The sequence below is a fragment of the Falco biarmicus genome, chromosome 12, assembly GCF_023638135.1.
Source record: "Falco biarmicus isolate bFalBia1 chromosome 12, bFalBia1.pri, whole genome shotgun sequence".
Taxonomy (NCBI): Eukaryota; Metazoa; Chordata; class Aves; order Falconiformes; family Falconidae; genus Falco; species Falco biarmicus.
In genome coordinates, this window is record NC_079299.1 from 5319838 (window position 1) to 5440953 (window position 121116).

Consider the following 121116-nt stretch of genomic DNA (forward strand, 5'->3'; position numbering starts at 1 on the left):
AGGGAAAGATGGTGAGTTTGTTCTGTAGTTTTAGGTTTGGGTTTTTTTCCTTACTCCTTTCCCTTTAAAGCATACTTTCTGTTTTGCTGTTTTCTGTAGGCTGACTGCCAGAATACCTAAACAGACAGGCACCAGCTGAGAACCAGACTGGAAGAACAGAATCAGCCAGAAAAAGAGAGAAGAAAGACAAAACACACTGAATCTATCCAGAGAAAAAAGCAAGCTGCACGTGTGACCTCTAGAGCCACCACTTACCAGCTAGCAGCCCAGGTAGAATCTCACAGACCAGCTTACTGCCTCCTGAAGCTAGTAGGCGCAACCTAGCATCTTATTTGCAAGACAAGTCCCTCAAAGCAGATAAAGCTGCCTCACTTGCCCCAGTAATATGCTCTGGGTTACACCACCAGGCCTCATGAGTCTCTGTAATATGATTGGGAAATGTGATACACCTGTCCTGAATTAGAGGAGATATGTTTATCTCATTTCAGAGCCAACTCACGGATGGGTAGAGATCAGATCAGCTGTGAGAAATTCCTTTTATTGTGCAACTTGTTATTCACAGTAGGGTGAAAATGGCTTCAAAGGTGATCCCATGCACTCTGAGGGATATCTTCTTATATCTAATGTAGTTTATACAAACCAAATTGGTTTTTGCTTCAAACACCTCTCTGCAGAAGAAAATCAATTTCAAGATGCAATGGCTGTGATCTTTCAAGCTAAGGATCCATTGCAAACATACTAAGCATTTGGCATGCAAAGCTGCAGAGACAGGACAAGTAATGCTCATTATCAACATATGTGCCGTGTCCAAATCAAGGTTTCACTTCCCAGGCACTGAATAATCCATTGCCAGTCTAACAACAGTTTCATTAACAGAAGCAAAAATATGTTGTGACCAGATAAGCAAATTTCTTTTAACCCCTACAGCATTCTGGGGCCACCATTTCAAGCCATGGGACCAGTTATCAGTCAAAATAAAAAAATCTGCAAGTGCAGGGTGCTGACCTGAGCTCTCTGCACCCTGGGAGCAGGCGTTCCATGCTCAGGTCACTTGTAATGACCTTGATTACTCCCTGGTCTCACCTGACCTGCTGCAGCAGCAGCAGCCTCATACCTTCACAACCTCCTGTGCACCATGTGAGCCCACTCACCCTGCCCTCTGTGTCAATCAGACTACCTGTCAGTGCTTCCCACCACTGCCAAACCTCCAGGAAAACTCCCTTTCACCTTAGCTTTGCATAACCCTCCCAGATCAGCTCCCCAAGGATTAGCAAGGAGGCGAAAGCAGCCTCAGGATGAGGATTAGGAGCACTCTCTCCCAACGCTTCATGTTCTTTTGCTTCTTGTGAAATGATCACTGCTGTGCATGTCCTTCTTGTCAGTGGCCCCAGGCAGCTAAAGTCCAGTAAAACTTGTAATAGCTATTTAAATTGGGTTGGCTTAGCCTAAGAGGGTCAGAGCTAATGTTAGTAATACCCTTGGATCAGGTTGTGACTGCATGTAGACTTTGGGCCTCACTCTGCATTTAGAGAAAAAAATCATCCCTGCTAGGGAAAATAAGCTGGATGGCTATGGGGGTGGTCAAGGAATTTTCAGCAGGATCAGAATTAATGAAGACTGTTCAGAGTTGCATGCTCTTTTCAGTAAGAAAACTGAGGATTGAGGGTACTTTGCTTGGGTGCAGTGTTACAAACCTGACCCTATGATGTAGCTCGGAGTCACTGATGCTGAATTTGCAGCTCACTTGGTCAAAGCACAACCACTCCAGCCCACAGCCAGGAGGTCATGGTGTCAGTTTGCAAGAGCAGCAGCATTAAGGTGCCTGCACTCTGAGCATCCTGGCTAAGGACTCTCAGCTGCAGCAGGAACTGCTACCCTACAGGGAAAGCAACCTTCTTCCTCACACAGGGTAAACCTAAGAAATTTTAAAACTAGGAAGACTGGTATCAACTTGACCTTTAGATGGGAATTTGCTTTTTCCCACTTCTCTCTGTTTGAGCAGTGGGAACAGGCTAGCCTGGACACTTCTGTCTGCAATAGGCTCACAGCTCAAGGTAAGAAAGCTTGGGTTGCAGAAACTGCAGGAAGAAGTATGTTTACTATCAGTAAACTTGTTCACACTTAAGATCTCTTTTTTTCCACTCTTACAAATGACTGTAAACACATTCCTACTGACTTGCAGACTCCAAAACCTTTCAGCCTGGGAACAGTCCCGATTTTACATTATCTTTCTTTTCCTACCTGTATCAGATTACATATAATGGTCCTTTTCCTTTTTTTTTCCCCTCTTTGGTCGGTTGGTTAGTTTTACAACTGAATTTAACCCTGTATAGTAGTGATGTCTTGTCTGGACACTTCTTTCACATAAATCACAGGAAAATGAGAGACATCGCTCATTGTGATGGCAGTCGATAGGTAATTACTAGAAGAGTGCTTATGCACAACCCAGCCTCGAAACTCAGTCATGTTTCCTTTTGTACATCACACACACAACCAGCCTGGATTTCCTTAGTGCCCAAGTAATAGCAGAGAAAACAAAACATCCCCCACACTACAAAAGCAGCACTCTTCACTGCAAATGTATACGTTGCTTTTTGTCAGCTCTAAGCTAAAATGCAGCTCAACTCAAAACTTAATTAGACTCAGTTGGAGAAGTAGTAGCTTGTAACAGGTTTTTATTCTTACAGGGTTCTGAAGGCACTTCCAGTGAGTAACAGAGCAGTGGACATATGGAAAACATCCATAAATGTGGAATACTTCCACTGGATTCAGCCCTTCAGTCTCAGTGTAAACAGGGCACCCATACCTTCCTTAAACTCTTCAGCCACCTAAAGCAGCTACATAATATTAAAACTGGAGCTGGACTGATCATTCAAAATTAATTTAGCCATAACATTAATGAGCTACAGTTTTTTTCTGCTGCTCGTGTGTAATGATTTTGCTTCCTTTTCCACTTCTACAAATGATTCTAGCTCATAGCTTGTCTCTAAAGCTTTTAAGATCTGAAATTTGAGCCGTGCAGATCCTATTGTACAGTTGCGATCAGCCCAAGCCATGAAGACCAGCCTGTTAACGCTAAAGACTCTGGTTTGCTGAGGGCAGCATGGGGGTTGACTCTGGCTGGCACCTAAGCCCCCTGTCCAGTCACTCACTCGCTCCCTACCAAATGGGATGGGGGAAAAAATCAGAAGGGCGAAAGTGAGAAAAACCTGTGGGTCAAGGCAAATGAAAAAAAAAACCAAACCACACTGTCGTGTATTATCAACACTGTTTTGGTCACCAGTCTAAAACACAGCACCATACAGGCTGCTATGAGGAAAATTCACTCCGTCCAAACCAGACCTTGTGCAGGCAGATGATAAGGGTCCACAGAGCTAACTTCAGAGGCTGTCAGTCAATTGCCAGTCCAACACTACTGATATTGCATGCAACAAAAACTAATAATTGGCTTTCTCTCCGATCAAAACATTTAGTCTTCACTAAAGTTTGGGAAACTGAGGCAGGGAAATGAAGTAAGATATCTCAAGTCACTCCTAGAAACAGAAGAAAGGATTAGCACTCAGAGCTAGTGCTTGTCTTGAACCACAGTCCTCCAGTCTTCATCCACCAACCTCATTTTCCTATTGCATCACTGAATAATCAAAGGTCTTTAAATTTAATTTCCATCTCTTTACTACTAAATTACTGCATCTGCGTGTTGTAAGCTGATGTTCCAAGCATTGATGCTTTGTGTTGTCCTCTTATGGTACTGCACTGGTACAGAGCACAAAATACCCAGACATCATGTAAGCAGCGAGGTAGGGACTGTAAGACTTCCTCAGCCCAACTAAACCCAGATAGATTTGTTCTCACTGGAACATGGATCTCCTTTGGGAGGGAAGGGGGTGGCTAAGATGCTTTTGGATATATTTTTTTGCATAGCCTTTCTTGGCTTTTTAAAAGGCAGTGGTTCTAGCCCTGAGGTTCCTTCTCTGAATCTAATTTTCCCAAGGCACAAGAAGTGACTTACCTGGAGATCATAAAGGCTGTCACAAAGCTCAACAGCCAGGATTAGAACCATATTTTCTACTTTATCTTTTGTGCCTTTAAGTCAGTGCAAAATGTTACCAAAAAGCATTACTACCAAATGACATTGGGGCTTAAGAGGTACAGGCATAGGAGCCCATCTAGACACACCTATCAATGTCACATATATCTGTTCACTGCAGGATAATAAATACCTAGGCAAGTAACAAATACAAAGCAAGAAAGGTTCATCTGTCTCCAGTGTACTTTAATAAATGAAATAAACCTGAAGGTATGAGCTGGGTTTCAGCAGCAGTTAACCCTCCCCCTGACACAATGCAAGGTCTCTTTGCAGGGATGCTAAGTAGAAGATTTGCTAAATGCCATACTGGGGCTAGCGCTGGAGACTGCCAGGCCATTGCCTGCTTACGTAAAGCTTCCCAGGAGTCAGGCTGATACTCTCTTGCTTCTCCAAAAACATTGCAGATCCACAGGGCTAATCTTATTTCTTGGACTGTGAAATAAGCTGCAGTTTAAGGCTTACAGCCGATGGATACATGAGACACAATCACCAGTTCGCTGAGTGGCTGCTGCTCCCCAGGTCTGTTGGGTACTCGGTGGCTTTTGGGCCTGCAAGAGACCTAGCTAAGGATGCTACTCACTGGTGGGGCACACCGCGCTTGATGTCACCTGCCCCACTGCCTGCCTTCCACTGCCCCCAAACAAGTTCACAGTGATCACCTTCGCGGGTGTTTTGGAATAGGAGGGGTTTGGTATAGCGTTTGGGTTTCACAAAGGCAGAGACCTGAAAAGCTGCTCAAACGACTTCTTAGTGGAATACATCCCTGCAGATCCCGCGGGTCTGTGTGCTCAAGCACACCCAGGTGTAGTGAGGTAGCTGTTTCTGCTAAGGCAAAGTAGAGCGTTACCTGTTTAGAGAGCTTTGGTTGTCAGCAGAACAGGTATTTTTGGCTGTGGTGGAAAATCATGAAGCTAGATAGGTCTGAGATCTGGCTCAGAGTGTACCTGCCAGGTGACGGACTTAAAAACTGATGCCAAGTTGTTTGTCTCTGAATTTTCAGAATCGAAGTGCCAGCAGCTAGGCAGTCCCGGGCTGTAGGCACAATGCAGATGTGAATACATTAAGTTTCAAGCTCTTGGGAGCTGCTTTCCCTTGCAAGCACTAGACAGGGAATTACTACCACTTGCCTGTCATCACCGGTGTGAAAAGTAGCTGTGATATTTCCCCAATTCAATGAAATAGAAGGAGCCCAAGGTCATTACCCTTCTCTGTGAAATGGGTCCATTCCATTTTAAGTGCTTCCCTTTGTTTCCTGGGCAAAGCTGTGACATGGAAACAATGCCATCTCCCACCACAAAATGACAGCTTGCTCCAGCCCTGTCATAACAGAAGCCCCTGAGGTCTGCACCAAGGGAGCCTGATGAAGTTAGTAATCACTGCAGCACAGGGAAAGCATTTATAACCTGCAACCTTTTGTAAGTTACACTGTTCTGCCTCTAAGCCAGGGAGATTTACGCATACAACTTTCTTCCAGCAGTGAGGGAAGAGAAACTGAGGCAGTAAAATCCTGAAAGCCAGCAATTTATTCAAGAAGGGATGCTGAGAGCACTTGAAGGCTCAAAGCTTATGCTATTTTACTTATAGTTTGCAGCCCAGGAAACAAAGGATAGGATTTTCATTAAACCCTACCATTCAGAGAAACACAAACTATGTTTTTTTTCAAATCACATTGACGGTCCTGTGAAAGTTCTTTTCCAGAGCTGTTACTGCACAAGAGCTGTGCGCACAGCTCCTGGTGATTCACTGCCTGTTACCTGTTGCTGCAGTGGGAGCTGCTTTGAAAGACAGGCTGGAAAGGACCTTCCGGTCTTCCATTTCTAAGATCCCTTCTGAGATCTTCTGTCCTATTCCCCTTTGGCCGCCACTTCATTCCCACATAGTGATACCACCTGACATGACCTCTGGTTAATGACTTGTCTCCAAAAGCTGAAGAAATCATTTCTGCTAAGTCTGCCTATGCTAAATTACTTTGGGAGAAAGGTGCTTTGTGACCCAGGGTTGCCAGCTCATAGGTGTGACGGGGGGAATCCCAAACCTTTTCTCTGGTACTTCACATCTTGAGCTACAAGACACCTGGGGAGCAGACCCAGGTAATATCCCTTTTCCTTTCTCAGAGCAGTTTCTAGTTTCAATTACCTCTGTTCCTTCCACAGTAGCACTTCATGGGAGTCCCCTCTTCCGTAGCGGGGAATTGGGAAACAGAAATATGACACAATTACCTTCAATTACCAAAAATATTACTTTTATGGAAGAAAAGTGAAAATTTGACTTAGTCCAGATCTGAAGCAGTGAGAGACACATAGTGAGATTATAGGGGAGTTTTCAGTGACCGAGGCTCACCCATGGCCTTCAGGGAGGAGAAATAATCATGTTACTGACTTTCCTCCCAGTTTCACAGCAGTTTATATCCTTTAATCTCACACCCCAAATCCTTTCTTTGTTTGGGCTTTGGACATTCAACAGCCCCCATGTGCAGTCAGCACAGAGCAGGGTTACCCCATTACTGGCCGGTTTGATCCTGGCCACAGCCATAAATGACTGCCCTGCCCCCATATACAGAACTTGTACGTGGACCAGATAGAAATTCGAATGTGCAACATGGCTCCACCCATCCTGTCTGCAGCAAAGTCATCCACAGCAATTGAAAGTGCAAAGATAATTCAGTGTTTTCCACTTGATCCCAGGCGATGTTTCTTAGCATCCCTTGGCACATCCCTCCTTGCACACCCACCTCACCCCCCAAAAGCTATTGAGATGTTTGTTTTTCCAAGTCCAAGTCTCCTTTTGGTCTCCAAGGTTCTTCTTCCTCTGTTTCCAGAGAGATTAATCAATACTGAGCACAATGAAGTTCTGTAGGGCCCACTGCAGGAGCACCGGTATCCCTCTAAAACATTTCAAGTTTGGTTTTTTTGCCATCCCTTCTCTTTGAATGTATTACCACCAACAGGCCAACCCCACCTGCATGTTTTGCAGACAACATCCGTTGTTCAACCCGGAGCACCATGTCCTTATTTATATTTGAATGATTCTTCTCCTGTCCCATAGTACTCAAGGACCACCAATGGTTTTGCATTTGAGCTCCATCAGGTGCACCTTGGCTGCATGTAGCAATGTCTCAGTGCCCATCCCTACTGCATAAGTCCTCCAGCAGGTCAAGACATCACCATGTCCCAGCGTTGACTCATGGCTGTGCTCTCACAAGGGTTGATGACAAGCTCTTTGGTACTCTCATTCGTGTCCCCAATCGTCTCAGTGTCCAAACAGAAGCGTGAAGCTATGTGTTCAATGTGTGACCCAACTTTACCCCATCGCTGAGGAGAGATACACACGAGAGGAGAAACAGGGGTGAAAAAACTTCCTCCTTATTAGGCTTTTACTACACTGTTCCAGCATCAAGAGGACAGTCATCACTAAGCCTTTGTGGCCTGATGCTGGGAAGTACAAGGTCCCCAAACCCACACCGAGCAGAGCACATGCTGAGCATTTCTCCCATCAGAAGCACACTCATTCAAGCTTCGCCTTTGCCTGGCTTCAGGGAGATAATATATTACTAACAGCTTTTTCCCCAGGTCACTGGTTCAAATGCCAGCTTGATGATTAACTGCAGAGAAACGTTAGCATCTGCTGGCTGACTGGCAGCGCGTGTAAACTAAATTGCCAGTTCTGGTTTGACTTCTGCAGATAAGTATCCAGATCACCAACCGCACTAATAGACATCCTTATCAACACACTCATTTAAGAGGCAAAGGGCTGAACAGGCCAGAGTCTGTACTCCCAGATAGACCGTGCTTCCCGGGTGAAGGCAGAGCACATTTGATGTGCAGTAATACTATGCTGAGGAAAAGAGAACTTCAAAGAAAACAGGGGATCAATGACAGGGCTCACCTGCTTGTTGTCACTTTCTTTGCAAGGTGACAGCAGCACCTGGGAACCGGGGAAGAGGGTGTACACAGACAAGCACAGCTGCTGCTGGCGGACCTGGTGGTTGTACGTGTATGTCCATTCCTGCAAAGAAGAAGAAAAAGTAAGGAGGTGAGAGATCAGGCTTGATTCTTGGTATTCTTCTACCTGGAAAACAAACACTTTGGCTTGGATCCTGTCACCTCTGAACCCAAGCACAAACCTCATTGACTTCAAAAGGCACCAGGACACGTCTCTAGGATGTTTCAAGCCTCCCCCAAACAGCAGCTGTTATTGGGGTGCTCCATGTACCAAAGAAAATGTCTACAAATGCTGCTGGAAGAAAATGGTTCATGAGGCAAAGGATTTCATAGCCAGAACTGGGCTGTGGCCAGGGAACAAGGGGATGCAAAAACAGCAAAAGAGAGGCAGAAATACTATTAACTGCACAATGTGCAATCCTCTTTTTCCAAGGAAGAGCAGCAGAAAAGCTTTGCAGCTGGTAGTAGGAGACAGGAGGTGATATATAGCAAATATCTGCAACTCCTGGGGTTCTGTTCCAAACATCACAAAAATCAGGGGTAAAGCTCTGCTTTAAATCAAAGGAGCAGAACCAAACTCCAAATGTTTGCTGTACTGGTTTGCTATGACCACTGCTACTTCTGCTCCCCTGGGATGTCTTGGAGCTTTTTTCCTCATGCTGCTTTTCATGTTCACCTGCTCTTTATCAGCTCCTCAGCCCAAGAAATAACCCTGGGAGGAACAGAGACTTTTTGTCCTGTGTAAAACTTACCATACAACAGGGGCTCTCTGGGATTATCCTTTTTCACCCATGGATGTTTTACGTGGAGAAAAAATGAAGTAGCTGATAGTATGGCCAGCATTTCCAAATGTGCTAGACAAAGCATCATGTATGTACAGATACACTGCTTAGCCCAGGAGTATTTCACAGAAGTTTACTCCAATGTTTATTCCCATTGAACATTTTCTATCATCCACCTGTGTTCATATTACCCAAAAGCACCTCCCAAGGATCTGAGATTGCCCAGGCAAGGGATGTCTCCCTGCTATTTATGGGTGTACACAAGCAGATAAGAGCTGCTTTGGCTTACAGGAAACCACAAACCATGCCTTTATGTAACCCTGGAGAGTGTCTTCTGGAACAGGTTTATTGCTTATAACTTTGTGCTGGCATTAACTTTAAAATTAGAAAGAGCAGGGCTGGAAGGGGTTTCTGAGGGCTTCTAGCCAGGGTGCAAAGCAGGATCAACTCCCGCTGTGTAAACGGCTTTGAGACAGCAGCCAGGTGAGCAGCAGCAGGAGCAAATGGAAAGCAGGTTGCCGAGCTGTGGCAGGGCAGGTGAGCAGGTCCGGATGACAAGCAGCAGGCTGGCTTCACTAGCAGAGGGCAACAACCATACTGGAGAGAGCAAGGCCAGGGAGCAAGAGGGTTTCTGCAACAGGCTTTGACAGGATACACGCTATGGGAACTGGGAAAGCTGCCGTGAAAGAAAAGGTGCAGAGGGAAAGCAAAACAGTGAAAGCTCAGATGCGGAGGAGTCAAGTGAGCAGGGGTGTTGAGAATGGAGGGGAAGGCAGTGCTCAAACATATGGTAGTTAGGCTGGATCTGGATAAATGAAGGGTAAAAGGGGCTCCTGGGAGACTGCAACCCTTTCTGAGTGCCGGGGGGGAAGTGAAGAATGACTGCTCTAATCTCAGCGCTGGGACGCCTGCAGCTCCCCTGACTTTGAATGGTGGAGGCTTTGGGTTGCATTAGCATGAGTTATTAGAGCAGGGAAATGCTTCTACCTCTTTGGTATTTGTCACCGTCAGCACCTCTAACTCTTGTCCCCGACTTCAAAACAGACAGCTACAGGCATTTAATTCCTGGGAATAAAAAACCTACTCCATTCAGGTTCTTAGCCACCTGGAAGGGAAACACACTTTTGCACAGCAGACCCAGATCCACAAGGACTTCACGCTGTGATCATCACACCTTGAGCTTCTTAGCCTACTAGTCCCCACCAGCTAATGGAAATCAAACCTGGTTTTCTGAACAGCCTGCTCACAGGCTTCTCAGAGAGAGCTTCCCCGGATATCAGCACATAACAAGCATTCATTTTCAAAGCTCCAGTCTGCACCCAAAGGGCCTTCTGGCAACTACTTCTTCGTCAGATGGAACAAAGTTTACCTGATCCTGCAGTGAACACATTCCAGACACCCCAACCATGCACGCTGTCAGCTGCTGTGTAAACCACCAGCCTGGGAAATCAGGTGCCAAATTAGTCCTGCATCTGTGAGAACCAAACCCTACGGGGCAAGCTCCAACATCTGTTCTTGGCGCCCACGCCGCTACAAGCTGCTTTGAAAACCTGCTTTATATTTTTAACCAGTTGTTTGTCATTTTAGCTCAGGACAGGGCTGGAGCTGCACCCATGAGGCTCCTCAGCAGCAGCAAGTTAATCCTGTAACTTGTGTATACATTGAATGCCCCAGCTAACTCAGGCCATGGGACTTTGTGAGGGTTTTTTTTGGTTTGAACTCTTAAACTCCTTGCTGCACCGAGACACCCCATGGAGGACTGCTCCTCCCAGAGATTCTCCGGGCTTTTTTTCCAGGCCAGACCCTGTTCCAGCCTTCCCAATATTCACGTCCTTTCAAGGCAGGACCATCCCCTCATTCAGCAAGACGCCATGGGATAGAGAGGGTGGTGGTAACCACCTCTCCTAAGCTGTTGTTCATCATAAGCAGTGAGACCTTCAGAGCTGGATATACGCATCGGTCCGACAGCTGATACCCTCCGCTCTTGCCCGCAGGCTGCCCTGCTGCTGTCTTTATCTAGACTGACAAATTTTCACACGGCTCTTCTATTTTGGCAGAATGGCTTTTTATGAAAGCCAGTCCTGTTGAAAATGTTTTATCCACTTCTAATCATGTCTTGTCTCTTTTCAGCCCTAGATGAAAGCCAGAGAAAATGATGCAGAAAATGAAGAAATTCTGGGCGGGGGAGGGGATGTCACTTGAATACAACAGAATCCATTAAAAGCTTTGAGTTAAAATAAAGGCAAACGGCCATGCAAATTTTTATCTTACCCCATCTCTTCCCTTATTTGTATCAGTTGGCATGAAAATTCCTGCTTTTTTTTTTCCCATGAGAAACTACTTGTATCTTCTAAACCCTGGCGCGCTGAGCCCTCAGGCAGCCAGCACAGCAGGAACCACAGCAGAGCTTCACACCCCAGAGGCTGTGGTGGATGGGGCAGCCCAGGGCAAGTGAAGAGAGCCCTCCGAGGAGCTAAGGTGGCTTCGGGGATGCAGACTGGCCTCAAGAGATGCCAGCGGTGTCTAGAGCTGACCCTGGCAGCAAGGAAAAGCAGACGTACAAGATGAAACTGAGGTCAAGATTTCCTGCCTTTTCAGACAAAGATGAAGTGGTGGTGGAGCAAGGAGGAAAAGGGTGGACTGGGAGAGCCAAGCTACCGGCTGGACACTAAAGCCAGCAATCCCCTTCCTCTGAAGCCTCAGATAACACTAACCCCATCTCAGGCCTGTGACTGTTTTTCAAGGCTTTAACATCATTTGAGCAGGCACCTGTCACTGTTACTCAGCATCATTGTGAATTGAGGAAATTATTTTAAAATGTGACCTTCGGCTTGGCATAGCCTGGCTGGCAGAAGGAGAAAGGAGCCCCTCAGCCTAGCAGGGAGCAGCCCCACGGGAGCCCAGTGGTACGTGACAGAGCTGTGTGTGCTCTGCTGCCGAGCAAGAGGTCAGCCATACCCTAAACCCGGAGCAGCAGCTAGAGAAAAATACTTCTGAAGAAGCCAGGAACAACCTCAGCCCTCAATTATCTTTCTAAAATCACAGGGAAGGGTTTCCCAAGGCACACAACTGCATGGGTCACCTAAGGGCACCAAAGTGCTTCACTCATCAAAAGGCCCTGGGATGCAAACAGCACTTACAGGCACCTCAGGAGAGGGAAAGCAAAGGAGACAAGGTGCTCGTGGCAGCCCAGGTGCGGCGGTGACACCGCTGCCAGCCAGCCCCTCCGCTCTACCCAGCTCCCGCAGTGCCAGCTGGCTTACAGCTGCGGCAAGATGCGCCCACGGAGCAGAAGTACAAAGACCTTTGTGGGCAGAAAGGTCAGAAGATAATTTTGCTGGTTGAGATATCTCAGGAGGGACGCTGTCAGGTTAGTATGGATAGATGCTAAATGTTCTCCCAAGAAAGTGCCAAGTCTAGTCACGCACAGAGGTCTTCAAGCCAACTGGGGTGAGCTTCAGTGCCACATCAGGCAGATTATCACTGCATTTCCTTCACAGTAAGATCAAGGACATACAGCCCAGATGCAATGGCAGCCACTCAGCTCCAAGGCCCAGATATTTTGGGGTGCAAGCCCGGGAAACAGATGCAGCAAACTACCCACTGTTTCCTCGCTTGTCAGCTACTGCTTACATGTGTGTGAGTATCCAGGTCAAAGTGTCTTCTGCTTTTTTATCTGAAGGATGTCAGTTTTCCTGAAACTGCTAATGATTTAAAGAAATCCCAGAGTCAGATACCTATTCCAAAGATCTACGGACTAGTATCAACTGACACTTAGTTTGAAAAAAAAGCCAACCGAACAACCCAACTATTCACGTCTTCACCAGATAGACCAGGAAAAAATTATCAATTGTTTTCCCTCAGATGTGCTTCTCTTGTGAAAAACTAAATCCATCGGTTTATTTAGCAAATGAGACGCGACAAAACATAGAGCACCAAGGCTCTGGTGGGCAGGAGCGCAGGCAGAGCCCGTTGTGGCCTGGGGATGGGCAGCACTGCACAAAGGTCTCTGCCAGTCACTAACTCCAGAGCAGGTCCCTCTGAGAGCCACCTCGGGAGAAAAAGCCTGCCCTGATTGCTACCAGAACTTCTGGAAATGACCACGTGGGTCCCAGGGACGAGAGGACAGAGCTCTCCTACACGAAGGCAAGGGGTCTTCTTGTGCCTCAGTGCCCCTTTTAGTACTGCAGGAGTAACTCCAGGCACATCAGGGCAGGTTTGGGAGATTTCGTAGGGGTGTAAACCTGATTTCACCACTGACTACTCTTCTGAATCTACCCAGACTATGGATGTGGGCCAGAGGGCTCACAACACCCTTCCTCTGCACTACAGATAGAAAAAACTAAAATAAAGAGCAACTGATTGCCATCTGACAGCTTCTGTTCCTCTCTCCTCAAGCCCTGGTGCTGTATAACAGCCCAGATCTTCTCACACCCAGTCCAGGACTTCATGCATGTCATGTTGGTAAGGGGCTTGGGGAGCCTAGTGGGAGACAGCTATGGAAGGGCAATCAAGCAACCAAATTAATGCTACTAACACTGATAATAAAAGGATCTGGATAGCCAGGATATTTCCATAGTACTTGCTGAATGCCAGGAAAGCACAGCTTTGAATTAGCTAAGCCTATTTTTCAAAAAATGAAGCTTAGGTAAACAAGATGTGACCTCAGTATGTTAAAAGTGAAGGTTATTGCTCTACTCTGGTATACCACACATGAAGCCAAGTAGCATTCAGGACTGCTGCATATCTATCCTACACAGCCTGGTGACTATAACGCCAGCGTCATCCACAAGGTCAGGTGGTCTTGTAACAATTGTTTAATGAAAATACAAGTTTCTATTAAAAATAAAATTTAAATGTCCTGCTTTTAGCTGAAATATTCTCTATGGGTACAACTAATAGAGAACTATCCTAGAAAGACAAAGATAAAAGGAAAAGTTGTTCTCTATTCCTGCCTGTGTAACGAGTGTAGCTATTCAGCAATCTGTTTGTAGTGTATTTTTCTGTTCCCTTGCAGAGTTAGTCCTGGGTGTGCACAAGAAATGGAGTTGCCATCCAGTGGGAAGTGTTGACCTATTACAACTGCTGCAGAATCAGAATGGGAAGGTGAAAAGTTTGTGGCTTGAAAAATTCCAAAAAATTTACTGCACAGAAATGTCAAAACAAAATGTGTTTGATGGGAATGAAACAACCCAACTTGTAGGCATGACATTTCTCATTTTAAAGTATCACATCAAATTGATATTTCAGAAAGACCAAAGCCATTTCATTTGGAAATGCTAGCTTGTAGCAACATTTTCCATTCTGATTTTCCAAATTTTTTTTAAAAACATCCAATTCATTGAAAGTTGCAACTGCCACTAAAACTTTTTTTTTTCTTCAGCAGAGTGCAAAACATGATGACCTGCTCCCATCAGCTCACTTCTCTTGCTGTTTGTTCATAGCAGTGGAAGAAAGAAAAAGAACTCTAATATGTGGAAACTAGTTAAACTGTAAGAACTGTAGCTATGCAGTATCTGCAGTTATTTTCACTATATTTTCTGAACTGACTAACATTCAAGTAGTCACTGTTGACTTTACTGCACTGTGAAGCAGATATTACCTTCCTAACTAAAGACAGTCATGCAACTGCATGCAAAAGAGATACACATAATGACATGCTTCATTTGCACATACAAATTAGGGACATTTTCAGCAGCATCTCCAGGCTGGGCCTTTTATATGCATAGCTACCTGGTTTGAATGCATAACCATCAGGGTTAAGGATGTACAGTCAAGTGGAAGCAAATACACTGTTGCCTATTAAACTGTTTCAAGACACTCCTGAAGGTGTGTGTGATTGTTATCCTCCCTGTTTTATAGATGGGAACAGTGAGAGAACTTACTGACATGCCCAAAATCACAAAGAGAGCCTGAAGCAAAGGCAGGTTTTGAAGCTGCGTCTTCAGGGTCTTGCTCCACCAACTCCGCTGCAAGGCACATGTGCCTGCTGTTGGCTCTAACATTTCCTAGAATATGCTTTTGAGAACACAGATTCATATAGCTTTTTCTCATCTCAGTGAGAATGAAAAAAACCTAGATCATCCTCATTAAATTCTCACAAGTTTAATGGGCAATCTAATATTGAGAGAATGCAGACTATGAAGTTATAAATACCATTGCAATTCAGTGCATTTTGAAAGAAATAAGGCTGAAAGATGAGAGGAAATTATAGTTCTCTTTGTCTTTCTCTGATCTCTGCAGATGAACGGCGCGTGGCGTTCCTGAGCAGCAGCAAGCGCTCGGTGCAGGCAAGCTCACAGTTAACCAGCGCACCCCATACTGGGGCTCCTGCACCAGTTCCTGCTGCTGCCCAGGGCCCCCACCGAGGCAAGGAGGGTTTACCAGGGTTTAACTACATGCTACCTGAGGAAAGGGGCTGGCAGAATGGGTAATCCTCCCAAGAGAGCTTTAGCACATGTAAGAAACCATCTTGAATTTGCCCCAGAGCCTTCTCTCCAGCCAGCATCATAAGGGTTTGCAACACATGTTACCTGTGCCGTTGCTGCCGTGCCTTTGCTGCTGATACAAGGATTTAAGCTCAGGATGGGGAACTCTTGGGCCTCAGACTTGTGTGACTCCAGACAGCTCTGCCTTTGCCTGATCATCCCAGTCTGATAGAGCGATTCCTCGGGAATCCTGTGGAAAAAGCATGAAAACAACATCCCTACTCCCCCAGGCACATGTAGTACTCGCAGGGAGGCTCAGTGAGGTAGGAACAGTGCAGTCACACCATTTCACCTTCAGAAAATGAGAATGGCAAGGTCTATTACAACACTGAACCACTCAGTACTGAGCGGTACATGGACAGGGACGCAGCAGAAGCAGCACTCAGAGATGGATGGATGGCCTTTATAAGAGGAAAAAATAAATAACAGTGCACAAGGCAAACAGAGAAGCAAGTAATAGACTGTGAGCAGGCTGAAGGTCAGCCTTCAGCTTACAAGAGTGGGGAACTTTATAACAAACCACCACAGAGCACTGGCATTCCCTGTGAATGCTGCTGCTGTGCAATGCCACACATGGCAAAAAAGCAAGAAAACAGCTATAAATCATTTTCACGCTGTGATTCTGTACTCAGTCATTGCACCAGCAGGTCCCTGGAGGTATCTCCAGAACTTTTGCACCCTTTCTCAGTATGGCTCCTGATAGTGACTGGGAGAATGGATGCAATGGCTTCTTTACAGCCAGCACGGAGTTCACTGTGCCCTTCTGTGAAGCCCAGGGGAGGGGGTGCCTGTGTCTCTGGGGCAGGGGGAGGTGTGAGGACTGGAGGTGCAGAGGACAGCTCTGTGGGGCAGGAGGGATGGGGCACCCCGCTGGCCTGCAACAGACAGGTGGAGATCACACATCCGTACCGAAGTTCGGGATAAACGTTTTCCAGGTACCACTTGAAGCTGCGGCATTTCAACCTCTTCCGTAGCTCCACTCTGCTCTGGACACTGTGGGAAGCAGATATCACAGAGATACAATGGAAATTATGAAGGTGAGACCCAGCGCACCAAAAAGGGGAGGCTTAGAGAAACCCAACAGATATGCAGGGACAGCAAACACAAGAGCACCAGCAGCTCTGTTTTCTGCTCTCTCCTGCCTGAGCTCGGGCAGTCATTTTGATCCCTGCCTCTTTGGAGGTCTCGCTGGGTAAAACGGCACAATATTGCCATTTTAACAAGGAGCCTGGAGTCTGGTGCATGAAAATGTTCATGGAAAACTCCAGCAATTTAAAATTAGTAAAAAAATGTATGCTATCTACTACATGCAATAAGCACTAATTTCATATACTAATGTACTAGGAAATTAATATATGCTATTATAAGTTACTCTAAGTTTACAGGACTACAGAAGGCCTTGATTTCCAAGAGCACCTAAGCGTGCCCTTAAGCCAGCAGAAGTTAACCACACAGTGAAAGATTTCTTTCTTCCATTAACCAGGGCAAAACTTCTGCTGAGGTGTCATGCTGTGCAGTGGTATTTTCCAAACTCCAGCTCCTCCCTGGGCCAGCCTCTACCCATGGAGCTGCTATGAGCCGGCATTTACCGAGCAGTGGGAAGCCTCCAGTACCTTCCCTTCTTCGCACAGGCTCTCTCCTCTACACCATCACGGATTTAGCAGCACAGAGCTACAGTTCATTCGGTGCTGACGGATGGGAAGAGGGTATGAATTGAGTGGAAATGGGCTAGACACCAGGACTTTGATTTATTTATCCTGGAGATTGAAGAGTAGCCACAAGGAATTTGGGTTTGGATTTGGAACCCCCTGTGATCCAAAGGAAACTTTCTGAGGGAAGGAAGATCATACAAAAATGAGAAATTAACGCAAGTATTTACAGTCCTCCTGACAGGGAGGTGTTTCTGACTGTTCACAGAACGAAGAGCAAACTCCCTGCATACAAAGCGCTTGCTTCTTTCCAATAAAGCCCTAGTGGGCCCAAAATTTGATGATTTCCCGCCCCTCAGCTGTCGGTGAGACCTCTGGACTCTCTGCCAAACCCTGCTCTGGGACCAGAAGTACTTGTACCCAATGCCAAGGGCAGGACGTAGGCACAGGGGGTTGCTCCCCCACCTCGATTTGGTTCACTCACTGGGATAAACTAGCAGAGCATATAAACTAGCTGTTTATATGTTTCATTGCTGTGCTCATAGCATCTGCCTACCATTAGCATTTAATTGAGCGTTACTACAGAAACAACGCAGGTGGGTTTCTGTTGCAGGGCGACGTCACCGTGAACACCCACTGCAGGCAGGGCGCAGGCAGGGTGCAGGCAGGGCGCAGGGAAGGTGCAGGCAGGGCACAGAGAGAGTGCAGGGAGAGTGCAGGCAGGGCGCAGGGAAGGTGCAGGCAGGGCGCAGGCAGGGCACAGGCAGGGCGCATACAGGGCTCAGGCAGGGCACAGGCACGGCACAGACTGGGTGCAGGGAAAGCACAGGCAAGGCACAGGCAGGGTGCAGGGAAGGTGCAGGCAGGGCGCAGGCAGCACAGACACTTACTTTCCATAAGGTCTCCCCTGGGCTGCGGGACGAGCCGCATAGTAGTATTGCTTGAATTCATCCATCCACACCTCCGCGGTGCGCTTGGTGTTCCTGAAGGAGGCAACAAAAGACAGGTGAAACCAAGGAAGCCTTCAAGGTGACATTTACTAAAATTCATCAGCTGATCCATCCTGCTCTTCTCCCATCCTCAACTTGGCCAACCCAAACCACCTTTGAACCAGGCCACCTCTCACTGCTAGGAAAGGTACTACTCCTCCCCATTACTCCAGGGACCAAACACAACAGGCCAAAGCTTGGGTGAAAAATGCACCATTTCAGACTCAGCTGGATGCTTTGCACCCACCAGACTCAGAACTGAAGCTTCTCTTAAGCATCATCTCCCAGGCAGGCACGACCAGGGTTCTGTTTAGTGGCTGGCACATTGAGAAGCGGTGCAAAATTTACCAACGACTGAAGGCAAACATTTCCTTTGTGTCAATCCTGTATGGATTCACCTGCTTTGCACTCCTGTATTTCACCAAGACAAATCTCAGCATTCAAAACTTAAGAGAAACCCCTCTGGACACAGTGCTGTAGCATAAATGTCAGTCTTCCACACCCATCTGCGGAAGGTTTGTGATCCTCAGGAAATCTGTTGACTTCAGAGGGCTCTAACTCTCCTTGCAAATTGCTTTCTTGCTGGCTCCACGCCTACCTGCCTATCCCTGCCCGGGTCAGTGGAATCCTCCAAGCTCCTGCCCCAGCGCAGGCTGGTGCCTCCAAGCTATTGCTACCACACCACTAAGCTGCAGGTGCCACAGGGCAGGCTCTGCATCCAGCCAAGTCCCACGTGGCCAGAAAAAGAGACAGTCTGCATGTGAAGCCAGCACAGCAGCGGAGCCTGAGCTGTCTCTCACACCAAAGCAGAGGCTGTGTGGAAAAAGTATCAGTATCTGGCAGAAAGGTAGAGATATTTTTTGCTAACATCTGTGTTTAAACAGAGGTACCACATAGCATCAGGTTGCCAGAAAGCTGTTTCTCCTCTCAGTCTATATACTATAACACTAAGTTTAAGGCTGCTAGATATCATAAGGTTAATAAAAGCCCAGCTCCTAATGCTTACAGGTATGTTTCTCCAGATCGCTTTTCAGTCCCTTGCTGATCCACGGTGCTTCTTCCTCTCTAAGGCCATTGCAGTAGTCTAAGTGCTCTTGCTGAAGAGATGCCCAAGTCACAGCGCCTACGTCTGTACCTAACCTTCCCCAAAGCGCAGGGGTTTCTTCTCTGGCTTCCTCTCATTTGGGTTTGTAAGAAACATGGGAATAAATGCCAAGGCTTGCACCTAGGCATAGATTCAGACATCCTCGAAGCCCCCAGAGGCTGTGCCTGAGGTGCTGTACCCATTCAAGCTCCCCTTGCTCCTCCTGCAGGTGATGCAACGCAGACACTACCTTTTCACCCAGGTTCGCACCGACTGTGACAGTGGAGATATTGCCCCATCCCAGCCTCTTCTGTAGCAGTCTTATTTCACCACTAAAAGCAAAAGCCCTCCTCTGGACTCTCAGATTTGAGCCTCCTCCTTGATGCCAGCAATGTCCTGTGCCCCTCACGGCTGTCTTTTTGAAGCAAGGTGACAAAGTCCCCATCCTGCCCCATACACTGCGTGGCTGGAAATCACATGGTAAGTGTAACTGAGAGGTGTCATTTGCACACCCCCAGTCTGTTGTAATCACATGGTAAGTGTAACTGAGAGGTGTCATTTGCACACCCCCAGTCTGTTGTCTCATTCAAAGTGTGGGGAAGCTGCAGAGAGCCTGTGTCAATGGTAACCCTGCTGCAGCGGGCTGGCTCTTCCCAAATACTGTTGGCTCCTAACAACACTGGGAAACCCACACCAAAAGGAATGTGTAAACATGACATACCAAAAGGTGTGTAAACATGCACAAATGCAGTTCAGCTGAGAAACAACCCTGCATTAAGTGCCCCTGGTGTTTTTCCCTGTCATCTACTTAATGGACAACCTTCAGCCTCATGCTCTATAGAAGGAGGAAATGCTTCCTGACTTCACCAGTTGCTCCCACCACCTTTCCCATGCTAATTCCCACCTCTGCCTCCTTCCTTGCCTGCTGTTTCCAGGACTTTAGCTCTTTTAAGTTAGCTGTTTCAGTGCCAGATTCAGTTCTACGTTCCTGTGCATGAAGACAGGTCCCCTTCGGTTGGGATACCCTGGCAGTTCCTTCCATGTCCCCACCAGCAAGGTGCAGCCCACTGCTACCTCTGCTTGAGAGGCAGCACCAGCGTCTGGAGGCGAAGCCACCCACTCTGGCACCCTGCTCGGCTCCCCTCTCGGAGGGGCATCAGGAACCAAATTTTCTGGTTCAGCTGAGCCACGCTTAGCCCTCAGCTAAGGTCACTGGGTACTGACAGACATTGCTGGCAGCCTGATTTCAGGTCATTGTAAATGTGTTCTGATGACCTTAGGGTCTAAATTATTTGCTGTTATGGTAGCTAGCGCTATCCTTCCCTTCGTTTCTGTGCTCATGAAAGGTACCATATAAATGTCCTATTTCTGTCATATTCTCGGCACTGTAGAAACCCTGAGAGAGTCGTACCGACTTGTGTTTTCTTCGGCTCAGGAGATTCCTGCCCAGGGATATTTTAAAGTTTTCCAGACAGACTTTCCTCCCTGTCTTCTCTGCTCCCCGCTCCCAACCAGGCAGCACCTTACCCTGTTTCACAAAAAACAAAGCAAGCACAAAACACTTACTTAATATAGGTATTGGCATTTCCCTCTGGAAAGATGTACGGATGTTTCTTCCGGAAGACATGTCCAACACGGCTGCAGGGGATGATTTCCAGGCTCCCTCCACACATCCACACACGGAAAGAGATTTCTACAAGAGAAGCAGCTTCAGGATTTTGTCTTTCTGTCCTACAGCAGGCTGGATCCTGGCGTTACCTCTCACTTTATCCTCCACCACATTAAACTGGAGTAAATTGATTACCAGAGGGGCTTTCCTAGGCACAACTGCCTTAAAAGTGCTTTTCAAAGCTGCTTGTGATCTGTTTGAAGTCAGTGCACTTGATACCTACCTGTAGTGCAGCAGGCGCTATCACAATGGCAAGAGCGAGGCAGTAAGTAGGTCCCTTTTCATGCAGCCCTGCTTACATCGCAGAATCATCTTGCCAGTTTTGTGTTCCCCTAATTACTTCTGCACTGCCTCTTTCAGAGTCACGTCCCTCCAAAGGGCTGTCAAGTTCACCAGGAGAGGCCACGAATTCTGTTTATTAATGACTACAACGGTCATTGTCTTTATGAATCCATCATTAATTCTGCAAAGTGAACAGCGAGCTGTGTGCATCCATCACCTGTTCCAAAATGGACAGGACCTTATCCTGCCCAGCACATACTCTGGGCCATGAGTGCCAACATGGTCCAACAAGGCAGACACCTTCACACAAGCAAAAGTCAGTGGTGGGAGGGATTATCCCCCAAATCTGCATAAACTGTCAATACGGGAAATGTCTCCCAGCTGCCCCAAGCCACTCTGGCTGGCCCACGAGGCCCTTCTCAAGGAAGACGAGCCTGTGGCACAATTGATACCAGAAGTTATGGGGCTCTTGGCAGGGAGCTGGATGAAATCCTAACTGGCGAGGTAGGATGGGTGAGTGGAACGGCTGATCTAATGGGTCCATCTGGTCCTAACGCTTGTGAAGCTATGAATTTGCAGCTATATTGTCAGACAGTCATGCTTAAACAGAACCAGCATGGAAAAAAAATTAAAAAGAAAAGGCTTCTGCAGTTCTTTGCATCCTATTTTATCATCCGTTGACAGTATAGAGCTATACGTAGCATGTATCTCCTCCAAAATGACAAATTCCTTTTCACTCCCCACACACACATTCAGCTACAGAAGTCAGACAGGAGGACACCCATCGTCTTTGCCAGCTTGTGCTCCCTGCAGTCCCCTCGCATATGCCAGCACAAGGATGACTTGTCCCCAGCTCAGATGCTGGCAAGAGGAGCGTCTGTGGCGGGGAGGCCATTTGGGCAGTGCGGACAGGACTCCCCCTCCTCCAAGGGTAGGCACTGCCAGCCCGCAAAGCTGCCAGCCCTCCAAAAACAACTCACAGCTTCAGGGAGCAAAGGAGAATTGGCTCCCGGACCTCCAAAGCCTCCTCAGCACCCATGGCTGAGCTAGGAGGTGCACATTGCTGCAGAGGTCAGAGCCAGGTTCGTGTTGCTCCCGTCCCTGCTCCCAGCACGCCCGCCTGCTCCTGAGCTGTTGGAAACAGGGCTGGCACAGCCGCAAAGCGCTCCTGCCTCGATGCCCCCGTCCAAAATGCAAGGCTTGAGCCCATCCCCAACAGCTGGCCCTAGCAGCAGGGGCCAGCAAGGGCTGGGGTGGGAAAGCGCAGCAGGGAGGAGTATTTCTTTCCAGAAATCCCCTCCCTTTTCCTTCACTGCTGTGTTTACAGCCAGAAGCTGCAAGAGCAGCTGGAGCCTCACCATTTTCCCCAGCGCTGGGTATTAACAGACCAATAACATGTGCCCTTGTGCCGTGTCCTGGTGCTATATCGGGAGACACCTTAATCACAGCTGCAGGGAAATGAGATTACAGCAGGATGCGGCCGCCCTAAGCTGCTATGCTCAGTTCCCCTCACACATGGCTGTTGCTCTTCTTTGCCTGTGTGTCACAGCACCGGCCACCCCGCCAGCTCTGCTGTGTGAATCAGAAGGGTGCCCGAAAAAAGGGGACAACCAGCCGAGCAGCTGTGAACCATGGCATGGCTGCTGCGTAGTGCGTCCCCCTCCTCTGGCCCTTCTGCTCAGCCTGGAAGAAGAGCAGCTCCCTGAAGTGCTGCAAGGGGAAGACCTGCACCATTCAGTCCTCGCCTGCTCTTAATTTAAAGTCTAATGAAGAGGTGGGCTGAGGTGACCTCTGTGCACTGCAGACTGGAATGAGAACACAGTGCCAGGGAGGCAGAAGACAGTGAGGAGTCTAAGCTCTCCGCTTCAGACATGTTGCACCCTGCAGCCCCTGCTCCAGTCCCAGCAGAAGCAATAAAAGCACAGGTTTCAGCAGGCAGGGATGACCCATGGAGGCATCCATGGCAGCTGGTGAACAAGGTCTCCAGACAAGCAGCCAAGAGCTAAATGCCTCAAGAGCAGGTAAACCGAGGCACCAGCAAAGGCATGGCACAGGGCCAGCTCAGAGGAGCCAGGGGAGCAGGAACCGACAGCGTGCTTCACCTGACCCTCGAGAGATGTCTCCAGTGGATGTGGCCCCTTCGAGGGACTCCCAGGAGGGATGTAAGCAGTACACATAGAGGTGCACCGGGCTTGGCCTTAGCTTGGCAAAATACCTTTAGCGCTTCTTGCTGGCCTGCAAGTCCTTCTGCCATTACTCAGCAATCCACCTACAGGGGATTAAGCCAATTTAAGAAGTAGAACACCTACAATGTCCTCCTAAATCCAAACGCGCTTGCTTTTGTTTGCCTGAAGTCTCCAGCCCACTCTAGCTGCCCAGTCAACAACATTAAAGGCAGCAGTGATGCTCCTCAGGACCAGAGTCCTGCATCCTGCCAGGACTAAGCTACCAGAAAAAGCACGGTTCACTGCAAGTGCCCCAAATGAGCAGCCACTCAGTCAGCTCCTGCTCTCCGTCACCTGCCCAGAACTGACCGAGGCCAGCAGGGTCACAGCTGCCCTTGCCTGGGTGCAAAGGAGAGGTGGGACACACTGCCCTGCAGGAGATGCAGCTTTGAGCTGGGCACACTTCTGCTCTCAGGGTGATGGGCAAGACAGGATCCACTCTGTTGCTGTGCAGACCTGCACTTTTTAGTGGCAGTATTAACCTGCCCAGCTTCCCTTCTCACACTGATGCCCTGAGGCAGTGTTACACCCTGCAGCACTGTCAGCCCATGGTCGGTTGGGACCAGCCTCCCAGGGCACACACCAGCCAGGGAAACATCGTGTGCATAAGGAGCACAAGGCCTGCCACTACAGGGCATCGGACAAGCTGCTGGGATGGAGCTTCCCTGCAGGGCAGGCTGCCCCATCGCTGCTCATCTCCCACGAGCAGCTCGGGCTGTCTGCTGTCAGACTTGAATGATGAGCAGAGACAGGACAGTGGGTCAGGCACGATGTGGCAGTCCCTCTCCTCCCCTCTAGTTCCGTTCTTGAATGCTTTGTTTGTGCCATCGATCCAGCAGGGGAGGTGGGAGGACTCCTGCTCCTTTCCCAGGCTTCCTCAGAGCTACCCCACTCACAGGAGCAGATGCTTTGGGTCAGTCTGGTGGCAAGACACCCACCCACAGAGAGACAGAACAAAGGAGTGAGATCCTACTGCATAACGAGATATAAATAAATGAAATATGCTAGATGAAAAAAGGCATGTGAAGGAAACAACAGTGCCAGGCAGCGGATGGGTTACTGCAAGGCAGCAGCATCTGTTCCCTTGGATGACTGACAGCATCGCTGTATGTGTTAAGACACAAGATCCTCCCTTCCTTGCTAGCCATACTCCCCAGAGGTGTGAGCTATTAAAGCCAGGTTCTGATCTGTCTCCCTGATATCAAGTGCCTCCCCCTTCCTCCACGGATACAGTCCGTTGCTCTGATCTGCGGCATTGCTACGGCTTCAAAGGGAGAACAGCCCAGCCTGATCCAGCTCTGCTTGACATGGGGGATAAGGGACAGGCTGCTACCTCTTTCATGTGCCCTCTCAAGTTTGCATGCAGGAGATTTCTTAATGCCTACCTTGCCCCATGATTATGGCCAGAGGTGACTGAATTTAGGTCAGCTTTTAACCTTTTTTTCCCATGCAGGAAAAATAAGTGTCGAAGAGCCTGGCAGCACTCAGCCCTCCAGCAATACAGGAAAGGACAAGCAGCCGTGTTACCTTGCCACCTGCTCGCAGCATGCCAATGGAGCTACTGTTTCAGGCACTCTGCAAATTCCGGGAGGCACTGATGCCTCAGTTCATAGCTTTGAAATGCTGTCATCAGACAAGGGACTTTGCTTTATTAATGGGGAAATGAGATCGGGAAGGAGTAGGAGGGTGCATGCGGTGCTTTCTTATCTGCTGGTAACACCAAAGCCAAAAACTCAGTGGTTTAGGGTATTTACCTATATAAAAATCAAAGTAGCATGGAAGGTAGGGAGTCCCAAGCACAAACAATTGCTCACTTCTCATCATTTATGGTTGCTGGATGCCTTACTCACCTGAGACCACAACCTGTGAACGTAAGTGAGGAAACTGTGCAGAGCATTCAAAGCGAAGTCCAAAATGACCTTGTATCCATCAAGCATGATTCAGGAAGAGAAGCCAACACAGCAAGGCACAGGAGGAAGAAAAGTGACTCACCAAAGTTCTCCCCACCCCAGATGTCCATGGCACTGTCGTACTTCCCCAGGTGGTTGAACCAGGCTTTGTCAATCACAAACAGCCCCCCAGCAATGATGGGAGTCCTGCGGAATGGGTGAGGGAAGAGAGGACACACTCTCAAACACTGCTGCAGCACCTGGATGCACAAAAGCAGCTCTTCCCTTTCCCATCATCAGGACATCACCTACACATCTCCTTCTCACCAAACCAGGACAACACACCTCAAAAAGCATCTGAGCCTTCCTTTCAGCTGTCTTGGTATTTTCTGTCAATCATAAATTGCCTGGCACTTAACAACTGGCTAATGCACCCATCAGCACAACTCCTACAAGCCCAAAGTTCACAGCCCTGATTGTAGGCTTCAGCATCAAAAATGCACTTAGCACTCAGGGGGGGTGGGGGTGTTATTCACTCAGACGGGCTTTTTGCCTGGAGCCAGCCTATTAAGTGCACCATTCCACTGTGGAAGGGAAGGCAGAGCCAATTCAGAAGGGGTTTTTAAAAGCCATCACTAACTGTGTGATCTTTATTTCAAAACAAGAGTTATTTTTCATTCTTTGTATTAGCTAAGAAAATGGCACAGAGAAGGTCCATGGAGGAGAGGAGAGCAGACCCAGGAGATGTCTCCTCGAGCTATTTTGCTGGCACAAGTCCCATCTCCAATTGCAGTGTGGATAACCTGGCGTAGGCTTGGGAGAAGCCGGGATGACTGCTGTGCCCAGGCTAACCTCCACAGTGCCCTCCGTGGCAGGATGACCAGGAACACAAGGTGAGCCTTTGGGAAGCCAGTGAGCTCGTTAACAGAAGCCTCATCAGGAGCAGCAGTGCTTTGCTCCCTGCAAGCCCCAGCTCTTGGTCTCCTCCGTGCCGCACACCCTCACGCTGGGGATGCAGGCACCCACGCCAGGCTTGCTGCCAGGAGAGATTTTCAGCAGAATGAAGGACTCCCTCCATCCCACGGCAGGAGGACAGATGGCATCTCTCCCGTTGAGTTTTGCTCGCTCTCATGCACATCCTGAATTTCTGAGGAGCCTCCAGCAAGGTCCAGAAAAGCAGCACTGACCTGGAAAGGCTGGTCTAGACACCGTGATTTTATCAAGCGGGCTGAGGACACAGCCCTATTCTAAAGTGAGAGCTGAGAGAAGCAGGAGCCTAGAGCACTGGGCTTTTTCCCTAACCATATTCAGCCTCCTTAGCACCACCAAAACACAAATAACCATAAATACACCCTTTTACCTTTGCAGCACCTTCAAGCTTCAGTGTTGGGAGGTGAAGCTGTACTGCCAAACCCAAGCTAGCCAGGAGCTCGCTATAGGTATTCAAAGTTCGGAGCTGTCCTGGAAGGAGTGTCACACTGCTACAGTGCATGGTGACACACAAGAGGTCACATGAGATACCTGTCCTGCCCCACGTTCCTCAGGTGCCTCCCTTCCCCTCATGACTTACTTAATGGGTTCGGTGGGATCGAGTCGTTTGGCTTTCTGCTCTGGGGAAAGCTGCTCCCATTTGAAATGCAGACTCCAGTCAAAACCTAAAACCGAAGTAGAGAAGTACCATAGGGAAATCAGAAATGGGCATGGATTAGGAGGCAATGCAGGCTACAGAAGCCATGTTTGATCGAGTATTTTCCCCACTTTCAAAAGACTTAAGCCATGGATATGCAGCTCTTGGGAGAAGAGTCCAATGCCTAATGTATTTTACCACTGCATATGAACAAGAAACAACACGCTGCATTACAACTGCAAAGCCAAGCACTCCAAAGGCAGGAAAAGTCAGAATTAAAGCTGCTGCTGAAACCTCGCTTTGTCCCCTTGTGCACACAGACACATGCTCTGATGGATATTGTATGCTACAAATAGCATAGGCATACTAATAAGCGCTACAGTCGCATTCTCCATTTGTTGCCTAGACATCCCCAATCTCCCCTTGACAGCAGCCTGGCTTTCAGTGCTGCCAAGGGTGGCTTCAATATGACCCTTCTTTCGTGCCTGACTGCCTTATCCACTGTAGCAAACACCATTCCTCACACCATGCTTACCTGTCCTTAAAATAGCCTGAAAACAGCCAGCGGGGAGCACTGAACAGTGCTAATGTGCCTTTTGCAAGACAGCAGGAGCCAGTGGGGTGGTGCAGAGCCGCCAGCATCTCAGGCCAGTACCTATTCACACTGCAGGATGGATGCCCATGGGGCATGCTCACAGCTTGGACTTACCTCCTCTGAGGTCCGAGGAAGCCGCCACATAGGCAAAAGTGTCCAAGTTGATGATGTCAATAACGGGGCTGACTACTCGGGTGGGATCCTGGAAAGCAGAAGCGAAACGAGCCATGACTTCAGATCACACCACTCTAACTGGTCAAGGGATGCTCTAAACTCCTGGAGACGGTAGGTGGCTGGAAACGTTGGTGTCATTCAGGTTTGTCAGGGATAAGTGCCCATCACAGCCTCCCCAGCCATCGCACCTCTTCGACAAAGGAATTAACGGCAGCAGCACCAAGCAGCCAAGGTATTACTGGGAACCAGCGAGAAAGACTGGGAAGGCAGGCACTGCGTCTCTTGGGAAAGAGGACTGTGGGCTGCTGGGCCATTGAGCTAGCATCTCTTGCTGGCTTTGGCTTCGCCCCCCGTCCCTCCCTTGGCAGTCTCTCCCTCCACAGGCTGTGCCTGTACTCGGCACCCAACACAGCTGGATGTAAAGCCCGGTCTGCTTTCTGAAAACTCACTAATGTATTTCCCCTTCACCTCCCTTAAGTACTTTTTACTGGATTTCAGAACTCAGGCGACAAACAGGCAGTTGAAACGGCAGAGGAAAAACACAGAGAGTCAAGAAGCTGAATTTTTTTAAATGTATAAACTATGGGGATACAGTTAAGAGTGTTGCCAAATGTGTGAAAGGGTTAAAAAAAGAGAAGACCTGAATTATTTTAAATAGTTGGTGGTGATTTCATTAACAACTTGTTATGAGCAAAGAGATTATACAAACAGTTATGAACAAAAATATCTACAGGAGGAAGAGACTCTGACAGCTTTGACTGGTCTCTTATCTCCCTTTTTCTTTTCAAAAATCCCAAACTCCAATTATAGCTCAAACCTCAAGCTTTTACCCTTGCCAGATCAAATTGTTTTTCACAGCCATGCAGAAGGGAGTATCGGAGCACACTCTGGCTTGCTCTCTCACTAGGAAAAGACTTTGCTTTAGAAATTCAACCTAACAAAGATGTATTCAAATGCAGCTGTAGAAAGAAGCAACCAAAGGCCATGAGCTGGGAGCTGGACTAGAGCTCAGGTTTTCCAAATGAGCATGACAAATACTTGCTGTTTCCATAAGAGCATCAAGTCAGGAGTCTTAACATGCCTTTCTGCAAGTCAAACATCCCACTGCAAGGGCAAGGTCTGCTGCACCTAGGTACCACGTGGGGAAACACAGTCATGTCCCAGCGCAATGAGCCTTTCAAACCCATCGCAGCTACTGCACCGTGCCCCACAAGCTGCCCCAGCTCAGCACACCCCAGCATCCTTTAGCTGCCTGAGGGCAGGGGAAAGGTTGTAAGGCTGAACGCTGCAGGGAAAGCATCTGCATCTAGTCATTTAAAACTTGCCCCTCAAGCATCTTACTGGTGAGCACCTCTAACTAGCCGAGACTCATCCCCAATTTCAATTCCACTCCTACTCACTGCACCACTCAACTTTGTGCAAGAAAATGCCCTTTATATCTTGGCTGAGTGCATTACTGCAAAACGCTAGCCTTCAACAGTGCAACCTTCTCCCTGCTTCACCTTCCCTTCCATGTCCTGGGAACATTTATATTTACTCAGCTTTCATGAAGGTCTCTCTGACCCTCAAAAGAAAAGCACAGCATGCTCAAGAGCACAGCGCTGTTGCTATGATTTATTTTGGGTTGAGCACCAGATCTTATTATAGGCAGCTTCACCTTTCTGGTTTTTTGATACCCTCCCATGCCAGGGTATGTTAATATTAACAACACCCAAACCTTCAATCCTCTTTCACATGAAATTCTCAAAAAACTGAGAACACATTACACTTCTCAAACCAAACTATGGAACTAAATCAGCAGGAAAAAGAGACAATGAATACATTTCAGCCTTGGAAAATGACCTTGACTCCAGCTTGTCTCCCAACCCCTAAATCATGACCTTGTAATGGTGAACAAAATGGACCACGGTTGCTCCTTCGGTCCCACAGCAGCACTAGGCAAGGCGAGCGGGTCAGGCTGCCCCTCACCTGCCTCCCCTTGCCCCAGGAGAGCACCAAACTGGGGGGGTGCTTCAGCTCGAAGTGGGGGTGCACCATGCACCAGTTCATCCCAGTGCCATTTGCAAATCCAGTTTGGGGGGGATCTCGTTGAGTCATACTGTAAAAACGCCTTGGGCTGTATAATTACATTTTTAGAAAAGTTATTCAGTCAAAATGCACCGTTAATGGCTTTAGAGATATTTGTTCTGTAAGTAAAAACAAGAGGCCGTGCCCACGCAGTCACAGTCATATGCTTGCAAACGCGCTGCTGCAAAACACCCACTGTCACTGCCGCTCCCTGGGACACGCATCCTCCCAGGCACAGGTCTGAAGCCCCCTGAAACCCCTCTTTTCCCGCCAAACCCCATCACTTTCTCTTAAGACTTTCTTGTCCTGCTCGTTTCCAAAGCCATACGCTGGGCATGAGCTGCCCACACCCAACAGCATCAGCCCGGAGGGGATGCCACCGGCTGCTGGGAAAGCTGGATGTGGGGCTTGAGGGGCACCTTAACGCAGGTGCGTGGTGGCACACGTGGGCTCTGATGTTTCCCACTACAGAAAGCTGCAGGAACAGCTGCTCTGGCTCAGAAAATAAAAGAGAAGTGACACGCGGGGTGGCTGGTGGTGGCAAAAGCGCTGGCTGTGCTGCGAGGCACTCACCACTCCTTTGCTGGAAACTTAAATGACATGAGCCCAGAGCAGACTGTTCCTGTAAGTGGTAAGAACATGCTCTTTCCACGCACCTCATCTTCACCGCAGGGACGTCACCTCTTTAGCACAGCCTGAAGGTGGCAGCAGGAACATTCCATACACTTCACTGATCAATATTTTAACTCTGATGGAAAAGGATGGCACCGTGGGTCTAAGAAGGAAACCGAGGACTCTCTGCCCTTATCCTGCAGCTTTTGCAAGGAGTTAAAAGACAAGCAAGCAGGACTCCACTTTCTTTGCAAGTCCCTTAGCACTCTTCCTTGCAAGCCTCCCTTGCTGGCTGGGCTGCAAGGCACTGGGCAGGGTAAGAGCAGCATGAGCAGCAGTGCAAGCTCACAGACTGCCTTGCTTCCAGCTTCCAGAAGAGCAAATAAAAAGGTTCGCAGAGGTGATGTATGTGTTTGATGCCATATGCAGGCTACGATGCAGTGAAACTCCTACGGTGATGCCACACGTGGCATCCACGTTCACCCACCCCACGAGCTCCAAACGTGGGGCACAGTCCTGGAGCCGTGCGTGAAAGCAGCTCTGCCAGCCCCCTTCCTGCCGCCACCGCTGCCCTTCTCGTGCCAAAACACACCAAAACCTCTGCCTGGGAAAGCGGCGATTGCTTTGGATATTCCTCACCAAAATACGGCAGGGCTTTGGCAGAGAACAAGGCATGCCTGCCTTAAAAAAAGCACAGAGAGACAACTGATGCAGTGATGTTTAGCGGTGAATCCCACCCTGGGGCAGGCCAGCTATGAGCAGCTATGAGGCTCCAGTGGGGTATCGCAGCATGTATTCTTGTAATTCCACCGGAGCTGCGATTGATAATATGAAAAGCGACCATTTGCTGTCTGTTACCATTTATCAGCAGCCTGCACGCTGTGGTTGGGACCTCTCCCGCGCTGGCTGCACCCATGAGTGCCAGCAGCACCGACTGCCCTCGCCCACTGTGGAGGGACCTGACCTGGTGCTCTGCCCCCTTCCCCCTGTCCCATCACTGCTGCACACAGGTGATGCACAGCCCAGCCAGCAGCTATCAGGTGTGGAGGTGTGAAAAGCAGGGCACCTTGGATGAGGAGCACCCTGAACACCAGAGGAACAGGTTTTTCCACAACCCACCACCCTGGCTACCCCCTTGCTCCTCAGCTGCCCTTATTTCAACACAATCCAGTAATTTTAAAATTCCCGAGTAATAAATGCTAGCAATCAGGAGCCAGAGGTGTAGTAAGGGTGGAGGAACAAGGCACAGCAAATGGAAAGGACCATGGGTCCACACTGGAGCTGGAGGCTTCATCCCCTGCATGGTGCCAGCAGGCGACCAGCCCAGAGCTCCCTCTGACCCGGGTGACAAGGTGCGGGAGGCTCCGTGCGCACGGCTGGGGAGAGAGTCGCCGCCGGCGAAAGCGAATGTCATTGTCTGCTCTGAAATCAGCAGAATTTAAATCCTATTAAATCAATTTATTAGCGCTTAATTTGCATGAAATTAAATTCGGCCCCTATTCAAGAAGCCGTCACTCCCTTAAATCATCAGCACTGAACATTTTACATGAGCCTAATTAAAAACTCTGCTGGAGCACTGCCCACGTGTTCCTCTTTCACCGCTCAACCTGTGCTTGCTGGTGAGAGCCCCGCTGCCCTGGCAGGCACCTTGTCCCACCCACCCACCCACAAGCTCTCCCAGTCATGGTGACAACTCCACCTGGCTGCTGGGTGGAGGAAGACCAGCAAAGGTCCACTTTGCCTCCACCTTGCACCCCAAAAGCTCATTGCTTCCCTACTGGGATGCCTGCATGCAGCTGGTTATGGTTGGGTGGTCATGCCCACCAGAGGGAAGAGGAGGTGGACGTCACGGTGCATCCCCTGAGGGTGGCCCTGATCTCTCAGGAGCACTCACCTCTTTGATCCGCTGCAGCAGAGGGAGCAGCCAGTCCTTATTCACCTCACAGTGACTGTCGAGGAAGGTCAGGACTCCTGCTTGTGCCACATCTGCCCCTCGGATTCGGGACCGGATCAGACCTGTTCAGGGACACACCACATCAGCTGCTGCCCAGATGGCTGGGCAACGTCCCCAGGCTCCTCCAGTGTGGTCTCCTGCACTCATGCATCTCCTGGGTTTTGACCCATCTAAATCCCACTCAGATAAAACGTAGCTCAGGTTCATTGCCCCCTTTCTGGCGCTGCAAGGCATGCCAACCGTGTCCCAAGGTCACTAAAGCAAATAAATGGCTCCACCAAGATTAATGACTTACGGCATTTATGCCAATCCTTAATTTGCTCAATTTTTTCTGCTGTCACCTTCTGGGGCAAAACACTTCAAAATACTTTCATAATCCCCTGCAGGCAATAAATCTAACACAGCTGTAAGTCAGTGGGGAATGGGCCAGAGGAGCTGAGGATGGGATCACCTCATGGCAGAATTAGGCTTTTTTCAGGCTGCTGAGCTTTCCCTGCTGTGCCCCTTTCCTTGTCCCAGTGACCCCCCAGGTCTCCCTCCCACCCTGGGGGCACTGCTGATCTGCAGCTCAATGGGGACACGTTGCCAGCAAGGAAAAAGGGTCAGCTCTCGAGGTGCTAAGAGCCCACTTGGCTCATCAGGGCCCTGACCATGAACTTAGAGCCCTTTGGAGCTGGATTGCTGCGTGTGTTTGTGAGAGAGAAAAACGAACAAAGAGGGAGGGCATGGAAAACGGCTGCACGCATGGATTTCACACAAGACTCTTTGGCAATATCACTGCTCTTAAAGATGCTCTGTTCCTATTTATACAGGAGTCAACTGGCTTTCCAACACGCCTCCTGCCTGAACCACAGCACCAGAAAGGAGATGGTCCGCTGGCAAACAAGAGGGCACGCAGGCTGCTCAAGGGGAGCAGAGCTTCTTGATGAAGGAGAAATGGTGACAACATGGGGGGAGGCAGGGGCAGATAAAGAGAGACAAAAGGGTTTCAGGGAGCAGCCGCACATCAGGTCTGTGCAGGAGGAGGCTGCTGACTTTTGTATTAAAATTCCCTATAGGAAATGAGTCAAGGAACAGCCTCGGAGCAGGAGAAGAGAGCCAGCAGAAAAAAGCCTGGAGCAATCCAGTGTTTGCCAGCATCACCTCCTGCAACACAGGTTGTCCCTGTATCACTCTCCACGACTTCTAAGATCTTGCGGGTGGGCATGGTCTGCTGTACCCACCCCAGCCCCCCCTGCCAAGTCCCAGCACATCCTGAAGGATACAGCTTCAGTGATGTATTAAGTGAGGTAAGACCTCTAGGCTGGGTTCCCAAATCCTGACGGCTTTGTAGAGCACCAACACCTGCAGGTTCATCCAGTGCTGGTGGTGAACACCGACGTACCCTCATAGCACAGGAGAAAAAGCTGTGAAGGAGGTGCAGGTCTATGGAGACCTTCTCTAGCCTCCTGCCAAAGCAGGTGTGCCTCTTACACTCCTGGTGGGGTGATGCCACCCTGACACCAGAACTGCACAAAGAATCCACAGACAAACCCTCTTTGCTCCTCACTCTCCCCAGTGTGACACACACCTGGAGTCACACCTTTGATCTTCAGCATGAAGAACCTTTTTTTTTTCTGTTTTCCTAGCAAAGTAGGACTTAACACCCATTCAGACTACGGGGAGCTGGAAAATGTCTCAAAAGGCTGCCAGCAGCAGCCCAGCAGGACAAGCATTCATCCTCCATACAGCCCTTCTTAATCTTGCAAATATAATTAATTATTTTAAAAAAACAAACAAACAAAAAAAAAAACCAAACCACCCCACAGAAGCAGCAGGAGTAGCTCTCCTCTTTTTCATTAGAGCAAACATCTTCAAAAATAAGACCCGGGGCTTTGTTTTGCCTGTTCTAATTTTCTGGCTAATAAGCTACAGCTGAGCATCATTGGCTATCTTAATAGTCCCATCTTTTCCAGCGAAGGAGGGGGATCCATTTCAAATCCCAGCCCTTGATCACATCTCCTTTTATCAGGGCCCCCCGTCCCCAGGAGATGCTGACCTTCCTCGTCACCTGCTCCATGCAGGTTCCCCCCGCCAGCTCCATCACTCTCACACCTCCTGCAGCTCTTACCTTCTCGCCGTCCGTTCCGCAAGCACTTCACCTTGGGGAGCTTGCCCAGCAAGCGGCAGTCATCGGCTTGGGAAACACAAAAGGAGGACATGTCACCCTCAGCCCCCACAGTGGCTCTGGCAGCAGAAATGGTCCTAGAGGAGACTGGGAGCAGGGAGAGGACTCTGTCCTGGGCTGGTTGATGGCTTGTTAGGGCGACGGCACTGCTGGGGCACAACAGTCTTACCCCTCAGTTCATGCAGCATAAATCAGGACTGGCAGAGCAGCAGTTTTCCTAAAACTAGTGTAAACCCAGCAGATTTACACCAAGAACAGCCAAATTACGCTGTAAAGTCAGTGCAGAAGAGCTATGGTTTGGGGTCAGAATCTGACTTTCTGCACGTTAATGCAAACGACTGTTTTTGGTAGCTGCAAAGCAATACCTCAGCTGTTCGATGCCATCTGCCTGGCAGGGCAGCAGCTTCCTGAGGGTGGCCTGCGAGCCCTCAGCAAGGAGAAAGGGATGGTCAGAGAGAGCCTCGTGGGGCAGCTGGGGGCTCCTCACACCCTGGGCAGCAGCTCCATGGGGCAGAGAGGCCTGACAGCCACCTGGGCCCAGGCTGGGGAGCTCCTGCAATCCCACACCCAGTTGCTGCCATTGCTCTTGCCCTGGTGCTGCCCGCAGCCCCAGCATCCCTCCTCACCGGATTTCTCCCAGCAAGGTAGAGGATGCCACAGCTGGGTCTGCAGGCAGGGGCACCCATCAGAGCCCCCTCTACCTCCGCACACCCACACCGTGACCACCGCATCCCCTTCGTGCCTCTCACCTCTCTGCCTCCATTTCCTCGACACTATAAACACAGAGTGTGCCCCGTCCCCTCCACCCACACGCACCTCCCTTTCATCCCTTTCATCAGAGCTTTCATCCGCTCTACCAAGCTCTGCTGACAAGAGACGTCACCGTGCCCCTACCCCTAAACAACGGGGGCACAGAGCTGCGCTGCTCCGTGTGCACCGGGGGAGCAGAAGCGGCAGGGGCTGGCTACAGACCTGCGATGGAAATTTGCTGGGAATAGCAGGAACCCGCATGCAGAACAGCTGCATCCCAGCGAGGAACAGGTCAGCAGGCAGAGAGGCGAGAGAGAGACACAACTGGGCATGAGATGAAAGCACCAATTGCTTGGGGTGGGTTGCAGGGAAAAAACTGACCATGTGTGTATAGTCTATTATGCAAATACATGTATTTTATGCAAATGCATGCAGAATAGATGCCAGCAGGCTCAGGCTATCACAGGAAAGAAGATGTAAGACAGCTGAGAAGCGCTGATTTTGAGTAGCCAAGGGGTTGCTCTAAGTTATACAGGAAACAGGCTCTCCCCTGGTGCCCTGGGATGAGTTTAAGCCCAGCCCTGCTCCTTCTCCCCAGGCCATGCCACTGGGCACACTACAACAGGGAGGCTGCATTCCTACAAACCCTTCTCCTTGCAGGAAGGCAAGCACTTTGTCTGTTCAGCCAAATACCTGGCATTTACTTCCTCCACCCTTCAAAAAGCCTGCTCTGCTGTACGCCAGGGCAGCTCGAGTCCCTGCACCTGCTCCTCGCCTCCATCGCAGCTGTTCTGTCAGTCCCCAGACTGGCCTAGCCTGGACCCCGTGTGCTGGAGTCACACCAAAGTTCACTGCAACCCCTTTCCCTGGCTTCAGCAACTTCCCAGGGAGGTGTCAATGCCGAGAAGTGGGTCTCATGTGAAATCTGTACCTAACGCTCTCCGAGGTGATGCCTATTTAAAACATCCAAGAGCAAAGCGTAGATCCATTTTGTTTCTTAAACCTCTCTGGCTTTGTTTTCATGTTTCTTAGTAAATGCCTATGTTTTGCAGCTCCTTGAAATGCAAGTGCCACAGACCACCCAGCCTAGGTGTATTTTATCAACCTTTTTATGCCCGAGACAGATTTTTTGAGCACTTACTCTCTGCACCTGGATTTTCCATTCACCCATCTCACTGGGTAAAGACTTTAGGAACCACTTCCAGGTGGTTCCCTAGTTGCCCCTGGGGCTTTAGCTACCAACTTCTGCTGGAGATCAGACCTATTGACTCACTTGAGTCACACTATTGACTGGGAGAGGACAGCAGGAGGACGTGGGCTGTCTGTGGCGTACAGCCTATTTATGGTGCATCCCAGAAATGGGCAACCCATGTAAGAATTCCTCTTCACTGGGTGAAAAGAGGATGGAAAAAAAAAAAAAATCAAGAGGTGCCGGCCACCTACGTAAACATATGCAGAACATATGCATACACCAGGAGGGTCAGACTGGCATCATCCTGTGAAATTCTGGTGGTGTCAGCCCAGAATCGCTCCTGGCCGCAGCTGAAAACCAGATCAAACACACCATGCCTGTGGCAGGATGCAACCGGGTAAGGACCAGATTCAGGTTTACTGGGCATAAAACCTGTTTGCTATGAGCTATTCTTGTATTATTTTCATGAGAAGAGGTTTGATCATTTCGAATTCGAATCCTCCCTGTTGCGATGCAAACCTGGCACAGGGTGATTTGCTCTTCACACCTATGGAGCTTTAAATTTCCTTCCACCTCAACAAACTCTTCCCGCCCTCTGCGTAAATCCCAGGCTCTCACAGGCTCTTTCAGTTTGGTCCCTCACTTTTAACATAAAAAGGGTCACTTACGATCATCACTGAAGTCATCCACTAGTATGATTTCATGGACGAGATGCACTGGGGTGCGGTTTAGCACGCTAAAGAAAGAAGAAAGAAAATCCATGACAGTGTTTGACCAACTCAACAACCCAGAAAATGGGGTGGAAAAGCCTAAGAGCGGATCCCTGCCAAAGCACAGAAGGCCAGGCTTGGATTTCCAGGAAGGATTTACTAGATAAGACCCAGAAACCACCCGCCACTACTCCCCAGTAACCTCCAGTGCCTGCCTATCTGCTTCCTGTAGCATGATCTAAGAGCCGAGGACTCAGTATTCCTGGGAAACGGCTGAGATTCACCCTTACCACCCTTACGGGCACAAACAGAGCACCACATAAAGTCAGGAGCCACCGGCTTTTCAGCAACATACACATTGCACCACGTTTCCTAACGTGGCTTACAGCAAAGCTGCCATCACCCTGCCACCTCTCCTGGGGCTAATGATACGGTGCCTGCCAACAGCAGGGCCAACACAGAGAAAATTACCCAGCTCAAACCCATCTTTAGAGAGCTCACAGTCATGGCAGGACAACTCCTGTTTTTATCCACGAGCTGATTGCATTTCAGAGACTGCCGAGAGGATAACGGCAGGGCTGGAGCCTGCCCATTGAATGAAAGAGAGGGACTGGAAGATGTGGTTCACAGCTCCCTCCAGGTGGACAGACACTGAAACGTGGCTGAAAGCTACAGTCTTCCCTTAATTATGCCACTAAGGCTTTTTACATTATTACCATCATCATCACCGTCATTATTAAAAAGGCTAGACCCGTTCTTCCTTCTCGCATGGCACAGAGGTCAGCAGAATTACACATGCTTAAAATCCTGCCCCAGCAAAAGGTCAAGGCTGACTACTCGAAGCAGAAACCCCAGGGCATCCCAAAAATCCCCTAAGTCCCTGATAATGCCAGCTGGGTTGTATGGGCTTTCCCAGCATTTAAACTTCTTGGCTTCATCCTGAGCATGGCTCCTTTTTCACACAGGATTTAAAACCTACCCAGATGTCACACCCCAGTCTGCCTTCTGGTCTGGGTTAGGAAAAACCTTCGAATCTCTCACTGGTGTAAGAGGGCAGAAATCCCACGGGCTAACAACCTTGATAAGCCCCGGATACTTCCAGATGCTTATTGACAGGTTTCCCTGATCTCTCAGGGTCCCAAAGCTCCGGCAAAAAGCCTGGAAGTCTGGAATGCCACATCACTGCCCCAGACCCCAGTGAAGAGGATCCCCAGGGGACCTGAGTGCTCGGGAGCCATGAGCCAAGCTGGCAGGGACCCAGAGGGGTCTCACGGCATCGCCCCCCGATATCTGAGGACATTCAGCCAAAGGGCTGCATTTCTCCGATGAAAACTCCTTCATGATAAAGTGCAAGTTCAGCCCACCCAGGAGAGCTTGGAGTATCTACGTTTATTGCCTGTGCCAGGTGCTGGAATTACAGCCCTCCAGAGGGAAAGAGGTGAGCCAGATTTTTTTGGAAGGAGAACAGGACATCCCAAGACAGATACTTGAAATGGATCCTCCCGCCATGGTTTTGGTTTTGGTTTTTTTGTTTCGGGTTTCCCCCCCGCCCCCCCGAGGAAATCCTGAAAAAAAGGGGGTTTTATCTCAGGCCGGAATGGGTAAGGCTGACACTTCCCTTGTGGAGCTCCTCAAAAATCACTTCCAAGAATTACTTTCCCTGGAAACACAATCCCTGCTTCCTCCAGTTTCAGGATCTTGGCAAAAGCCGTGATTTTTTCCCCCACTTGAGATGCCTTGCATGATGTTAAGGTTGGGGTGGGGAGAAAGAGAAACAACAAAGCAACAGCCACGGTGGGAGCCCCATCAGCCAGGAGGTGCTGTGGCCACCCCAGCACTGCTAAGGCTTGCCCCAGGCAGGGTTAGGCATCGCCTCACCAACACATGCAGCCCGCGCAAAGTATTAGAAAAAGCGGCTGAACACTCCTTCACCCGCTGGGACACGCAGAACAATTTAGATGTGCTGTTCCCACCTGTCAAGTGTTTTTTAATTATTATTATTAATAGGTTTGTTATTTTTTTAAAAGTCCCCATATGCAAGAGCTGAGTTCAGCAAATTACCGCAGCTAAGCATCAGTACAGAGAGACAGGAGAGCAATATCATGCTCAGTGGAATATTTAACAACCGTTGATTGCCTGGAAACCTAACTTGGTGAAACCTGCAGGAAAGAAGCAGGCTTGTAAAAAAGCCAGCGAAATAAATAAATAACCCACTGAGAACAGGAGAGGGGGGAGGCAGCGACCAACTTGAATATTCAAAGCCTGCCTCCTCCCAGTCTCCCCTATAGATCTGGCTGCCAAAGTGCAATGCAGGGCTTAACGCTACAGGAAAGCGGTCGCACAAGGGCTGATTCTGCTTGTGCTGGTACCAGCAAGAATAACTCAACCAAAACCGCTGCACTGGGCTGTGGAGTCAGACCTGGGCTCTAAGCGCTGCTCAGTGCCTTGGAGCACCTGCGCCCAGGCCACCTCCTATGGAAGAAAATCCAGCACGGACCATTTTCAGGGCGTTGGGCTGGGGAGATGGGCAGCCCAGTCTCTGCTCAGCTGCAGGCTCCCGCTGTTCCCAGGTCAAGCAGTTTGCTGCCAACTCTGTGCCTCGGCTCGGCACCTCGTAACTCAGGGATGATGGGCCCTGAACGCCAACAAGAGCCATCTGCGGGGCACAGAGGGTTGACCAGGGCAAGGGGCAAAAAGTTAGCGTGCTGGCTGACGAGGTACGGACATCTCCAAGGACTGCTCTGGCTCTGTAAACCGCCATCCTTCCATGGGGTTAGCGACAGATACCTCCGTGGGTGATGCAGCATCCTCTGGCACCACAAGCAGCCTCACCCTGCACCATCACAGCCCTCTCCCATCACTCCCCTCATGGGATTCACCCACTGCGTGACACCTTCCCAAATCCCGAGTGAACAAAGCCCTGGTGAGGGTGGTTCGAAGGCTGGGTCTACCATGGTTCTAAGGGACCTGATGCCCACTCATTTCTGCAGGCTTTGAGCTCACTATTGCCCGTGCAAACCTGTGCACAGGCACCTGCGAGCCCCCACATCGCTGCTAAGGGCCACCTGACGCAGGCACAAAGAGACCCACAGCAAAGGCTGCAGCACCGTAACCGCAGCCTGCTTCCCGACACAGCAGAGGGCAAGCGCACCGGATTTTCATCAAAGCCAAATTCACCTCTCCAACGCATTTTCTACCTGTGCTCCGTTAATCACACGATAACCCGTGCCACTGGAAACACAGGAGATGGTAAACACCCCTCCCGTGGCGTTCCTTGGGGAGGATGGGAAACAGAGGCACTGAATCCAGCATGTTTTCCATGTTACATGGATTTTTTTTTCCAGATGGACTATAAAAGCGCTTTTAAAAATTCAAAGCCACTTTTTCTGTTACTTATGCCTTTGCTCAACTTTGATATTTTTTTATACTTTCTTTCCTTTATGTGTGTGCATGGGTGTTTTTTTTTTTCCTTTTATATGGGTAAAATCAGAAGACAATTAATATTACAGTGCTTTGAAGTCCCTCTTATTTATAGATTTTTTTTCCCCGAAATCAAACATAGGTAGATATACTGCAGCAATGGGCATATTTTAACAAATCAAAACAGCTTTTAAGTTCTGTGGAGCCAGAGATCCCAACACTTTCTCCCTTAAATCACCAAAAGACTTGTTACCAACAAAATGAAAACACATACCTCCAGTCCAGAAAGTGCTTATGCTTAGTCAACCCATTAAGACCAGATTCGCTGCTGAATTATCTTGAAAAGTTAATGCTAAATTTTCTTTGTTTCAGTGGATTTAGCAGACATTATGCAGATGTACCCATGGAGAATTTTACCTTAAATTTTCATGGTAAGGTCCACCTTCTGTCCTCCTCAATAATTTTCTGGGATCCTTTTCCACCTACCCCGAGGTAAGCACTGCATCCAACAGTTCCATCTCTACAGAAATACCACTGCAAAAGTCACCCTGACATGTAAGAGATGGAAAATATTTGCAAGGAGGAGTCCAGACCTTCTGACCAAAGGTCAGCATGGTTTTGGTCACCACCCAGAATACCGGTTGCTTTAGAGAGGTGGCTGTGGACATCCATCCTCAGGAACTCATGAACCCCTTAAACCTTTCCAAGGCAACATATTGGGACTTGTTAAGACAAAAACCCCACCTTTGCTATAATAAAGTATCAAAAGGGCTAAGGGTCATAATTATCGAAATCAGATGGGGAGCACGGCGAAAAAATGCCCGCCAAACTGAACTGCCTCAACAACCCAAAATGGCTAATTAGGTAGGAAGAGAGACATCACACCAAGAATAACCATAATGAGCTTTGATTACGCTGCAGCTTTTGCATTTTATTCTTTCAAATACCCACCAAGCTCTTTGAAATTCAAGAGTTCTCTTATGTTAACATCAAAAGGTAAAAGCGCACGGAGGGCTGTGTAGTTAGTCACCATGAGAGATGATTAGCAAATTAAGAAAAAAAAAGTCCAGGGTTTAAGCAAAAAGCAGGGGGGGGAAAAGAAATAAAAAAATAGTCAGCACAAAGTGCTAATTATACAGTTTCTGTGCAACACCTGGCTTGGTTTTGCTTCTTTAATTAGGCTCGTTTCAGTTATGGCATAGACTCTGTACAGTTCTGCTGCTGCCTAAGGAAGGAGGCGCACCGTTTGTCATCTCCCTGTCTCAGACGTGTCTGGATGCAGACAGGGCAGTGGCACGAGGGGAAGGTGTGAGGTGCTGGCTGTCCAGGACATCACTTCTCTTACTCGTGAGCACTGGAAAATGAAAGGCATGATATTCTTTCTGCTAATTAATGATCTAAATATTTGATGTGTTGTTCACAGCACTCGCGTCAGGACTTTTGCCAAAGGACGTGTTTTGGTTTGTCAGCGAGAGGTAAATAATTAAGTTTCCTTATTCCTTCTCTGAGCTCCCCAGCTGCAAGTTTGAAGAATAAATAAATAAAGACCACTCAGCAGAGTAAACGGGGCTGTCTCACTCTCTGCCCGGCAGGTCGCCAGCACAACAGCCTCCTGCGCCCCGCTCCTGCCCAGCCTGTGTCAGCGCTGAGCAGCCATCGGGCTCCCCAAACCACCCCGCTGGAGGGTCACAGCACGGTGGTCGCTGATGGCCCGGGAGCAGAGCATCACCCCCGGCTGCCTGCCACCCTGCCTCCCCCAGCCCTGCCTCCAGGGCAGGCAGCATTGCTCTCCCCGCTGCTCCCAGGGATGCTGCCAGGGATGGGACACACACCACGCCTTGCTCCCTGCAGACCTGGACCTCAGCATGGGATGCCACACCACACCGAGCCCTGAAAGCACAACTGGTCCTCCTGCAGTGGCTGCATCTCGGCATGAGCATGCCGATGACTGCAGGGGAGGGACAGCAGAGGAAAAGGGATTACTTTCTCATAAGCAAGCCATGGAGTCGATCTGCCTCACCAGCTGGGCTTACAGGATGGAGAGGCACTATTACCCATCACTGTTGAGAGCGCCAGCACCCAGCCCAGCCCCAGGTGACAAGGAGTGCATCTTTCCTGATCACGCTGCTCTTTCTCCTCCAGTGACTGTTATGGCCTTGGGGACATCCTTAAGCTCTCCCTCTGGAGGAGCTGGGCACCTAGAGCTGGGCAATGAGCTGGACTCCCTTCCCAAATCCAGGCTAGTACAGGATGGAAAGAGAGGGAAGAATAAACTGTATTTAAATAATAATAATTAAAAATAGCCTCTGTAGAGCTTATCCCCCCCTGCCTTGCTCCAGCCTTCCCTCCTTGGGTTTACTCACATAGTCCCATCTCCACACTGTTAAAGACTCTCACCACCTTGAATGCACTGAGCCTTGGAGCATGAATACATGAAACTGAACCGCAGGGGGATAAGAGACTTGCCCAAGGTCATTTGAAAAGTGAGTGGCTGAAACAACAGCCTAATGGTAGCTTCTTCACTGTCTGCACAGTAAACAAAAAGAAAAAAATAATAATCTCAAGAGCTACTTTGCTATTCACCATCTCCTCCTTTCTGGCCTCTTTCCCCCCCTTCTATTTCCCTTTCTCATGACACCCATCCCCTGCTACCTGGACACTTGTACATATTCACAAGCATAGTTACATTTATAAATGCTGATTATATGATTTGCAGGGATTTGGGCATTTGATTAATTTAGCTTTTCTTCCCCCCTGCCTCCCCCTTGCCTTTTCTTCCAGCTGGCAAATGGTCAGTGAAAAGATCATGAAACTTTTTAATTAGTTCATTATTCAGCACAGTCCACTAGCTTTTCTCAATAGCTCTGACAACGCAGATTGCTCCTAAATGAACTACCCCAAACAGTGGCAACGTGCCTTGCGTGAGGGGTGCTGCAGAGGCCAGGGGTCGGTGCCGCTGCCCCACGGGTCAGAGCACTCATGTCCTCGCCGAGAGCCACACGCAACACACTGAGCCTGCGACACAGCTCAGCCTCGGTGCTCCGGCAGCATCGAAGCCCTCTGGCAGCCAGGAGAAGCATAGGAATAGCAAAATCCCTTCTGCTCATCTTCTGTGTGGTCCCTTCTGCAACAGCTGATGTCCCCCCCAGCTGGAGGGGGCCTTCACCAGCATCTCCCTCTGCCACTCCTCTGTGTTTGCACAGGGTCCTGTAAGAAGTGCCCTTTGGGAGGGCACTGCCCTGTCACCCACCACTTTGAACAAGCCAAGCAACGTCCCCTTGCCCTGTTTCTTGCTCCTGCCACAGCAGTTAACTGAGAACAGTCATTCTGCAATGAGGCTGGAAAACCCAGCTTACTGGGACTCAGGAAACCAGGTTTGCAACCCGAAATCTTCCACCAGCTGCAGACAAATCACTTCTCTGTCCCTCAGACTGTCCATCTGTCACCTGGGTTTTACCAACCACATAAAGTGGAGATGTACTGGGGAGAACAGGGTAGAAGAGTTGCACATTTAACCCACTGCCGTGCTCAAGAGTGCTTGACGTTTGGCCACAGGCTGCTCCAAAAGGCACAAAGCAGCGTCAGGAGGACAGAGTTGGTTTTAAATGACCATGGAAAATGACCCATGTTGTTACAGCCACCATGGGATAGAGTTATTTGGAAGATCTAATTAAACTAAGCATTTGCTGAGCAAGGCGGGGAGAAACCAGAGTAGTCAGAAGGCACAGCAAATTAACCTACAGAGGCTGAAGAGGCAGATGAGCTCTCAGCCGGGTCCAAAGCCAGGCAGGGAGGTGGCAATCTGTGCACAATCATGGCCGGAGAGGAGCAGAGCAGGAGCCACATCACCAGCACGACTTGCCACCAAGGGCTGGTACTCCTAGGGCTGGCTGGATCACAGCAAGCCTCTGAGTACTGCATCCAGGAGGAAAAACAGTAAATGCTGATGCCAGGAGGCCACCTCCAAACCACAGGGACCAGAAAACGGAGGGTCAGCTCAGGAAAGCTCAGGGTCTTGGCCCAGGGTGAGGCAGGGGAGATGGGGACACAAGGCTGTCATTTCTGTCCCTCACTGCCTGGGGCTCACCTCTGCAGTGCAGCTCAGCAGGATGCTCCATGGGGCTCTGGCAACATTTGGAGATCGGCCTACAGGGAAGAGGGCTCAGAAGGGGCTCCAGAGCTGGGGAAACCTCCCCACAAACAAAAGACAAGCCCTGGAATTGCCAGGGCACGTGAGCAAGGAGGAGCAGTGCATGGGGGGCAAGGCTGTGGTGGAAACCACACGCAACTGCGTAAGGAAAGCAGCAAAGCCAACTAATCAAGTCAAACAAAGAAAACAAGAGGAACAAGGAAGAAAGTCTTTTTTACAGCTGGAAATCAGAAACTTCAGAGTCCAATATCCTAGAGGAAGAAGGAAAAATTCAAACTACCTACTAACCTTACCGTCATTGCAATGAACAGTTCTCACGAAGCCAGATATGGGGGATCCAGGCATAAGAGCCGTATCATGGGTTTAACATCTCTCATGTGACAACATCACTCATGATCACACTGGCCAGGACAGTCAAGTGCTGAATTATGGGGAGAAATGAGATTAAAGTCCATCCCTGCACTCTAAATGTTATAAGCATCCACTTGGCTTTGCCTCGCCATCTCTGTTACAATAGGTTCTGGAGAATGCTAAACCCATGCAAGGCACTGTAAAGATAAAAAAGAAGGTCCAGGACCAAGGAAGTGGTACGCAGCACCAAGTGTCAGTGCTACGCACACCCAAAAAACACACACCCTAGAGAGAGAGCAAGTGATGATAAAAAGTATTGTGAAGTGAAGGAGATGCGATTGGACATGAAACTATAAAGCAAATTCAATTTCAGGACAGTCAAACCCACTCGTGGCACTGTGTGTGTCCACCTGAGGAAGGATGCTGTTTCTTAGAAGAACCCAGCAAACGATGTGACAGTGAACAGGGCACAGCTGAAGCCTCCCCCCAGCCAGCAACCCCAACCTGACCAGTCACGATGATGGTAAGTGGTCTCTGGAGATGTCAGGATTTAACTGACAAGGCTTGCGGTGGGGCACAAACCTTCACTATGTGGGCATGAGACATGCCTGCAAAACACTTAATACTGGTAAAGAGCAGAGCACACGCAAGCTGGCTACAGAGGAACCCACCAGCCAAGACCCGGAGATAGACCCCTCGAACGTGCGCCGAACACACCCCACTACATCTTCCCGCAAGAGAACTTGTGGATTCAAGGCACACATTAGGATTAAACGCTGATTTCAAAAACCTGTGGTGAAAATGAAGCCTTTAGTCTATTCACTACAGCAAAACACAGCCAAGAACAAACCAACAAATGAAGGAATGGCCACATGCCCAGAACGCTCCACTGTGTATCCAGAGGAGTACAGAAACCATCCTTGAAAATTTAGTCTGCATGTGCACCATTAGGGCTTCTCAATTAGCAAGCCTTTCTGGCACTCAATAGGTCACTGGCGAAGCTCAAACAGCAGTACCAGAGCAGACATCTGCCGAATGACACCTGTCCCTGGAGGACTGGGACAAAATACAGCTGAGCACTGATACCCAGCTCCATCTAAAACCTCTTATCCCAGACTGCCTAATCTGCTGCTGCTCCCTCAAGAGTGTCCCGTGCTACACCCAGCAAAGGGAGCAGAGCTACCTACTCTCCCGAGCATCCCACTGTAAAATCTACTTCTCGGAGACCAGCTTTCACACTAATTTCTCCCAGTAACCATTTGAGATCATAGCTGGCAGGTTCGGTCCCATTGCTGCAGTGAGTGCAGATTCTGCCCTTACTCACAAAACCCACTAACCCAGTCACCCAGTTTTAAGAGCAGACTGGGAGCTCTTACCTCCGAATTGTCCTTAGCAGGGTAGACCTGGCCTCATTGTGGAAGGTGATGATGATGCTGGTTGGCGGGAGGTCCTGGCGATAGTGCAAAGTCGTACACCTGGGGAGGGAGAAAGAGGAAAACACCGTTCAGGTGCTGGAATTCAAAGTAGGAGCTCGCTTCATTAACGCAGGCAGCACAGTCCGTCAGGAGATGGGGCCTCCAGCCACTATTACAGAAGCGCAGGAGTTTTTCCTGTGTGAATCCTTTCTGAAGGAGTCCGAAACCTGCTAAGTCAGTCGCTGAGGATTAAAGCAGTGAAGAGCTTAATTGTCATTAATAGGAAGGGATGAGAAAGGAGGCAGCCACCTTGCAGCCCTTTTCTCTACCCACTGCTTCCCAGCCAGCACACCCTCCCAGCACCGCCAGCCTCCCCCACCAACAGGCGGGGGGAAGATAAAGGCCCCCCCTTCTGATATTATTTGGGGTAACACCACCTTCAGCAAAGACACTGCTCAGTGACGTTAGCACGACGGGATCAGAAACAGGTCCTTCAGGCCAGAGGTAAGGCACACGTGAGCTGCAAGCCTTCTGCTGCCTTGGTGGTTCTGTGAGCTTCGGGGGGCTTTCAGTGTCATCCCACAAGTACTAGGGTATCGTGATGAGTTTTTTTTCTCAAACTGAGGCAGGGACCCAAGTGCTCTTGCACCCACCTGGCTGGTGGCACCAGCAGAGGCAGGAGCATCAGTGCAGCTCCAGCTCCAAGCTGCCTCACCCCCACCTCCCCAGGCAGCCATTTCCACCAGCCAGCTGCAAGGTAAGCCAGCTCCTGTTTCTAAATTGATTGCTTCCTTATTCATTCTGCCTTAATGGCATAACCTGACTACAGGGAAGATTGGGATTTCACATTTTCCAAGTCAGCCTGTAGGAGTTGAAAACCCACAACTGCAACCGCAGCCCCTGCTGCCTCCTTCCCAGGAGGAAACGTCATAGACTGTGTAATTACTTTGACCTTTAGCTGATGAAATTTGTGGCTTTTATAGACCGACGCCAACATCTTCCTAGCTCAGGAAATCCAGATACACCTCTTACATCTGTGCTGCTCTTTCCAGGTCCCTGTCAGTCCCTGTGATGGCCTTAAGATGACACACCAGTGGCAGGAGGGCACCTCGTGCCCAGCCTGAGGAGCAACCCATCACAGCCACCATGTCCCTTCCCATCCACGTGCCACTCGCCTGCTCTTGTGTCACTGCCCGGGTGCTACCACTACCACCCTCAAATGAAGCAGGAGAGAGGACTGAGCAACCACTCTTTCAACAAACCATCAGTTTGCTCCCCCAGAGCTCTGGACCACAGTATCTGCAAGGCGAAGTAAAAAGAGAGGAAAAAATTAAGTTGGGATGGAGAGGAGAAAGTAAGTAAGGGTATACAGATATCGGTTTATGCTATTGGCACGGCACGCTGCACCTCAGAAATGCCAAAATGCTTGAGATACTCACTTTAATGAGGTTTTTCATTTTGAAATTGCATTTTTGATTATTTACAAAGCGAACTAAATGAAACTGAAAAGAGTGTGCATCAGGTGAAATAATTCCAAAGATAAGAAAAAAAAAGTGATCTTGCGTGGGACAAAATATTTGCAAGCTCACACTAAATCGGTTGCTGCTTTCTTCCACTGTTTCATTCAAAACATGTCCCAAATCCTGCCTCAACTTGACCAAAGGGGATTTCTCATTACTACCCTGTTCTTTCAGCATAGTCACCAACCCCAGAAATTCACCACCGAACCAATTCTAATTGTAGGTCCATCCTCAAAGGACACCAAAGTTTCACAGCTATTCCGCACGCAGGAGAAAATTCTGTAACATTGCCCTGTGTGACAGCACCCTCATTCATCAAAGTTACATCTCAGGGATGCTAAAACCAGAGGGTTTCTCAATTACTAAACAGCACGGGGTCATGCCCTGAGCTGCTCATCTGGGTCGCTGTGGCCCTTGCATCATCCAGCAACCAACTTCAGCCGAGCTTTCCCAACCTGACACAATGAGAAAGAAGCTGGTGCTGCTGCTCGGCGTGTTATTGGTCACGCTCAGGCTCAGCTCTCACTTGCTTTGCGGAGCTGCAGGGACAAGCTATGAGAATTGCTCTCCCTGTGCTATTTATACACCGTTATCTCCCAGCCGTTCCCAGATGTGTGTCCTTCCACCGACTTCCAACACGGCATCAGGAGGGTCTCTGTCGAGCAAACAAGGGAAGCTATTTCTGGAAAAGAATGAAAGAGGGTGGAAAATACAAAGTCATCAATACTTATGTTATTACAATAGTTAAATACAGCGGCGGTGGATGCGGGCTGCATCACCCACCAGTGGGAGTGCTGGGGATACTGCGCTGGCTGAGCCTGCCAGCAGTGCAATGAAGGCTCCTCGTGCATGACAACTTGCTTTTTAAAACTCCAGATGTCTGTGCACCAGATCAGCCTGACTAAACAACACGCTTGTGGGAAACACTGAAATGTCATCTACAAGTACCTCTAGAGCTTGGTCACAGGCTCAGCGACTCGCCCCAACTTCTGTCTCATGAGGCTCGTTGCACCCCAAAGGTAGGACCGATGGCTGGGCTGCTGCTACGGCGCAGGCAGGGACCCAGCGGCACCTCTTCGCCCACGGGACCAGCACTGCACCACAAGTGGGACTCGCCTCCCCCAGAAGCCAGCCTGAAAAGGGTTACACTGAGCTGCTGAGGCTGCCAGGGCTCCTCTGGGGTCCCTACGTGGCCCTGACTCTGCCCTTGCCCAGGATTTTGCCCCTGGGCCCTTCCTTCAGGAGCCCTCCTGAAGTTTCTTCCAGGTGGTCCCTTTTTTTCTTTTCCCTTCCTTCCCCAGCATAACTGCGGCTAAACGTCCTGGCTCCCCAGAAGGCAGATTTCAGTTTAAGTTGTTGACTACAAGTGCTTTTTTGGCACTTGCTCGGGTAATAAAAACCACAGCTTGGAAAAGCATTAAATCCAGCATGTCCAGAATTATTTTGTGTGACAATTACATCTGGGGTAATTTCAATTTAATACCTCACTGCAAGTGAAAATTGCAGCATGCAGCCCTAAAATTGCTGTAATAATGAAAATAAACCCGCTAAGAGCTGCCTGTGCTACCTCAGGCTGTCACTGGATAAACGTTTTGTGCTGCTTATGGTATTCCATAGGTCACCCAATTGCCAACAAGAAAAAAAGCAGAAACAACACCCGCAACATTTTCAGGAAACCAATGAAAGTTTGAGGTTTTTATTTTTTTTTTTTAGATTGTTAAAAAAAAAGAAGAAGTAATAACTATATTGCTTACACTTGCAGTGTGTTGAAACTCACTGGCTGAAGTCATTTGAAGTTTCACGCTTTTAAACCTTGCGGGAGGACCGAGGAGCAATCTTAGCACAGCAAGCGCTAGCAGGAGCACTGCCAGGCTGAACTGCCTGCAACATGGGCTGCTCCACCAACATGGGCTGCTCCACCAGCTCACAGCACCCGGGGGGCAGGAGAAGACAAAAGCCAGGCTGGTTTGCCCTGGAAACCCCAGAGGGAGCATCCAGCTGGAGAAACAACTATTATTTCCTTCTGCAAACCCAGAAGTCAAACTTTCATCTGATGGGAGGTTTCACTTCTCTGTTTTAAGGTTATTTCCCATTCCAATTTGCAATCATTTCAGAATCGGGAAGTTATGAAAGAAGCATTCTGGCTGCGGACACCTTAGGAAGCACCCCTGGAAAATCCCAGCCTGGCCGGCTGCTCACAGTACTTCCTTCAGGGTGGAAGGAGCAGCACTTCTCATCTCCGTGTTCCCAACATGCCGTTATCAGCTCAGCAATAAATCACGGCGCACGCGTTTGAGGGGGCAGGGAGCAGGCAGCTGGAGCTCCCGCAGAGTCCTCACCTTTGGACACTGCAGTGATCCCTGCAGACCTCTGAGGTCCCTCACTCTGAAGACTTTTTTCTTGGTTTGCTTTGACCCTGGTGCTCCTGGCAAACGATGGGGTATCACATCCTGGTGGCTTCTGCCCACCACCACCCACGCATCCCTCAAAGTCCTCCTGATGGGCAACACATGCCTTCCCTGGACATTTCAACCCGCTTTACGTTTAAAATGGCAGACCTGACTCATAGTGCCTGCACCAAAGCAAAGCCCACCTTGGAAACACCACTATGCAGCACAACGGTAAAGACTAACAGCGTGAACAGATGTGGACCCCGTTCCTCAACCCCTCCTGGTCCACCCCTGGGCTCATCCAGAGCGTGTTTCCTCCTTGACACTTGCCCTCCTGTGCCCACAGAGCTGCACTGTGTCTCCTGAAACCCACTTCTCAGGCTCATCCTCTCCTGTGCCTCATTAACTTCTTCAAGAGGTTGCTACCCTCATCCCACTCCCCCAGCCTCCCCTGCCAGGCTTCTGCTCATTCCTCTTCTCTGCTTCCACAGCCATCACTTGCCAACAGCTCTGCTTTGAATTTTTAACGTTTTCCATGAAGTCCAAACCCTCCCTCAGCACAGCTCACCACTTTCAAAGCATCTCTGCATATTTATTTCCAACAGCCAGCTGCATCAGACAGAGCTACACCATCTTTCAGCGTCCTCCTGGCTCCTCTCTTCTCCTTGGAAAGACGTGGGAGAGCAGCCTCATCACCACACATCTAAACCAAGAGCACTGCGGTTTGTCCCCACGCTGGGCACTCACAGGGCTCTCCCTCTCGCAGAGGATGGGGACCTGCCACCAGAAACAGCATGGCTTCACACCGACAGACAAACCTACCAGTGCTTTGGGTTGCAGGTGACATTCCCCAAGTCTGCCCAGCTCTCCAAGCTTGACGGCTCTCTGGAGTGAGGGTACATGCAAGAGTCGTGTCACAGCAGCGCAGCTACTGTGAGCTGCACGTTAGAGACTTGGCCACCTCACCAGAAGCAGGGAAGAACTCGGTGAAGGAAGAGGCAAAAATAACAAGTCCTTTTAGCTCACAGAAAACATGAACTGAATTACACAATTGTCCACAGCAACTTCGAGGAAGGGTTAATACTAATGGCAAAGCTCTTGGCTCACGCTCATGCTGGAAGAAGAGACCATGCCAGCCTGGTGCCCACCTCTGAAGGTCCTCAGCCACTCAGGACCAGAGCAAGCCCTTGCTCCAGCCTGGCCTTGGGCTGCATCAAGTCATCCACGCCTGGGAGAAGCCTCTACAGATTTGCTCATGCTACACACCAGTCAGCCAACACTGCCTCGCAGGGGCCTTGCTGCCACCCCATACCCAGAGAAAGTGGTGGAGAAAGACCAGAGATGCTGAAAATGTGCCTGTACCTTACCAAAGGAACAGGAGTCAGTCTGCTTCTGGGCATGCGTGCAGCCCAGGAACGAAAAACAAGGAGAGCTTCCATTTCTCATTTTTACTTCTTATCATGAAAACCAGCTCGGCCCTCTCTGGTCTGAGCTGCTTCACCTAACTATAGCGGCTGGTGTCATCACTCTAGTTCCTCCCCCCAGGACCCCAGAAAAAACTGGAGCAAGGAGGGAAGAGATCAGAGCCCCAGCTGCCTTGCCCCAGCCAGCAGCAAACGTGCCCGGGTCCACATGCCTGCAGGGATGGCAGGACACCTGGGCACCTTGGTCCTACCTCTCAGGGTGGCATAGCCCCCCCCCCAGCGGGCAGCCATTGTGCCTAGACCCCTATCTTCAAACTGAAATAAAATTACAGGTGACTTCCATGAAAATACTCTAAAAACAGGGACCCTGGACATGTTGCAATTTAAGCTATATAGCAACGTATGTGCCAGCTCGTATGGAAACTGATGAGTTCACAGAGCTCACTGCTGGGCCGGGCCGTGCATGGTCTCACCTGACCTCTGGGGAGCATGGTCCCTGGCCTTTCCCCAGCTACCCCTGGCCTTTCCCCAGCCATCCGTGCAGCTCTCAGCTAATTCTCGCATGCATTAAACCCAGGGACTTGTGTCTGACTGCAGAGCACCTTTCAAAACATCATTACTTCACGCCCTCCGGAGATGGAACATCCAAGAAGCACTGTTGACATTACCGTCTCATAAGACAGTATAAATGGGATGTGACAATTCGGTATTTGCACGACCAGAGCACACAGGGGTCAGTGGCTGCCTTCATGACATTCACCTCCCGTCACCACCCTCAGTTCTTCTTGGCTCTCCCCCAAGCCATCCTTCCTGTGCATTACCTCGGAATATTTTGTCAGTCAGCTTTGAAAGACCTTCAAACTCCTACTTGGTCTTCCCAAGACATGCCAGCAGCTCCTCCTCCTTCTACAGGTATGCTCTGCACCCCCTCAGTCAGGATGAGGCTGCCCAGCAGAAGGCTGCCGATGGCCTGCCTTGCTGCACACCTCCAGCACCACCACGCACTGCGCTCTGGATGGCACCCGCGGCCATGGGACGGCTTGGGGTCAGGTCTGGGACAAAGTTCTACTGAGAAAGCTCTGGGGTTTCCTCCATAAAGCCAAGAGCTTTGATGCTGACTGCTCCGCAAGGACACACTACAATCCGAGGATGAACATTGCTGCTCAGAGCACGTATGTGACCTCTGTAGCACGACACAGCGAGCAGTGGCTGCAGGGGTTGCCACCAGCTACAGACCCTCTTCTGCCTGTCCTGGTGGCGCAGGTCCACCTTGGGTTGGCCATGAGCCAGGGCAGGCTGGTGCTACTGGAACACCAAAAAGCCTAGAACAAAGAATTGCTGAAAAACCAGCTGGAAGGCAGAGACTCTGGAAAGCAGCCATGTCAAAAGGAAAGAAGGATGGACCAGGAGTCAGATGTCAGCTGGTGATGCCACCTGATTGCAGGGAATGCCAGCCGGAGTCTGGCTGGCCCAAGTGAAAAAATACCCTTGAGAAAAGCTGGTAGGATTTCTCTGTGCTGGGCTGGCACACGCCTTGGGTCTGTGTTCCCAAAAAGGGACTGAAAAATCCCCAGGGGGGCATGCAGCAGCCTCAGCGATGCTGGGGGCAATCCAAAAAGGGGAACCTCTACTTGAGCAGATGACTTGGGGGCATGCAAGGGCTTCAGCAAGGGTGCAGAGGCACATCTGCAATGAACATGCAACAGGGGTTACCATCAGAGCTAACAAGAAATTATTCAGCAGGCTTTAGCCAGATGTAGTTGGGTAAAACTGTAAGGAAAACCATCAAGAAAACACTACCAGGGTGCTGAACCAGTTCTGGCTGTAGATTAGACTCCCAGAAGAACCTGTCCAAGTCCCCACCTCTCCCCTCCCACGCACATGCTACCACAAAAATACAAGAAAACAGGCAAAAGAGAAGAGCTCTCCCGATGGCAGAAGATGCAACCAGTGATGAAAGAGGTCTTCTCAGCCTCTGTGTTCTTCTGAAGTCAATGAGCTACCAGGAACGTGATGGTCACAGCTAGTGCTTGCCTGCAGGCAAGAAGCTCCAAGCCTCGGCAGGGACCACCACACACACTGCCCACCACCAGCGACACGCTGGCCTGAGAAGGTCAGCCTTCCTGGGCTGACAAAGAAGGACGTTTTTCTACACAGCTTCTGGAAACCCAAACACTTGTTATATTTGGTTAGTGCACAATTAGTATTTCCTCTAACTCCCTGTCTCTTTCAGTCTCTTTCTTCCTTTCTTTTCCCTGCAAGATAGATATCTAAAAATTTAATCAAACGGCTAAATTCGAAGAAAAGGGGAAATGCAAGAAAGCAAAAATAACCTTCTGTGCACATGATGAGCTGCTGCCTGCGAACCTCAAAACTAATGAGATGATGCATTTATAATTTATTAAAAATTCACTGGATTTTTGCTTTTGGAAAAGAGGGGAGTCAAAAAAAAAAAAGAGTACCTACTAACAAGGAAGGAGAGAATAACGTGGCTGCATTTAAAAACAAGTTAAACCAGATTGTGTGTCTTGATTTTTCAAAGCAGCTCATGAATAATTCATATTTCTAAGGCTCTCCACACAGACTCAGGATCTGCCTTGCTTCTTTAGTCCCTCCACCCTTCCTTCTTCAGAACTCAGACAAAAAGAAAAAAGGAGCCAACAAAAGTGAAGGGGAAAAAAAAGGCAAAAAAAAAAAAAAGAACCTTCTTTGTCTTCAGTAGAACGTTAAATTGTGGCCAAATTTCTGATGCCCGTTTTACCAGAATACAAGAGCTGACAGCAAATTTTTTCACCTGGTGAAAGGAAAAACAAAATCTGGCACCTTGCACCTTCCTGGAAAGCCACCAATCCTTTATTAAAGATCTTTAGAAGCCAAGATAACCTGAAACCATATTTCAGAGGGTCAGAACTACAGATGCAAAGATACATTAGGGAGGATGCTTTCTGACCAGAGCTTCCTGGCACCACATGGCAAATGAAAGCGGTGAAAGTCCCCATCCCCACAACCCCTCCTGAGTCGTAACTGGATTAGCACAAACCCAACTCCACTTTAAACATGCAGGGATCCACAGTGCTTACAGCAAAAATCCACCTAAATGGCCCCAAAACACTGCCTGTGATGGCCCTTTTGCAATGTCTGAGGGAGTAGGACTTCAAGGCGCTGAGTAGCCAAAAAACAAACAAGAGTTTGATGGAAGAAACTGTCTCATGGCCTTAATTATCAATAGTAGTGAGCCTCAGAGAATTAGTTCCATCACTTACTAATACTTGACTTCGATTTCAGCCTATGCAAACATATTGGGTCAATAGAAATACCGAGACAAGCACGAACGTTAAACAAACAACTTCATTCTGTCAGAATTACTTGGAGCAAGTTATCAAAGTAATCGATGGCACGTAATAACTGTAAGACAAGCGGTCAATATGTTATAGCAGTCAAAGGCAGAGGACGGCTCCAGCAGCGAGTGATCAATGGCACCCCAGGAATGCCAAAAGTACTTGGTGATGAAGCAATGTCCCTCACGAAGTCATCGGCGGGCCCTGGTATGGTTCAGGCGGGTGCAGCATCGCTCCCTGCGAAGGACACCAAGACACCAGGCTTTCTCCTCCCTGCAAAAGCCCCAGGATCTGTGCACTGCGGGGAAGGAGGCACATGGAGCTGAAAGAGGAGAGCTCACACCTCCACGGATTGATTGGTGTTGGCACCCCCGCCCTAACGGTCGTGTCCAGGGCTGCGGTCGATCCTGGTCTATCACAGACCCTCATCCCTCCCTCCACCGGGAAGAAGCCCCTCTCCCTGGCACAGTGACTGCCACGGCACTGCCACGTCCTCCCAGTGGCAGCTCCTGCGGCCGCCAACACGCACTGGGGCATCGCTTCTGCTCCAGCACGTTGCTTGTTCCAGAGGAGCCCAATATGTTCCTTTCATCTGATACTCAAAATCACTTGCTTTTAAATACAGCCTGTCATTTTCAGATGACTAGAAGCATCAAAATCATTTGAGATCTAAATGAAATTTCTTCCTTTTCAGGATGAGAAAAACAGATCCTTTTGGCCTTAAGTTTTCCTGTATTTTTACTTTTAGATTCACTGAGAGCTTTGCTTTTGGCTTATCTGGGAATTTCTATCTCCTGGCTTTTCTTTTTCTTAAATAACCAAAGAACCCAAACACGTTTATTCACTCAGATCTACTGAGCCCTGCCCACCAGCAAAGCCCCTAGGTTCAGGCTCCAGAGATGTGGCACTGACAGCACGGGCACAACCCAGGCGTGGGGAGCAGAGTGGATCCCACCACCCACTCCATCTCCATTCCCAGCTTCAGCCCCTCACAGGAAAGCAGCGGTGCCTGTGCCCACACACCACTCACCTTGAAACGGAGTGGTTCGTCCCCAGGGCGCAGCAACTGGCAGGTCATTGCCTTCTATTAAATTCCCAGCTCTCACCCCCTCTCTGTCCCCCACGGTGACAGGGACACGCAGCAAGATCACCCTGCCACAGACAGATATCTGGGGAATGAGCTTTTATCTCCGGGTGAACGTGTCACAAAAGTGGAGCTAATTAACTGGAGATCTGTTTTTGAAAAAGGTTAATATTTTATCACATGTCTTCTGTCTTGAGGAATAATTAGCCCTGGCAGCACTAGCTCTGCCGCTTCCCAAGGGACCGAGCGAGGGACCGGAGGCTGGAGAGGGACACGTGGCACTGATGGATAGACAGCGCCTCAACCCTGGGCTAGCAGTGCAGCTCACCAGCGGTTACTTCTCAACACAAACTAACCTGCTGTAGAATATTAAGAGGCAAAGCCCCGCTCCAAAGGCTGGGCGTGTTCTGCTTGTCCTATATATATATGCTCTCAGGTACAGGACACGCTTTAAACCAAGGCGCTGCAACTCAGCTAAGAGCTCTGGCACCAGAGCACCAGTGCAAGCCCCTTCTTCCCAGGCACCGCTGCCAGCACCAGCCTCAAGGCAGCCCCTTCCCTCACCGCTCTGATGCCCCGCTCTGCACAACACGAGGGAAATCCCAAGCGCTCCCCGAACTCCTCCACTCTACCAACAAACCTATTCCCACGGGGGAAACCGACGGCTGAAGCAGGTCCCCACGGGGGCTGCGGGGAAGCAAGCCCCCTCAGCGCTTGCAGAGCAGCCCTCATCGGGGGTACGGCGCACAGCACCTCTCCGTCAGGCTGCTGAGAGCAGGGCTGCGGTGCAAGCAGTGTAAGTGGAGGAACTGGAAAAGGATGAGGAAAGGGTAATTTCAGATTGACCCAGAACTATTTTGTGCATGCATTTCTCTCGGCAAAATGCAATGGATGGGTGGGGGGGAATTTCCAAAATGAAATCAAAACTGTGTCACGGGGAAACAAAACCAAAATAATTTAGATGAAGGAAATCCATCACTTGGAGAGGAGGAAGAAACTGCTTTCAGGTTTTTTTCTCTCTGAAACAGCAATTTTTGGCAGGCAAAACAGTCCAACCAAATCAAGGTGTCTTCCAGGGGAGGGACAGCTGGGATGGAGGCTGTGCCTGCTCCTGAGCGAGCTCCTCAGACACCTCTCGGAAGGACACCTGTCCTGTGCAGATGCTCTTCCTACCCAGCAAGGCACTGTGGGGCTAGGACAAGGGACAACTTGGAGAAACAAAATACAGCAGTAGGAAATTTAATATTATACCATGGTGTTTTCTGGAACAGTCCAGAGTCACCCCTACTGCCCAAAGCCAGGCTCCCAGACACCGAAGTCCTACAGGCTGCCCCGGTACCCACGCTGCCGACCCCTTTGCCCTGCAGACAACTTTTAGCCAAGAACACGCTGAGGAATCATTTCTGCTCGCTGTGCAGACAGGTGCCATAACTCACACTTCTAGCACAGCTCTTTCAGATATAACTAGCTTTGCCCTCCAGAAAAAAAGAAAAAAAAAAAAAAAAAAGGAGTAACAGCCACTTCACTGACACATCCTCCTGCATTCAAACCACCCGGCTAGATGTTGCCATCAGCTCCACATACAGTCTAGCTCACCTCAACTCCTTCCCAAGAGTTGCCCTCATCCTTCTCTCTCAAGAAAAAGAAAAGGTGGGGGGGGGGGGGAGGAATACCAATGCAAATCCACCACTGCGGAATAAACACTGTCACCTTTCCCACTCCCCTACAGCATCCATGATCGAGACACAACCAACCCAGCTCCTGAAGAAACACCAGCCTCCCCTTGCCCCTGCCCCAGCATCCTTTCCCAATTTTTAACAAAAGCCCCACAGCCTGCCTTTTCTCCAGGCAGCCCCTCAAGATACAAGACCGCAGCATCTCACAACACCTCACGTCCTGCCCCCTTGGTGACCATGACCATCCAGCACCAGTGCCCGTGACTGGGATCAGTTGAGCTGTGGTCCAAAAACCTGAACAGAGCCACTGTGCTGCCACGGTGAGGAAGACATAGCACCTTGAAATCAACAGGGTGGCAGTCCTTTTGCTGTGATTCAGTTAGCCTGGTGGTAATGAACACCCTCTGTCTCTGCCTCCAGCTCCAGGGAGTAACTGGGCAGGGCTGGGAGGGCAGAGGAGCATCACTGGCTGCCTTGGACATCAGAGCAAAATCTGGGGTTGGGTTGGGATGTCAGCACTTGCAAGCCTCTCTTCTCCTCAGGAAGGTCTGTGTAAGTCACGTGAGGTGGTTCAGATGTCGGTGAGGCTCAGGGAACACACTAATTCTCAGGACAAGCACCAGCAGCTCCAACATGGACCATGGCAGAAGCCCTGTCGCATCTGAGGAGGGAAGAACAGGCTCTTCAGGACAAGTGGATGTTGGGATGATGGTCTGGCCAGCAACATTGGCCAAAGACAGCCCCCAGCTCAGACATGAGCAGCCATCTCAGGGGAGATGTGACTTCTCTCAGTGCTCAAGCCCACTACAATCCCATTTCATGCAGACCCTTCTCATCAACTCTTCCTTCCCCCACCTCATTAAAAAAAAAAAAAAAAAGCTTCGGAAGAGGACATTACATAGAAAGATATTTGAAACAGATCATCGCATTCATCAGCTCTTGTCCCTCGAAGCCACCAGCCCCTGCCTCAGAAGCCATCAGGTCTAGCTGGCCTGCTCCTCAAGCCCTCCACCTCCTGGCAAGCTGCCCCACGGGCCGCAGACAGCAAACACAGGGCAGCAAATGTCACAGATGCTCTTGCATTCCCCATATGGGGATTTGGACAGACACCAGCTGTTTCCCAGGACTGTGTGTTTCCAGCCCAGTTCCCAGCCAGTAAGTCCCCAGAGACCCATCACGCTTCTTGGATATGCTCTCCAGAAGCAGTAGGTGCAGCTGCTGAAAAGAGGCACCTTACCTACTTCTTACCAGGTGTCCCCACATCTGTGCAAGATGCCAACTCCAGCAGAAGGAGGAGAACATGAAACACTGAGTTTTTTGCAGAGCTAAAATGGTCCAATGAATATGGAGTGCAAACTGTGGGATTTCTGTCTCTGACTGGAGTTTTCTCAAGCCTCAGGAGAGAGAAAAGTTTAGGAGTTCAGTTCCAGTGTGAAATGAGGAGTCAGGGTAACTTTTTTTTTTTCAATTTTTTTTCCCCAGCGTTCTCTGAGCAGAAGTCTGGATAGATTGCAGCCCTGCAGTCTAGGCAGGATTTAGCCAGGACCTTCCCCTCTTCTGTGAGGAAAGGCAAAGCAGATGGTCACAGTCAGTCCTCCAGCGAGTTCAGGCATCCCTAGCATGGAACATTTCAAACGATGGGTCCTATTCTCTCAGAGAAACGCAGATAAACCAAGAACCGCTCCACTGGAAGAAGTACACTGGGTTTGGATTTACACAAATGTAAAGGGAAAAGATGTGGAACTCTGTGTGCACAGCGTATTCTGAAATACCAGGGACTAAGACACACATGGAAACATAGGGAAAACACAGGGTGCTGCCTACAGCCCAGCCATTAAGGCGTTCTCCTTTGCTGATGTGGCCTGTAGGACAGGTCTGGCCAGCTGACTTGAGGAGACTCCATCTCCACAGCAGTCTGGGATGGATGCAGTGCTAAGGGCACCACATCTCGCACTGGATGCACTGCGGAGGATGCACGGCACGAAGCAGGGCATGAAGACAGCTGCAGAGCCCCACCAGCATGAAACACTGATCCTGAAATGCTGTGGGGGCTGCACTGGAGTCTAAGCAACCCCACCACTGTCAAAGCCTTGCAACGTCCAGCCAGAAAAAAATACATGAGTGCAGTAGTTAAGTGCTCTTAGATGATGAACCCCAAAAGGGGAGGTGAAAGATTTCCTCTCACTGCTGTCCCACCAAGAACGACCTAAGGCCACCAAACATACCAACACCACCCAAGCAGCAGCACACTCTTGCTTGTTAATCACATGGATGAAGATCTCCAGTCACCTCAGCAGTCGTTCATCAGGGCGACCCCACAGCGGTACACAGGTTTGAAACACAGATTTGCTGCTGACGTAAGAATCAATCCCGGGAAAGATGGCAGGCAGCGAGGACGGGAGGATGAGCCAGCGTGCTTCAGCGTGCACCTACCCCCCCTCTCAGTTAAATGCACTCACTATGACTGACTGGACAATTAAGCCCATCGCATCTGCAAGACAGGAAAGGCACGGGTAACACAGGCGCGGCGAGGACAGCAGCTCAAGCAGCTTCAAAGCTTGTTACACAAACACAGGCAATGGAAGGAGAAGTACTACAGACTGCGTGTGCCGCAATCAACGTCTGTCAGTTATGTCAGCTCTTACAAAGCGCTGGGCCAAGCCTGAGAGGCAGGAGTCCCGAGAGAGCTTGGTGTTTTCTGCAACAAGAGAAACCTGAGCTGATTTCATAGCTGACCCTGCTTCAAGCAGGAGGCTGAATCACGGACCTCCTGCGGTCTCTTCCAACCAGAATTATTCTATGATTTCATGAAGTGCCTGTTCCTGATTAATAGCTGTCTCGCTTTCCTTGCTTAGCTGCCAACAACTGCAAATCTCAGTACTCTTTGTTCTCTGTGCTACCTGAAAACAAGCTCTCTCGGTTTCCATCACATACCTGTTCCCCAAACCTCTTTGGAGTTTCAAGTTTAAATTCACCCAGAAGACCAAGGGCAAAATGCCACTATGTGTGGTGAGCCCTCCAGATGGATTGAATCCACAAAGTGCAGAACTGAGCTCTCGCGAGTGAAAGACGCTGATTTTGGTCCACCTACAGTCACAGCGGGGGGCAGGTTTAGCCAACAGACACACAAAAACTTGCGCTGGCCCGAGAGTGATGGGCAGCAAACTGACCATCACAACCATGAGATGCTGGTACAGCTGTCTGACAGGGGCTAGAAGGCCAAAATATCTAGTGTGTGGTAGTCTGGGGGACACAGCATATACCCTCACTCAACCTATGCCTCACCCTTCAGTCTTTGGCTAGATGGGACCTTCCCAGTTTGCATCCTCTAAACTGCACTTCAGGCTTCACGCTTCATTCAAAAGCTTCAGCTCTCCAGCCACACACGGGTCCAAACTGTGAGTGTGAGCACATATAAACTGTACTACAAAGGTAAAGATAGTGGGTTTTGATAAGGGGAGCATCATCTGGATCTTTTGTCAGCAAACTGCAAATTTTCCCAGCTAGGGGAACTGACCATGCTAGCAACCAACCTGTACAGCAAAGGTCTGAATTCCTGGAGGCCAGAAGAGCTTGGAAACAGGGCAACTATGACAAGAAGAGATAATAACGACAGTTCCCTGAAAAATAAAATAAAACCCAGCATCACAAGACGATCCCCTCTTACATACATGGTATGGCTGGATCTCAAATGGTCAATCTGTGGCTGGTGATGGGGGGCGGGGGGGGAGGGGCTGAGCTGGCTGCCTAAAGCTGTCTCTCTCACTGACTTTCAGCTGCCCAACTGCATTAGCAGAAGCTACAGAACATATTAAGATACTTTCCTTCACATCACCAGCCTGCGCTAGCTATTTCTACCATTGTCACAGGGTTACCAGGCTGCACAGAAAAGGCATGAGCAGTCCTCTCTCTTGAGACGTTGCCCAGCCTGTGAAATTTTCAGACTTGGGCCACAAAGGCCAGCTGACTGATGGCAGAAACACAACCTTGGCCAATGCAGGTGGTTCTGGTTTATCCCCAAGACACCCGATAACCCCTGCTCTACTTGATGGACTATTCTCATATCTTCCCCCCGCCCCGCCCCCGCCCCGAGATCTCAGCCTAAGGAGGTGATGGAAAAACCCAGTGCTGAGCACTAACCTCTTGAGGTCTGGTGTCCAAGAGACTAAAGCAATCATGCTGTTTCCTAATGGAAATACTTTCATCGCCGATGTGTTTTCCACCATTCGTTTGTGCAACTGCTCGCCCGCAGGGTCATGCTGTGCACTTGCCTGTCATTAGAAATAAGGAGACCAAAGGCAGGGGGTTCCCAGATTTTCTCTTACCGGCTAATTCAGCCTCGGAGTATGTTCTGCAGGCGAGAGACCCAGGGACAGCTCTTGCGCATACAGGACTTCACTGAAATGTCATAAATCTTATTTTGCAATGCAATCACAAATGCCCCAGCTCTACCCAGAGAACAGTGTAACAGCTGGAATAAACAGATCAAGGGAGAGAAAAACTCTTTGGGATATCGCTGGCAGTCACACAGCAGCTAATAATGAGCCCCAAAAGCAAGACCCGCCACCCCCTTGCATGCAGCCACCCCCAGCCCACACAAGGTGCTGCCAGCCCGCTCTCCCCAGGGCATCCTGCACTTCTCACGGGGGAGCACCCACACAGGGACCCCCAGCCCACACAAAAGGGTGCAGGACAGAGAAAAGCCAGCAGTATGCACACAGGGCTGCATGAGGACACCTCCTCCAGCTTTCACCAATGCCAAGTCTGGAGATGTGATAGCATTTGAGCACTCCCTCTCCACCATCCTCATCACCTGGCTCCCTTCACCCTCATGGACAGAGCTCCATCCACCTCCACCACACTCTAAGCACCTCTGCCCAGACACCCCACTCCGTGCTGTCCCACCACCCCTATGCCCTGACCAGATGCACCCAGCAGCACCAGGCACAGGGAGACCACCCGCACCCACACCTGCACCCACGCCACTTCTTGCCCTGGTCTACAACGCAGCATATCCAGAGTCAGCAACTCACAAGACACTGCCTGAATAAGCAAATTTTAAAAATAACAGAATCCCTTAGGACTTAGTCTGCATTACACAGCAAACTGGATTAGCTCAGCTACAGTCCAGAGGCCACATTGAGAAATGTATGGAGTCAGCAAAGGGAAAGGCAGCAGCAGACCAGGAAAACCTCTAGGTTCAGTTCTGCTCTCAGCTGTTCAAGGTCCACCCAAGTACCCTCCCTGCAAACCTTCCCTCAGATTCAAAGTGAGTTTGGCCATCTGCTCGGTACCCACCTGCTAGTGCAGGTCTAATGTTCAGGTACCGCTGAGGATGGCAGAGCAGAGCCCCACCTCTGTTCCACCTGCGGAAAAAGATGTGCTTTTCCACACGTGTCGTTCTCCAGACACTGAGTTCCTCCTTTGGGGACTCTCAAGAAACCAGGCAAGAAAGATAAGATGCCTAAATCCCTGTGTGGGGTACAAAATGAACTTCTAGCTGGTGAGACACAGTGCTCTTGATTCATCTCAAAGTGGTTTTGGTCTAGCAGGCAAGGAAGCTGATGGAAGACAAGGCAATGCAAGAAGTCTAAGGGGATCATAAACACGCTAAGGCAAAGGCAATGCTATCAAAATCTACTTTTCTCCTCTTTGACTCTTCACTTCCCAGAAGGTACTACAATATTTTCAGTGCACTTGACTGCTTGCCACTCCTGGGATGCAATCATCAACTCAGGCAGAAACGGAGCCACTTCAAAGCCTGCATGCGATACAGCTGCCCTCACACAATCTGCACGCGGACATCTACGCATGCTGTCACGTGCCATGCGCCCAACACCTTCACATGGGACATGGGGACATGCGGAGGGTGTGCAGTGCAGAGATGCATGCTCAGCCCCACATGCCCGTGCACACAGGTACCACACCTGGCAGAGGTAGGACCGCCCTTGGGACCATGTGTTCCTCCCAGTCATCTCCACGCACAGCACAGCTGGATATTTTTGACTGCCCCAACTAGAGCTGCCCCAACACGCTGCAGGTGCAGCCTCTGCATCCTTGGGATGTACACTGCAATTAACGGGTGAAAATGACACCGCAGCGCGCAGTGCTTCTGCTCCAGGGCCAAACTCCTGGCACTTCTGGACCTTGAGAATGCAAGACAGCAGCTCTCTGCCCCAAGGGAACATCACAGGCATCATCTCTTGCCATCCCTCCGTGAACAGCCCCTATGGCAGAGCAACCAGCCCTGGGCAGCTTTCCTACCCAATGGACACTCTCCAGCTGGCACCGCCCGGGGGTTCGAGCACAGAAACCTGGAGGAAATCTGACGGTGTGTGCTGTTCCCCTCAAAGGGAACAGGACAGACTACGAGGGCAGAGCTGTTCTGTGGGGCGTACGCTGGCATGACCAGGGCTGCCAGGATGCTCTCACCTTCAGCAGAAGATGCAACGCCTGATCCTCCTGTCTGCCAGTATCCCTGCCAGCCTCGCATCTCAACCACAACTTGATTTTAGCAGCTGTTTTCTCTCTTTCAGATATGCACATACGCACACAAACGCACGCGCTCAAGCAGCTGTAAAATTCAAGCTTAACTGGGTAGGTAGAGCCTCTTGTAAAGCACTTGTAACTCGGGGAGGGAGGGAACTTACTGCCTTACACCGGAATTTGAGAGGGCTCCATCCCTGGCCTCCTTGCTCTACCACCTCTGCAGACAGCACTACTAAACTCCTGTCAGTGCTGCAGAGGGAAAAAGCAAGAAGAACAGAGGAAAACAGGCAGCGGAGGATGCCTGAGGCTGGCTGACGTGATTCGCAATAGGCAAGTCTGCTAGAGGCTCTTACCTTTCCTCTCCTCCAGCCACTACCCTCTCATCTACCCTCTTTGTTCCCAAATTCACCTCTGGTTCGCCACCACCAGTGAGCACTAACGGCAGCTCAGGTCGGTGCCGGCCACAACTCGTGGTCCCAGCCCAGCCTGGCAGCCACAGCAGCATCTGCACATCTATTAAACCCAACGAAGCATTTGGGAGGCGGAGGTCAGCCCAAGCAGCATATGGAGTAACCGCGTGGTGAATACCGGCCTCCCTGGGAGCTGTCTGCCACAGATGGAAAAAGCCCGGGAGCCATCATGACAAAATCTTCTGGCTGGGGGCGACGCATCCTCCCTGTTGGCTTTCCAAGCCGCTGAGCAATACTGGAAACCTCAGCTCCTCTCCCACCCCCTGGCCCCATGCGCACGCCTGGCACTGACTCACTCGCTGCCGTTTGCATCCTGCGGTTTGCTGGTGGGAGTTGCAGAAGGTGGGATGTGGCGATGAGATAATCCCAGTGGCATGTGGCTACCGTGGGAGGGGGACTAGCCACCTACACCAGCAGCACAAGCTGGTTGCGCGTGACGTGGATGTATCACCTAGATCTGGGTCCAGCCTGCTGCTGTAGTCACGGGGATTTTTTAACCTCGATTCTTGGTGGGGATGCGATATACCACCATACAAGGTCCTGTCCTGGAGAAAGACACCCTTTTACGTGGTCCAAGGGTTTAGTCAACGTGCAACCAGGAACACAGTTAACAGCAGCAAAGCACAGGCAGGTCACCAGGAGTGATGCTCCAGCTGTGAGATCTCCCAAGCTGAGCAACATGATGCAGTCCACAGAAGCCACATTTCCCTGGCTCACATCACCCACAATCCAAGCGCGACCTCACAGCCCCATGCTGGCCAGAGGCAGGCAAAGACAGCCACCACAGTTTCTGCAGCTCCAATTCCTCGTAGCACTGCAATTCATCTCCATCTGAAACTATTCCACTGGCTGCAATTTAAAAACAAAATCAATCCAGCAAACATTGCTAAGCAACTGGCTGTCAGTGCCACATCCCACCCCGCCAAAAGTATTTGCCCTCTCCATGACCTTCTGGCAAGAATATTGCTGCTCAGCACTTGCCAGATTTTGTATATTCAGCTATTGTTGGCAAGTCCAGATGCTTGGTTGGATTAGCAAAGAGAACCCCAGGAAATCTTCTGCAGCCATCCTGGTGAAAAACGCCGCACAGAGAGGCTGTAAGGAGCAGCAGCCCCATGTTCCAGGCCCTAGGGTCAGGACTACGCGGTGCTGACCTTGAGGCATTACCCTGGTCTGCAGGTCTGTGGGTCTCGGTGCTGCCACGCATCGTAGAGGGGATAAACCATGGAGAGCAAACACACTGAAAACCTGGTTGCAGAGCAGACCAAGCCACTTTGGGCACCAACATCTGGCTGAGAAGCTGAAGGAGAACCTGCTTGCCCATGGGGATGAGCTAAAGAGGTGGGTGAGACCCTCTCCAAAGCCTTCTAACTCCTCGCGTGAGCCGGGCAGGAGCCCCTTGGCATTGTGGTGCCCTTGGCATGGGGCCCGTGCTGGGATGTACCTTCCTCCAAGGTCAGCTGGAACAGAATTGAGGTCTGACTGTTTGGACTTGCTCTCAAACAAGCAAGCCTGAGCACTTTCAGTCTGGCTCGGACAAAGCAGCCTAAGCCAGGTTTACCCTTCAAAGCAAGTCTCTAAGCACAGCCTCCAGCAGGTCACGCAGCATGAACCCTGGGGGTTTCTCACAGGAGCCTGGACCATGGCATTCTGCCCTCCCCTTCAGGGGAAAGGCCTCTCCTGGTCAAGCCCACGCTGGATTCTTTTGGACAGCTATCAGGAATTTCTCCCTGCTCCAAGAGCAGGCCATGCTCATCCATGCTTTCCCACCCAGCTCTGCTGGGCAATCCAAGACCAGCTCCCAGGTTGCACAGCAGTGCCCGAGCATCGCCTGCAGCAGCTCCTGGGACACCTGTGCTGTGAGAAAGGATTGTCTTTCCAGAGACGGCTTAGCTCTGCACCTTCCTCTCCCCCTCAACCACCATGCCCAGACCCTTCCCCCCCCTCCCTCCTCCCCACCAGCCCCTGCCTCCCCCCGACCTCCTGGCAGCCCCATTTCCACCGTGGCTGCTCTAATGCTCAGTTAATGGTGCATCATCCACAGCATTGTTCAGACATATTCAATAAATCAGAATCCAATTACCGGGTTAAGGAAATGGGAAGCAAATGCAATTAGCCCCAGCCCCTCCCACATGCTGTGCCCTCGCTTCCTCCATTAGGAGAACTTTTCTTTCACCAGAGCACTCAGCACCGTGGCCGCCCACCCAGGAACAAGGTGGCTGCCACCACGCAGCGGGGGTACGGCGAGGGGGCAGCTGAGTTGATCTTCCCTTTTAATAGGGCAGATGGTTAATATCCCTGGCATTAATTCTCTCCAGGAATAGCACGCTCGCTCTCTGCTCAGCTATAACAGGCGTCCGTCAGAGCTGAGAGATCCCCTCCGGAGAAAGGAGCATCTGGTCCTTACTATGAAAAGGAGCTAAAAGAATAAATAAATAAGCACATCGCTTGCTATAGTGCTGGAGAACTGGTGCTGTTGAAGCATTTCAGCCTAAGTGCTGCATTTTGACTGGAAGAGGGGAAATTCAGAGTCGGGAGTTGAGTCTGAGCTGGGAGCAAGGAGCAGCCCGGGCAGCCAGTGCCAGGGCTGGGTCCGGCACTGAGCTCCCACCGGAGCAGGACCCCCCTCAAAGGCAGCAGTGGGGGGCTGCTGCCAGCGGGCTGGGATGTAATGCCAGGCACAGCTCCTCGGGAAGGGCTTGCACCGGCTCTGGGCTGGGGACTGCCGGTGGGGGCCAGGTATATGCTGTGCCTGTGGACAAGGAGAAAAACCGCTTGAGGGAACTTTGTGGGTGTTTCCCAGACCGGTGGGACACTCCAGCATCGCTCCATCCAGCAGACTAACAGTTAACCCCATCAACCAGAAACAGCCTGCAGCTGCAAAGGGATGCGTTTGGAGAGGGGAGGGAGGCTGCAGCTTGCTCAGGGCAAGCCGTGGTGCACCAAAACTCCCACCCTGCCCTTCTCACACTGACAGCAGTAAGGGAGCGCGGGTCCTGCAAGGCAACCCTCGCTGCACCCCTCCCTGTGTCTCCCCAGAGGTCCTTTGGGTGCCGAAGGGTATTTTTGATCCCGATGGTGCTGGAGCGGCTGGTAACCCAACAAGTTCTTACCTTCCTCTCTCCCTCACTCAGCAAAAGTCCCTTATTCCCCACATTAACCTCTCTCTCTACAGAGCAAAATAAGTCCTCAACAGTTATTTTATCCCCCTTGCACCATCTCACTGAACCCTCTGCAGAGCCAGAGTTCCCAGCACTGGTGAAGGCTTTTTGCCCATCATGGAGATGCACTTTCATACACCCATTACTTTTTGGAAGGAAAAAAGGAAGAGGCTTTCCCTTTCTTTCCCTATGGTCTTAATTAATAGGTTTAGAACATCCAGGCATGCCAAGAAATGAAGCACATTGAAAGAGTCAATCCTAAAAATACAACGCAGACAGAATCAATCCCAAGCACACCCGCTGGGCATGGGTGAAGGCCCCAGACCCACCTAGCATCCCAAAACCACGGCCCTGAAGAGGAACGGGATTATCCACCCATGTAATGAAGTTTTGTGAGGAAGCTGAGGAGAAACCAGGGGGGAGGCAGAACCTGTGGTGGCGGGTGTCGCGGACGGCACGGTCACTGGGGATCCTCTCGCTCTCCCGCTGGTTAAAGGCATGGAGCCGGTACGGGTCCTCGCCGCCCTTCCACCTGCGGGCGCTCAGGTACCTCCGCTCTTCAAACTGATCCCAAAGGTCGTCCCAGTCCACGTCCGAGCCCTGCACACACAAAGTCAGCCCCATTAGAGACAGGAGAGACCAGAGGACGCCTGACCCCATCCTGGAGGTCCGCCCCGGCCCCGCCGGAGGTCGGTAGCCCTCTGGCATGGGCAAGCATCACCACAGCAGGCTAACAGGGACCCTCATTAGTTGGGGGATTTTTGTTCTTAGATCTTCAAACGGTGTGTTCTAAGACAGCCTGCTGATTTGACTTGAAAATGACTGATCTGAAACCGAATTCAGGTCTCTGGTGGATACTCCTCTCAAACAGCACGGTCTCAAGGAATATAAAAGCGCAAAGATCACGTTAGGCTTTTAATTTCTCTCCAGCCAAAAAACAAAGGTATTTTACACCACACGCCCTGTCGCCCCTGTAACCCTTCAGGTGTGAAAGGGCCATCACACAGCAGCAGTTTCATCAAGCACAATCCAACATTTCCACAGCCATATCCTGGCTCCAGAGCCAGCTCCAGCAATGGGACCCTGGGAGAAGGGGGCCGTCACCCTCCCAGCCCATCTCTGCCACAGAGTCTCCCACCGAGGACTTCAGCCCTAACTGCAGGGAGAAGAGCAGGCAAGCACATGCCTGTGTGATCCCCCCATCTCCAAAAGGATGGAGGAACTGCATTTTGGGGTTACCCAGCAGCTCCGACAAGCCATGAGGGGTTTAAGCATCCCTGGGCGGCTTGGTGTCATCAGCGGGTTCAAGCATCCCTCAGCAGCACGATGCTCTCAGGGGGTTTAAGCATTCCTCGGTGGCACGGTGCCTGAGCCAGCAAGCACAATGCAGCGCCGATAAGATCTCATCGTTACAGCAGCCCAACCTCTTTGATCTCAGCCTACCTGTAACACGGAGAGATGCAAACATTTACAGACATCTCAGCCCTAAAGAAAATTGTGATCTTATCCAATAATTGATCTTTTCTTCTTCATTTCATTTTTTTTTCCCCTCCTCAATTCACACCATCTCAAAGCCGATTTTGCCTGCTAATAGTGCAAAATGAAGCTTTTGAAATGGGCGATTTTTATCCTGTAATTGATTTTACTCGCATCTGGCAGCACATTTTCTTTACTCAGAGGAAGGGGAGGACAGAGCACCAGCTCCTGCAAGTGAACCATGGCAGGATCAAGTCAGGTACCTCCATCCACACGATGCCCCACACCACCCTGGGTCACCGTGACACAAGCACCCCCAAAAAGCCAACAGAGCCCAGGGATGGGATGCAGGGGCTCCAGACACAGGGTTGTATTCATCCTGCCCTAGTGTGACCCCACAGCCTTTCTCAGGAGCAACTGCAGCACTTACCCCAGTGCAGGGAAGATCAGAAGAAAGCCCCGAGCCACCAGCTGTACTGGGAGAAAGTTATTCAGGACTGGGAGAAAGTTATGAAACCAGTAAGGTCACTGCAGGAGGTTTACGAGGGGGATGTATGTAACCCGCCTGCCAGCTTTCGGGAAGACTGATGTACACAGGGTGATAAATATTGCTTATGCTTTTTCTAGGGCATCTTGCAAAATGAGATTTACTGCTGCAGTAAAAGACCAGGGAGAAGTGAGCCGATCGCATCACGGAGCCACCGACAGCCTGGCATTTATAAGATCTCACGATGACCCCGGGAAGCCTGGAGCCATTAACACAACTGCCGCCAAGCTGCGGTCCCTAAATTTTAATGCTGTGAAGAAAAGTAAAAGTTGGTTTTATCAAACTTAATAAGAAGAGAAATGGTTTTTAAAAGTGGCCACGTAGCACTTAAGGCTGCCGGATGTGTGTATACACATTTTTGTTAATGTCAGTTAAACACAATAGCCTGGAATCAGATAGAAGGGTGCAGTCAGGCGAGCATCCGACGGCTGGAGCAGGAGGGCCGATGGATTCCCATGGCTCCAGGAAAACTGGAGCTTCTACATGTGCTGCAAGGGCAGCAGGGCTCTGGCCAGGCCAGGAGAAGCAGGGAGTCAGTGCAGAGAAGGGTCCCGGGACATGCTTTGAGGTCTGGGATGGCATTTCCCCAGCATTCATCTAACCCCACTACCATCCTCTTACTGGGGGGTCCCAGCAGTAAGTGGATACGTGGACAAATGCCGGTGCTTTATCCCATGGCATTTGCTTCTCAGCCTGCCCTGGATATACCTCTCATCCAAGGGTTGCATTCTTGTTTCACACCCCAGTGAATAACTAATACCCCTGTGAAACCTCCACCTGAAAGGTATCAGCCCACCTCGACTCACCCAGACTCTCCTTTTTCGGTTGAGAAAAGCTATCAGTAGGATGGTTCCTAAATATCAGGTAGCTAAGTAAGTAGACATCTGAGATCAAGAGCAAACTGATGCCAAATAGATATTACAGAGTTATTTTAACCACTATCTGGCCAAGAAATAAGCCCAGGGATTCTGTTAACTTTCTCAGCCAGAAGCAGATACCCAGGTTTGGTCATTTGCTCTCAATCCACATCTCCTGTCCAGATCTTTTGGGTGTTTTTCAGGTTTCCATCCCAAGCTTCCCTGCAAGGGTAACCAAAACTGGAGCGGGATGCTTGGACACAGGTGCACACCAACCTCTGCAAAAAAATACCTGTGCAAAGCAGGGAGGGAAAGTGAGGCAGCATCCTCAGATGAAAAGCTCCCAGCTATGCAGGTGGTGGGAGGCAAGAGACCTCCCTGACCCGCACACGGGGACTCACCTGTGTCTCTGTGCCCGATCGGGCACAGGGAATGCGAGTTAAGGCATAAGGAGAAATCCCCTTCGCTCACCCAGGGGCAGCACATCAGTTAGGGGTTACTGGGTAAGGTCTTCATTATAGTATTTCCGCCACGTATTATCACGTCTTCCTCACACCAGAATTGTGTCTTGGGAGTTATTTAACTGATGTGCAGAAATCTAAATTTAATTTATTATGATCTAACTCACTTTAGAAGCCAAATTACCCTGCACTAGAAAAGGATCAAGTCAATACTCCACTTGCCTTTCTATTTATCTTCTACAGGGTTCCTCTCTCCAAGTTTCATATTCATTTTCTCCCATGTACTAGTAATAAATTTTCATTTTTTTTCTTGGAATTAGGTAATTTCTCTTTCAACGTTGCAGTTTAATGGCTGGCATTAATTATAGGAAACACAGTCAGTGCTTAAAAGAGTTTGAGAGACTCAATGATTCTGCAGGAAAGAGAGGAAAAAATATCCAAGGGGGTAGCTGGCTGCTCTTGGCAAACAGGTGCCACCTCTGCCAACACCACGTTCAGGGGGGTCCTCAGGGGTGTCAGCGAGAGGCACCCCTCCACACAAAGAGACACGGACAAAACTGATTGCAGAGAGCAGATCCCATCTCACGCCAGCATCCAGCCAAGGGCAGGGCTGCCCTCATCCTTTGCCAGCTCTCTAAATCCACCCCCCCTAAAACCGCTCGCAGCCTCGCCGGCAAAGGGCAAGCAGCAAACCCCAGAGCAAGCACAGAGGCAGCTTTTCACCGCAACTGTACAGTAAGGATTGAAAGCCTCTAGGTGCAAAGATGTAATTCATCATCTGCCTCTTAGATCATGGCTCAGAAACAAAAAAAAAAAGGGGAAAAAAATACCAAAACCAAAAAAAAAAAAAAAAAAGGAAGCAGTGCTGCGGGGGGAGAGCGGGTCATTAGCAGTAAAACTACAATTTTCTGGCAACTGCTAATGCCTTGTTTATGTGGATTTCTGCGAATATGACATTTTAATGGCATAATAATTGTGTGATTACAGTACAGCAGGGATCGCTGGAGCGGGAAGGAGGAACAAGCAACCCAGCTGGCTGTTGCTGCAGGCCCACAGCATCCCCACAGGATGCTCTGCTCCCCCCTGCCCGCAGCCCCCAGTACCCCTCGCCGGCACGGGAGCCCGGAGCAGGCTGGGTGCTGGGCAGGGGATGGGAGCCCGGAGCAGGCTGGGTGCTGGGCAGGGGCAGGCGCAGCGAGGCAGCCCAGTGGGGAAAGGGCGTTTTGGGTGAAGAGCCTGGCCCAAGCAGAGCCAGCGGTGACTGGGGATGGGCACATCGCACCCGTCCTCAGGGCCAGCCTGCAGCTGCCCAAGAAGAAAAGGAGTGGGTAGTGCGAGCCAAAACCGGACTCTGATTCACTTTTTTCTTTTGTGGCACTGTTTTAAAATAGAAAACTTAAGCCTTCGCTAAAATAAAAGCTGCTTCCCTTTTTGGGGCTGCTGACTGTTGCCATTAGACCAGGGTGACTTGGACCGGCACCACAAGCATCCTTTCAAGAGGCAGCAAACCCAAGCCAGCCCGACAGGTTCACCAGGGAGCCCGTCTTTGGCCAGGCAAAGGGGTTCTGCCTGTGCCGGTGCAACGATGACCCCAAGGGGGTCTGGCTGTGGCCAAGTGTGCCTCTACCTTGGCCCCACACACACCTAGCTTTCCCTAGAAAATCTCCTCCCTACATAATCCCTGACCAAGCACTCACTGCTGAGCCTCTGTCCTGCCTTCCCTGGGATTCAGGCATTACAGAAAAACAGGAGGAAATAAAAAAAAAAAACAAAAATGCACCAGCCTAGCAAAATCTCCAATAAACAAGCAAAAACTCTAGAAACTTGGATGCCACATGGCATGCTGCTGCTTGGCCGCCCTCAGTTGATCCTCTGTGTGCAGAGGGCTGGAGCACGTGTGCGTTCGGCACAGCTCGGGGGCACGGGAGGCCGAGGGCAATCTTTCAGCAGGAATTGCAACCAGGCATTATAGAAATTGGATTTAAACTTCTCACTGAAGCGCAGGGCCCCTGCAAGCAGGAGGTTCAATTATAGAGCTGTTACCAGCCAAGGCGCTAATGCCATCTGAAAGGATTATACTTCAAACAGGGTAGGGCTCATCCCTCCTTGTCCCCCCGTGCCAGTGCGAGCACTAAGAGGGTCAGCAGCCCCAGAGGGGAGAGAAGTTGGGCAGCATCACGCTGCCTCTGTCCTCTTCCCTGTCTCCCCAAACAGCCCAGATGGAGAATCGAGGTCCGAGATCCTTCAGCAGAGCTTTGGTGTAGTCTTCTCGACACCAGCGCCCAGTGGCTTGGCTTAGCCCCGTGCACTGTGTTGTGTGCCCCGATGGCCTCATCCCCAGGATACAAGGGGGAGGGAGACAGAGCACCACAGCCATGCTTTTTGCCCCGTCCGAAGAGCGTGTGGCAGTGCCAAAATCAGGCTGTGGGTCTCTGCAGAACAGGTTTCGTACCCCTCCTGCAGCACATCCTCCCCTGCATCAGGTACCACTTGGCAGCAAACCTGCACGGCCTATGGAAGGGTCACGTCCCCACGCCAAACTGCACAGCCCTCAAGCCAATCAAGCACTTAAACACAAACTTAAGTGACTCCAGGCATTTGGAGGAGCCCACAGAAATCCCTGTTTAAATGCTTGAAGTTAAGTACTTGCTTAAGTGCTTCACTGGCTCGGTGCCGCCTTCTCCAGCTTTGTGCTAACAGCAACCATGCAGTGGAAACGGAGGTAGCTCTGGGCTCCAGCCATCATCCACCCTTAATTAGTCTTCTGCCCTGGGGGGATTTTAGCTCCAGCTCCTTTATTTGAGGGCTGTGAAACTACTCCTCCTCTTGCCCAGCTACCTGGGCACAACGCTCAGGCGCTCCTTGGTGGCAGCTCCTGCGGGACCCCATGGGGGTACACAGCAGACCCATGTCTGCCAGGATCCCACCCTTCCCCAAGGAGGACCAGCATCTCCCACTGCTCAGAAGCGATTCACTGCCTCTCAAGAGAGACTTGCAGATCTGAGTCTGCTCTGACCCCCCTTGCTGGGGGAAGAAAGAACGAAATTTTTTTTTAAAAAAAATCAAATTAAATATTAATATGGATACCCAATTAAAGCAAAGCACTTCTTCAGCAAAGCCTGTCCTGCAGCTAGGCTCCCTGGAGAAGCTCTGAACTTTCACCATTAAGCTTCTTGCTGCCACTGACCTTTTCCTGCTTGCACACGTCCACGGGCATGCTGCTCCATCTTCAAAAGACAGAGCATCGCCACCTCCTCTGCTACCTGGGCAGGGAACATGAGTCCCTGAGGACCTTCTAGTAAGCGTCCCACTTTCTCACTTGGCCTTGAGGCCAAGGCCATGCTGTCACCACCCTTGCTGCCCTTCCTGCCCATCACCCAGTTTCCTTTACCTGTCTCCCTCCAACCACCACTCTAATGCCCACTCCTGCTTGGGCAGTGGCTGGATCTCTCATGTGGCACATGCACAGGTTTGCATAATCAAGACACCTCCTGCATCAGGCAACAGGACTGAAAAGGCTAGAAACTGGCCATGGAAGAAGACCTGACCTTCAAGAACTACAGCTGCAACCACTGCCTGGATGGAAACATCCCCGCATTCAGGCTCTGGAGAAGGTTCTGCAGTGTCTTCCTCTCACCATCCCCACGCCCAGCTAGCACCAGCACAGGCTGCTGGCCACTGATTCAGCCCACACAGCCAACACAGCCCTAGGGCGGCTGAGCTATCGCTACACCAGTCACAACCAGAACCAGCTCTTTGCACATCTTCTTGTCCCGATTTGTGGTAAACGACATAAAAACACCCTCCAGAGGCTTAAATCTGCTAAATAAATCCAGCCAAATACAATGGCATGAAAAGCCACTGGAGAATTATTGATGCTTTTTCTAGTAAGGGCACCCAAGCTTTAATTTAAAAACAGATGGCCAGGGAAGCCACCAAACTGGGGACTTCCCTTGCAAATCAGGAGCAGGAGACTTTGAGTTGCAAGAAGGGAAAGATGACAGATTCATTGCTTTGATGAACAGCCAAATTTTGTTTCCAGGGCTTCCCTTAGAAGAAAGCAAGTCAGCTCAGAGTTCACACCATGCTTATCAGCCATGCCGGCAGCAGTGCCGGGTTCAAATAGACCCCCTTCCTCCTGCAGGCAGCCTGCGCCTGAGCTTCACGCATGGACGATGCTCCTACCCACTGGCTTGCATCCTACCCATCCCCTGCAATCAGGCCACCGTCCTGCCTCTGTGCTGAGGGAGGCAATGCACACTGCCTGCCAGCATCCCACACCCCAGCCAGATCCCAAGGAATCCTCGTGGTGACCCCCATCACCTCCAACATGCTGAGGAACCTCCTGCTGCCCTGTGAGAATGGGGAGGAGTGCAGGATCCAGGCCAGTGACCTCTAGAAACAAAATGCAGCTACAAAATTCCCTGTATTCCCAGTTGGAAAGATGGTCTTCCGTCTTGGATCCCCCAAATCAGGTACATACAGAAGCGACTCACTTCATAAAGAACACAGGCTTTCATTCTTTAAAATAATAAATTAGCCTGTAGGATAGCCTGACACATGAAGACAAATCCTGTATAATTAAAAAGGAAAGGAAGCCGATTATATCCTCCTGGAGAATATTGCTGCCTGCTTCTGTTTTATTTATACGTTACACCGTATAATGAGCTGAATATTTAGGAGGTCAGCATAAACCAAGCTGCTGACTGGACAAAAGAGAAGACCCAGCTCTGTCTGCGCCGGGAGCCAAGCAGGAGGATGGAGGGGATTTTCAGCCATCTCCTCCTCCCGCTGCCCGCAGTTCCCCTGGGATGCTGCGGGACGGCAGCTCAGGCTGCATCAGTCTTCCCAAACTTTTGCCAAAAAAGGTTTTCTGGGCTCTCCCAAAGCCCCCCAAGAAGGGATAAGTGAGGCCAGTCCAAGCCTGACGGTACCTGTGAATTCTTCTAATGGGTCTGCAAACAGCAATCCTGGAGAGCAACGACAACCAAATAGGTTTCAAGAGTCTATAAGAGACTCTCCTTCCACTGAGATGATTTATTTTCTTTAAGACTTCAGGTTTAAAAAAAACAAAAGAGGTGGAAAAGCGCTGGTTTGGCAGCAGCTCTGCCCCACGGTAAGCCCCCCAGATTGATGGGGACAGTCCCCTCCCTGATGCCCCCACTGTGGCTCCCACCAGCGGTGGGACACCTGCAGCCCCCCCAGGCTCTCTCCATCCTCCCAGATGCCAGCTCCCAAAGCTCCTTTGCTCCCTGGCCAGAGGGGGTCCCCTTGGCACCCCGCTCCGGCTCGCTGGGGCGCTGGGAGACGGCAGAGAGCATCTTTGCAGCCGTGGTGCCGCACTGATCAGAGGACCACGAGCAGCCCCTCCACAGCCTGGTGCCACCATCCGCTGGCCGCACGGCGCGGGGCAGCAGGCGGGTGAGCACCAGAGCTGCTCCCCAAAGGTCGTCAGCAATTACATGGGGCGCTAATTGGGAAAGAAACAAAGGTAGCACCCCCTGTCACCTCCACACGAGCCAGATTAAGCTCATTCTCAGGATCATCAGAGGTCAAACACACCGAGAAGAGCCCGGACCCACAGAGGCAAGTAGCGTGGCAAAACAGAGCTCCTGCGCAGACAGACGGTGTTTTGTTTTTCCTTCTGTGCCGTTTCAGGACAGACATGAGCTGCTTCCCAGCCATGAAGGTCAAACCAGCCTTCCCAAGCTTCAGCAGGAGCAGCAGATGATTTAGTACTTAGGAGTCCATAGCTGCGCTAGGTCTCCAGCTGAGCTTTGCTCGTCCTTCTGCATAAAAGTCCAAACTCCTACCAAACCACAGAGCTTGAGCACCTCGGGGGCTGGGGAAGGTCTCCCCCTTCCCCACAGAGCTGTGGGTCCCACATGCCAGAGGCCAGCCCAGGATAGGTGGCATCGGAGGGAAAAGGAGGGCAGGGAGGCGAGAGTAAAGGTGCCGGCAGCCCGAGTCCTGCCCTGAACCCAGCCCTTGAAGAAGCAAGCGGCTGATCTGAGATGGTGCTGTCAATACACTCGGCATCCTCGACCTGATGCGGCCTCTTCACAGCAGCAAAACCAGGGGTAATCCATCTGGTAATTGCTTCCATGGGGATCTTTACCCAGCTTTATAAACTAATGCTACTATCCTTCCCCGAGCAGCCGCCTTTCCAAACCGAGCAGCAACGAGGGGCGATGGATAACAGCAGCATATTAATTTGAAGGGAAAAGTGCCTCTAAGGGAGGGAAAGCTCAGCCTTTATTTTACCTTGGTTTATTCTAACAGAGGAGGAAAAAACCCCAGAGGTTAGAAGAACAGATATTCAAGCAAAATAAAATAATTTCAAGTATGCAAGGCAGTTATATGCATGGTTTCAGCTGTCTTCAGGAAGCCACCAGCTTGCCTTTCCCCCTCCCTCTGTCAGCCAACTGCTTTTGAGGAGCAGAGCTTTACCAAGCGGGCACCAAGGCAAATGTGCTCCAAGGAAGGAGCTCAGCAAGGACAAGAAATGCCGTCAGCCAAAACTCCCCACTCCTGCACTCCATTTCCAGCTCTGGCAAAGCCCCGGACTCCCCCCCAGCCGTGCCTCAGTTTCCCTGCTCCTACAATTAACTCACGAGGTTCCCACCTGGTGGGTGGCTCCCCAGGGAGCATCACCTGTGCCGAGCAGCTCCAGCACGAGGCCTTTTTTGCTCTTCCCATCTCTCACTCGTTGCAGAGTGGGAAAAGCAGAGGAAAATCCTTGCTGGTGACCAACTAAAATGCCCCAAGCCCTCTTGGAGATCTTTCCTGCACTGTGCACAGTGTGCAGTGATGTGCTGCAGGCCAGCCCAGCCCAAACCACGCCAACCAGCTGCCCTGGTACCAGTGGGGATGTTCTTGGTCAGAGCATGACCTCTCCAACGTATTTAAAAGCACCACCAGCAAACACACGGGCGGCCCAACCCCACACCGAGAGGATGCAGGAGCCTGGGGTGGGTTTTCGGCAGCTGGCAGGGGCAGCACGGGCTGTGGGTGCCGACCCGTGGGGCATCCTGCAAACCCTCAGTGCACAGCTGGAGTGTGGGACCCACTGGTGCCCACGTGTCAGGCACCATTCCACCACCAAAAAGCCCTGGTGACCCACCTCCTCATCTCAAACGCATTTTGCAGAGGGGCAGGTGTTTCTGTAACCCGGAGCTGGTCCTCAACAGGCAGGCAGGAGGGGATGAAGCTCAGGTCATGGCATCAGTGCTCCAGGGTGCATGTACTACCCAGCTGCCAGCCCATCCTCCCCGCAACTCTGCTCAAGGAGGAATTAGATATAAAACATTTGTGACAGCAAGAACCGATCTAAACCTTTGATCCTTAGGTACCTGCTGCTGGAGTGTCTGCAAGATCCCGAGCCTGGGAGCAACATGACTGACAGCACCAGAGATACAGCAGCATAATTTAGAGCGTATGTGTCAGCCCAACCTTCTCCTATCTCAGCTCAGTAATAGGAATAAAAAAACCCAACCCTGGCTAGTGAGAGATGCGTTGTAGCAAGGTATGGTGAGTTAGAAAATAAACAAGGACTGCGGGTCCCTGCCAGCCGCAAGCACAGGCGCTGCTGGAGCTCCAGAAAAGGCTGTGCCTTGGGATGATGCAGGCCGAGCTGGGGATGGGGAAGATCAGAGGCAAGGCATGGCCAGCGTGGCCTGGCCAGGCAGATCACAGGCAGATCTGCAGGTTCCAGCCACCTTCCAGCAGCACAGAGCTGCTGCTTGCACAAGCAAACCCTGAGCAGCGCTGCAGCTGGGCATGGGAACCAGGGTGTGGGACATGCCAGGTCCATGCAACAGGGACAGCCTGAGGACAACATGGGCCAAAGCTCATATCGAGGCCTGATCAATATTTTAGGGTAAATTTGCCTGAAAAATCAAGCCCCCAGGGAGAGAAGAGACAGTGCTGGGAAAGAATCGTGGCTTCTTCTGGAGCAAAGACCCCCTCCTGCCACCGCAAAAGCCACCTGCTCCTCTCAAGGGACAGGCTTAAACAGCATCACCCTTTCCAAAAAAAGAAGCAAGCAAATGAGTATGGAGACTCACACCCCACCACCCCCTCCTGCTGAGCTCATGCAAAGGCAGGAACACAGCTTCCCACATTGCTGGGAGATCAGAGATGCAAAAGGAAAACAGAGCCAGGGGCGCGTTGGGGGGTGGTCACACAGGGACATGGACAAAAACAATCAAAGCTGTAATTGGGCTTGTAGCAAACAACATCTGTAATTTGGAGGACAGGTGTGTTACCACCAAGGGCTCATCACTGGAGCTCTCACACCCAGGAGGATGCTGGTTCAAAAAGCACTGCTATGTCACAGCCCGGAGACACAGGACAACCTTCCCTTCCCCCTTTCCCTAACACGCTGGCAACATCTGATCAATATTTCTGCAAATCTCTAAAAGATAAAAGAAACCCAGAACGTCAACCAAAAACCCCCACTCAAAATAACAATAGAACCCCCACTTCTAAGTCACCTGATGCAGCAAATTCAAAACACCTCCTAAAAGCATGGGGACCTGGATGGAAACCAGCAACCAGGCAATGAGCTTTGTTGTTATTATCGGAAAAAAAAAAAAAAAATCTGTGTTTGGCACTCTCTCACACATACACACACATTTCGCTGCAATAAGGAAAAGAGCATTTTTGGAGTCACCGGTTATGAAAACGTAGCATGGAAATCTTGGTGGGCAGCTCCAGCCTGGGCATGCACCAGCCTCCTTGGCTGACACGGGAAGATGTCTCCTCCACCACGGTGAGGCAGTGCACCTAACGGCTCCTGGCACACTCCTGCTCGGCTCCACCATGACTCCACACACCGTGGTGAACCCACGCCTGGAAGCAGGGAGCCTTGCCACGTACCTCAACGCATCAAATTCCCAAACCTCCTCCCCTCCAGTGCCGACACTAAAGCGCTCCCATGGACGGCATTTTGTATTAGTGCATGATGTGAGGAGGTACCGGGCATGTGGGCAAGCAGAGCAAGCATGATACAAGCCAGTGGCAGGGCTCAAATCAAGGCAGATATAAGCCCCCTAAATCTGTTGATGCTTTGGCAGCATCAGGCTTGGAAGGGAGTTGTGGCTGCGGCCACGGTACAGCTTCTTGCAGTGCTGTTGGGTCACAAGTCAACACAGGCTCCATTTGTTGGCCAACGCAGCATGGAGGTGTCAACACACAAGGCTTGCCCACCCGCCTACCAGAAACAAATTGATAGGCAACACCTCCAGGACCTCCAGACTCAGAGCCAGCACCAAAACAGCCCAACGCTCTCTTCAACGGAGAGCATTTCACACCAGGTGGCCACATCAGCTCCACCAGAAGCTGCGCAATACCCACTGAAGGCAAAGGTCCCTGCTCTCAGAGACCCATGGGGGAAAGGGGCAGTGCCCCACATGATGCAAGGAGTGGAAAGCAGGGGCTGGACCCCCTTTCAGACACCCCACCGCCCAGCTGAGCCACAACCGTCCCGCATGCCTTTCATCCCCCTCGCTCCCGCCGCGACACGCTCCCCTTGCCGGCAGCACTGCATTAAGGATTAGGTGGGATCAGACACGGGATAATACAAATGAGGTCGTGTTTGCTGCTGACAGTAGCTGCAAAGAAATGAGGAGCTAGTCTTCCCAGCCAGAGGGAAATGAGACGCTGTTAAACTCCGGGCTGGCAGGAGAGGAAAGGAGGGGTACGGCTGAGACCGGGCTAACGCAGCTTCTCTGCCCACAGGTTTGGATATATCCGTGCAGCAGCCAACGGCCCGCAGCTGCCGGGGGAAGGGACTCTCCTTGCAGAGGAGCCATGGCTCCAGCCAGGCTTCCTGGTGGAAACCAGGGCAGGTGGGGAGTGGAAGCGGCGGGGAGGCTCCCCACGACGGGAGGGAAGGCTCTCGCACCACCCCTGCTTGGGTCTGCGTAACTGGAGATGAACCAAGCCCTTCTGCTGTCTGGATGGTCCTAAATCACGAGTCAAGCACCGAACTGGTGATGCTGTTCCCCTTAACACTGGGCATCCACCAGCTGACATCCCCTCCTGGTTTTTTTTCCATCCTCACCTCCTCCTGCCCCCCTCAGCAGCTCTCTGCCCCCAGCTACAGGCATGCCTCCACCTCCCCTCGCCCCCCTGAGCCCTTGGCACCAGCCACAGTGTGCCTTCAAGCAGAGGGGAGAAGATGGTGACACAAAGGGCTTGGAGATACATTCAGGCTTCAACAGACATGCCGGAGCAAGCAAAAGCCACAATACCTCGTGGAAGGAAGGGTGGGGAGCAGAAACCCTGTGGATGGAGAAGACCTGCCAAGGAGAAGATGTGCTACTCCACAGACCCTTCCCAAAAAACCACAGCAGTCAGTGCTGAGGTCCTACCAGCTGCAGGGCAGGTAGGCCAGCACCGGTCCCAATACCTCTATAAATCCTACCTGACTGCTTTTATATTTTGTTTACTGCTTGTAAAGGCACCTCTGGAGCACAAGCTCCAGCTGAGTGTTTTTGTGCTCCTCCTGCCCTTGTTAGAGCCCAAAGGAGAAAAAACTCTCACGAGATACAAAGAGCTCTGGACACACCACTGCAGGCTCCCAGCTCCAAGCTGGATGACCCGCCACTGGCTCGTGCACAGCCCTGGGAAAGGAGGGATGCAGAGCCCCAGCTGCAATGCCCACCACAGCCCCAGCAAGCCTGCACGTGCAGCCGGCAGCAGGACCGGCCCCTCTGCAGCCGGCAGCGTCTGATGCTGCTGCCCACATCAACGCAGATGCTTGGAGAGACGCGCCAGAAATAACTGGTTACACAAGCCAAGACTTTTTCTCCTACACAGGCAAAGACAGTTTTAATCCCAAACTACCAGGTACAGCTGAGCATCTAAACGCATCCCCGCTTTTTGCTGCGGAAGGAACAACAAGGGCAACAAAATGGACCTAAAAAAAAGTGCTGAGACAAAAGCTGTCCAGCGAGAGGTACTGGTGGCTTGTGACAGCTAGGCTGGTGAACATCTGTATGGCAGAGAGTTTCTGCTTTTGGTCTGCCAGCGACCTTTATGTCTGCTCTAAAACAAGGGCAATAATGCTCACTTAAGAGTCCCATGCTGAATTAATCGCTGCAAAGTGCTCTACGGTTCAGCAACAAGAGATAGGAAGGCAGCACTAAGTACAATCAGAGCTGTACTCAGCAAGACTAATGGTCTGTGCCATGCCATGGTCCCCGGTAAGCTGTCTCCAACACCACTTAATGCTTCACAGAAGGATGCGTGGCAGCCCCTGTGGAAGGGGTGCACCCTCCTCCCTTCCCTGGGTGGGCACCAGTAACACCTGCCCAGCACCCTGCAGCGCGGGGGTCTCGCCCCAGCCAGGCACAGCCACTGTGGTTGTACCCGCTTGTACCGCCCGGCTCTAAAACTGCTGAGCTGAGGAATACGGTGCTCAGAGGAGCAGGGAGAAAGAAGGAAAAAAAAATAATATCTAGCCATGCTAAAGGAAACAAATTACTTTAAAAGGCTTCCTACTCTCTGCCAACTTCTGAACTGCTCCTGGACTTTGCCGAGCACGCACCACCAGGCAAGGTGAGGTGCAGGCAGGACACGGCAGCGCCTGCCCAGGGGTTGGTATTTCCCAGGTGAGGGCCAGCACGACAGGATGCAGCCAGTGGAGGGATGCAGAGCAGCAAGGGGAGGGATGAGGGTTTTGGTCCCCATCCAGCCCCGCAGCAGACTTCCCTCGGCACCCCCTGTGGAAAGGACCGGTGTGCCCACAGCTCCCTCCCTGCCGAGCTGCTCATTCCCAAACCCAGCCCCAGCTTTCCACAGCCCAGTTTCCTTACAGGGATGTGGTAAATTCAATATATCAATGTATATGCACACATATATGCATGCACGCCGTGTTTTTCCTGCTCATTTACACACCCTTCCCTGCAAAGAGCCTCCAAGCTGTACTGCTAGAGCTGTCCCAGGGATGCACTCGGGGCACAGGGCATGTGGCCGCTGTGGCACGGGGTGACAGCCACGCACAGAGGGCTGCTCAGAAAGGCAGGGGTGCTGGGTCACACCTGCCTAAATACCCCATCCCTGATGGCAGTCTCGACAGCAAAGATGTGGGGAAAGCTTCGGACAAGTGAGCACAGGGACACCTCTTCTGAGCACCCTGCTGCTGCCAGCACACTCCCATCCTCTCGCTCAACACCTGCAAGGGCCTTTTTCCCACGCATCTGTCCAGTCACTGCTGAACCCACGCAGGCTCTCAGCACCCAGCAGATGCTGTTGCAGGAGGCTCTGCAACCACCTTGCATCCATCCACATGGAACCTGCCCCTGCCAGCTTCCTTTGATGTTCCCAGCTTTTGTCTGGGAAGAGATGGAAGGTATTTGCTATCCGCCCTTCCTCTGCCATTAATGATCTTCCAGATCTCCACTACCACCCCCTCTCCTCCATCCCCGACTAAGCAGCCCAAGCCTACTTCTCACAGAGAAGCCATCCCAAAGCCCCAATCACCCCGTGCCCCCTCTCTGCACCGCTCCTACCTCTCTGAGGTGGCAGGGAGCAAACAGCAGGTAGGATTTGCCAGGCATTCAGACGCCAGCACCCTGCCTGCCCTCCCCCCTGGAGCACCCACGGTTCACCAGCAACACAATCAACCTGCCCACCACGCTCCAGCCCTCAGCGCTTGCTACGGGGCTGGCTGCTCCCCCCAGCATCACTCCCCTCCACACAGGAAAACCCAAGCACAAATCACCCGGGAGAGTCTACCCAACGGCCCTGTCCTCCACCTCGCTACTTAAATGTGGCCACAAAAAGACAAGCAGCAAAAGCTCCATTATTCTAAAAGATGAGTCCAGGCTGCTAAAAGGCACCAGGGTCCTGGTACACCAGGACAAGATGTTCTTCCCCTTCACAAGGCGTTTAGCAGGGGCTCTGCTATTTCCAGCAGCACGGCTAAGCTCCAACAGGCTCGCTGTGGGGTACCCCTCGCCCCCTGCCCAGCACCAGCGATGCCAAGCGCGAATGGGCAGCCAAAGTTCCTGCAGCACATCTCTGCCCCTGGTACCAGGCTAAGCCCACTGGCCCAAGTCACTTTCCAAGATAAACGTGGTGTACGTAAAGGATAAAATTGAAATTCTTCTTTTTGTGTTTTGATTAAACATTTTATCTGTATTGGAAGCAGCAGGGAAAACACGTGGGAAATGTGAAGCGAGTAACCGCTCCAGCTCAATAGCAGGAGAAGCCAGAAGAAACACTAGTGCATCTAGGGCGAGCTCTGCAAGGCTCATTTTAAAATGTTCCTTCTGCCAACACAGATAAATATTTGAGAAAAAAAATATTACAGAAAAATTCAGTTGACTCATGAAAAGCAACCATGTTAAATATAGAAAATAAATAAATAAAGGGCAAAAGCAGTGGGATTTTAGCCCTGTTTTGAGCTTAGTTTTTGTTACAGCTTTACATGGGGAGCCACCAAGCTGCTTTTAACCCTCGGAGTGGGCAAAGAAGGTAGCAAAGTGAGCTTTTGCCATGCCCCTGGGCTCCCCCATCCCTTCCCCACGTCCTGATGGGACAGTTAAAGTGCGGAGACAGTGACTGTCTTGCCCACAGCAGCCCAGAAACTCTCTGTGGGATGTAAACCCACCAGGAATGTGTTAGCCCGACCACTGGGCTCTCCCAGAGCTGCCGGTATATAGGACAGCTCTTTGGGCACAGTCCAATTCAAGCTTAAAATAATAATAAAAAAAAAATTAAAAAATAATAATAATTAATAAAAATATATCCCAGCTCCAAACAGACTCAAAAACCTTGGGACAAGCTGAAATTTAGGCTGCAGATGTTACGGCCAGATCCTGTGATTGCCAGGAGCCAAGCCCTGCAATTTAGAGGTGCCCTGGCACTAACCCACTCCAAACGCAGCTCCTGGCCCCTGCTGCGCTCATAAATTACAGACGGCAAAAAGGGCAAGCTCGAAGCGTCTGCACGGCCTCGGAGAGCTCAGCACTGATCTGGCTCACCAAGGCTTTTACTGGTCCCCAGGCAGGGCCGGGGGGCTCCTCGCTCAGATCGATGGGGAAGCCTGAGGCTGCCCAGCAATAGAGCCACGCGCTCCTCCGACCCCAGCGCCCAGGCATTAAGAGCAGGTGGCGAGGCTGTGCTGACAGGGGCCTGCCTGGCCGGGGAAGAGCGGGACGATCGGTCGGGCATCACTGTCCACCCTGACAGCTCTCTCCTTCCACAGCCTGCAAGATGCAGCAGGCAAAGGATGCAAGCAGTAGGATAAGAGCCAGGGAGAGGATAAGCTCAGAGCCAGGCTCTTTTATTAACATCCCTCTCCTTTCTTCCACCCACCCCTAAAAAAGGTCCTTTTCTCCTTCTGCAGTGACATCCTCAGAGTCTCCACTGCAATGAGGTTGGCCTCAACACAGGGGTGGCCTGGGTGGCCTGCAGAGGTGAAACGGGAGAAATTACTCTAAGACAGATTTCTGTGGCTGTGATCAGCCGGCTGAAAAGCAGCAGCAGCAGCTCCCTATATAACACACAGCATCTGAGGCTACACCACTGATCCTGGCAACAACCCTTCCCTCTCAGCTACAGAAAAAGGAAAACGTACAGAAAAACATACAGATATATAGTGATATATAGGAGACTTTTGTATTATTTTGCTTTTTCTAAACAGCCTGGTAAAGCATCACAGATTCGCTTTTCCCAAGCAGGAGACTGACATGCCCATGGCTAAGCAGTGTCCCCCCACCTGCTGTGCCACACTCCCCTCCGTCTTGAGCCCCAGACACCTTCTCTTCTCTACCAGTGCTGCTGGAAGACGCAGAGAGGAAGATGAAATTGCTATGGCAAACTTACTGAAACAGATCCGAAATATTCCTGACCCTCATCAGGCCACCACCTTTGCATTTATCGTGGCATCGGCTTTACAGGGAGAGAAGAGAGAAGCACATGCCTAGGGCTGCCGGGCCACAAAAGGCACAGCCCAGGCAGCCGGGACAAATACAAGCACTTAGTAACAGGGTTGTGGTTAACCTTTTGCAAATATTTTATGGACAAGCCTGCGCTTTCCTCAGTCATGAGTGATACCTGTTGCTCACGGCGGGCTCTGCATCCCTATGGCAGCCGCCAGTGTCACCAATGTCCCCTTCCATATGTCTGCAACACCCCATGCGTGCAGCAGGACCAGGGGAAAGAGGAGGCAATGCCAGATGGCATCAGTCAGCTCCTCCAGGAGGGTGCAAAGCATTGGGATGCCACTCTGCACCCCAAGGCACACCGCCCACTGCAGGTACCCCCTAAAGCATCCCCTCGGCTCCCGGTGTAGACACATTCAACCTGAAGCATCACATTTGCCCACTCTTCCCCAGACAGTAGAACAACTTTTGGAAAACCTAGTAATGCTGAAAGTGTTGGGCTGTTGCTCCTCCTGCCTCGCTTCAATGAGCATGGCTCAGTTTTGCTCTTAATTGCAAAGTCCCCACATTCTGCAACCCAAACGTAGCCGGAATTGAGGTAGAAAAGTAAAACTGCTTATCAATGAAAATCACAGCACTGCACTGCCAAAACCGAACGAGATGCACAAAGCAGCGAGCTTAAACAAGGAGAGGGGGGGAATGGAAATTACGTTAATAGCATGTTTTCATTCATGATCATCTGAGAGACTGGTACTGACACTGGAAGGTGAGCTACCCTCAGCCCAAGGAGAGGTGGCTGTTTATGAAACCACGTGGCTGCCAGTCGCCCGAACGCCAACATGAAGTGTCGAGAGCCACTGGAACACACTGCGTGCCAGCTGCGGGCAGGGGGAGCCGGGCTGGCAACAGCCCCCTAGGCAGCGGGAGGATGCTCTGTCCTCCACCTGGCAGTGGGAGGAGAAGAAAAAATCCAGAAATCATCTGCGTTATGGGGACGAGTAGCAGTCTGTGGCTTATAGGGTGCTTTTTTTTTTTCTTTTTTTCATTGTAGCTTGTTTATTTAGGAAGAGGTGTATAAATCACTGCTCTCTCAAAAGCAGGCACCAAAGGACAGCTACAGGAGAGCATCTCTTTGCTTTTAAGAAAGCATTGCACAAAAATTATCAGAACTATTTAACGGGCTGTTGAAACAGCGTAATGCCAGCCTCTAATGTTATCCTGGTTCCTAATGATTTTACTAACCAAAGAGCTGGAAGGAGACCGACTTGGCACTCCTGGTCTCTGCAATTATATTCTGCTCAGACACAGGCAGGAATTAGAGCTGAACAGCAACAGGTAGGATGATATTTAATCCCCACCTCTATACCGTGACATTGTCTGGTTTGAAATAGAGTCCTTGTGCCATTTACTGGCAGTGAAACGAAAAGGATTTTACAAAAATCAATCCCTAAATGCGCAGACACTGAAATGAATGGTTTCCTTTCTGTTCCGTTTATGGGAGGGCTCTTTTATGAATATCTATATGCCAGCATAAAAATTTCAGGAACAACTTTCTAAGTCTTCATTAAATTCAAGGGGACTTTTGTAGAGAAGATGGCTTTAAAAGAAACTGCTATTTCACACCGCAGCTCGTTATTACCCACAAACCTTACAGAGTGACACTGGCTGGTGACAGTGTCCCACCGCCGTGTTCCCAGTGGGCACACAGGAGCCACGGGGGAGGAAACCAAGGTCAAGGTCAGGATGGGACACTGAGCCCCATGCCCGGCACAGGAGCTACCAAACTGCAACAACATGCCCTGGTCCACCAGCATCCCCACCCTTTCTAGAGTCGGTGGAGAGTTTCCAGAGGTTAAATTAAAACTAAGTGCTTTTGGGCTGGCCGAGGTGAATGTTGATAAAATACCTGATGAATGCAAATGAAAAAATATTTATTTCTTCCTGGCCCTCCGCACTGTTAATGGCAGAGGGTAGGTTTGGGAGGGGAGTGGGTTTTTTTGGAGGAAGCAAAAAGACTGCATGACCTGTTTTTTGCTTCTGAAAAAAAAAGTTTATCAAAGCAGCCTGCAAAATGAGATTGTTCAGATCTCTGCTTCCACAAGGATATTCCTTCCAAGACTGCTTTCCTGAAAGTGCTGCAATAATTCCTGCCCCAGAAGTGAGGAGGGGATGCCAGGCAAACCCCCGCATTGCTCACCAAACCCGCTCCACAGCCCCTTCTCACTGCCCAGCAGTGCCACTGTTAGCCTTGAAGTCCCACCCAGTGGTCCCAGCACCGCTGCTGCAGGTGAGGATGCTGCCACACGGCTTCCCCTGGCATCAGCCCACTTGATTGGCTGAACTGCCACTGCTCAGATGCAATGACTCTGCTGGCTCCAAGGGCTAAAAATAGGTGGGCAGATAAGAGCCAGGCTGGGCACACACGGTCCACAAAACCATGTCTCCTGATCTACAGGTGACATCCGCTCCCTGGCCTTCCTCAGCAGAGGAGAAGATGGTGACCCCACGGACCAGCTTCACCCCTGCTGGCCAGCAGCACTGACAGCCCTTTGCTAGTCCACCGGGACTGCCTCTGGGACAAGCCAAAAGGCAGAAAGCCACTAGCGCATCACCAGATCCTCTACCAGGAATAATTTTCCATGGGGCTTGCAACTATCTCAAATGTAAATTGGGATACAGGGAAAAATGTACATCCAAGCCCTTTGTACATCTGCAACGATCTGTCTTGTCTCTGGCAGCTTAACATCTCCAGAAAGATGTAGCTCTGCTGTAGGAAAAATAGCTCCTAAGTGCTCCCGGTCACGACAGATCCCGAGGCACATAGCAGAAGTTCACCACAGCCTCCTGGCCAATGGCCAGGCTCACAGAATTGAATTTCATCATACCCTCTTTCACCTCCTCCTTCAGCCACTGAGGCTTTTCTTCATCTCTCCTTCCTCACATTTCACTTCCAAAGGCGCAGGACTACAACAGCGTTGATTTTTCTTTTCTCCATACCCAGCCTCAGAAAACAAGTCATTCCCAAACTGTCCGACCAGGCACCTTGCTTCCAAAACCAGCCAGGAAGATGTAAATCTCCCCACGCTGGCTAGCTACACCCAGCTCCCTTACGAGCAATGCTTTCCCCCCATTTTTTGCCAGCAGGAGACCATCCTGAGTCACAAGACTTCTTTTTGCCCTCTCTTTCTCCTCTTCTTATAGAAGCTGTGGCTGAGGCTGGCCACCCAGGTGTCAGATCCTCCTGCTGCCAGCCATCGAGTGCTCGACCCCACAGAAGCCCAGCAGCAGCGAGGTCCACCCATGAAGTCACTCTCTCCCCTGAAGATAACTTCCCCCATCATCCACCTTCACTTCTTCCAACCCAGGACCCACCCCCGTGAGATGCCCAAAACTCAGCTCAAGGCAGGGGCATGCTCCTGAACTACCAGCCAGGGTCACAGCTTCATCAGTGTTACTAACTTTTCACTTTCCCCTCTGATTTCTGGGTTTTCCCTATCAAAAATGACAATTCTTCAATGATTTTAGCTGAATTTAGCTCATTTTTAGTTAATTTGACTAAGATTTCACTAAACTTAGCTAAGTAGCTAATTTTACAAAGCATCTCCCATTAAATCTTCCCGTGCCTCCAAGTCCCTGTCTATAAAAAGAGAATCATTATCACCGTTTTGTCTCCTGATGACAGAGGCTTTAAATCACTGCCACCCCACATCTGGTTTGCAGTCCACAGGGAGCCAGCAGGCTCTGCTCAGCTCCGAGTGGATAATTACCCACTGGTGGAGATGCCACCAGCTCAGCTCCCAACACCCTTCTCCAACCCCAAAGCACGGGCCAGGGCTGAGGGACACGGGCTGGGCAGCCCACAAACCACCGCCACCTGCCAAAAGCGGTAGAAGACCGAAACCTTGGGGCTGACAGCCTTTCACCAGCAGGGATAAACTTTAAAACGGGGGGGGGGACACCAAAAAAACCCCAATCACACATACACACACACAAAAAAAACCCCAACAAAAAACAAAAAACCAAACCAAACATAAAACCACAGAAGAAAAGAAGCCCTGCTCAGGCAGGCAGCAGATGGAGAGGTTGCAACCTTAAGAGCCACAGAGACATTCAAACAATAGCATCACCGCTCAAACCTTCCCCGCAGCTGTGGACAGCAGGACTAGAAATTGGGCTACGATTTCCCTCCATTTGATGCCCTCTGTTCAGTCCGGCACCTCGGCCCACGCTGCGATACCAGCTTTCATCCTGACCGCACCATCCATGAGCTGCTGTCGGAAGGTGAGGGGGAAGAAGGTGGGGTGCTGGCGCCGCTCCGCACACGTGGGAACCCCCTTTTCCCTTCCCAACAGATCCCACTGCAGCACCTCAAGTCACCGTCGGGACCACGCTGATGTGCTGCAGGGCCTTGGGAACTAGATATTTCATTTCATAGTTCATCCACTGCGGAGTACACTATTTTCTTCCTGATTTTTACTTTTCTTTCCCTGCCCCCACCCTTTTTATTTTATTTTTTATCCGTTCCCCCTCAGTTCCCATTACAGCCATCATTTATCTCCAAGCACCAGTAAGCTGATTTACTGCCTCCATCAGTGCAGCTCTGGCATGAGCCGCGTGAAAAAGGGATGCAGCAAGCCCAACATGCAAGGGGGACCGGCAGGACAAGGAGGAGGGACAGTGTGGAAAACCATCCCCCGAACCAAGACCACCAACGGCGCAATTTTCTTCACTCTCTTTCACTGCAGCAAATCTGTGAGGATGGGGCAATGCCAGGGCAGACGGACGGACGCCCTGCCGGGCACCCCGGAGATGGGAGTTTGGGGCTGAGCGCTCCAGGAGTGGAGGAGATTTGGACAAGGCGATGTGCCCCCCTCCCCCACCGGGCAGGGGAGAAACCTGCTCCATCAGAATCAACCCAGCGCATTTCTGCTGAGCACCTCGCTCGCTCTCCCTCTCCTAATGAACACTGTGACAAGCTCAAAAATCAATGGAGGCGCAGCGAACCCTGAGCCAAGCCTCCTGCCGGCGCCCAGCCAGGCGTCCCCGCCGTGCTGCTCTCGCTAACTCGAACCGACGGGGGAGCGATTAACCGACAGGTTCGTTAATGGCCACCCCGTCAGCACTCTTCTCACCAAGACCTTCTGAAAGCAAGCCACAGGAACGAGCCCTTTGTGGAGTGCCAGCCTTCTCCCTGGCAATACTGGTGCGGTGAGGAGGGGCTGCGGAGGCCACCGTGGTGCCCCTGGGAACTGGGCTTGGAAAAGCCCACGGTGTTTCCCCAAAGACAAGGATGCTCGGCTCAGCACCCCTCTCTCGGACACCCACGGGGCTTTCAGAGCCCCTGGCCCCACAAGCTAAACCCAAGTCTTTATGGCCAGGTGGGTACCACACATTCTGGGGACGAATGGGCAGCACTAGGACACCTCCGAGACAAGCCACCCGCCTGCAGTACCTGCGGTTGAGCAGGGAAGCAGGCAGGGAAGAGAGGACGCAGCCCTGGGAGACAGAGAGGAATGGGGAGCAGCCCCATGAGGGAAGCAGGGTACCAAGAACCTGCTTTTGGCTCTTCTCCCTAAAATACCTGCCAGGCTGATGCCCCCTGTGCAGTTTGCGAGGAACGAGGCTTTGATGGGGAAACAGCTGCATCCCGGCGCCAGCCACGGAAACCCATGAGCTGGGACAACAGTGCTGGCACGGCAGGGAACAGGCAGCCCCCAGACCCAACACCGACTGACCCACAGAGAACAAAACAACAGGGAGCAGCATCCACAGTGAATGCAGATGGGGCATCCACAACTTCTTGGGGCAACCTGTTCCGTGCTTCACCACCCTCACAGTAAAGAATTTCTACCTAATATATATTATTCAGTTTGCTGCCTTTCTCATCCATGCCTGGAAAGAGCACCAGGAGAAGCGGTGTGCACAGCAGCGCTGCATCATCCATGTATTGCCCCGACCCCCCCGGCTCCTCTCCCTCGCAGCACCCATACCCTGTTCTCTTAACCTCTCTGCAACGGGTTCACTTCCCACCTCATTTCATGTCTCTGAACCATTCCCTCTGTGTTTTGTTTCCTTAAAAAACGTCATTAAGAGATAGAGGGGAAAAAAAAAAAAAATGAGATGGGCAAACGGGAGGGATTTAATTCTGCCTTTGAATCTCCTGGCTGGAGGGGCTTCACACACTGTTCAGCGCGGCTTTGGTGATTTAATCGTCGGCACGATGCTACTGCAAACAGCAGCAGACAGCAGAGCCTGCAGGAGTAATGCTCCCTCTAACAGCAGGAATATTAAGGGCATTTAACAGCCCTTGTAATCACACTGTGGCTCCTTGCAAGAGCACAGCCAGGCAGCACGAGGGAAGGCACTAAACCACGCTGCTGGGTTATCACACTTCACCATGCTCCTTACAGCGTCTGAAATCAACCCCATTTCCAGGAAAGCAAGCATTGGCTTCCCAATATGTTTGCTCCAAACCAAATCCCACGTGGCAAAAGCCCTGAAACACATACTGGGACGAACTGGGTGGCTTTCAAGGCTCCTCCAGTGAAAGCTGGCCCGCCCCGTGTGGAACTTGGGTCCCTGTAACACAGAGCAAACATTAAGACCTTCAGCAAATTAATCTCCCATACCCGTGTTGGATGCACCGGGAAAGGATTGCTGGAGGAGGAAAAGAAATCCTGAGCACAGCCTGAGTTCAGCTGCACCTCAGAACTAGCGACTATCACACTTTTCAGGTCAAGCGTTAGTCCGTTCTCAAAGGAAAAAGATCCCCAGCTTTTACACTTTAAAAGTTTTTACTCTTTTATTGGATTAAGATCATTCTGTAAAGTTCCCCATGATTTCGATGCAGAAGTGGCCAGTTATCTACTGCAGCCTACTGTAACAAAATGCCTGTGAAACACAGCCACTGCTGGCCTACCAGCTTGAAACAGTTTCTGGAAATTAGGAAAAGAAGTGGGAATTCATCTGCTTTATCTTTCGGATACAGGGCTGGCTGCTAGTTCTGCCTGAAGATGGGGAGAACATCTTTGAGACTCCAGCCTGCATCCAGAAGGAGAGACGCTGGCTTGCCCCAGGCCACCATCACAGCTGGTGCTAATGCCCACACCAGTGTTAATACTGGGAGATCTGCATCACAAATTAGTTGCTCCCAGTTAACATTAACACACAGAAGCTCAGAACTGTGTGGCAGTGAGATGGTGCAGGCAGGTTTCGGCAGGTGCTCCCCCCTCCCCGGTTATCTCAACACAACCTCTGCACCAGAGGGGAGGGGAATAACTCCCTGGCCTTTCAGTCACATTATATTGATGTGAAATTAATGGAAGCAGAATAAGCTTTTACCCCAAATACAGGTGCCCACACACAGGCATCACTGAGATTCAAAGGTGCAAATTACACTGTATTTAAGGAGCTCATTTCCAGCTACGGCAGGGACAAACCCCTGTGCCGGACTGACAGCAAGTGCCCCCCTCCCGCAGCTGTGGCCGCAGCACAATGCTCTGGTTAAGCAGCAGATGTGCAAGAGTTTAGGTAAACGGCGGAGACGTTCTTCACTTCTGGGCTGCATTTCACTTAGAGTCAGGATTTGGCCACGATGCTGATGGCAGGACCTGATCTCCAAAGGATGCAACAAAGCACCAAGAGCAAAGGAATCCTGTTTTACACGCCACCGCTTGTGCCTGGTGGGGAAGGCCGACCGCACTTCACCTCCCAGCAGCTGGTACCCTCAAGGGCCACCGCATTTTCCTCCTGCTCCATGCACGCCAGCAGAGCTTCTGCTTGCAAAGGCCAAATGGGAGCTGATTTTGCTGACGTTGCCTCCAGAAGGGAAGATGTCCTCATCTCCCCGAGCCCTGCAGTGCCTCAGGTGAGAAACAACAGCTGAATGACCTTCCTCAGCATTCAGATGCCTGCTGGAGCCCATCCTCACCTCAGAAGAAGGCAGATTTCATTTATATTTTATATTTGATTTTGGAAGCATGTTTCTTGAGTGCATGGGTGCACCCAGGAGGCCCCTGTTGAGGAGACACAGCCACACCTGTGTGCAGTAACACAGGCTGTTATATGGGGGCTGCAACCAAGCCAGCATAATGCTTTTCTCATCCTCCGATTCTTCTTTTTGCCACGTGCAAGTCTAATTTCAAGTTTCAGATATTTCACTTGAAAATGCCTTGGTGACCTCTGCTTTGAGAAGTCCTTCCATCTCCAAGCTCTGGGGCTGGGACTTCAAATTGGGCAATGACAGCCTCTCTAATGGGCTCAGATACTTCATTTTTCTCCGAGAACGCCACCAAACCAGCCAAAGTGAGAAGCCTTTGCAAAACCTAATTTTGCACAAAAACCTGACACTTCTTAAGACTGCAGCAGCTGAAGTCTCAGCAGATTTCAGGCTGTTTGCAGGCCTGATCTCACTGTTTCTAGCACTGCCCAAACCCCTCACACACCACCTCTGCAAGGGGGACGTACACCCCTATTTCTCCAGGAGCTGTGCAAGCACAGCCGTTACTGCTTGCCAAGCCCTTGGCCACATGAGCATAGAGCACAACAGAAAAGTCTGCGTGGAAGTACATAACGTTGCCCTCCATCTCAGGGCTCCAGCGTCAGCAGGGAGCAGCAAGGAACAAAAAAGGGGGCAGAGGTGGCCCAGCATGGTGGGTGGGTACCCTTGTACATCATCGCATCAGGGAGGATTCAAATACACCCGTTTCAAGGGGCTGAATCAAAGCAGTGACGGGTATGGCCGCATGCTCCACTTTAAAAATCTCAGTCCTGCTCTTTGAACACCCAGAACACTATTTTTGTGGGTAATTATATGGTAAAAAAATTTCAAAACTTAAGGAAAAAAAAGGCAAATTGATTTTCTCGCTTGCTTCCCCAAATTCCAACCCCATAGCAGAACCGCCACTAGCAGCTTTCCAGGGCGTGTGCCACCCCTCTGCCACAGCAAGCTGTCCCTCCATCCCTGCCTCGCTCCATGCCACAGCAGCCGGGCAGGAGAGATGCTGCTGGCTGGCCCCAGGCAATTTGTTGTCTCCTCCACCCTAAAACTGGCTCTTTCCACCCCATGGCCAGCAGACAGGACCGCTGGGCTGAGCACCTCTGCCCAAGGGCTGCACAGTGGTCGGTTCTTTCTTTCCTTAAGCGACCTACACCAGGGATCTTCCTGCGGGATGGGAGGGCAGGATGGGGGGGCTCACGTTTTGCGATGCCACGAGGCGCACACCATGGGCAGCCTACACACCATGCACGGTTTAACTCTGAGCGTTATACAGATATTCATCCGTTTTGATCCCAGTTGTAGGAGCAGATGGCTGGTTAACACATGTTTGAGTCTCTCTCTCTCTCTCTCTCTCTCCAAATCACACCGTATTATCACGCTGGGAGAATGCAACGGGCATTACAAACACCATGGCTCTTCCCCGCTCCCTCCCCATCTCTCTCCTCTCTTGCCAAAAGGCAAGGCTGTGCAAGACAACAGCTTCCCTCCCAGCCTGGCTCCAGCAGCCCCCCTTGTCCTCCCACTGCCCACCCTCACCCTCCCCACCCAGACCCCCTGAGTTTCGCATTGCAGCGGGGCAAGGTCAAAGTGCTAAGTGGCTGCATCCCAAACATACCCCAAGGCAGATCCCGAAGGATACGAGAAGATATTAGCCCATCCCAAAGGTCCTCAAATCAACCCACTGGGTAGAGCAGATTACCCTGACCCCGACGGAAAGAAAAAAAAAACAAAAAAAAAACAGAAACACCCCTTAAAAAAAAACCCAAAACATTAAAAAAATCCATATTTAGTGACAAGAACTGACCCAAGCCACTGAAAATGAGCCTGATCACACCCATAACTCCTCCCTCCCACCTCTTCCCAATCTCACCTAACGACAAGCAACTAAAAATTCAAGGCACAACAAAGAAAAGATGTGCATGAACTCCCCCTGGCCCAGGGGGGCTGCAACCAAGGCTCACACCACTGAACATATTCATGTCTTATTTGCGAGCCATGTGCCTCCATAATGTGTTATGAGGTGTGTTTGTAGCCGGTGGATGCCAACAGTGGTCCTTGAGGGGGAAATGGTGTGTGGCTAAGTGCAGGCAAAGCTATTTAGAAAGCCAGGACAAAGCAGCCTTGCTCGTCTTGCTTGGGCCAAATTACAACCTTTGGACTGACTCCTTCAGTGGCTTCAACAAAAAAAAAAAAACCCACCAAAAAATGGATAATCTGTCTCAATTTCCTTGGCTCTGCAAATAACGTTTAGAGAATAGAAGGTGATTTCATAGCTTGTTTGGTTTTGCACCGCACAAACCCTCTTCTCCTCATATCGCTTTCCAATCAGGTTTATTGTTGGTGTTCCCACTAGCAAACCAAGGAGGGAAAAGCTAAAACCCTCACTCACACTTGAGGCAGAGGGGGGGAAAAATATTTAACAAATACTACTACTACTACTACCAATAATCTGTTATTCCCTTGTCTTTCAGCCTGGTCTGAAAATGAACCTGTTTTGCTTCTGAATCAATTCTCTTCTGGCACCACACTTCCTGCAGTCCTTTCCGAGACGAGATGCAATCATTAGCTCACTTGCTCCTCCAAATAATATCACAAAGCCGGAGCTCGAGCTGCTTTGTGGTATATCATCATTAATTCCTGCCTACGTGCGGCAAGGCAGGGTTTGGTGGGGGACACGAGCCCCCCCCCCTCCAGCCCCACAAGTGCCACCATCAGTGCCTCTGCCTCCCTTCTGGCTGGGGACAGTCCCCGTGCTGGCTTGGTGACATGTCCCCACGGACACTGTCCCTTCCCAAAACGCTTCTGTATGACACGCCACGGACTGCTACACCCTCTCTCCCTCAGGGCGGTGGTAAGGGTTAATTAAGGCTCATAAGGAGCTTCTAAACAGCAGGATTGAAGGCAAAATATGAGTACTACTAATGCCACCTCCACAAACAAAGCAGTGAACTCCTGCTGAACCTGTCACCGCTGATCATTTTCCAGAGGCACAAGTTAATGATGAGAAATCCTCATCTTCCTCCTCCTCCCAGCACCCTGTGCCAGGGGCACCCGGAGCCCCAGCCGCCCCCCAGGGAGACCCAACACCCCATCCCACAGCAGGCGGCTTCCCGGGTACCCTATAGACTGACCCAGCCTGACCCAGGGCTGCCCCCCACACACAGCTGTGGCTATAGGGGAAAACATCTCCCTAGGCAGCCTACCGTCTCCGGCTCCTATGGAAAATATACAGAGGGAGAGTGGAGCAACACTGATTCAGACAAGCAGAAGATGGGGCCCAAGATCTCCTCCCTGGCTTGCTCTTCCCGTAACGCTGACTCCTGCTGAGATTTTGGAACCAAAAAGGGGAAAAAAAGGGTAGGAAATCAATTTAATTGCAGCTTAGTAAGCAACTGTGCTAAGTGTCGCTGGCAAAATCTGAACATTTTGCTGTGAGAGAAAGGGGAGGGGGGAAATGGCTTTTTCACTGCACAGGAAAATGGATTGAGAGTGAACACACGCACCCCCCACCCCCCATCATCTGCTCCTCACCCCTTCCTCCTTTTAACAGAAGGAAGCCAGCAAGAAACACAGCTAACGCCAGCAATCTCCTGCTTGCGCTACTCCAATTAATAGTCAATCCACTGCACCCTTTGTCGTTAGGCTACACGTAATTACCCCTTCACGGAAACGTCTTTCTTAAACAGATCCTGCTTTTGCTTTCTCTGCAGATACACTCCCAGTAATTGGTTTTATTGCACCAAATGCTGGGCTGCCCTCATGGAAGAAAATGGTTATAACCGTGGCGCTCCCTTCCAGCTGCAGTAGGTTGCTTTTGCATTTCCACAGCTTCTCCCAAGCTTGCTTTTCCCACCAGCAAAGAGACTGGAGCACAGGCAAAACACACCGAGAAGTACCAAACCAGCATCCCATGGGCTGCGTGCACTGGAGACACGCATCCGTGGACCCGAGGAAACACTCAGCTCACACCACCTCCGCTCAAACCCCAGATTCAGCTCCCCAGAGATTTGCCAGCCCGGGGCATTGATGCTGCATCTGCACTTAGACAGCTTAAGCGTGCTCTGCCCTGGCCTCTACACTTAGAACCAACCTCTGAGCTTTAGGAAGGAAAGCAAAAGCCTAGTCCCCGTACCATAAAATGCTCCACAGACCTGCCTTCCCCAGGCACGGCATTCCTGTCCACAGCCCTCGCCCTGCAGCCATCCCGTGTGCCCAGCTGCCCGCAGGATGCAGGGATCACACTGCAGGGCCAGGGTCAACAGATGCCTCAACGGAGCAAGCTGAAGCAAACCCAGCCAAGCCAGACCCTGGGCCACGAGCACATCAAAATAAATCAGGATTATATTATCTTATCAAGGAAAGGAAAAGTGAGGAGGAGAAAACAGCCAGGTTTTTTTAGTAAATAATCCACCTCTGTACGCATCCGGGGTGGCGAATGGATAAATAGATGCTGACTATCAGGGAAGATGTATTTTCTGTTGTCAAGCACGCAGACACTCCACAACATATGTGCTGTGCCTGTGACGCCCTGGCATTCAGCCGTGGAGCTGATTTCAGAGACCTCCCTGCTCAAAAGCAGAACTTGCTTTTGTCAAGGCCACCCCTCAGGGTCACCGAGTGCGCAGGGCCACCAGCCAGAGCTGAGCCCTCCTAAAAACCCAGCTGCAGGGGTGAGGGCTCAGGCTCTTCCCTGCCACCTACCAAGGGGATGCTACCACGCCAGCGCCCCAGGGATGCTGCAGCCCAAAGCGATCCTGCTGGCAGCGTGCAGGGTGCTCTGCAGGGACCCTGCTGGGAGACATGGATTACAAGAGAGACCGTGACACTCCTGAGCCCAGCTCACCCCAGCACCATCGCCACCTCCAACGCCCCTGCGGAGAGCAGCAGCCGGACCTTCCCAGCTCCTTCTATCCTTCCAAAGCAGAAATAAAGAGTTATTTTTCTGGTGCTCAGTACCTCTTGTCAACAAGACACATAGCAGCTGCATCGACATTTATTTAGCATCTCCCCAACAAAGCAGTAGAATCCTTGCATCCTCTCCCTCCTTCTCTGATACATTATTTTTAAAAGCACCAAGCTGGGAAAGGCACCTGGCCAGCCTGGTGCTTGCTGTTCTGCAAAGCAAACGGGTCTTGTTCAATCAATATTTATGCCCCCATCGGTCACAGCTGCAACATGGAGCTCTACCAGCATGTAATGGGGGTAAAATTCATTCATTGCAATTACCAGTGAAAAATCAACAGGGTTTTCATTGACTGCTTATTGTTTCACGGGTATCTCAGACAGCGCCTTGATGTGCAGAGGGTAGATTAATTAAACGAGATGTACAAGGCAGGCTGCTCTTCGTTTGTCCACAGCTGAGGTGACAGGGTGCTGACTCTGGCAGGGCTTCTCACCTCACTCCTGCCCCACAAGGATGCAGGTATCTGTACAGGGAGGTGGCCATGCCGGGAAAACCTCTTTTCCAAGCCCTCCAGAAGAAAAGCAAGTGCTTGAGAAATGGTACCCGTTGATGCACCTCTCCTGTCTCGTCCCACAGATGAGGACGAGACTTTTCTGGTCTGTAAGTCCACACTGTGATGGACATCACATCAAACACACCAGCAGGAGAGAGGAATGGGATTCCATCCCATCTCCTGCATCAGCAAAGCTTTGGACAAGGTCCTAAAAAGCCTGGGTTTGCTCCTAGAGATTCCAGGGTGGGATTTCACCAGTAAAGTGTGACCAAAGTTTCCTCTTCTCTCCCATCCTGGTCCTACCCCTGCCCTCAGCTAAGCCCCCAGCCAACACAAGCTTCCCTGGTGCTAAATGCTCTGTCTTTTTGTCCCCAACAGCTTTGCCACTTCAATCTCTTAATTGTGAAGATCTGAATTTTTGCAGGATACACAGTTATTTTAATCTGTTAAGTGGCTCTGCTGCTATAAAACTGACAGGAATTTAATATCGAGAGACTGTCAGCTGAGCTCCAGGTGCTGAGGCTTTCTAGATGGCAATGATGCAGAAGGAAGCGCAGGCTGGTGCGAGGCACACAAGCACAAAGCTGGCAAGCATCCCTTCGCACTGAGGTCCAATCCTGCAGGGTGCTGAGCACCCCAGAGCACTCTGAACAGGCAGCAAGGGTGCTGAGCCTCTCAGCTCCCAGGAGCCACCCCCACCTGCATCTGAACACACTTAGCTGTAGGAGCTGTAGCATTGCAAACACTAGTACACACCAAGTACATCAGGTCACTTTTTTTAATAAAAGGAACTTCTCCTCTGTAGTTTTTCTCTTGCAATCCAGCCCACAACAGATCTGCCTTCCCTCCAGAGGCTGTCAGCTGTGCTTCAGCCATTCGTCAGAGGGAGCAAGCCAGCATGCAGGAGGGAACAAAGAGAAATGAACACCCCAAACCCAACAAAACCCATCCTCCTGCCCCTCCTGCACACGCTGCTGGCCCCAAGCACCAGAGCCCAGACCCCCAGCAGCCCCTCGCTGCGCTGGGGCTCTGCTATGCACCTGGCTCTCCTCTTTGGTCTGGTATGGATTCACCAAGTGGAAGAGACAGGATGACCACGGGGTTGTCACCTACTCCTCTCCTGCTCCCCCACGAGCACCCCCAGGCAGCCGGGCAGGGGGCACAGGCAGCAGCCCGCACCAGGGGAGCCAGCACGCTAGCAGCGCATTGCTGCAGAGCCAGCTACACACACTCCTCACAAATCAATTTGGGAATTTGCTTGTAATTAATCCCGCGTATCAGTTCCCCTCATTATTTCTTAATGTAATTAAGTTATTAATTTATATGTCCCGTCATCATCGTCCCCCCTCCCAAGGCAAAGCGAAGGGACAGCTCAGAGGGAGGCAGGGGAGATGCTGGCCAGTAGCGCAGGGCCACAACCGCAGATTACCAGCCCGGATCACGACAGCCTATGCCAAGCCCCAGTGCCACCTCCCTGTGTGACTTCAGGTGGGTCACCAACAGCCTGATTTTCCAAGAGGGTTGAGCGACTCCAATTCCTCCGGAGTCAACAAGAGCTAGAAGGATACAAAGTTCAATTAACCTCTCCGGGTCCCGGTTTATCCAGCCAGAAAACTGCCGGGACAGGCTGGAACTAATTAATGCTTGCAAAGTATTTCAAAACCTTCTGCCAAAAGGCCAGAAGGGCAGGAGGCACCGACGAGTCCCAGCTGATCCGTAACCCCAACCAGCCCCATGTCCTTACACCCTCACCCATCAGACTCGGCTTTCCCACAGGATGCGCGCACGGCTGCTAACTGGGCACCCGGCCGGGCCACGCGGGCAAAGCACCTGGCAGAGGCAGGAATGCCGCTGTGGCTCCTCAGCCGATTCATAGGGCTTGCTAAAGGACAGGGCAAGGGTAAGTTTTGCTTACTGCACCAACAGGGCTTGGTCTGCCCTTTGGAAAAGGAAAACCAAAAACCCAAACCCCAAGCGACAGCAGTTAATAACAGCACCAGAGGGATCGGGGATGTTGTCCCAGGAACAGCTTCATGGTCCTAAACGGAGCATGTTATTTTCTTCCATACCCTACCCCCCTGCCAGGAGGGAGTCCCACACCCTAAATCCAGCCTCAGCCTGCTCCGGCCGCCCCAGCACGTACTGCCAGAGGCTGCAAGAGGCAGCGAGGAGGAAGAGGAGGGAAAGGAGATGACAGGGACTGAGGGGAGCAAGGGCTGGCAGCAAGGAGGGCCCTCTGAGCCAGCCTGCCACCAGGCAGCAGTGGGAGACCCATGGAGAAAGGATTAGAGGGGAAAACAGGAGAAAACAGGGAGATGAAGCCAAGTTAATTACAACAGGCAGCTGCGCCCACCTCTCTCGGCACGAGCAGCTCAGGAAAGCTCAGCTACCACCATTGGACCTGTCCCAACCGCCTGGCTCTGCCAGGGCCACGGGAGGCCACGCCAGCAGCGGGTGTCAGGGGTAAGCAGGACTCAAAACCCACAGCAGACCCCTCACCACAAGGACCTGCTCCTTGGAGACCTCGCCAACCCCAACACAGGGTTCTCCACCTATAGGAAAAGTATCACAAGCCTTCCTGTGGGAAGCTGAGCACTGGATCTGGCACAGGATTTGGGGTAAAGGTGGGGGCACAGACCGAAATAACAGCAATGGAGGGGCAAGCTCTCCCTACAGCCAAGGGCGGCAGCTCCGTGAGCAGCGGCTCTGCCACTGGCCCTTGGCAAGCCACCAAGGTGCCCACCGGCGAGCTGGGGCACCGTGGCCTTCCAGCATGAGGCACATGCCGGCAGCCAGGCACGGGCAGCAGGAGACACTACCAGCTGGAACCTGACTTGAGGGGTCTAAAGGTTAAATCCACATGAGGCACGATACACAGCGTGCATATGGCTGCAGAAATAAAGCTTGACCCAGAGTGAAGGCAGAAGAGGGATAAAAAAACCCCAAAACACGTCAGAAAACATTGCCAGTAAAGTTGATGTGGATTTGCTCCATTTCTCCACTGGAGCCGGGTTACAAAGTTTGCACTGCCGTTGGTAACCTACTACCCCCACTAGTTTCTAAAGGAATTTGGGAGGGCAACTCTTAACTGCTCAAGTTTGCAGCAGCAGCAGCAGCTGGTCCCGCTGGCCAGGGGAACGGGACACAGCTCCAGGCTCTGCTCTGGAACGCAGCATCCCTGCCTCTGGAATGTAGCATCCCTGCCTCTGGTAGCCATCAGCTCTGCAGCCGTTCAGAGGGGTTAACTGAAGTGACACCACATCCCTGCTCTCACAACCAGCTTATAATTCATACTGCTCAAAAGCTGTTTGCAAAGCCAAAAAATGCATTAAAAAAAAAAAGAATCTGCACTCAACAGATCTCAAGGGGATGCAACTGTTTTGATCGAAAATTCAGAGGAAATGAAGGAGAGGCAATTTTAGCAGTCAAATTGCTGGAGTTATGGCAACTTGGCAGTTGCAGCTTTGAAACTCGGGGCCTGATCCTGTGCGAAGGGAGAAGTTCACTTCAGCAGCTGCAGGAGCCCAGCCCGGCCTCTAACAGCATCCAACCTGCCCCTCGGGCGGGGGCGCAGGAGCAGAGAGTCAAAATGGGCTGCAAAATGGCAGTGACTGGGCTGCAGCTGGTGCTCAGCGAGAAGCAAGGTTCATCTCAAGGAGAATACAGGGGCTCACGTCACACAGGAGAGATCTGATTTAGCAATTTTTAAGAACGCCGTTCTGATAGAAACCTACTGACACCAAAGCACGGTTAAGAAAGCACTTGTCTTCTCACTGTTTTCAGTGACTTACTGCCTTCCCCCACGTAAATAAATAAATAAATGTATACATAATTATTTATTTTAGGGCCTGAAATTGCATAGACTCATTCTCCTCTGCTAGGATTGAAAGATTTCCGAAAGCCTGAAAAAAACCTCTTCAATCATTTTTATTTAAGAAAAAAAAAAAAAAACCAAACCATGGAAAAGCAATAATTCCTCAGGATGAAGAAATCAAAGTAAGCTTTATGAGTACTGACTTTTTTTTTTTCCTCCCCAATCAGGTCGTTAATTCAGTTGCAGAGGTGACACATGTATGAGACCCTCCAAAGACCTAGCCAACACGTATAGCTGCCATATGTCACAGGCCAAACACTCAGCTGGGTGTCACGGGGGCAAAAAAGGGGCTGGCACCCTTTCTCTGCCACGATAACCTTTAATCTCAGCAGATGTGCAGGACCTGGGCTCTAACCCCAGTGAATTAATTCAAGATTTACAACAGTAGAACCAAGCGCAGCATGGAATCTGCGTCCTTTGGAAAGTTCCCCCTCGGCTGAGCGCCGGCCGCTCCCAGCAGTTGGGGGGGGACGCAGGACCTCGTTACAAGGCGGCTGCTCACAGCCCCCCGGCTTTTCGCAGCACAGCCCCCCCGTGCCACCCCCCGCGTGGAGTGGGATGCTCTGCGCACCCCCCGCTGCCACCCCGCTGCGCGCCGGGGACTCGGACACGCCACTGAAACACGGGGCTGTAAACGCACCCTCTGGCCACCCAGGCTGAGCCTCACACGGCAGCACCCCGACCCCCCACCCCGTCATTAACCACCACCGGCCATTAACAACCCCAGCGGCTTATACCTGCTGCAGCCCTGCCGCCCCCGGGCACCAGCCGCCCCCCCGGCGGTTCGGCCAGGGGGCAGGATCAGGCCCCTCTGCTTTAGGAGGGGGCTGGGAACCGCCGCACGACCCACCGGGGAGACGAGTCGCCCGCCCCCCACGCGTGACACAAAACACGCGCTTCATTTTCTTGGGGCGCCCCCCTATCCCCCGGCCCCGACGCGAGGGATGCTCGAAGTTGGCGGCGGGGCACCGGTGCCCGTGCACCTCCCGTGCATCCCCCCTGCCCCCCCGCCGGACCCCGCGGCGCGGGGAGCCCCGCCGGCGGCAGCCCCGCCGAACCGGCCCGGGGGGGGCGGGGACGGGGACTAGGGTTGCCGCTGCCCAAGGCCGTGCGGAGGAGGGGGTTCATTCCCCGCGACGGGGGGGGTAAGGCAAGATCCCGCTCCCCCCGCGCAGGCACAGAGCCGGTGCAAAACTTCCCGGTGAGCGCGATGGGGTGGGGGGTCCCGAAAGCCGCCGGGAACTTCGTCCCGCCGCGCCCCCGCCTTACCTCCGGCGCGCGCCCCTCGGCCCCCGCCGCCTCCAACTTCCTCCGGGCCCCGAGGAAGAGGAGGAGGAGGGCGGCGAGCCAGAGCACCCCCAGCACCGACAGCGCCAGCCGCCGCGGCGGCCGCCTCATCCTCGGCGGGGGTGGGCACAGCCGGGGGGGCCGGGCAGCGGGGCGAGGCGGCCAGCAGGGGCTCGCCCGCCCGCCCGCCTCGGAGCCGCTGGTGCGAGTCCCGGGCTGTGTGTGCTCTGCAGGGGAGGGGAGGAGGAAGAGGAGGAGGAGGAGGAGGAGGAGGCGCCGGGAGGTGGGGGGGGGGGGGGGGGGGCTGGAGCCGGTGCCGCTCGCCGAGGGAAGGTGCTGCGCCCAGGCAGCCCTGCCCTCACCGCTCCGCCGGGGATGGGGACCCCGGGTGTCACCGGCTGGGGGGGTGACGGGGGTGACGGGGGGCGCCCATCTCACCGCGCCCCGGGTGTGGGTCCGGGTCCGGGTCCCATCCCCCCGCAGCGCCGCCGCCAGCCTGGCCCGGGTCGGTCCCGGTCCCGGTCCCCGGCCGGCCGCGGGTCCGCGGGACGGCACCGTTGCACCGGGCAGGGGAGGCTCAGACACGATGGGAAGATTAATTTATCCAATTGAAACAGCAGGGGGAATTCAGGTAGGTGGAATTTAATTACTGGATGTGGAAGAGAAGATGTGAGTCTCCAAAGCTGTCAAAAGCACTTAAAAAATAAAATCATAATCATGAGCTGTTGGCGTGTCGGCAGCAGCCGTGGTCCTGCGGGGATGGCCCTCAGCCATCAGCCGTGTCCTGTGGGACGGTCCCTGCTGGCTCCGTGCGCAGCCCAGGCACAGCGAGCCTGTCCACGCAGGGCAGCCAAAGTGGGAATTATAGATATTGCTAAGGGGAAAGTAAAAACAAAAACAACAAAAAAACCCACCAAAACAAAACAAAAAAAACCCACCAACAGAGCAAGACTCCAGGAAAGAGCTGCCTCACCCAGGTGTCCCTGCTCACCTGCCTGACTCGCTGCTGCTCCGATCCCGCCACTAACAAGTACTGCACGAGCTGAGCAACCCCTTGCAGAAGACATTAGAGAATAAATTAAGTATTGGAGCAGATGTGAGTCATTCATGTTAGTACAAAAACTATAGAACAAACCCCATAAAAACAGGAATCCATGCATAAAGTAACATATGGAATGAATTGGAGATAAGATGTCAAGTGCTGGGAAGTCCGATGCACATGTTGTAAACAACCTCTCCTATGCATTTCCCACACACTCCTCCTGGTTTTATTATTTCCTGCAGTTGTTTTCTGTCACTTGCTAATTTATCATTTGTGATCTTCATCCTCTGTCCTCCTCTGATTTATTTCCAGGGCTCAGTAAGCCCTTCTTCCCTAACATTATCCATGCCTCTCAGGCCCAACATTCACAGAAAGATGCCCAGATAAAAATTTCATTAGCATCCACAAAAAGGGACATTCCTCTTTCTTTGTTTTAAGGCTGTCTGACTTTAAAATACCTTTACCAGAATGATGAAATCCAGGTCCAGCAGGCAGGCTTAGGCTGAACTTTCTTTTACAACAACGGCAGCAGTGCAACCAAGCAGGAGCAGAACTAACTGGGGGCAAAGAGAACAGAAAGCCCCGGTGCCCTGGTGAGCCACCAGCCCGATGTCACTGGGAAACATGTGCCAGCCTGAAAATGCCACCTCTTCCCATGGTGTGCATCGTTTGTCATGCCAGTTAACCTTCCTCAGCCCGGTGCTCAGGGGAGCTGACCTCTGGCTCTACCTCTGGTAGCACTCCGGCTCTGCCACCATGAGACATCTCTGCCCAGCCTAGGGGGGACCTGCAGGTGGGTGCAGGTGTCGCTCTCTTCCCCAGACTGTTACTTTATGCTTTCTCCTGGAAGCTACAGCGAAGACCCTGAACAACTTTCAGCAGCTGAGGCACATAAATGGTGGCTTTTCACATGGCTTATAGTTGTTTTCTTACCTTATGCCCACCCCAGCTATTGGCATGGGCTGGTTGCTGCCTCTCACATGCCTTTGGAGCAGAAATGGCTTTTTGTCCAAAAAGATCATCTTGCTACAAGTAGAAAGTAGCCACCAGCGCTTTCCTGGCTGGGACAAAGCGACCTCAGCTGCCGTAATGCAGCGTTCCCTTGACATGTTTGCAGAAGGTGCTTTAGTTTTTCTTACCAGACCTCTCTCCGTGCTGGGAGAGCTTATCCAGATAGAGGCACCTGGGGGGTGTTATCATTCAAAGCTGGATTAAAAACCTTGTATTTTTTTGTAGGTCAGACTTTCAGCAGAAGTTATTAAAAAACGGGGGGGGGGGGGATATAGAAAATATCAGGAAAATACATTACAAATTAGATTACAGGTAAGGTAATAAATAGGACATACCTGACAAAAATGCAATCAGATAATGCTATCTTATTACCTTGAGAAACAACTCCCTCTGCTGAGGGAAAGCTTTATTGGCAGGGCTCAGCGCCGTGATGAACAGCCCGGTGCCCGGCAGAGATAACGGGCCAAGGCCTGACTCTTCCCTGCTGACAGCAGCTCTGGGCCTGCCCTGTGCAGCGTCCCGCCGTGGGACAGGAGATTCGAGGAGCTCTAGCAATGCATACGGTCTCCAGGAAAGTATATTCCTTCTGAGCGTGTGCGTGCTGGGACAGGGCACGCGTCCGGCAGATGATGGTAACAGCTATTTAAACAAGAAGGTGGCAAGAGTACAAATCTGTGGGTTCAGAGTTGTTTGAAGTCATGGACTTTCAGAGACTTGCATACAAATTCTACTGCAATTCCATTAAAACCGTGGCAATAAAAAAATCGTCTGTTGTATTATTGATACCCCTATCTTCCCCATTTTTCTAATTTTTCATCTGCCAATCTCGGCTGCTTCACGAGTGAGGTCCATAACATACTACTTGTTTCCAGGAGAGCAATGTTGAAGGCCAGCAGTACCGCCAGGAACAAACAGCCCGGGACACGGGCCTTTAGCGTGCGGTGGCGTGGGCACGGCGGGGCTGACAGAGGCGATGGCTCCGTGAGAGCAGACAAAGGACATCGTTCTGAGTGGAAGGGGGACTCCACAACCGCAGCCTCAGGTGATGGCCCTGCAGGGTCCTGCCTTTAAGAAAAGGGCAGTGGGCAAAGCAGCTGTCCTCGCTATTTATTTCAAGGGCATCTATAAAGCACATTTCAAGGCAATTTCATCCCACCGGGTCTCGAAACCAGCTGGGCGCTGCTTCAGTGCGGTTTTTACTCCTGGGTTGGAGTTCAGTTCAGATCTGAGGTCCCGTCTGCAGGCTAAAAACCCGTGTTTCTTTTCCAAAAGGATGACAAATAGTTTGCAGTTGGATCTGGGAAAATTGAAAGGGGCTCAAACAGATACACTCAAGAAGCGATCAGAGGAAAGGATCAAAACCTACCCCCGGCCTGCAACGGTGAGGAGTGTCGGCTGAACATCACAGGTTATTGTAAGATGGAGCAACCCCACCGAGCTCTGGCTGATAAGGGCCTCCTAGGACATGGAGCCCCGCTGCTGGGGGGGGTCTGGTACGGCCCAGCTCTCACCGCTGGTTATGGCAGCACACCTTCCCCACAAAGAGGTGCTGCTTGTGGTAGCAGACATATCAGAACGAACGTTTGTTTGCAGAAATAAGAGATCAGCATGTGAAAGGGTCAGCATGGTAACACACGGTCACACAGGGAGATGGATTTCATTCAGTGGTCAACAGGACCCTCGTGCTCCCTGCTCCGGGCTTGGGGAAAGAAGTTTTTCTCCCACCCCTGGAAGAGGGTGTGCTGCGCTTACTGGATTTAACCAGGCTGAGGAGAGGGCCAGGAGAGGGGGGAGAGCACATCAGACTGCTCCCACATAGCTGTTTTGGCCGGTGCTGAGCATCTGCATATTTCACAAGGAGCCCAGCTGTCCCTTGTCACCCAGCAGCTGAGGTGCCCGCCTGGGTGCGGGGCCTCCAGCAGAGCAAGCCAACACACGGCCCTGGCCCAGGCACCACGCCGACAGCCCCAGTGACTCAGAAACCATTTGCCACTCGTCTAGGGGTGGAGCTGTGCTTCAGATGGTCAGTGACTCTTCCAGGTTTATATTTGATATGGGAACAAAAATACCTTTTAGGATCTGCAGCTGTTCCAAAAGCCTCCAGGTCACTTGGTCTGTTCTTAATCCGGTCAACGTGGGCAGAAGAAGGGAAGAAGCCAGCAAGTCCTTTGCACAGGAGCAAGGAGAGGTGTTTGCTTTGCGATGGGGATCCACCAGCTCTGCAGCACTTGTCACCATCGTGCCTTGGTCCGGTGGCATTATTACTGCAAGGCTGCAAGTGTGTACCAAGCTGGTGGCTCCTAGCCACAGCTGCCAGCACACACAGCCCGCAGGGTTGTGAACAGTAGCAAGGACTCTCTGCCGCCTCAGGCAGTCCCCTATGATGTCAAAAAGCAGCTTCCACAAAGGCTGTTGAAGATACCGTGAACATTATCCCACATTTTTGTGGCAGGTAAGCTCTGCCTTTGCTTTTGTGCTGTGATGAGAGCCAAAAAAAAGATGAGTGGTTACGGTCTCCCTGGGTGCCCTCAGAGAAAACCACAAATGTTAGAGACAGCTCTGGCCTAATACCAGGAGAACTGTAAGTTAAAGTTCTTGAAAAAAGTAAAGCTTTGTAGTTGGCTCTCTCTTTTCCCTCCCTGAGATAGCAGAGCTGTAGCTTGTCCTACATCTGCAGCCTAAACAAAGGTCAGACATGAAGCTGTGAAGTACTCACCTGCTCCACTTGGGAATGATATCTCTCTGCACCTCCTCACCTACTGCTGCAATCAGAAAGGGAAACGGAGGAATTCCTGCAGGCTTTTTGCCACTATTGGAGATGCAAGCAGATCTTTTTCAGTAACTGTAAAGGATTTTTTTTTTCTTTTTAATTAAACCACAAGCATTCTTTTCTAGCAAACTTTCCATGATGGCATCTCCAGTTAATTAAAGGTTTAAGCTGTCAGGAAATGTGATGCCTTTAAAAAAAAAAAAAAAGAAAAAAGAAAAAAAAAAAAAGAGGAGAGCTACTTTAATAGCATTTGTTAATTGAAGTTCTCATCAAGTCAGCTGCAGGAACACAAGCTGTTCCCTGAGTAGATGGGCACCAGCACACATCCAGGCATTCGCCTGCAGTTCCAACAAGTCAGGCTTCCCACGTTCAGCCTAGCTTGTGTGCCCCCCATGGATGAGGCAGTGCTGAGCTCCCTCAGCATCAGGGCAAATGCAAAAACTTCTCCATAGTAAAACTGGAGGAGGTTGGGAGGAATTCTTGCCCACCACAAGGTATTACATCTTGCATTTTTAGCAACTGCAATCAAGTGGCCACCCACTTGCACTTGTGTTTAATTCACATTCTCCCCAGTCTTTGTCTCCATATGCTGGATCATAGGTTTTTCTGGATCAGACGCAGCCTTTTTACTAGCTCCCAAAGTTTCCAGGTGCCCAGCAGTGCCAGTACAAGCAGGTGTGGGAACAAGAGCCAGAGTAATGGGAGATTTGAAGTGAGATGCACTGCTGGGCTACACATTAGGGAGCACAAGAACAGATCCCTTGGGCAGTGCTCCACTGTGGCCACCTTCAGTACCGTTCACTGACTGCTTTTGACCAGCCCTGCTTTTGGGTAGTTTATTGCCACAACAGACTTAAGTCTTCTGGGTCCTGTCTGTCTCCAGGTGTCTGTGGTGGTTGATAGTCTCTCCTAATGCTCCCCAACACAGGCATTTTCTGGGAAAAGCCCACGTATAAGCAATGGCTGCTGAACCCACCGCCTGTTTTTCCAGTGTTTTGGCCAGGAGGAAGCTGCCTAGCTCCAGGTCACTGCATCAGCAACCAGCGGCAGCCACAGCAAAAGGCCACAGAGGAGCATTTGAGGCAAGAGGCAGCAGATAGCTTTATGGGCCAAGTGGCAGCAAACGATCAATAAGCAAACACAGCCCAGGGCAGATGAATCTTTACCCACAGCACCTGAGCCTGGAAGGTCCTGGGCACCTTGCAGTCCTCAGAACAGCTCTGGCAGGCAACCAGGGGACCCCAGAGCTGCCGTAAATCTACAGGGGAAGCTCAGCTCAGCTCTACCCAAGGAGATGCATTCCTGTGTGCACGCATGCGTGTGCACACCCCCTCCCCATCCATCTCCAAGAAAGCAGAGAACTCTGCCAGAGTTCAGACCAAACCATTTTGTTACTCTGAATATGCTAAATCAGTCCTGTCACCCAGCTGCAGGACTATATCCCTTAGACACATTCAGGCCCATAACTGGGGTTTGGACAGGTGACACTCAACAGAATAAAGAACAAGTCAGGTGGTGGGTGAGAGAACACATTAGGCAAAATAAAGCTTTGTCCTTAAAACACCTTTAATGCCTCTGTCCTTTTGTGTGCAGGTGTTAAGCAACCTTCAGAGCCAAATCTCTACTTCTGTGATATGTAAGCGTGGCCTGATGCCAACTGGGATTTAGGCATCTATTAACACAGCTGGCAATATGTAATATTGCACCAGGCATTTTGTGGGAAGGAGCGTTTTCACAGCTGGATGAAAAGTTTTGCCCTCGTCTTCCACTTAGAAAATTCTTCATAAAAAACATTCTTGACTGTTCATCCCTCCCCTCCCCTGAGGGATCCAAAAACTGAAGAGAGCAAACCATACACCACCTAACTTCTTAAGATTTCAATCCCATTATTTAGGTGAAGCGTCTAGGAATAGACATTTCTTCCGTATACAATCCAACACTTTAAGTATGAAGACAGAGTGATTTATATTTGATCAGGCAATTTCTGCTCTCAGCAGAAAAGCCCCAAGGGGCTAACAACTAACCCTGCATTTCCTTGGAAAATAGTTAAAAGCAAGCAGTTACTCCACACAAAGAGTATATAACAGCAAGGTCTACATTTGCTCCATGTCGACCTTTTCGTGGGATCCACTGTGATCTCCCACATGAAAACACTCACGGTGCTACAAATCTTGCCTGCCTACAAGGGAACATTATTCTACTGTGAATGTGCTCAGGTGGATTAACATCTTTTCCATCACCAAATCATTGCTGTTGGTTAGAAAGCAAAGCATCAGCTTGATTTCCCCACTAGCATGACAAAATCTCAAGGCTGCTGTTTAGAAAACAAAGTAATATTTAATTGCACACATTCGTTTTGCTGTTATTGAGCAAGTTAGAAGCCCAACAGCATTATTTTTCCTTCCCCACATAGCACCTCATTAATGCATTCAAACCTGTTAGAATTTGTTAGTCCCAGAGGCTCTTGTTGAACCTGAACGATCAATAGATGCAAACAGAGCAGGTAAAAAGGCAATCAGGGTCCTGGAAAGTTGAACTGTTTTCCATTAGGACACCATAATAACTTCCCCTGAATGAGCATTTCAACAACTGGTGCTACAAGCAAGGGGACATCCCAGGTAGGAGCAACCCAGGTGAGACACAGGAGGGTAAAAAAACCGCATCTTGGTTTAACTGCACAGAGCAAAATGTGCTCTGGACAGCAAGATGTGCTTCAAACAGCTCGGGCTATCCCATGCAGGAGAGGTATTTCACAGAAATTCTGCATATGGGAGATAATTGGAGGAAACCGCTCCAACGTTTCGGGTGCTGATCTCCTCACAGTAATGAGCGCACGAGCAGACAATGTATATGCATGAGAACATAATTAAGAGCGGTAAAACCTGGAAGATTTTCAAAACTCTATGGCAATTACCAACTTAAACACACAAAAAATTAATGTAGCCTTATACCCAAAGGAAAGTTATTATTCAGAGTGCCTTGCCTCATTATAGTTAGCTCCAGCTCAAACAGCAGGCTAGCAAGCAGGGGAGAGCTGCCTTCCATTAGCAGCAGGTGCTCTCCCTGGGACAGAGGCAGGATGCTGACATCCTTCTGCTCTTGCCGAGACATCTCAAATGGTCCCAGAATGCTTTCTTGGAACAAAAATAGAAAGTGGAGGGTGCACATGACTGGCAGCTTGGGCTCCCCTGTTGCTCTTTGGGCCTCTCTGGTGAAGAGTATTCATGGACAAAGAGCCACCCTGTGCAAATAGATTCACTAAATAAATGTGGTAATTATACTGAATATTATTCTCAGTAGAAACAGCAGCAGGGAAATGATTTGCATAAGAAATGTGGATTATTCATGTAAATGAATGTGTTATTTGTTTATAGAAAAGATTAAGTCTCATCTAAAGACCTAGAACTCAGCTATACGTAAAAGCTAACACTTAACCAAGCATCTTATGGCTTCAGTGTGCTCTGCCCACCTTTGTCAAATTCATCTTTGCACAACTGGCTATGTTTTTCTCACCAGTCCCTTTTGCTAAGGCTCAAACTCCCCTCATTCCAGGGGATAGTTAATCTCCAGGGAGCCTGTTTTGGCTGCCATTAAAGTACCTTTACAGGAATTCAAGCTTTTAATCTTTGTTAAGATTAAGCAAGCTGAGCCTAGTGCCAGGAAAAAGAGGAGCAGTTTCTAGTTTGAAGAGCTGTACAAAAAGCCTGACTTGGGAGGATGGATCCTTTCATTTTCTTCCCCCATGTGCTGGATGCAAGGGGAGGCTCAGGTCCCAGGCTGGCTCTGTCTGCACAGTCCAGAAGCAGCCAGGAATATCCTCGGTTTTGGGGGGCAATAATATGTCAGAGCAGGCTTGCACAGCCTTTCAGCCTCCAAAGAGCTGGGCTACTGATGGAGACACTGTGTGCCCACCTTCCACCATTTGTGCTACCTAAGCAATACAAAAGGGGTTGTATCCCATTGCAACCAGCTCCTATTAACATCAGGACAGCCACATCCCCCACTGCAGCAATCCCAAACCCAGGGTTACTCAGCAAGGGAGAAACACTGACTTAACACAAAAAGCAGAGAGGCAGCCTTAGCTGATGCTGCAGGACCTCCACCCTGCCACTCACCCCTGCAAAACAGCTAGCTCAGCTCCTGGACTCAGGCAGGGAAGGGCACAAGCATCCAGCACAGCCTCTTAGAAAAGCAACTTTACCAAAGATCAGGAGACCTTCTCACTAAGCTTTGCCCTCAAGACCCTGCTAACTACAGGCAGCTCTTCTTCTATTGCCAACCATATCCTGGGCTGCACTGAAGAAGTGCAGCCAGCAGGTCGAGGGAGGTGCTTCTCCCCCTCTGCTCTTGTGAGACCCCACCTGGAGGCTGCCTTCAGCTCTGGGGTCCTCGGCACAGGAAAGACATGGACCTGTTGGAGCGGGTCCACAGGAGGCCACAAGAATGATCAGAGGGATGAACAGTTCTCCTGTGAAGACAGGCTGAGAGAGTTGGGGTTGTTCAGCCTGGAGAAGCGAAGGCTCTGGGGAGACCTTATAGTGGCCTTTCAGTACTTAGAGGGGTCTCATAAGAAAGCTGGAGGCAAACTTTTTAGCAGGGCCTGTTGCAATAGGACAAGGGGTAATGGCTTTAAACCAAAAGAGGGTAAATTTAGACTAGATATAAGAAAGATATCTTTTACAATGTTTTTACTGGAACAGGTTGCCCAGAGAGGTGGCAGATGTCCCATCCCTGGAAACATTCAAGGCTGGTTTGGATGGGGCTCTGAGCAACCTGATCTAGTTCAAGCTGTCCCTGCTCGTTGCAGGGGTGTTGGACTGGATGACCTTCAAAGGTCCCTTCCAACCCAAACGATTCTATGATTCTATATGCCAAGTCATTGAGGAGAAACACTCTCAGCTGATGCTAATATGTTAATGCATGTGCAACATCGTGGGCCACCTGAGGATCTGTTGCCTCTAGTTGCTTTAAATAATTTGAGAAAAGAATGTCTGCCTCACAGCAGGAAGGGCTTGATTTCCTGTCACATTAAGCTCCCCAGTGACAGCTGTGTTTGTAGCTCAGGTTTTGGCACCTTCATTCAGTAAGGCGATGGGGACTTCTCAGTTTGCTTCAGCTGTTTCAGGTGGTTGGAGTTGATACAAGGTCTTTTATGTTCTTCAAATTCATTGTGACATTTTACATAACTTAAAGAGCAGTGTTAAGGAACGGTACCCCCACAAGGACTTCCACCAAATTTCTCCTGCAATTTTATATTTCCAAGTAGCTGTGCACCATTAAAAAAAAGAAAAAAAAGCAGAGGTTCCTTCTGCTGGACTCAGCAATTTATTCTTGCAGTATATGAATTATTTTCTGTTAATTCATCCCCTAAGTTCTTTATGTGGTTAGCTATGTGTTAGTTTGATAAAGTGTCCCTTTCTTTTTTTTAACATTTGATACAATTAAAGTTCTGCAAAACTCAGCGGTTTAAATCTTGGAAACTTCTGCACATTGGAAAATATTGATCCGGACAGTGGGGGCTGTGAAGTGCCCAAGCCTTGCTTCCACACTCTGCCCTGCACAAGCAGAAGGGCAGGCTGAAGTGGAAACTGAGTTCCCAGAAATGCTCATCTCAGCTGTTCAAAAATCACAAGCCCTTCATATCAAACTACTTTGGAGATGCTCAGGGTTATTTCTGTGGTCTGTATGTGCCCGATGAGCACTGGGAGGCCGGGAGCCACGATTCCCTGCAGCCCCTGAGGATGAGCACCTTAAGACCACGCCAACATTTCCTCAGTATCTCCAAAAGGCAGGTAGCACAATGGTGGTAGAAGTTGGCTACCACAGATGTGCCCAGCACAGGCAGCTCCTGGGTCTCAGAAAAGGGGTCTGTGACAAGCATAACTCCAAGTTAAAGTAAGAACTCCAGTGGTCTGTCCCACCACTCTCATGGATACAGTCAGATCCCAGTGCTGGGACACATGGGCTGACAGGAGCCAGCTCCTGTATGACTTCAGACATCAGCCTGCAGAGCCAGAGCTAATGAACAACCGGAGCTAGTGCTAGTCAGGGGGAACATCTCAGCCCTTCAGTTTTAACCTGTTGGTACATGTGCACCCATGCGCTAAGAGTAGGAGACAGTTTTTAGGACTAGGGTTGTGACCCTTGTGTGTGTAAGATTAAGGAGCAGGTAGGAAGAGTGTGTGGTGTTGAGTTTGTTTTCTTTTTCCTTTTAAAAGGAAACACAATAAATGACAATAAACACCCAAGTTACAGAGAAGGGGCAACATGAAATCTCATAGCCAAAGATGTGCAGCCCTTCAAGATATTCACTGCATCCAAAATGCCTTGTGGCCATTTCCATGACCCTTTTTCTGGAAGGGGAGCACTCACTGTGTGCTCTGCTGCATCACCTGCTCCATTTTTAGAGGAAACATGTTAACAGGGGGCTGGATCTAGAGATTTGCAGGGTAGGCATGGCCCCAATTCCCGGAGTGGCATTCCTAGCTAACGCTTTGGTTTGGAAGGGGGCAGCGGGAAGGGAGGGACAGTGGTAATAAGGCTATCTCAGACATAACTCCTCTCCTCACATCCTCTGGAAACGCAGTGTTTGGCTGCAGAGGCAGGAGTCTTCTGCAGCCTCCACCCAGGCAAAAAACAGCATTGCTGCTGCCAGCAGCCAGGCTGAAAGCACCCGGGTCAGGGTTGCTTAAGACCCAATTTCTCACTCATGAGCTCTAGCTCCTCGGCAGTGCAGAGCTGCTTTCAAGCAATAAGTGGTTTATGTCTAGCTGCAGCGTATTTGAAAGAAAGAAATCCTGCTTTCACCTGAGGAAAAAAAGCCACTTTAGAGCAACTACCTCTTTCGTCTCACTTAATGAGCACCAGCTATAGACTTCCTTCTTGTAGCCACGTTTGCAGGAGCGTGAGGATCTCCACATGTTTCTGCAGGGTGCTTGGCTGTTAACCCTTCCCTCCACATAAGATGCATACATGACCTGTTAGAAAAAAGGAATGGGTCTTTTAAAATATGACTCTTCATAGCAATCCACATCCTGGGTCTTTTGAATCTGAAAATGTAATTCCCGCATTTGTACATGGTTCACTGTCAATATTCCATCAAGATGGGCTTCAGGAGAAAACTGGATGTTTTAATTGCATGTTTTCTTAATGGAGATCACTTGGGCTAGATTACAAGTGAAAATTTTTCTCCACAAAAGCAGGAGCAAAGTCCTATGTTACTATGACCAAGTTACTATGACTCTGAGCTCCAAGGACCAACTTGACCATCCAGCTATAACACTGAAAGTGATAAAGGGGATGTGTAATTCTCCCAAGAATAATTTTCTATGGCACTTTTTACCAGTTCTTCAACAACAACAAAAAAAAGTAGGAGATAAGCCCAGGCAGAGAGCACTTTTTCTGCCCAGTATCTGCAGCCACCATAATGCCCGGCAGGTGTTTTGCAAGTGACATCAGCCTCCAGCACTGCCAGGCTGGGTAGAATTAGTGAGGATTTTGTAGGTTTTTTCCTTTATCTGTGGAACGTCAGCTTCCTACATTACATAGCTGATCTGAGCAAAACAAAGGTCTGCCTGCATTGGAAGGGAGTGCGATGGAGACATTCATTTCCCCAGAATAGGTAGTGTAACAAATCAATCCTGACTGCACTGATAAATTGAACTTCAAGCTTGGTGATACTGCTTTTCAGGTCTAATCCAGTGTAAGACACAGCAGGAAGGAAAGGAGAAGGCACTTGTTAGCATTTCATTCTGCAAGGAGCTGCTCTCTGAGCAGGGGAGAAAAAAAAAACCACCATAAAGATCATCTTTTTTCCCTTCTTTTTCAGCACAGCATTGCAACTATTTTTAAGGTGACATAGTGTGCGTGGGTTTGTGTGGGGGCCTGTGTGCAGATAGCAAGGTGCAGCAGAACTACCCAGTGATCACTGGCTTCTTGCCAAGCCCCAAACCTTGGGATGGGTTCATAACTTGGGCTCTTAGGTACCAGCGAGAAAGAAGTGTTGCTTATAGGAAAAATCTGGCTCACAGTGGTATGGGGGTTATAGGGCAGCAACGCTCTGCTATGCAAAGGGAAGGGGAGCTGGTGGGCTGAGCTGCAGGAAACTGAGGTTCAGCTCAAGTCCTGACTACAGAGTCCCAGGCTGAACATAGACAGATTACTCACCCTGCCCCGAGCACTGCAGAAGTACTTTTTTAAGTAGACTGCAAATCCTGCTCTTTGTATCACACAGCACCCAGCACCCTGTGGACCTGATCTTCCTCCCCTCAGCACTGTGGCACTGTAAATGACGAAGGATTTCTGCCCTTAACTTCTCTGAATCTGGCTGTAAACAGCATACCTGTGGGGAAACCCCAGCTTTTCACCCGTCTTCCACACTGGGGCACAGGGTTGCATTCAGCCAGAGTCCAGCAGGACTAACATCAAAGAAAGGCGTGTCCACAGCTCTCCACGTTTGGGCAGAAAGCTTGAAACATTGGCCTGAAAAAAAAGAGTTAAGGTTTGGAAATTTTTTAAATCCCATTGGTTTAACAGAGTCTCCCAGTGGAGTTGCAGGACCAGGGAGGGGGTGAACAAGGCCTGATGGACACCTGGGTCTGGCATTGACTTTGACTCCATGGTGTCTCTTCATTCCCATCAGTGCCCTGCACAAAGGTCTGCGCTACTGGGACACCTCACACCCACTCTGCTCAGCAGCCAGCCTGCCTTTGGACACTGCCTGCCATGGGAAACAGGCTTTTCCTTTCAAAAGCTTCAAAGTTCTCATTTTCATGGCTCTGGCGCAATGACAACTTGCCCTTTAGAGGTCCCTTTTGTGGGTCATGGAGTTAGGATTACATATACTGCTTAATAATTAAAAACAAAGCACCATTATTCTTTCTAAGCAGAGCATCTCGTCGTATGGTCAAAGCCTACTGGCACAGCTTGGCCAGCTACAATGGTGTTTTGTGCAGTAGCCACTTACCTGGATAGAACACCTCCCAGCAAAGGACATGCTTTCAGGTAAGGCAGGAGTCTTGTTGGCCCCACTGTAAAACTAGTGAAAAAGCACAGATGTGACCTCAGGCAGAGAACTACACCGCAGTGCCTCAACAACGTGTAGACCTTCCAATTTTAACTGATTGCCCAGAAAGAAATACACAGATAGGCAGAAACACTCGATCTCGAACCTGGACCAGCTTGGAACCTCTCGAAAGGCGGTATCCCTAGTTGTCCAAGGGCAAGATCTTGGGGGTGATTTGCCTTGGGGTAATTTGTCCCTAGAGGACAGCTCTTCCCCTTTTACCTGAAGCCAGATGTCAGGTCTCTGCCACAGCTCTTCACTGAGGCCATGACCGCTCCAGCCATGCTTGCTGTTCCTGCAAGTCTTTGCCTATTTTTGAATTCTGTTAAGCTCAAGAGTCGAGCCTGTCCTGTTGCCATCTGGACAGAAGCCCCGACCACACAGAATGCACGCAGCGAGGCTGACAGCTACCTGCTGTACCCTGACTGCACACTACAAGTGTGCACCAGCTATATCCAGGAAACAAGACGTACTTCCAGTTACGCGCATGTATCTTGCGGCAGTAAGCTCTGAGTATTTGGTTTGCAAAGGGTTCATTCGTTCCTTTCAATTTCATCTCAGTCTTACTTTTACAGTATACCTCATCATCCAGCTTCTCTTCATACTGCAGCCATTATTTGCTACTCTTGTTAGTTGCACCTGCTTTTTCCAAAAAGGACCTTTATTAGCAATACTAGTCTCAAGCCGCAGCCCCACTTTTCTTTCATTTCTGCTAGAGCAATACCACCCACTGCAAAGCTCAGCATCTCTATAAATGCTGTGGTTACAAACAAATGCATCCTTCAACAGCCTTTTAAACCATTTTTTTTTCCACAATGCACATTGTAAATAAGGAATAATATATCTTCAAAATTGCCCTGAAAACGTTATTCAGTTAGCAATATAAAAGCCTCACAGTGTCCGAGTAGATGCCCTTGCCAAAAACATTTTATTGTGAGCCAGATAATTCAGTTTGAATTGTACATGGTTTGGTATAATCATTCCAGTAGAGCTTTCTTTACAATTCTCTAACAGCAAGTCACATGGCTCAATAAAGTTTATTGCTGCAAATGCTTAGTGATTCATAGCATGGATGAATCCTGTTTCTTTCCTGGATCAAGTAATCAATAGCAAAATAATCTCCCTGCAATTACATTGCTCTGCATTAAAGAGGTGTGAAGTAAATAAGTACAAAATCTGATAGAAAAAATGTGTACGACATTAAAATGAACCGCAGTTTGGGGTGCCCTGCACCACAGTTCCGCACATGACCTGTGGCAGAGCTATGTCCAGCATACTCCTAGCCTCAAATGATCCTTGCTCAGCTGATCACACACATTGTGCACTAAATCCAGTCAGGACCAACAGATTTTCACCCCATCATGTCCAACATAGTCCTGCTGTGAACACTCTGCACTCACACAGACGCCCCTGGCCACCCCTGTGGGTGACAGTGACCACCTTTATCAGAGCGTGCTGAAAAAGCAAGACCTACGCTCTCTCAATCAACCTTTTCAGCTCTTCCAGTGCTGCTCCTGCACATGGTAAATCAGTGTTTATAACATCCCCCACTGAGCTGAGTGCAAATTAAATCAGGCTAATTTAGTTTGCATCATCGTGTTCAGCTGTGAGTCACAAAAGGAAACAGAGGCATGACAGTTGGGAGAGGGCACATGCTTTGTGACGGAGCTGCTAACTGAGCCTCTTCTGGAGCCCAGCAGGACAGCAATGCTGCACCACCACTGCTTAGGGCCCTGCACGTCCCTGCTCCCTCTAACCTGCTCTGCTTTGCAGATCCGGACCCTGTGGCTCCAGTGACACCACAGCAGGCCACTCACAACAGAAGATAGATATATCATCTGTAATAAACAAGTACAAACCCAGCTATCTATTTATCTGGTTCTAACAGTTTTCTCATAAAAACAGTATGAAAATGATACTGTTTAGAAACAGGCTGTTCTGGGGAATAAAGTGCATACTGTTGTTTTTACTGTTTAATGCCTCCTGACTGGAACACTTATACACGATGGGGTTCCTCTCTAAATATGCATGTGCTGTTGCACAGGCTTCAATGCAGTGGTAAGCACTTACCTGAGCTTAGTCTTTTGCTTGTGTTTACATTCTTATCTACAATCTACCTCATCCCTGGATCTCAGAGCACTCTGAAAGGATATTTATGAGATTAAGCACTAAAAAGTCACAAAAAGCCAGAGGGAAGGCTGACTATGCCAGTTGAATATAACTCCTTCATACAAAAGCATTAGAGTATGGTCTTTCATCATATGTTCATTCCCATTGGAGCAGTTTCATTCAGTGCCCAGACTAGGCTGTGCACTGGAAAAAAGCCACAACTGTGCTGTCCACAGGAATGCAAAAAACCCCCCACCAAAGCCTAAATCCAAAAAGAAACCACAAAATCAAAAATCCCAATCAAAGCATCAACCTGTAACAGGCATTTACCATGGAAATTTCCAGCCCAAATAAATAAATGGATCCTACAGACAGATGCATCAAGTAACTCTAGCACAGAGTTTGATGTGAATAGCCCCACTCATAACGTGTTCTCTAATGCTCT

The 121116-nt window shown here is 50.6% G+C and overlaps 1 protein-coding gene across 2 annotated transcripts; it reads right to left on the reverse strand.

The window, feature by feature from the left end:
- Positions 1-4252: 4252 nt before the first annotated feature.
- Positions 4253-104915, reverse strand: GALNT14 (polypeptide N-acetylgalactosaminyltransferase 14). Of its 2 annotated transcripts, none has more exons than XM_056357623.1 (15): positions 104658-104915; positions 68252-68421; positions 46231-46329; positions 36892-36959; positions 34225-34290; positions 32055-32176; positions 27422-27509; positions 26656-26740; positions 25189-25292; positions 20587-20713; positions 17838-17930; positions 16208-16291; positions 15344-15488; positions 7973-8092; positions 4253-7398 (listed from the first exon to the last, which is right to left on the reverse strand). In XM_056357623.1, the coding sequence occupies exons 1-15, from the start codon at positions 104784-104786 to the stop codon at positions 7240-7242; spliced, it is 1659 nt and encodes a 552-aa protein (XP_056213598.1). In that variant the 5' UTR covers positions 104787-104915; the 3' UTR covers positions 4253-7239. The 2 variants fall into 2 exon arrangements, with proteins under 2 accessions (XP_056213598.1, XP_056213599.1); XM_056357624.1 differs by lacking the exons at positions 68252-68421; positions 104658-104915 and adding exons at positions 61235-61321; positions 61842-61933.
- Positions 104916-121116: the final 16201 nt, after the last annotated feature.

Coding starts and splice junctions, on each gene's coding strand:
- GALNT14 (XM_056357623.1), bottom strand. CDS start 104,786: ATGAGGCGGCCGCCGCGGCGGCTGGCGCTGTCGGTGCTGGGGGTGCTC. Junction 46,330..68,251: donor CGCGACACCCGCCACCACAG/GTTCTGCCTCCC, acceptor CTCCCTCCCCAG/GTGTACGACTTTGCACTATC. Junction 15,489..16,207: donor AACGTTTATCCCGAACTTCG/GTACGGATGTGT, acceptor CTTTTTCCACAG/GATTCCCGAGGAATCGCTCT.